The sequence below is a fragment of the Spermophilus citellus genome (assembly GCF_964194105.1).
Source record: "Spermophilus citellus genome assembly, chromosome: 10".
Classification (NCBI taxonomy): Eukaryota; Metazoa; Chordata; class Mammalia; order Rodentia; family Sciuridae; genus Spermophilus; species Spermophilus citellus.
In genome coordinates, this window is record NC_138197.1 from 84745265 (window position 1) to 84889443 (window position 144179).

The window sequence follows — 144179 nt, forward strand, 5'->3', positions numbered from 1 at the left end:
TAGTGCAAAAAAATTAGTAAGGAATAATAGAGGAAAAAACATGAGACAGAAAAAAATTTTAAATGGCAAATGAATCAAGTAAATCAATAGTAATTTTAAATGTGAATGGATTACACAATCCAATAAAAGGCAGAGATTGTAAGAATAGACAAAAAACTAGAACTAACTATATGCTGTCTATAGAAGACACAATTTAGATTAAAAAGTACAGTAGTTTGAAAATACAAGGATGGAACAATATATGTACTTAGCAAACAAGAAAGGTGGAATGGCTACACTAATATCAGACAAAACTGACTTTAAAAACAAAAAATGTTATCAGAGGTAAAGCTGGACATTTTATATGGTAAAGGGATCTATCTATCAGGAAAACATAACAATTATAAACATTTATGTACCTAACAATATAGCATTAAAATTCACGAAGGAGAAACTGATGAAAATGAAGGGAAAAATGAAGAATACAATAATAATAGTTGGAAACTTCAGTATTCCTTTCAATAGTGGGTGGAATAACTAGGTAGAAGATCAAGGAACTAGAAGATGTGAGCAACATTATAAAGCAAGTAGACCTAGGAACTGAGGGCAGGCGGGATAGCTCAGTAGTAAAGAGTGTGCTAAGCATGAACAAAGCAAAGAAAGAAAGACCTACTTGGTATTTCTACCTAACAACAGCAGAATACATGCTTTTCTCAAGTGCCCTTCAGATGTCCTGCAAGATAGACCATTTGCTAATCCATAAAACAAGCCTTAATAAATTTAAAGGGAAAGAAATATTAGGAAGTACATTCTCTGATGAGTATAAAATAAAATTAGAAATCAATAACAAGGAAATTTGGAGAAAATTATTTGAAAATAGTGCATTCCTCAATGACCAATAGGTTAAAGAAGAAATCAAAAGAGAAATTAGAAAATACTTTGAGATGAACAAATGTGAACATATAACATGCTGAAACTATGGGATACAGCTAACAGTTTAGAGAGTAATTTATAGCTGTAAGTACCTGTAATTAAAAAAAAAGAAGATGATTTCACATCAATAATTTAAGCTGCTACCTTACGATGCCAGAAAAAGAAGAGTAAACCTAAGGCAAGCAGAAGAAAAGAAATAAAGAGATTAGAACAGAAATTCATGAAATAAAGACCAGGAAACAGAGGAAATCAAAGGAAACAAACATTAATTCTTTGGAAAGACTGACAAAATTGGCAAATAATATTTCCTGTTATGGTTTAGATATTACGTGTCCCCCAAAAGGTCATGTGTGAGTCAATGCATGAGAGTTTAGAGGTGAAATGATTGGGTAATGGGAACCTTCACCTAATTAGTGCATTAATTTTCTGATAGGGATTAACTGGGTGGTAACTGTAGGCAGGCAGGGTGTGACTGGAGGAGGTGGGTTAATGGGGATGTCAATAGGGTTTTTTATTTTGTCCATGGAAAGGGGAGACATCTCTCTGTCTCTCTCTTTCTCTCTCTCTGCTTCTTGATGGCCAAGGCCTGACCTGCTTTTTATTTGCCACATTGTCTCACCATTATATTCTGCCTTACCTTGAGCCCTGAGGAATGGAGCCAGCCATCTGTGGACTGAGACTCTGATATCATGAGTCTCCAAATAAACCTTTCCTCCTCTAATTGTTCTTGTCAGGTCTTTTGATCATGGCAATGAAAAAGCTGACTAAAACAGAAATCGGTACTGAGAAGTGAGGTTGTTGCTGTGACTAACCTCACCATGCATTTCAGAAGATTTTGGAGCTTTTTGGAATTTGTGGGAGGAATTTTGAAAAGTTTAGAGATGCAAGCTGGAAAGTTTTAGGTGGTTGTTAAGAATGATAGAGGCCAGACACATGTGGGTAGTAGGAACATAAGGTTAAGAGAATAATTCTATAAAATGGACCCACCATGCTGACCCTCACATGCTTTCTTTCCCAAGAAGTGTAAAATTTACTCGCAGTCCTGTCTGGCTTAAGTGGACAGGCTATGTCACATTCCAAAACAAATGATAAGAGGGATCCAAGTTACCCTGAAGGGGAGACCTTTGTGACCCTTTTCACAGACCAGATCCCAGAACTCAGGGAGATAAGAATAATTCCTCCAAACCATAATTTCTGTAAGAATGTATGGTTCAGAATCCAATTAGAACTGGTCAACATGGGCCAAGGTGACTTAGACTTGTCATAGCAGTGGGGACTTGAAAGTATGAAGCCATCCTATTGTCATTCAAAAGTCAAGAGGTAGAACTGGCTGGGACTCTTTGGAAACTTCTCAGGGAGCCCCAATAAACTGGAATGCAGAAGAGGCAAGTTGTCCCTCTCCTGAGATGACCCACTCTCTCCCTTAGGAGTGTCCCCTTTTCCCTTTTCCCATCCTTTTAATAAACTCATGCATTTTACTCTGAGTGACATGTCCAAAATCTTTCTGACTTGATTGATATTAGGTAGAACTTGACCTAGGCAACACCATTTTGAAATATCTTCCATCTTAGAACAAGAGTCACCTCAAGGTCGTTCTGACTCTTCCTGACCTAAACCCCAGACATTCCATCATTGTAAGAAAAGAAATCATTAAATCTGGGATTTAAATCCTAAAAACACCTATTTCCTTATTAAGGTGACACTACAGGGACCTTCCCTATCAACCCCCTAGCAATGGCTTCATTCCCCGCCTTCCTCATCCCTCTAGATCTCCCCCAGTCTATAAGCAGAAGACAGGTTTTAGTCTCCATTGGGCCCCCCTCCACAGGTTTGTCCCGAATAAACCTGTGTTACTGTTGAACTGCCTCTCCTCTCCATTTCTTTCATTCACTTCTTTCCTTACACTTGCGAGAATCAATGTATGAAGGGGAGTCTTCATGCTGTCTCAGTTTCCTGGAAGACCCCAGCCCTATAACACTATCAGATTCCCTCCTACACCATGGGAGTTAAGTCTCTTCTCACTTAAATAAATCCTACTCTGTTCACTTTTCCTTTCTGTTATTGTCCTTCAGATTTGTGATACAAAATCCCAGAAGGAATTGGTAAGACCTGCTGCCGACACAAACCCCATGTGCTAGAAGAAGTGGGGAAATCTAGTTTCATCTCAAAACTCCAGTTTCAGGAGGAACTTAATGGGCAATTCTGGTGGGAGCTCAGATCAGAATGCCAGTAGGACTGTAAGTAGTAAAACCTGGACTCACGAGGCTTCAGAGAGAATGGAGGACTCTATCAGAAATTGGACTAGAGGCCATTCATATTATGTTCTTGCTAAGAAGCTGTCTATATTTCGCCCATGTCCCAGGACTTTCTGTGAGGCTAAATTAAAAGGTGATGGACTTCTTAATCTGGCAAAAGAAATTTCTAAGCATATTGTTCGGACAGTGACATGGATCAGGCTGTCTACTTTTAGCAGTGTTTATTTTGATAATCAGGAGCAGAAAGCAGAGCTGCAAGATTTGAAAAACTTGCAATTTGGCTAGAAAACTTTGTAAAACTGGGGCTAAGGAATGTGTAGTTGTTAAGGACATTACAGCCACTAAAGAGATACTGAAGACTGTCTAGAGACAATAGGAAATAAGGCTTGAGGGCATCTCAGGAATTGATGAGACCAAACCCATATCAGGCTCAAGAGTATAAAAGTAAAAATTCCCTGGAGAAGAGACCAGTACATCACTCTGCCTGCACAGGGGGGCCTAGGAAGTTGTTTCACCATGTTCAGCCACCCAGACACTTGGAGATTGTTGCAGCTATGTTCTGGAGGCTTGGCTTCTACTTAAGATGGTGGCAGACCTTGATATCAACCATGTGGTACTGGTTCTGCAGGATTTCAGAGAGAGAGGCAGTTCAATGGAGAGGAGAGGAGTTAAGGAGTCTTGAAGGCTTCCACTGAGATTTCAAAGGAAGGCCTGGGGAGCCAGGCAAATTGCAGCAGAGTCAGAGTCCCTGCAGGCTGCCCCCATAGGGCATAGGGCAATGAGTGGAGATGTGAGGAGGGAGCTGAAGCTGCATTGGAGAAACTTGAGATTAAGAAATGTCAGTACCTAAGAATGTCTGCCTAGGAAAGCTGCAAGAATTAATCAGAGACAAGCTAAAGGAAAGGCCATGTGATCTGTAACAAGCAAAACCATAGGAGCAGAGCTACACAGCCCTTTGGAGAGACTGTCAAGATGCCATGTGCTCCAGATGCTGGACATGAACCGCAGGACTTGTTAGCCGAGCTGGATTTCAGTCTTGTTTTGGTCTCATCCTTTCTTTCTATGCCCCATTTCTTCCTTTTGTAATGAAAATGTTTACTTTATACCTTTATATATTGGATATATGTAACTTGCTTTTGATTTTTACTCGGGCTCAGGCTGAGAGTTTGCCTTGAGTTTCAGAGGAGACTTTGAACTTGGACTTTGGATAATTCTGGAACTGTTAAGACTATGGGGACTCTTGTAAATGGACTAAATGTATTTTGCATTGTGAGATGGTCAAGAGCTTGTGGGGGCTATGGGGTAGAATGTTATGGTTTAGATATTAGGTGCCCCCAAAAGGTCATGTGTGAGACAGTGCATGAGTGTTTTGAGGTGAAATGATTGGGTTATAAGAACCTTAACCTAATTGGTTCATTAATTCCCTGATAGGGATTAACTGGGTGGTAACTGTAGGCAGGTGGGGTGTGGCTGGAGGAGGTGGGTGACTTGGGGCAGACCCTTGGGATTTATATTTTGTCCATGGTAAAAGGAGCTCTCTGCTTTCTGGTGCCATGTTCCCAGCTGCTTTCCTCTGCCACATACTTCTGCCATGATATTCTGCCTCACCTTGAGCCCTGGGAATGGAGTCGATCCTGAGCCCCCAAATAAACTTCTCCTCTAATTGTTCTTATCAGGTCCTTTGGTCACAGCAATAAAAAAACAGACTAAAACATCTCCATTTAAGTAGCTAGTCTGGCCTCAGCAGAAAGGGATTATGGAGAATAATTAGAGTTTACCACCAGCTCATCCAAGTATTAGTCATGATTGCAGTGGCCTTGTTAGATAGATGTATGTTTGCTACAGGAGATAAGTATAGTCACAGGTAAATTGTAAGCAGCCACAGATTTGGTGAATGTGTTTCCCAACCAGGAAAGAGATTTAGAATCAATATATGTTCATATAGAACAGATAACAAAAGACACTTATAATTTTGCCTCAAGATTATATTAAATGCCCTATATGTAACAAAAGGTGACTGTGTGCATAATACAGTTCAAACAGATCTAGACTGGGTATCCTGCTGACATTTGTCCTTCCACTACATTGATGACATAATGCTGACCAGGCAGGATGAACAAGAAGTGACTAGCATGCTGGAGATGGTAGGAGATGAAACCTATGAAAAAATAAGTTCCTGGCACTTTCCTAAAGGTTTTTAGGGATATTGCTAGGACACTGCCTTCAAAGTGAAAATAGATAGCCATATCTTACATTTCTTACTTCAAAAGAGGAAGCACAGTGCCTGGTAGAATCCTTTGAATTCTGCATGCAAAACATCATACAACTAAGATTATGATTTCAGCCCACATGGCAAAAGACATGAGGGCTGTCAGCTTTGAGTGGGGATGGAAGCAGAAAAGCATTTTGGTAACAAGCAGATTTGGCTACATAATCTGTGTATCCAGTGTGAAACAAAATCCAGGCCCTTAGTTCAAAGAGCAGGAAACAAGTGCCACTAAAAGCTGGGCTTGGTGGTGCATTCCTGTAATCCCAGTGCCTTGGGAGGCTGAGGCAGAGGATCACAAATATGCATGAATACATAGAACTTCAGACACCTGCGTTACTCATTATGGTTATGCCAGTGCTCCATTTTACCTCACCCCCAGGGACCAGAATGACCAGCAACTTAATTAGGCCCTAAGCAACTTAACAAGACCCTGCCTAAAGAAAAAAAAAAAAAGGTGACGGTGGTGGACTGGGGATATGGCTAAGTGGTTAAGCCCCTCTGGGTTCAATACCTGGTACCAAAAAAAAGACGTAGAAGGCTTTAAGCTTTTATATATTCCAAAGTGCCCATTCATGTACTTCATCAGAGTATCTGCAATTATAGGGAAAAATAAATTTAAAAATGCTTTTCATTAATAATTGGTTAATCCAAAATTTTGTATGAAAATAACATTCTTGGCAAATGAAACCATTTTTCTATTTCTAAGCCTCTGGGTATATGATTTACTATGTTGCAAAGTTATCAAAACTCGACTCTGAACACTTTGAAGAATTGCAATAGCTCACTGATACGCTATATTACAATTTCCGTGTGGGCCTTTATTTTGTAATAATTTACTGACATGGGCTGCTTAACCTTTGGAAGTTCCTCTCCCAGCTCTTAGGCCTAGGACTTAAGATTAGTGCAAATGTTGCAGAGACGGAACTCAGGAAACAGGCAAGCTAGACTCCCACAGCAAGTTCTTTACACAGAGTCCTTTTTCTCTCCTACCATTATCACCACTCCACCAGCACTGCTGCCTCTCCAATGCTGTCTACTGTCTCTACCATTACCTGGGGCTGGTTCCCTCCTGGCCCCTGACTGCCCTGAGGAATATGCTTGTGGCAACTGCTTGGTGCATGGCACTGCCTCCTGTATCTGCTGGCTTGGCTTATCTCTTCTGATCATGCATTTGCCCTATCCTATTTGATTAAAAAAAACACACACACGAGTTAGAAGATAAAAATTATTAATAATTTTAAGAATGTGACAATAGAACATTAAGACGAGCACTGGGACCTTTTGAGAGTTGACATGCCCATGAAGTCTGTCCTGGCAGCAGTCTAAGCCGTGGTGCAATTGCTTTTCTGTTTGGGCTATGCACTCTGGCATGTGCCAGTAGTGGGGAAGAGATGCAAGGTAGAGAAAACCCCCGAGAAAATTGCAAGATTTTAGATAAAGGTCATACTATCTATCACATGGATAGGCATATGGAATCTATAGCAGGAATTACACATCATTTGAAAAACAGCTCCTGGTGTACTAGGAACTTTAATCTGTGAGGTACTAAATGACTATACTTCCTGAAATACTTATGAGTTGGGTTCTTTTGGATCCACCAAGTCATGGAGTTGGTCAAGACCAGCCATAAGCCTTCCTAAAAGAAAACAATACAGGACTCTGCAGTATCAGAGGACACAAACGAATGCATGAATACACAGAACTTCTGACACCTGTGTCACTCATTATGGTTATGCCAGTGCTCCTATCTTACCTCACCCCCAGGGACCAGAATGACCAGATGAAGGGGAAGGAAAAAAAACAAAGCTTGGTTTATGGATTGAAGAACTTGGGATATGAATGGAGGTGGAAATGGATGGTGGCTGCATCACAGCCTTACTCAGCATTGGTCTTAAGGACAGGGGTAAGAAAACCATCCTAATGGGCAGAGCTCTGGGTGGTGTACCTGATCATCTGGTAGGTATGGAAGGAGAAATGGTCTGAAGTTAGAATTTATATATAATATAATATAATATATATATATATATATATATATATATATATATATATATTACAGGTTTGGAAAGAAATGATCATAATACATAGATTCTACATGATATTTTCATAAATTGTATTCTAGGAAATTGAACTCAGGGATAGGTGCTTTTTAGTTCCTTATAGTGCAGTATTGGAATTTGTATCCCAGTTGTATCTGATATAAACTTATTAGAACAATTGAACATTAAAACTAAATTTCCAAATCAAAATACTAATTATTATCAGCAGCATAATTAACTTAGTACATTTCATTTTAGCTATTAGTCTTAGAATTAACAATTAGTTTTGACAGTTATGTTCTATTAGATCAATGGTTCCCTTATATCCAAGAGTAAGCCTTAGCACTTCAAAGTTCTTATTTGGGGAATTCCCAGTCACCTGGAAGCAATAATGTGCCATGGAAAGGGGGCTGCCCTTTGCCCACACCTGTACAGGATTCTCTTTAATGGAACTCGCTTTTCTTTGGAAGGTAGGCAATTAGCTGGTATTTTCTCTAGTTTTTATTTTATCCACTCAATTAATTCAGAAAATATTTATTAATCACCTGCCAGGGACTGCTCTAAGTGGTGGGCATATATCAATAAACAAAATTGACAAAAGTTCCTGCTCTCATAAGCCTATATTTTTGTGGAAGAAGACAGATTTAAAAATCCATGAATTATGTGGTATGAAGGAGCATGATGAGTATTGTGGAAAAAGAGAACAAAGAAGGGAAATTGGGAATGCTGAGGGATGGGGAGCTGCAGTCTAGGTGGTCAGGGAGGTACCCCCTGAGGATATTTAAGCAGACACCTGACCCAGGTAAGAAAAGAGTTATGTAGATATCTGCTTGCCTTCTTAGTTTTTAGTTTGCCAATTTCCTCTTTACTAGTAATTTGGAAATGATGGGAAATGGTTAATAATTTTGAAGTTTTGATCAATTTAGAAATCTGAATGTTAATGACTACTGTTTTCTTAGCCTCTTTTTTTCATTCTCTGCCCACTTTGAGTTCCTTTATACTTCCTGGTAGAAAAACCTTAAATAATAATAAGAATAATAAAGACCAGTAGTTACAACACATCTCTTCTTAGTGGAAGGAGATAGAAAGGGCTGGGAAGTCAATGAAGAGAGATCTAATTTCAGCATTTGCTCCTATGAAAGTCCTGCTTGTTGCAGTTTGGCCTATGAAGAGGGCTCTTAATACTTATTCAATGCCAGAGACAATAGAGAAAAAAAAAAAGAAATTCAAACACAAAACAGCAGCAATATAATAAATACACACCCTCCATTTCATAAATGCTAGCAGAAGTTAATATGTTGCAAAAACCATAAAATATTTCCAGTATAATTTTAAATTCTAGATATCTAAGAGGAAAAGGCACAAAGCTTCAATTTTCTTTATATCAAGACCAGTTTCAAAAAGGGTTGTATTTTTTGTCGTGGTGGTGTCAAGTGATGACACCAGGTTTCTACTTATAGGGTCAGCCTCTCTTATGAAAATGCCTTTAAATATAAAAAGTGTGCTGAACACACTGAAAGCACCACTATTGTTCATGCTATGTGTTGTTCCCTCTGTTAGAAGGATGCCCAACTATTTAAACAGCATTATACTAACAGATATTCTTCCATAATGAAAGCCAGGCACTTCAAGCTTCATTCTTTGTCATTCTTTGTGAATGGGCAAGTTATTTAGCCTCTTTCCCTCAGTTCCCTCATCTGAAAAGTGAGGTTAAAGTAGTGCTTACCTGCTTTATAGTATTGAAGTGAGGATTAAGTGGGATAATTTATGTAAATCATAGCAGTGCCTGGAATGCAAAAAAGTGCTAAAAATGTTGATGATTATTAAATTCATAAAAATATCTAAGGTGGAGGGGCACCTCAATTATCTTCTACTGAGCTCTAGTGTAAAAACATCTTTCATAAGCATAATTTTACTGTTAAAACTGGTTCCGTCAACTTATTAGTTTGATCATCACATGACGATTTATTAAATCCTCATTCTGTATTATGTCTTGTGTCAGGGAATTAGTTGATGTTAATCAGTACTTTGTTTTTCACTGAAAGAAAAAAGTTCTCAGCGTTATTAAATCCCAAGTATATGCCAGGTGTTCAGAGTTTTGGAAAAGTTTTTGTCAAAAACTAAACTAGAACGCCTTCAAAGGCTCCCAGATGGTGAGGGAAGGTGAGAAGGGCTGGGCACTGTGCCCGCGTATGGGAAGAAGTTGTTTCTGACCTCGGCCTATTGACTGGCGCTTAAAAGCTGGTAGCTCAATAAGACGCAAGAGTTGCCCTCATTTTGAGTTAAATCACGTGCTTAAAAGTGAAGGTGGCAGCGGGCAGAGAGCCCATCCCCCTTCGGGCTGACGGCTTCATCCTGCTCCGGCTCTGGCCACATCCTGCTCCTTGACACTCATCAGAGAGCGCTCTCGGAGAAGTGGTGCCTCGCCGGTGGCAGGTGTCCCCAGGTAACCCGGCGGCGTGGAGGTCCCCCTTCGCCGGAGACCGCAGCCCAGCTCAGCGGATTGGGGCGGGCCCCGGGAGGGAAGGTCTGGCTGCCTCGGGAATCCGGAGCCCGCTGGCACTGCGCCAGGCCCAGGGCACCCCAGGCGGGGACGAGGTCCACCTCCTCCCGGAACTGGCCGGCGCCGCGAGGCGGGACCGGCGGCTAGCGCGGGGCTGCGGAGCGCCGGGGGCCATGGAGGTCCTTCCCGCCAGCGGGGGCCGGACGGGGCGCCCGGAGCGGGAGTTCCGCGGTGGCGGCGAGGTGAGGCTAGAGCACGCGGTGGAGGAAGCGGTTCCTGGAGTGGCCCGGACTGTACCCCCTCAAGGGACGGCGGAGCGGCCGCCTGGCTCCTGCGGCTCATGGGAAGGCGAGGAGGAGCCGGAGCCCGAGCCGGGCCAACAGCCCCGCGGCCGCACGAGCCGCACGGCGTCCCTGGTGAGCGGCCTGCTCACCGAGCTGTACAGCTGCACGGAGGAGGAGGAGGTGGCCGCCGGGAGCCGCGGTCCGGGGTGCCGCCCGCGGCGCCGTGACAGCCTGGACAGCTCCACCGAGGCCTCGGGCTCCGACGTGTTCCTGGGCGTGCGCGGCGCCGGCGACTCCCGCGTGCTGCAGGAGCTGCAGGAGCGGCAGAGCCAGCGGCTCCAGATGCAGTACCTGCGGCAGAAAGGTGAGTCGGAGGAGCAGGACTCCTGCGCTCACCTGCGAGCACCTGAACCAAGAGGCGGAGAGATCCGCTATTAAGTTCTGGGTCTCTCCTCGAACTGACTCTGGTGCCTACATGGTCACACATTCATGACTGCGCTAAGTTCTTATGCCCCTTCTCCCATCCTCTCTCCAGGTGTCCCTTAGAGTATCAGTTGTTGGAATGGTCGGGGTCTCTCCTCCCACTTTCCCCCAAGTGTTTGTGGAGGCCCAAGGGAAGAGGCAGCCAGAATCCTAATTTCTACGGAACAGCTGTCAGGACTGTGTTGGAGTTTCTGCTACGTGTACCTGAAGTTGCCTAGAGGACGCTGGGAGAATAGAGATGACTCCTAGGGATTTTTTTTTTTTTTAAAGTTCGCTTTCCCTAGCCACACTATTTAGTGTTTAACTAGTGAGGCAGAATAATTCGATAATGTGGTTTCAAAAGCAGAGCGTGCGAATTCCATTTCCACCAGAACGCAAGGTTCCGAGCTGCTCACTAGGTGTTTTGTTCTGTTCACCGGTTCACCGTGGCGGATTAGTGGAGAGTCCTAGAGCATTGGCTTCATTGCAGAATAACTGCTGGTACCTTCCGTTGGCATGGAGAGGTTGATCCCACAAAATGGCCTTGGCTTCATGGGAGGAAAGGCTAATTTGGTGTTTCTTTTGTTATCAAACTCGTGTCCTGTTGAGCCTCCCCCCACCTCAACTGTTCATAAAAGCTTGCCTCTCAAGCACGAAGTTATTACAGTTGTCCTTTTTCAGAGATATAATAAGACCTCAATTTACAAAATTTAGTGAGATGTGAAAAACAGAAGCTAAGCCACTATAACATTTCTTGGAAGTAATGTCCTTGTACTAAATGAGCAGGGGAGGGATGCAAGAGTACTATGTGATGGTCTCCTATCTTCTCGGTACAAAAATCAGTCTAGCTGGTTTCAGGAAAAACAAACAAATAAATAATAAATCTGGCTGCTTTCTCAAATCTATGTGAACAGCTTTCAGCTTCCTCTTTTGGCTTCTTAGTGAAGATATTTTTTTCCCAGCTGATTGTTACAAATGACTTCCACCTTCCTCCCTCCCCCATGTTGGCCTCTGGCCCGAGTTAGGCCATTTCATTTTATACAGTTATTTGGCTGTTCTTAGAGTGTGTGTTGATTCCAAAAATTCTGTAGGGCAATAACTTTTCAGATTTCAATACAATCAATTTTGAAGAATTATGATTTGTCTTTCTCTTTTTACAAGACTTAATTACTGTGAGAGTTTTGGTGATTAGTAATTTCCTTTTGGAAGAAGAAAATTGGCAAGCTAAACTTTGAAAGAGAGGTAAGTGGTACAGCTTTGCAAGTCAACTTCAGATGAATGACCTCTCTACTAATTATTCACAAGACCTGTAAGAGTCTGTTTTGCCCCAGTTTCAGTCTTATTATATACCTAGTACCTTGCTAATCCTTTTTTCTCTTGTAGTCAGCAGTATTAGGATGACAAAGATGACCATTTTTTAATGGTACACATTCATTGTTAATAAATATTATTAGAATGTTAGATTATTAAGAATCAGGTGATGGATACAGCTGTCTGCTTAAATAATGCTACTTATTAAGTTATGTAATTTTTCTTTAAGGGTCAAGTAGTAAGTAGCACATGCCTGTAATCCCAGTGACTCAGGAGGCTAAGGCAGGAGGATCACAAGTTTGAGGCCAGCCTCAGCAATTTAGCAAGGTCCTAAGCAACTTAGCCAGAACCTGTCTCAAAATAAAAAATAAAAAGGGTTAGGAATAAACTACTCTACATTCAGTAGGAGAATGTAGCACCTATTTTGATACTTAACATGTGGCTCTTTCTTTAGGTGAGGTACCAAAATGGTTTCTCAGGAAATCTGGACTGTCAGTATTCCCATGGTCAAAGGGATGAACTTTGGAGTTAGACTCCTGGATTGATATCCCACCACTGTTCCTTACTAGCTGGGTGACCTTGGGCAAGCTGTTTAACTTCTGTCTCTTTCATTTTTTTTTGTAAATAGGGATGATAATAATAATGGGTCAGAGGGCTATGGTGAGAATTTCATAAGTTAATATGTATAAAGTGCTCAGTGAGTGCTAGAGATTATTTTTGTTGACATATACACTAGAATTCCTTAGAGAGGAAATTGATCACAGGTGACAATTTTCTCAGTTTTTCCTCAGTTACTTAACACTGTGAAAGGGGCAGTGGCTGGTGTAGGGCATTCAAAAATGTGGACCCACTTCTGTCCCTGGGATATTTTGATAACTGGCTGATATTACTGGAGAAGACATTTCCACACTGAACTCTGAAAATTCTTTTCATAAACAGTGTATATAATTAAGAGAATGACAGAGCCATAGATAGCTAAGAGTTACTGGGAGTGAGATAGGGTTTTCACATTATCTCATGCTTTTGTGAATGTTAGTTTTAAGAATGGAGACTTCAGAGACTGAGGCAGGAGGATCACGGGTTCAAAGCCAGCTTCAGCAAAAAGCAAGGTGCTAAGCAACTCGGTGAGACCCTATCTCTAAATAAAATACAAAATAGGGTTGTGGATGTGGCTCAGTGGTAGAGTGCTTGCCTAGCATGTGTGAGGCACTGGGTTCGATTCTCAGCACCACATATAAACAAATAAATTCATAAAGTTCCATCAATAACTAATAAAAATTAAAAAAAATACAAAATAGGGCTGGGGATGTGGCTCAGTGGTTGAGTGCCTCTGAGTGAGTTCAATCCCTGGTACCAAAAAAAAAAAAAAAAATTAGTATACATCTTTTTTTTTTTCTGTTAAAAGGAAATATATTTTCTATTATATATGAAAACTTACCAAGTCTCTAAAAATGAAATATTATACCTGATAGGCTATTTGAAGACTGTATATTTAACACAAAATTAGTATTACTACATTCCTCTACATTGCAAAATGTGGGAAAATCATTTAGAAGGATGATAATTTACAAGGATGAATACTTTATTTTTTTTATTTTTTTTTTTATTTTATTGTTGGTTGTTCAAAACATTACATAGTTCTTAATATACCATATTTCACAGATTGATTCAAGTGGGTTATGAACTCCCATTTTTACCCCGTATACAGATTGCTGTGTCACATCAGTTACATTTCCATTGATTTACAAATTGCCTTTCTAGTGACTGATGTATCCTGCTGTCTATCCCATTCTCCACTGTCCCCTCACCCCTCCCCTCCCCTCCCCTCCCCTTCTCTCTCTCCATCCCCTCTACTATAAATCGTTTCTAAGGATGAATACTTTAAAAGAAAATCTTAATCAGCTATTAAGAATCTTTTTTAGTTTTTTACATTAATGATTAACTTATTTTACAGCTTACCACCTGAGTACTTTAATAATACAAAAAATGTACATACCAACTGGGTGCAGTGGCTTAGGAGGCTGAGGCAGGAGGTTTTTTTGGTTCAAAGCCAGCTTTAGCAACTTAGCCAGGCCCTAAGCAACTTAATATGTTTCTTTTTTTTGAGGCGGGGGTGCCAGTGTTTGAACTCAGGGACACTCAACCATTGAAGCACATCCCCATCCCTAGCCCTATTTGTGTTTTATTTAGAGACAGGGTCTCATTGAGTTGCTTAGCACCTTACTGTAGATGAGGCGGCGAACTCGAGATCCTCCTGCCTCAGCCTCCTGAACCAATGGGATTACAGGTCTGTGCCACCTTGCCCGGCCCTAAGCAAGCAACTTAATGACACCCTGTCTCTAAAATTTACAAAGGGCTGGGGATTTGACTCAATGGTTAAGCACCCTTGGGTTCAACCCCCAGTACCCCATCTCCCCAAAAAAGAAAAAAATAAGAAGAGTACATGCCAGATTTCAGAAGCAACCAGAGCCAGGAATGGTTAAAAACAAGAATCTTTGCTTATATGCTACAGTAGCCTCAAGGGTTAAATTCACAGCATTTACCTCATGAATAGAACAGGAGATGAATAAGTGGCTTTTTTGAGGAATGTCTTAGCTGAATGCATGTATGTAATCTTGGGAAGAACCTAGAATTGGTTGGCTTAAATGAATGTTCTAGATATTTATCTGTTGACCAGTATCACATTGAAATTTATATTCCTCTCAAGATGTTTATTCTTTCTATTTTTCTTTCTTTATAGACCCTAATGAACTGAAGACAATCCTTCAGGAGCTCAAGTACAGAATTGGCATTCAGTCGGCCAAGTTACTTCGGCAGCTGAAGCAGAAAGATAGGCTTCTGCATAAACTACAGAGGAACTGTGATATTGTGACTGCCTGCCTGCAGGCTGTGTCTCAGAAGAGAAGTAAGTACTGGAAAGGGGCAATAGGGATTGTGTTTTTGAATATTTTGAAAAATTATGCATGAGTGTTTGTACCCTGGAACTAAGAACCATGAATAACTCAGCTTTTTTTTTTCAGTTCAAATGAATACTTCATGCCTAATGTTATCTTAGTTTTATTATTCCAGACTTGAGGTAGTCACTTTGACAATGGTTATTTTTACTGGATGCTAAATAATGACAAAAATCTTTGTTTTTCAAATAGACATAAACTAAAAGCCATGTCCTTGTTCTCTTCATCTCTGTATTGCTCCAATAAGTGAATTAGACAATTGACCTAAACAAGGAAACTCTTGTAACAGGATCTTACAACTTGCTCTGAAATCTGAAAAGAACAAAGCATTTTGACAAATGAAACCGGTCTCTTGGGTAATCCTCTTATGACTTATAGTTTCGTGGCATGTTAATTGAGTTAAAAATAGTTGAATTATCTGATCCATAGTAATACTAGATATGAAAGCTTGTGAATTAATTTTATAATATTCCATGCGATAGTTTTACATTTTACTCTGCTAACATGTCCCTGTTTTGTTTTGCATTTTTTTGTTAACATGCAGCATGGCAGAACAGTATGTTCAGGTATGGTAAATATAGGCACTGATAGTATGTTTGATAAAATGCCTGTGGCGATTTTTCAGGTGCATGTGAAAATTGCCTTTTCTTGCTTGTTTATTCTATCACATTTTATATGCAAAATAGCACATTCTAGAGATTTTTTAAAAAATTCTAAATTAATGTTTTTTTTAGTGAAGCAATTTTTAGGGCTTGATTAGTTTCAGATAAAAAAATTAATGGCTTAAATACCATTGTCATATTTATCACTAAAAGAAAATCCTGTGTTTTCTTGCTCCTCTTTTGATTATATTGCTGTTTATTGTCCTCCAAACTATAAAGGTTTCACTTAATGTGTATTAAACAGAATGCCACTTAGTATGGTCCATAGCGGCATCATTATGATAACCAAGTGGGAATGTGATCGACAAGACTGGAACTGAACAGGGCTTTCTCTCAGAGTCAGGCCCTTTAATGAAATAGCTAGAGCAGTAAGAAGGGCATGTGTGTGGTGGTGGGGGAGGTTATGTGCACGTGTGCATGCATCTGTATCTACCTATAACAAATTGGCATGTATATGGTATATGGTAGTTTTTCATGGATTCTGATTGATTCAAAAGTGTCAAGTAAAAATTATTTTCCCCTTCTATTATAAGATACCGTGATTTTGACTTTCTCCTTTCAACCATGTGTTTATGTACCTATTGTTGTTTGTACCAGAAGTTAAAGGCATAAAAGGGTAAATGTATGGATGTGTCCCTCCTGCATTCCTCCTCCCTCTAAGGATTGACTCCAAAACTTCGCACATGCTAGGCAAGTGTTCTACCACTAAGCTATGTACCCAGACCTTTTTTTTTTTTTTATTAACTTTGAAATGTGATCCCATGAAGTTACCCAGACTGACCTTGAACTTTCAATAATCCTCCTCAGCCTCCCAATTATAGGCATGAGCCACTGTGCCTAGCAATACATGGAGTTTTAGTGTGTAGTAAAGTGCAAGAAAAGATGGATCAGGTGTCAGCACACAGAGAGGAATGTTAGATGAGGTCATGAAAGGGTGTACTGTATTGATAGTTACTAGGGACTAATAATCATGTGGAATTTAAATTACTTGATTGACAGAAGGACTAGTAGTTATGTCTTTTTATGGCAAATGTGCCCACAAGTACCCAACCTAATTTGTGAATCTGTGAATGCATCCTTCCTATGTATTTTAGAATTTCTCTTCAATTTCAGCCAGGATTTTGCATTTTAGAGAATATGGGGTTATCTGGCTGCCTTCCTTGAAAGCTTACTTCTCACCTTGGTAATATGACTATTAAATAGAACAGTGTTTTTTGTTGAGCAATAACTACATTAAAATTATTGTCATAGTATGGTACTATACTATGATGTAGCCAGTTAAAATTTTGACTAAATGGTTATTTATCAATTTTAGAACTCCAGAAGTTAGATGTTTTGTGACTAAATGCTTAATTCCAGTAGTTGCACATTTTACCTCTTTCCTGAACATCAATTAATAATAAATACATTTAACTAGAGTTCTAAAAAGCTGAGATTTCACTATACATTGAATAACTGAACTTTCATTTTGTAGTGGTTGGCAATGATGAATTCAAATAGAATATGTTATGTTGACTTGTATGTATTTAACATGCAAAAGTCCAGATAATTTCCATTTCTGCCTGCATGTGGATTTGATGCTTATAATTCTTTGCAAAAGTGATTTTTCCCCTACCATAGAATGCTACAGAATAAAATTGTCTTTTATTAAAAAGGGTTATTTCTCATTAATACATCAAAGAGAACATAATAATTTTGGTATATATATATATATATATATATATATATATATATATTTTTTTTTTTTTTAAAGAGAGAGTGAGAGAGGAGAGAGAGAGAGAGAATTTTTAATATTTTTTAGTTCTCGGCGGACACAACATCTTTGTTGGTATGTGGTGCTGAGGATCGAACCCGGGCCGCACACACGCCGGGCGAGCGCGCTACTGCTTGAGCCACATCCCCAGCCCAAGAGAACATAATAATTTTGAAACAAGAATCAGAAGTAAATGTGCATTATGATCAAAATGACTAGATCATTTTTATTTCTAACACAAATGATATAACTGCTTAGACTTTATGGTTTCTTATGCCACGCCTTGTGGTAGCATCTCTTTGTTTCAAAACTGGGGTGGACATAAAAAAAAAAAAAAGCAACATCAATATTTGTCTTATAGAAGAGCACATTTCTCCCCCTATATTCATCTAAGGAAAATTATTGGCATAAACAACTTAATATTTAAAATAAGATTTAAAAGAACAACAGCAGCTGTTATTTATTGAATACATGTTTTGTGCCAAATTATTGCTTTTTTTTTTCTTATGAGACTCCAAAAGCATGTTTTTTTTTTTTTTTTTTTTTGTTTTTTTGTTTTTGTTTGTTTCTTTCTGTGCCAGGGATTGAACACAGGGGCACTTAACCACTGAGCCACATCCCCATCCCTTTTTTATATTTTATTTAGAGACAGGGCCTCACTGAGTTGTTGAGGCTGGAGTTTAACTCATGATCCTCCTGTCTCGGCCTCTGGAGCTGTGGGGATTACAGGCCTGTGCTATCGCACCCAGCTAAAAGCATGTATCTTTATGCACATTTTATTAGACACTGAGATTCAGAAAGTTTAAGTAATTTGCCTAAGGCCACATAGCTAATAAGGGAGTGAGAAAGAATTTGAAGGTAAAGTCTCAAAAGTAATATGGAAAGGGGCTGAGGTTGTGGCTCAGCGGTAGAGTGCTTGCCTCACATGTGCAAGGCCCTGGGTTCAATCTTCAGCACCACATACAAATAAATAAGTGTATTGTGTCCAACTACAACTAAAAAATAAATATTAAAAAAAAGTAATGTGGAAAGAAATAAAAAGAAAAAATGTCTCGCAAGCCACACTTTCTAACCATGAACTGTGATATAGAATTTTCTAGTTTTTCTTAGCAATTAGATAGACAACTCTATCAACTCTATAATATTATTGGAATGTTGCTGAACTATAAGAAATTTAACTTGCACAGGACACAATAAAGAGTTCAGGTTTGTTAGAATGTGTTGTTTCAGCATAGTTTGCATATGAAATAAGTACTTTATCTTGTTTAAATGGATTATACTGAACAATTTTGATAAGATTTTTATGTGGTTAGCTTAACCTGTTTTTCCTGAAAGTAGATGGAGATCATATTAATTATTAGCATTGCATTGTTTTACAATTTTCTGCCTTGGTGTAATAAATGTTTAATTTACGCTGGTTGAGTTTGTGAAATGGTATTTTAAATCAAAAAATAAAATCTAGCTGGCTCTTGAAAATCGTGGTAAGAGAAAACATGAACAAAATGTGAATATACATAGAAATATTGTCTTTGTTCTAGCTTTGCCAATAAATACAGGAATTTTATACAGTTTACAACCCCATTGTATTAATGCATCTTCGCTGGCATCCTAAATTTCACTATCTATTATAAATGCCTGGCAGAGGCTCATACCTTGTCAGATAGGGCCATCTTTGTTTTGCTTTTCCTGTGCCTGTCTTCTCTGATATAATAATTTGTCCTTTGTAGAAGGAAATGGTATTTGTGCTGCCCCGAGTTTGGTGACACAGAAAGTCAACATTTTCCACTAAAAATCAGTTTTCTGTGTGTGTGTGTATTTTTAAATTATAAAAGTAATATACTCAACCAATAATCTATTCCTACATATCTACTGAAGAGAATTGAAGAAACATGTTCCCACAAAAACTTGCACACAAATGTTATATTATTATTATTCATAAGAGCCAAAAAGTGGAAATAATCCAAATGTCTATCAGTGGATAATGAGTAAATAAAATGTGGTAATATCTATTCAATGGAATATTTCTAAGCCATATAAAGAAAGTACTAATGTATGTCACAACATGGATAAACCTTAAAAACATTTTTTAAATCTAAGTGAAAGAAGCCAGACACATAAATCCGCGTATTGTACATTCTATTTGAAATGACCAGAGTAGGCAAGTCTGTAAGACAAAGTAGATTAGTGGTTACTAGGGGTTGGAAAGGGTGGAACAGAATGGAATGGAGAGTGACTGCTAATGTTATAGATTTTTTTTTCTTTTTCTTTTTGGTACTGGCGATTTAACCCAGGGTTGCTTTACCACTGAGGTACAGCCCCATCCATTTTTATTTTTTATTCTGAAACAGGGTCTTGCTAAATTGCTTAGAGCCTCCCTAAGTTGCTAATTTGCTGAGGCTGGCCTGGAACTTGGAATCCTCCTACTTTAGCCCCTTGAGTTGTTAAGCGTACACCTGTAATCTTAACAACCCAGCTAGATTTCTTATTGGGGTGATGAAATTTTTCTGGAATTAGATAGTGTTGATGGTTACTTTGTGAATATCACCAATATGTATAGTCAAAAAGGATGAATTTTATGGTAAGTGAATTACGTCTTAATAAAAGTGTTAAAATTTAATACACTTGTGGAAACTTTCAAACATACAGAAATATAAAAAGAAGAGGAAAGAAATCATTTTCTAAAGACGGTCCCTTCATATTTTAGAATATTTATTCAAGTGTGTTTTTTTTTAATATGCACTTTTCCCAAAGTCATGATAGTACATAACATTTCTGTGTCCTACCTTTTCCATGTAACACATCATAAACTGATGCCATTGGTATAAATTATTCATAAACATAATTTTTAATGGCTGATGCACTGTTTTTCAGTCAACCATTTCGTTTCAGTGTAGCATTGAAATACTGAAGAATTTTCTTTCAGTCATGAGTACAGAAATAACTCAAATTGATTTAAGTTAAACAAGGAAATTGATTGGCATATTTATAAGTCCAGGGATGTGCTTTTGGGTATTGTTAAATCAGGTCTAGCTGTTCAAACAGAATCTTGGAGAACGTGACTTCATCTCTTAGCTGTGCTTGCCTGGGTGCTACACAAGGCCAGCACGGCCGGCAGCAACTCCAGTTCAGCAGCCCTACCTGGAAGAACAGATTTCTTTTTCCACAGGTCTAGGAAGTCCCATAACTCACTTTCCTCAACCTTCCTGGCCCCATGCTCACTAGAATTAATAACTCCTTATTTATGTATATAAGAAAAAGTGCTATAGAAGAAAAAAAGGGGAGCATGTGGATTTGGAGTGGTTTGGTATTGATGGTCTTTTGGATTTTAACTGTTTTATTACATGTGCGGTGGCTGTGTAATTTTCTTTTTTTCTGATTACTAATGTGGTTTATTGGCTATTTGAATATCCATTTTTTGTGAGGTGCCTGTTTCTCTCTAGAATTTTCTGCTTTTTTATTTTATAGATTTGTTGGAGTTCTTTATGTATTCTGAATATGAGTTTTTGTCAAATATATGTTGAAAATATTTTGTCCAGCTTATTTGGCCTGCCTTTTCACTCTGTGTCATTTAGTGAGCAGTAGTTCTTAATTTCTATATTGTTCCATTTATGAGTCTTAGCTGTTTACAGGCAGATTCCGTGTGCACTCCATGGAGTCCCATCATCAGCACGGCCTCGTACTTGGTTTAAAGCTTTGCTGTTGCTGTCTTGAAACTCTCATTTTTTTGAACAAGTGGCTTTACAAGTTATATAGCCAGTCCTGCATATACAGCTGGTGGATTTTCCATGAAGTTTAAGAAATCTTTATTTATTTTACCCCAAACTCTAGAAGCTTTATTTTATTTTAATTTAATTTTATGTTTTGCAGTGCTGGGAATTGAACCCAGAGCCTTAAGCATGCCAAGCAGGTGCTCGACCACTAGTCTGCACCCCCAGCTTAGAAGCTTTCCTATTTTGTTTTCAAATAGAGATCTAACTGCCCCCCAGAACTGGTAAATTTTATCTCTGTGATATGACATAGGAGTCAAATTTCATATGTGTTCATGTAGATATTTAAGTGACCCAGCCTTGTGTATTGAAGACAACATCTTTTAACATGACTCTGTGATGTCATTTTTGTGTTAAAAAAAAAAATGTTTCTGCATGTGCACGGATCTGCTTGTGGGTTCTTGTTTTGCTTTATTTTTTAAAAAATTGTTTATCCCTGAGCCAATAAAACACTTATTTTCAATATTGTATTTTATAATAGCCTTAATATCTGTAAACATATGTCCTTATACCTTGTTCATCTTCAAGACTGTTTTGGCTATTCTTGACTCTTTGGGGAAAATTGTCATCTTTACAGTGTTGGATCTTTCAATCCATAAATATGGCACATCTCTCCAACAGTATTTTAAAATTTATTAGTATTCTATAGTTTTCTGTTTCTAGTGTCTATAAAGATATATCTTTAAATTTATTCTTAGGTAGTTGATGTTTCTTGACAATATTTTAAATCGTAGTCTTAAAAAATTCACTTTTTTACTTTTGCTGGTTTGTACAAATATAGTTTTCTGTATACTGACTTGATGGTATCTGGTAGTCTTTTTCTTTTGTTGATTCTAATAATTCTGTAAATTATTTTGTATTTTTATCTTATGTGACTACTGTGTTTTTTTTTTTTTTTTAAAGAGAGAGAGAGAATTTTTTTAGTATTTTATTTTTTAGTATTCGGCGGACACAACACTACTGTGGTTTTTAAACCCTCATTTTATTTACTTATTTTTAGGTGGTGCTGAGGATCAAACCCAGTGCCTCACATGTGCTAGGCAAGTGCTCTACCACTGAGTTTCAAACCAAGGCCCTCGTTTCTTTTTCTTTTGCCTTGTGCACTGCCTGGGGCTTTCAGTAGAATATCAAATAGCAATAATGATAATATGGTAGATATTTTCTCCTTGTGTTAAACCTCAGAAGGAAAGCTTTCTTTTCATTTCACCAATTAGTACAATGCTTGTGAAAGTTTTCTGTATAACTCTTTTATTAAATTAAGGACATCCTTTTGTCCAATTTGCTAAGATGCTGAATTTCATCACATTTTATCTACTGTATTGAAATGACATGTTGAATTTTATGAATTCTGTTGAATGTTAAAGAAATCTTTCATTTCTGGAAAAATCCTAACCTGGTCCTGATGTATTCTTTATATATAAATTGAGTGGGGTTTGGTTTGTTAATTCTTTGGTTATAATGTTTGCATCTATGTATGTTCATGAATGAGACTGACTTATAATTCTCATTCTTTTTTTTTTAAGAGAGAGAGAGAGAATTTATTTATTTTAGTTTTTTTTGGCGGACACAACATCTCTGTTTGTACGTGGTGCTGAGGATCTAACCCGGGCCGCACGCATGCCAGGCGAGCGTGCTACCGCTTGAGCCACATCCCCAGCCCTATAATTCTCATTCTTGTAATGTTCTTATCAGATTTTGAGAGAAAGAAAAAGTTATAGAGCTTGCCTTTCTATTCTCTGGAAGAGATTGTGTAAGACTGGTATTATCTCTTTCACAAATATTTGGTTGAATTCACTGGTAAACACATTTGGACCTGAAATTTTCTTTATAGAAAGATTTGTAACTATGAATGTAACTTTTAAAATAATTAAAGAGTGATTTATATTTTCTATTTCTTCTTATATTAGCTTTGGTAAACTATGTAGAATTTTCCATTTCATATAACTTTTCACTTTGTAGACATAAGATTTTTAAGAATGTTTTTTAAATATTTATTTTTTAGCTTTAGGTGGACATAATATCTTTATTTTATTTTTATGTGGTGCTGAGGATTGAACCCAGTGCCTCATGTATGCCAGGCAAGCACGCTACTACTTAAGCCATATCCCCAGCCCCAATAATATTTTTAAAAACATTTTTTTAGTTGTCAGTGGACCTTTATTTTATTTTTTTGTGGTGCTGAGAATTGAACCCAATGCCTCACACAAGATAGGTGAGCATTGTACCACTGAGCCACAACCCCACCCCTTAAGAATATTAAGAGGGCTAGAGGTGTAGCTCAGTGTATGAAGGTGTATGAAGTCCTGGGTTCAGTTTCCGCGCGCGTGCACACACACACAGATTTTTTTTTTGTTCCTTTAAAATCTTTTATTACAGAATGTATCATAAGGAAAATTATTTAATATATGCATTAAATTTTTTTTAAGGACTGAACCCAGTGCCTCACATGTGTGAGACAAGTGCTGTGCCATTGAGCCACAACCTCAGCCCTAATATATGCATTTTTTTAACTATTTTTTTTTAGTTGTAGTTGGACACAATACCTTTATTTTATTTATTTATTTTTATGTGGTGCTGAGGATCAAACCCAGCGCCTCGCATGCAGTAGGTGAGCGCTCTACCACTAAGCCACAACCCCAGCCCCTGCATTTTATTTTAAAGAATAAATAGGCGTGTGTTGGGATTGTAGCTTAGTGGCAGAGTGCTTGTCCAGCATATGTGAGGCATTAGGTTTAATCCTTAGTACTACATAAAAATAAACAAAATAAGGGGATAGTGTCCATCCATTAAAAAAAAAAAAACTTAAGAAAAAAGAATAAATAGCCGGGCATGGTGGCACACATGCTCACCTGTAATCCCAGCAACTTGGGAAGCTGAGGCAGGAGGATCTCAAGTTCAAAATAGCTTCAGCAACTTAGTGAGACCTTGTCTGAAAACAAAACTGGGGATGTGGCTCAGTGATTGGGCACTTCTGGGTTAAATTCCTGGTTCAAAAAAAAAAAAAGTAAAAAGAAGAAGAATAAAGAGGCCTGTGTATGGTGATATTTACTTATCAAGCTTGAGTAACAGATATTATTGCACAATGAAGAGTCAGCCCCTGTGTGCTGTTCCCTGGGTGAAATCTCTCCCCGACATTTGTGTTAACCATTACCTTCCTTCCTTTATACTTTCCTCACTTGTTTTATATGTTCCCAAGTAACATATGGTTCTGAAAAACTGAGTAGCAAGCCCAAATCTAGTTGTGTAGAGGGTAATGTTGCTGTCTTAGATAAAAGCTTCCAGAAGGTAAAGTTGGGGTCCCTGTCTAGGGTTGACTTCCCCTGAGAATTCACAGGAGTCCTTTCTGGGGAAGTCAGATGGCAAGGTTATAAACGAGTCCTGTGACATCTGTCAGGCTGTCATGTGCACCAGCTGCTGAATAATCAGCTGGGCTGGGGTGTGGCTTGCTTTTTATTTTTGATTCGAACCTCACCACAGCCTCACTTCCTCCTGCTCTTAGAAGCAGGTCAAAGTACTTCTGTGGGAATGGAGGGAAAAGCAGGTTTCATTAGCACATTGTAAAATAAACATGTACAGGTGAGAATTGGACCAGCTCCCCTGGGCATTCTGCCTGTGAGTTAGAAGATGATCCAATGGCAGGAAACATCTTGTGTTGACTCCCTTCCACACAACTGTCCCCTGAGCCACACTGCTCCAGGCTGTACTGGTTTGCTCTGCCCTGCACACTGCTGTTATCTGGGCTCCCCCCTCACTCTTTCAGTGGAAACTACCCCCCACCCCACCCCGGTGTCAGATCTTGTTTCCTGTATTCCATGTGACATAAATTTTGGGGGGCCGTGCATGAATGAAAATGGCTTTATTATAGCTGCATTTTGATGGATGGTTCTAGGCTTGCTTTATTGCCTTCTCACTTCCATTGTTGATCTTGGGAAGCTGGAAGCCTTTCCGATTCCTGACCCTCTGTACTTGACTGCTTACTTTTCCCTTGAAAGCTGTGGAGTCTTCTCTCGTTCTCAGAGTTCATGGTCCTGTTGCTTGCACTCATGTAGGCCATTTTCACTAGCCTAGACAGGTTCTTTCAATCAGGTAGTTTTCTGTGAACTGTTTCTTCTATTTTTCCTCCTTCTGAGGTTCTGCTATTTGGTGGTCACCACATCTGGATTAGTTCTGTAATGTTCTTATTTTTCATCTTTTTTATTTTTTTATTTTTTGCTTCACTGTGTCAACTTATTACCTCAACTTTATTTTTCAGTCCTGTATTGAAAACTTTTTGGGGGGATTGTTATTTGAATTTTTTAAAAATGTGGCACCATATTCTTATTTCATAGGTGCAATATATTATCATTCTAAGCATAGTGATAGAGACTAAAATAGAGAAGTAGAACAGAACATTTTGGAGGAGCTAAAATATAAAGGAGGAAAGAAACTTTCAAAACTGCTATTTTATTTAGAAGCTTTTCTCAGAGGTCTGTTCAACCCTGGCTGTCTATTCATATGAAGTGTGGGAGTCTAAAAAGCTGACTTGAACTCTGGGCTCCCTGGCAGGGATTATTGACTTTGAGTTCCACTGACTGACATCTGGATGGAACCCCCTAGTTGAGTATTTCAGGCCTGCCTTCTAGGGCTAGTCAGATTTCCCAGGGAAGAGTGTTCTGACCTCCTGGATGGTGGGCAAAAGTGTGGCTGCTGGTATTCTGGGAACTGAGTGGAGTGAAGAGAGCTGGAAGCCTCTGCATTTAGCATTTAGTAGGCCTATGGTCAGTAAGTCCCCTGTTTTAGGTAAGGAACTGTATACACAGAGGAGAAAAACAAGCTTAGTTTCTCCTACTGTATGCTCACAACACAGATCACTTCTGTGACCCCAAAAGATGCAGGGATTTCTTCCCACTAACAAGCAAACAGTCAGTCTGCAGTGGGCAACACCTGGATGTCCTCTAATTGAACTCAGTTCTGACACTGTCTCCAAGTAGGTAGTATCAGGTCCCACAGATTGGGAGCTCAGTCCACAAGACCGCTTCCTGCTTTCAGATGCCAGTCACAAGTCCCAGGTTGTTTTACTTGTGCTGTTGACAAATTGGCTACAATTGGGGTTCCAACAGACCCCTCCTTGTGTTTAATTAATTTAGTAGAACAGCTCATAGACCCCAGGGAGTCACTTTTCTTTGCTAATTTATTATAAAGGATATTATGAAGGATACAGATGAAGAGATGCAGAGGGCAAGCTGTGGGGAGGGGCACGGAGCTCCTGTTCTCTGCAGACACGCCAGCCTCCGGCAACCTACAAGTATTCAACTATCCCGAGGCTCTCCGTCCTTTTTTTAGTGGAGACTCCGTTGCATATATAAGCATGAACAACCATGTAGAAATACAGTGGGACAAAAGGGGTATGACCAAATGCCAATAACTGAGTGGGGAGACCCAGCAAGGCCTGATTCTTCTTGGCTCTGTGTAGTATGTGTTTCTCCCAGGAGCTGGGCAGGACCCCTTTCCAAGTGGGGGTCTTATGATCTACTGTCAGACAAGGTAAGTCAGAGAATTTTTTTTTTTTTATTGCCAGCTCCAAAACAGTAACGGGAGAAGACTATATTTTCAGGTTTTATGGCTGCCTTGGGGACAAAAAGGATCAGATAGAAGATCAGGAGGTCAGAGAGAAAGATTTTTGCTTTCTGAGGCCCAAAGTCCCTCAACATTATAGCAAAAGATTTTCTTTGACCTTTAACTCTGAAGATGTTCTGAAGCTGCTTTAGAGACCAGGAACAAGCCGGGCGTGGTGGTGCACACCTGTCATCCCAGCGGCTTGGGAGGTTGAGGCAGGAGGATTGCGAGTTCAAAGCCAGCCTCGGCAAAAGTGAGATCTAAGCAACTCAGTGAGACCCTGTCTCTAAATAAAATACAAAATAGGGCTGGGGATGTGGCTCAGTGCTTGAGTGCCCCTGTGTTCAATCCCACGCCCAAAAGAAATCAGGGACAAAGTACTTTAACTTTATTGTTCTAGTCATTAGAAAATAATAAGGACTGTGGGAGTTATGATCCAGAATCCATGGAGGAAATCCAAAATATCTAGCTCATGGTATCAGAGTACTCGTCCTCAGCTGCTTATCCAACGACTCTCCTTAAACCCATACAGAAATGAAACTTTTGCAGTGATAGAAGAGTGGGTGCCTGGCCTTGAAAGTAGAAGAGGGGAAGTGGGGATCTAACTACTCCACAGCTTTCTCCCCATTCTTCTTATCAAACTTCCTGGAGAACTGGCTGCCAGTCATTGAGTCTTTGTGGAACATGTGTCATAATTTAGGTTGGATCTCAGCTTTCTTCAGTGAGTTTGGGATGTGGTTCTCTAGGATCTGCTGAATCTATATGCTTATCTGTATGCTTTTCTGGCTTCAAAAATCCATTGCTATCCCAGCAGCTCAGGAGGCTGAGGCAGGAGGATTGCTAGTTCAAAGCCAGCCTCAGCAACTTAGTAAGGCCTTAAGCAACTGTGAGACCCTGTCTCTAAATAAAACATAAAAAAGGGCTGGGAATGTGGCTCAGTGGTTAAGCGCCCCTGAGTTCAATTTCCAATATCAAAATAAACAGACAAAAAACAGAAAAGAGAAAAAGTGCTTTGGTTGAGGGCTTACCTGGTTGAATTATAGCTTTGCTTTATCCTCTGATTTAACCATCCTGCTTCTAAACATTTCTCTTTGAGGGAGGAAAATTGAGGATATGTGAAAAGATCTCTTTCAAGAAAATTCATTGATCCTTTTTTGTTTTTTTGGTTATTGTTTTGTTTTGCATACTAGAGATTAAGCCCAGGACTTCAGGCATGCTTGGCCAGTGCCATACCACTGAGCTACATCTCTTACCCAAACACTGCTTTTAAGAGTGGGAGAGTTGGAAATAATTTAAAAACCCAACCTCAAACCTGTCAGATATGTAGGGAAAAAAAATCCATTGCTGTTCTCTCTGCTCCCTTTTCCTCTAGTCCCTGCAGGTTCTAATTAAAAAAATAAAAATAAAAAAAACTCTTTTTACTGTATTTTTAGTGTGGTTTTGCAGGGATCAGAAATTATATGCACTCCCTTTCGCTTCTGCTGTCCTAACCAGATGTGTATAATTTCTTTTTTTATAAGCTCATTTGTTTTGATGGATAAAAATAAGTTGGCACTTAGATCAAAGTAGATTTGTCTCAGTTTGGAGCTTGACTGCAGAACTGTGAATTCTATCACAAACTTGTTAATACTGATAACAATTATAAGTTTTTAAAATTAAAGATCTGTTTTGTGGTGCTGGTGATCAAATTTAGAGCCTTTTGTGTGCTAAAGCAAGTACTTTGCCTCTGAGCTACATCTCCAGCCCTTAGGTATGTTTTTGACACATAATTAGCAGCTTGGTCTACCCTGAAGTAAGTTAATAAGAATATGACTATGTGAAAAAAATTGACTAAATTTTTTTACAATATATTTTAGCAATAGTTAAAAAAATAAAACAACTCTTTAGTGTTTTATAGCTAAGTTCTTTTTCCATTTTGTCATAATTAACTTATTATATATACTGCAGATTTGTGTGACATTTGAGAATGCCATAATTGCTTTTGAACCTCTAAGTCCTGAGATATTCCTGAGGTTTTGAAACAAAGAGTAGATGTTTCTATGACCTCATTAAAAGGGGAACTGATTTTTAGAAAAAAAAAAGAATATTTATGAATCTCATCATGATAGGTTAGAAGTAGAAGAGACTTAAAAAAAAAAGTAATTTTGGTTCACCCCACAGCCTTGGTTGAGCACAGTGAGGCGTGGAAATAGGGGTGTTGGTGCAACTCACTAGGCTGGTTGGTAGACTCAGCCAGGACTCCCAGGCTTGGTGTCCTTGCTCAGTTATAGCCAGCAGGGGGCACTCTCTTTCCCTAAAGCTTTTACAACAGTATCAAAGTTTATGTTCTCTATAGTGTCTCAACCAGCAGGAAAAGACAACCCATAAACCAAAAAAATAATACAGACTAGAATAGACTTCATATGAAAGAAATAATCCTTTTTAGAAGTACCTTTACACACACACACATACACATACACACACACATATAAAATGTGTGTATGTGTACATATATATGTATATATATAATGTGTATATATAAAATATGTGAATGTATATAATGTGTATGTATATATATAATGCATGTATATATAATGTGAGTATATAATGTGTGTATATGTAAAATATGTGTATATATGTATGTATATAAACATGTACTGTGATTATTTTTGCATTTAGTTATATGAAAATACTTCTAAAAGTGGAATATTTTATCATATTTTATATTTAAAAGGAAGTACTTCCATTAAACTGTGTTTTCAGGATATATGCTTCAAAACCATTATTCATTCAAGAAATTATTTATTGTGCATTTACAATTTACTAGACATGAGTACATGTGTTGGGAATATAGTAATGAGAAACATAACAAGATAAATATCTCACAGTTTGAAGTGTCTTTTATCCTAAGTATGAATGGAAGATTAGCTTAAATACTTTTTTCCCCCCAAAATGGACTCTTATTTTCTAAAGCAATTCACTGCATTTTTCCTATGCTAGATAGTAAATCAATAACAAAATATAACCATCTATGTGACACAGAATGCTTAATTTTAAGAATTTTACTTACATCTCCAAGTACCATTCTCTTTTGCAAAGAAATAGACTGTTCCAGTGTTCCTAAACTTTGCTGCCTATTGGAGTTACTTGAGGATCTTTAAAAAATTCTAATGCCTGGTTCCCACTCCCAGATATTCAGATCTAGTTGGCATGGAGTATGATCTGAACATGGTGATTTTAAAACTCCCTGGGCTATTCTAGTGTGCAGAAAAGTTTGGGAATTAGTGAGCTATTCCCTAATATTGACAGCTCCCTGAAGATAGGAATGATGGCTTCTACGCCTATTCTATCATCTTGTACAGCACATTGGACCTAATGTGTAATCAGCAATGAAAAGCCATTGCTTGGTTCCCTGGTAACTTTGCTTAGAGTTTATGGTTGTCTTTATCATGATTCATGCGCATAAAAACTTAACTCATTTGTCCCACTCTATATTTGTCACTCACCCCTGACAAAACTCCAGCCCTGATTAAATTCAAATCTCTCTTCATTCTGTGTGCACCTACACAGCTGACTGGCTGGAGAAACATCGTATGCCAACGATGCTGTCTTCTGATGCGAGACTGCCAACTTCATTATGGATACCCAGGGTGCTTCCAGAAATCCTATTGTATTTCCCTAGCCCATTCAAACTCCCCTTCTTCCTTTTTATATTCCATTCCTGCTCCTCATAACTGATGATTTCACTTTGTATTTCAGCAGACAAAATATAAGCAATCAAAATGAATGCCTCATGTTCCTACCTTTGTGTGGACAGTGTTCCTGCTGTTACTCAAGATGAATTGCCCAGGGCCCTTGGGTACATTAGATCCATCTTCTCTTTTCTATTTAATGAATCTCTGTGCTTCTTTTCTCTCACCTTTTATCTGTTTTTCCATCTCTACTGGTTCATTTGATCAGCATAAAAACATGCCGATTTATCTTTCTTCTAAAACCAAACACTAAAATCTTATCTACACATTCAACTACTATTCCATTTTTCCATGCCTCTGTTTACCTGAAAAATGGACTATAATATTGGTCCTACTTATCTCAGGAATGTTTTGAAGATGGAATTGAATGTACTTTGAATTGTTAAATGTATATCTGTACTTAGTTATAAATTCAAAGAAGTTCTACACTGGGTACCTGCTAGATGCTGAGGTGAAATATGCTATATAGTGACCTTTCAGAAAAAATGAAGATGCAGGGAAGCAAACCTAAATTTTGCAATAAGATTTTTGTTGTAATGGTGGTCCAGTAAAAATTTAAATTGATTTTTTTTTCTCTTTTGTGGTGATGGGGATTGAACCTAGGGCCTTGGGCATGCGAAGCAAGCACTCTACCAACTGAACTATGTCCCCCAGCCCTAAAATTGATTTTTGGACAACTCCCATTTTCACAAAGTATGTGTTGACACTCCGAAATATTTCAGATCTACATTTCCAATATGATTGGCTAACAAACAGGGGTCTTAGCTACACACTATTTGAGCCTGAAATGCCAATGAGTCATTAAATGTTTCAAGAAAAAACTACATACTTTTATGAAATTTGTGGAAAAATGCTTAGGAGGAGGTGTCGCTGATGCAAGGGAATTTCAGGCAAGTCAAAAATGATCTTTATATTCTCAAGAGTTAAGAACTACTTAGCATTAGATTACCTGAAGGTCTTCCTACTGAGGAGGAAAAAAAAAAGTGAGAAGTTTGTTGAATTATGAAAGAGAGAGTTGTTCTGTGGACGAGTGGCAGAAAGATGGAATCAAAGTCCAAAATGCTCTTGTGTTTATGGTTCCTCTTTTCTATTCAGTCCTCTTTCTTTGGGACCACTTTTTAGGCAACAGTCCATTCCTCCACATCTGCCAGGATGGCATTAGGTCCCTTCTCCAACAGCAAGAATGGAGAAAGAAGGGAGAAGTCAGGGAGAGGAGTCTGGGCTTCTGGGGATGTGCCCTTGGAAAGCTGATGGGACACAAGAAGACTGCATTGGTCAGGAATGAGGGACCCTGGAACCATCTCATCAGTCTGCCACTGACTAGCTGTACAATCTCATGCAAGTTCCTTATCCCTCTGTATTTCAGTTTCTCATGAAAGGGGGTGATGATGATACTCACTTCTTGGGGTCATCGTGAGAACTGAGTGAGTTAAAGTGCATACGATGTTTAAGGCATTGCCTGGCTACATTCTTTACTGTTATGCCGTAATTACTGGGGAGGTTTTCAAGCTGTGTTTTCCATCAGCATTTGTCTACTTGCCTTTTTAAAAGTCATTTATGAAGGTCACTGGGCTTCTCACATTAAAATAAAATTGGTCAGGTGGGATTATTTAAAGTGGAGATGTCAAATAACATGTAATGAGGGATTTTATGAATTTTAGATCTTTGGGAAAGGACCGCTTACTTTTCTCCCATAACATGCAAGGGAGTTGCTTCTCCTCTATGTGATTCAGTTTGGAATGGGGCATGTAAATGTGTTTAGGGGATCCATATTCTGTATGAAAGGAGGCCCTGTGTGAACGAAGGGCCAGAGAAGCAAAGGTGGAAACACCAAAGTCTGTGAGGCACGAGGGAATGTTGAGGGGGACTGAAGAGAAGGATGGAAATGTGTCATGTGCACGGGGAGGGAGCATTCCAGGCAGAGAAAGCAGCCTAAAGGCAGAGCGAGCATCAGGTGTTGGTACTACTCTTAGTAATCTACTCTTTTTTTTTTTTTTTTTAAAGAGAGAGGAGAGAGAGGAGAGAGAGAGAGAGAGAGAGAGAGAGAGAGAGAGAGAGAGAGAGAATTTTTAATATTTATTTTTTAGTTCTCGGCGGACACAACATCTTTGCTGGTATGTGGTGCTGAGGATCGAACCCGGGCCGCACGCATGCCAGGTGAGCGCGCGAGCCGCGCTACCGCTTGAGCCACATCCCCAGCCCGAGTAATCTACTCTTGCTGGGTATAAAACTGGAGGATAGAGGGAAGTGGCAGAAATTGAAAAGAGTTGAGATTCTGCCTGTAGCAGCAATAAGAGCTCAGGATTGGATTTTCATGTTTCAGAGGTCATTTTGGTGGTAATGAAGACAGGCTGGAGAGGGTGAGTGGACACGTGGACTATCAGGAGGAGGCCAGTGCACTAGAACAATAGAGTAGATGGGGAAGTGAGTCCTGGGTATGGAGGAAAGGCACCAAGCTACTTAGGATGGTGATTCAATAAGATAGGATTCAATCCAATTGATTCAATTGGATGGTAGGAAGAGGAGGATCTGGGTGGTGGGAGGCACCAGTATGTATGGGCAGCTGAGATCCCTCAGGAGAGACCACTGGGACTGCTAGGGGAAAATGTGGAAGACAGAACCCTGGAGGTAAAAAAGCCAATAGAGAGTGCAGTGTCAAGAGTGAGGCCAGAGGCCAGAGGTAGAGTTTAAAGGAAATGCAGGTTTAACTTCTCTAGAACAGTTCTCAAGAACACATACATGTGTACACACACACAGTTATACAGAGAAGTCAAACAGGACAAAGACTGAAAGGGAACAGGACTTTTTTTTTTTTTTTTTCGCCTTTTTAAAGCAATGATAGTGGGCTTTTTACTTCACTCAAGTGACTGGGAAAGAGGCTGCATTACATTTGACTTATCTAGCAAGGGTATTGAAGTCATGTTGAAGTTCATTGGGAATGAGATGGGATAAAAATTAGGCTTCCTGGTTTAGATTCCCATCTGCCCCTTGGTGGTTAGAACTGATTACTTTCTTCTTCTAGAGTCTATCATTTGCTATACTTTCTTCTATTAGAGCTCCAGTAATAGTTTATGCATCTTCTACTTCCTCCCTGCATTAGACACAGATCTTCTAGGAAAGAGACTAGGCCATTCATCCTTAGTATTTATTACAAAGCTTAGCATTACAGATGGGCTCATTGAATATGTGGGAGGTGGATGGTTAGTTGGGTGGGTGGATAAATGAAGAGGTTGTATCAGAGATGCCGTGTGTGTGTGTGTGTGTGTGTGTGTGTGTGTGTGTATGCATGTGAAAGCACACGTGAAGCAAGTGACTTGGTCATGGAAGTAAGAGGCCAAGGTAGGTACAGAGCTTAAGATCAACAGTGTATATTTGGAATCACCACTTTCATAAATGGCTAAGGGCTTGATTAGGAAGGAGCACCAGGGCTCTGCTGAGACTGGAACATCCTAGTTTGTAAACATGTAAGAATTTTGTGGAATTATCTTAGAATTTTGGAACTAAAGGAAACCCCCTAGAATTAATCTAGTGTAACTTTCTAGGGAACATAGGACACTAGTATGTATGAACTACTTTCCTAGATAGACTAGATGCAATTTGAGGTATGGCTATTATCCAGGAAACATTTATTGATGATAACGTCAGTATAATCTTTACATAAGCATGGGGAAAATGAGCTTATAGCATTTCAGGTAGAAATAAACCCTAAAATCTGGGCATGGTGGTGCATACCTGTAATCTCAGTGACTTGGGAGGCTAAGTCAGGAGAATCGAAAGTTCAAGGCCAATCTCAGCAATTTAGTGAGGCCCTAAGCAACTTAGTGAGACTCTGTCTCAAAAAATGAAAAGGACTGGAGATGTGGCCCAGTGGTTAAGTGTCCCTGGGTTCAATCCTTACTACAGAAAAAAAAATAAAAAATAAAAAAAAATTCTTAAAAGACTTAGAAAATGTATGTCCCAGGCACATAAGAATAATATTAAAGACAGGTCAATTCCAGATATATTGTCTTTGTAGAATATCTCCTTATAGCCTTGCAAACTTTGCATACTCAATGGTAGATGTGCATCTAACTCTGGATCCCCTGAAAACTGCAGGAGGGTTTTTCTGAGCCTCTGGGTATTTTTGCCATGATTTTTACTTTTAATGGGTTATATGGCATTGAATGATAACATAATGACATTTTTTTTTTTTTCTGGTGATGGCATGAACAAGTTGATGTTTGTAATGGACTCTGTATAGAAATGTGTGAGTGTGTGTGTGTGTATGTGTGTGTAGGTGTTTATATATACACACACACACATACACACACACTAGGGATTGAACCGAGGGGTGGTGAGTCATATCCCAGCTCTTTTTTATGTTTATTTTGAGACAGGATGTCACTAAGTTCCTTAGGGCCTGGCTAAGTTGCTGAGGCTGGCCCTGAATTTGCAATCATCCTGCCTCAGCCTCTGGAGTCACTGGGATTACAGGCATGTATTACCACTCCTGGCTTAGAAATGTACTTTGATATTGCATGTTGGAACAGAATAATTTTTAACAATTGTGTGTCACATCCTATTAGTCTACTAGAGCTTTTTTGCTCCATCCAATATGGCATTCCCAACACCATTCACAGAAAGGAATGTTGTAGGGCATGCCATTAAGGCACCAAAGTGTGCCATCTGGCCCGAGATCTCTCCTATAAGGTTTTGGTCAAGTATGAAAGTTGCTGTAGTTGGGTGTGTTGGTTTCAAGTTCAAAGGATGGCAAGGATGTCCTTCTCACACCTTGCTGCCACTACCCAGGGTGGCCAGTAGAGGACAGGCTGTCTCCTTCTCCCCTCCCCACCAGTTTTCTGATTTATCAGATCAAACCAATTCTAGAATCAGTTGTGTAATTAAAACATGATAGGAAAGGGGTGCATAATTTATTTAGTTGTTTTCTTTATACAATTGGGGCAGGTTTCTCCTAGCCCGCATTGGTGTTTCTGTCTTATCATTTTTTTTTTTTTTTTGGTCCCAATTCTCCTTAGATTGCTCACAAAATGTAGAAGGGATTCAAACTCTAGGCCCTGTAATGTGGGGAGGTTTGTGGACTTTGAGTTTGGTTGGTTATGATTCTTAGTGAACATTAAAGAGCTTCTCATGTCTGATTCCACGTCAAGGCCCATAAGGCTCCAGCACTCCTACAGAAAGGCAGGGACTTTTAGGGAGCTAAACAGTCTGACTTGTTTCCATATGAATAGATTTCTGTTGTTATTCTTGGAAAGATGTGATAATAACTGTCATCCCTTTTAGAGGAGGAGCTAAATTTGTGAATGTTGTTGGGCTATGAGATCAGAAGTCCCGATCCTGTTTTTGTTCTCCTTCCTTCCTTTTTTTTATTTGAGGCAGGGTCTGACTATTTTGGCCAGATTGGTCTCAAACCTCAAACTCCTGGGCAGAAGCAACCTCCTGTCTCAACCTCCTAAGTAGCTAGGCTGATAGGTGCATGCCATCCTGGCTCTGGCTCTGTTCCTGTTTTTGATGATCCTTTTTTCTTTTTCTTTTTTCCCTGTAAATCATCCTGTTTGTTGGTATTCACCTGTATATAAAATAGTATTTCCCCCAGGGATTTACTGGTGACTCCCCTTCAGGGTGTCTCATTGAGAAGATACTTTTCCTCTTCCAAAGTCTCTATATTTGAAAGTGGGGAAGATCAATCTTACATTAGAAAGATATAACTGATTTTCTGGGAGAATGACCATTTCTGCCTGCCATCCCAGCCTGTTTTGGTTTGAATATGAGGTGTACACCCCAACCAAGGAGACAATGTAGCAATGTTCAGAGGTGAAATGATCAAATTATGAGAGCTGTAACCTAATCAGCAGATTAGTCCATTTGATGGATTAATAATTTGAAAGGACTACTGCACTGGGTGGTAACTGTAGGTTTGGGGTGTGGCTGGAGGAAGTAGGGGGCATACCCCTGGGGTTTATATTTTGTTTCTGGTTCTTTCCTTTCTTTCTACATTCTGGAATTCTGGATGCCATGAGTTGAGCTGCTTTCCTCCATCACACCCTTCTGCCATGATGTTCCGCCTCACCTTGGGCCCAGAGAAATGGGATTGACCAACCATGGAATGAACCTCTGAACCCGTGAGCCCCAAAATAAACTTTTCCCTTTCTAAGTTGTTTTTGTTGGGTATCTTGGTCACAGCAATGAAAAGCTCACTAACACTGACCATTAAAATTTTTTTTAGTTAAAATTTATCCCTGTAGAAGAGTGAAAGGCAAGCAACAAATAGTTGTCTCTGTTGTAGTTGTTGCTAAGGATCAATCTTGCCTCTGTGAAGGTCAGTGAAATGTAAAAGTCATTCCACTGTATTGGCCATTTCAGTGCTTAGTGACACCCATGTCCTCTTCATGCGTGGCTTTCTTTAACTTTGCATTCAGTAAATGCTCCTTGTACTTTCAATTTGTGTTTTACTTGAAATCATATCCAGAGTCTGTGTCAGGATGGTGAATATAGATGGGAAATATAAGCCTCAGAAGGATGAAATAATCCAACCCAGTTTCCCCAGCAAATGACTTTAATTCTCCTCTCAATTCATAGAATAATGAAATTTGAGATCCTTAGGAATCATGCAACCCAACTTGCTCATTTTGCAGATGTAGAAATTAAAGATTCAGAAAGTTGAATAAGATGTCTACAACTACCTCACACCTGTTAGGATGGCTGCGTTTGAATAAAGGGTGTTGATGAGAATGTGGGGAAAAAAATAAACCCCTCGTGTGCTGTGGATGGGAGTGTAAAATGGTGCCGCTGCTATGGAAAATCATCTGTGGTTCCTCAACAAATTAAAATCGGGTTACATGTGCTCCAGCAATTCCACTTATGTGTGTACCCCAAAGTACTGAAAGTCAGGTCTCACTGAGATATTTATACACCTGCCTTCATAGCAGTTCTATTTACAGTAGCCAAAAGGTGGAAGCAACCCAAGTGCCCGTGGATAGATGAATGGAGAAGCAAAACCATACGTGTACATAATGGAGTGCCATTCAGCTATAACAAGAGGAAGGAAATTCTGACATGTTCTTCATAATAGATGAACCTTGGGGACATTACGCTAAGTGAAATAAGTAAGTACTGTATGTTTCCACTTACGAGAAGTTCCCAGAAGCAGAAAGTAGAACAGTGATTGCCAGGGGCTGGGAAAGAGAGAGGAATGGGTGTAGAGCTTCAGTTTTGCAAGATGAGAAGGCATGATTGCACAACAGTGGGAATGGACCTAACACGATTGAACTGTATGTATAAAATTGGTTAAGATCATATGTGTATTCTACCAAAAAAGTTTTTTTTTTAAGAGGTGCTTTTAGCTGCATGGGTAGTTGGTGTTACATTTTTTTTCTCAACTTCATATCCTGTTCTTTCCCTAATATGCCATTCATGGCGTTCTTTCTACAAAATTAATCATGGATCAAAGTTAAAGCATCCTTTTCCCATCCGGCTTATCACTGTCCAGAAAACTAGTTTTCATTGTTGCTGATTGGAAGTGACTCTCCACCTTCCTCTCTTCTTTAGATCACTCCTTCCCACTCTGCTCCAAGCAGAATGAATTATGTGCTGTATTTAAAAATTCACCACATTCTCTCTTGCCTCATGCTACTTCCTCTGCCTGTTATTTTTTCCTTTACTACCTCTATATGGTAACTTCTATTTTGAGGATGCAGCTGACATGTCATCTGTTCTGCAAAGTGCTTTTGACCACACAGTCTGCATTGGGTGCTTACTACTTTCAGGGTCACCCTGGCCACATGACGTTGCTATACTTTGTTCTTGTCCACATCCTCATTGGATTGTGCCTCACTGGTCTCACTCACAGTCTAGCATGTTGCTTGCGTATAGGAAAGTTGCTCAGAAATGTCTGCTGCAAGATGAACTGTGTCTTGGAAGATACTGCCGTAAGAGAGACATTCAAAATTTCCCACGACCAATTGCTTTTTCCTCTGACTTAAAAAAAAAAGTATCTCATTTTTAATTGTGGTAAATATACATAATAGAAGATTTACCATCACAAGCATTTTAAGTGTGCAATTCAGTGGCATTAAGTATAATCATGTTGTGCAATCACTACCACCATTCATCTCCAGAACTCTTCATCTTGCAAAACTGAAACTGTCTACCCATTCAACAGTAACTTCCCATCCCTGCCTCCATCTCTCCAGCCCCTGGCAACCACCATTCAGTATTTGCTCTTTTGTGATGGGCTTATTTTCTTTCATAAAATATCCTCAAGGTTCATTCATTTTATAGCATAATACAATATCCTACAACATGGATTTTTAAGGCTGAATTCTTTCTGAAGGTGGAATAATATTTCATTAATGTATATTCAACATTTTGTTCATTCTCCTGTCTATGGAAATTGGTTTGCTTCTACCTTTTGGCTATTGTGAATAATGCTTCTGTGAACATGGGTGTGACTCTGATTTTTACAATATGGCAAGTCTACCCTTGTGCTATTCATCCAATGCTATACAAATACACCCTTAACCCCTTGAATTCTTCATAGTCTCCATCTGGAAGCATTAATATTTTTTTTAAGTTGTAGATGGACACAATGCCTTTATTTTATTTATTTTCACGTGGTGCTAAGAATGGAACCTAGTGCCTCACATGTGCTAGGTAAATGCTCTACCACTGAGCCACAAACCCAGCCATGAAGCATTTTTCTCCATCCATTTCTGGCATGTTCCATTTTCCCCAGATTTTAACTTGTGATTTGTTTTTCTTACTTAAAACTGTTTATCTTGGGCTGGGGATGTGGCTCAAGCGGTAGCGCGCTTGCCTGGCATGCGTGTGGCCCGGGTTCGATCCTCAGCACCACATACAAACAAAGATGTTTTGTCTGCCGAAAACTAAAAAATAAATATTAAAAAATTCTCTCTCTCTCTCTCTCTCTCTCTCTCTCTCTTTCTTTAAAAAAAAAAACTGTTTATCTTCCTTCCCTCTGAATTGTGACTCATGCCCTTCCCCTTGTTAGTGGCTTTGGATCAATAATGCTACAGATCCAGTCTAACAACTTGTTCCTAAGCCTCATAGGGTTTGGGATTCTTGGTAGAATATGTTCCCTTCCTTCATCTCCATCACTTTCTCCTCTTCTTTCTGGTCATCAGAAATTTATCCTCCACTTTTCCAGCTATTCCTATCATGCGAAGGAGGATCTTCTGACAGCAACCTTCCTGTACTCTGTTCAGCATGAAGCCTCCGCCCTGACCCTTCACCCATACTGCTGTCTCTGTACCCTCTCCTTCCATATCCCTCCATCTCAAGGCCTTGAAGAAATGAAAAGTGACTTCTTTTTTTTAAATTTTTTTTTTTAATATTTATTTTTTAGTTTTCAGCAGACACAACATCTTTGTATGTGGTGCTGAGGATCGAACCTGGGCCGCACACGTGCCAGGTGAGCACGCTACCGCTTGAGCCACATCCCCAGCCCGAAAAGTGACTTCTTATACTAGAGACAGACAACAGCAAAATACAGTCCCCACTTCCAACAGCCTGTTTTGGTGGATTTGTGGCGAGGGATCTGTTTCACCTGTGTTCTGAGGCGGGCCATCCTACTTCTTTCTTCTTGTGTTCTCTGTACCTGCGGCTCCAACTTTCTCCACATTCTTCCATTTGACTCCAGACCTCTCTCTCCTCTACCATTCTCCAGAGTACCCCCAACATGAGGCATGTGACACAATTTACTGAAGGTTTCAGGGTAAGAAGGAGGGAAGTATAGCATGAAAAAAAAAAAGTCAATGGTTAACCCTGAACTGAATCAAAGATAGTATCGACAATATTGTTCTCCTTTGTGTATTCCCTGGTAATCTTTATTCCCCTGGTAATGCTTATCTATTTTATAGCTCAATCATCTATACTATTTGGAAGTCGGAGAGCTTCAGAGCCTAGAAGGTAAATCAACATCCTTGGCTCAACCTAATTTCCCCTCCGTGGAGGAAGAGTAAGCCATACGTAAACATGCGGTGTATAGCATCCCTCTGTGCAGTTCCAGCTCATCTGGATGAGATCAGGCAGGATGGTGGAGGCGTTCCAAACTTTTCTCTTTGACTAAAGCTCATTTTCAAATTGTACACAAATTTTTAATTTTAATTTTTTGATTACATCAGATTTTAAAAATAATAATATTACATTTTTATACCTTTATTTTATTTACTTATTTTTATGTGGTGCTGAGGATTGAACCCAGTGCCTCACATGTGCTAGGCAAGCGCTAGCACTGCAGCCCTGATACCAGATTTTTAATGCAAGCGTTGGACAAATAGCAAGGGAACATTTGAAGTGTTGACTCACTGTGTCAAAGCTTCAATATCCTAAATGGTTCATACGATTTTTTTTTTTAAGTGAGTGTAATATGGTGATAGAATTTTTAAACACTCTTGAAAAGACTCAGGGCAATTTGGTTTGAATCATCTCAATAGCTGTCTTAATTCTGAGACACAGTGATTACGACAGCTGCTCCCCTGCACAAGAGGGAACACTACAGTGGCACAAAAATTATTCAGGACTGATTATACTCAGAGACTGTATCATCTCCCATCTTCTCTCTATGGAGAGGGTCTTTGGTTTGTTGCTTTCTCAGCTAATGATCCAGCTTCCTGTTTCCTTTTGCATATTTGGCAAATTATTTTTAGAGACAAGTCATTTCTGCAGTTTCTCAGGAAACTTTAAGATGGCCCAGACTTTCTCCTGGATAAGTTTTAGGGTGGGTTGATGTGGAAAGGAGCTCACTGAGTGTCCACTAAGCCTGGTGTGTGCCCTGATTGATGTCTGCACACTCTGCCAGGGTGCCACAGAAGGGACAGTCAGTCTTTTGTAATCCTTACCAAGACCTTCATTAATTTGCTCAGGTATTATGGGATATTTTTTGTTTGACTGACAACACGAGGCTAACCATGTTGAAGCCACTTGTTATTTCTACCAGTACCTTATTTGTATTAGTTGGTAAACAATATAATGAACATTTGCAGAAATGAGGGGTGTCTCGTTAATTGGTATCCACAGGGCTATGAACAAACATATTTTCAGAACTTCCAAATGTTTTGAACCTGCTCAGATTAAAAAAAAAATCTGATTATATTTCATTGACTTAGTGGAGAGAGAGTGGCTTTAGAGTGATATCCACCTGAATTCAAATCCCAACTTCACTTATTAGTCTTATGATCTTAGGAAAGTTATTTAACCTCTTAGTTTATTTGTTCATTCGTTTATTCAAACTTCCTTTTAAAATTATTTCCTAGAATAAAAAAAAAAGAAAATCAGAGGAGTGCAAGGAAAAATACAACCAGTTTCCACATTCCAACTATCCAAAATTAACTACTTGTATTTGTATGACTGTCTTTTCCTGTAGTCATTTTTGTCTATGCCTAGTTAAAAAAAAAATTACCACAGTAATATATGCATACTGCTCCTTTTATTCCCCATTGCTTGGGAAATAATATCTACTTTGTTGCATTAAACAAAATAGGATAATTAAAGTATCTCAACCAGTACCTGAACCACACTACATTACATGGTAATTACTGTTATTTATTTATTTATTTTTGGTACCAGGGATTGAACTCAGGGGCACTTGACCCACTGAGCCACATCCCCAGCCCTATTTTGTTTTTTACTTAGAGACAGAGTCTCACTGAGTGGCTTAGCACTTCACTTTTCCTTTGAACTTGTGATTCTCTTGCCTCAGCCTCCAGAGCCAGGGAGTACAGGCATGCACTACTGTGCCCGGCATAACTGTTATTATGGGTTATAGTTATACTCATCCCATCCTTGTTTTTTGTGTATCCCTATTAGGAAATATAGTCCTGGTAAGTTGATAAACTTATAAACGCAAATTTTTGACAAGGTATTTCTCCTCCTAAGATATATTTGCAACCCCTAACTTGAGAAATTGCTATTAATACATGTAGGAATATAGAATATACCATAAAACTTATTTATGCTGCAAACAATGAAAATGTATTCAAATACCAAAACTTTATAATAAATGGTGGGCTGTATTTGATGAACTCCAAAAAATAAAATGGTTGAATCAAATTTCAAAATATTGCAAACATTATTTGAAAAGCTACAATATTGGAGGAATAGAAAGATTGACAAGAACATTGCTGTCTTAAACTCTGCTATGCAGGATTGGTTTCCTGCTTGCAGTTATCTTACAAAGACAATGGCCACTGGGTAGTTTACACTGGGGCTTTATTAATTTTTTTGAAGAGCAGGAAAGAATTGACTTATATGCATTGTAGCAAATTCTCCTAAAGTAACAAGTTTAAAAAAATCAAGATAATGAAAAATGTCACCAATTTTTCAGTTTAAATATGAGTGTTCTTTTTAATGGACTTCCTCAAGTGGTTTTGTACTAAATCTGTAGATCATGTTGGATGCTAACATAATTAAAGAGCAAAGAAGCTCAAGTGACCTCGTTGGCATTGTTGGTAATCTATGACAATGTTCTCATATAAGTTAAAATGTCTTAAAATACTCTTATGTGCTTTTACACTACCATATTAATGGTAGAGAAAATATTTAAATAGAGAGCTTACTGTATGCCAGGCGCTATGGTAAATGCTTTTCCACTATCATTTGCTTCTTTGAGTAACCCTTAAGGAGTAGGTACTTTATTGCCCCATTTTGTGAATGAGGAAGCTGAGGTAATTGAGTTACCCAGGTTTACATCACTACTGAATGGCGGAGCCAGGTTTCAAACCCAGGCAACTGGTTTTAGAATCTCTGCTTTTAGCTACTATCCTAAACTGACTGCCCTTAAATCTATAATTACAGGAACATTTTTTACTTGATGTCTAGAGCTAGTGTGTGATATCTGAGCATTGCATATTTTGGAAATTTGTCAGGGAGACTAAGAATAGTGTTTGTGGATTATTTTTTGTACATTGCACAAATGTTAGTCAAAATAACTGTTCGTAAACACATCTGCTTATTTTTCTTATAGTTGAATAAGAAGGCTTTTTAATGGGTAGGAAAACATGACATTCTTCTTAACTTGATGAATTTATGATTTTATTTCTTTTTAACATCTAAGTACCAAGTGTGAATTTATGATTTTATTTCTTTTCAACCTCTATGTACCAGAGCCTCATGTTAGCTGCAGGCAGGAGTGGGGGTCAGGTGCAACCATGAATAAAATAATTAGTCCTCATACTAAAAGAAGTTTGTGGTTTACAAAAAAGTCTGCATATAAATAATTCAAGGGCATGGGTGAGTCGGGTGTGGTGGTGGGAAGTGTAACATATGGAATTCAGGTGTTGTGGCAGGTACCATTTAAAATGGAGTGGCAGGTACCATTTTAAAATAGAGCAGCAGGATCCGAGTCTGATATTCTTTGTGTGCCATAGATACAGTTAAAAAGACATTTCCTGAGTCTGTATTATGGATCAGTCTCTATGGAAGAAAATTATTTTGCATTTCCCTAAAATATACTGTAGTATGGGTTGAGCATCTCTGGTCTAAAACTTTTTGAGTACTGGCATGATGGCACCACAAGTGGAAAATTTCACACCATAAAACTTTGTTTCAGGTACAAATTTATTGAAAATATTATAATTGCCTATAAAAAGGTTATTTGTATAAGGTGTATACGAAACACAAATGAATTTCATGTTAAGACTTGGACTCTACCCCCAAGATATCTTGTCATATATAAGCAAATATTTCAAAATCTAGGAAAAAAAATTCCCAGTTCAAAACACTCCTAGCCCCTGCCATTTTGAATAAGGGATACTCAACCTGTAGTTAGTTTTCAAGTGTCAGGAAGGTTTAAAATTTAGAGACTCAGAAGTAATTTTTTTTTAAATTTTTGTAGTTGGACACAACACCTTAATTTCACTTGTTTATTTTTGTATGTGGTGCTGAGGATCGAACCCAGGGTCTCGCACGGGTGAGGCGAGCATTCTACTGCTGAGCCACAACCCCAGCACCCCCAGAAGTAATTTTTTTTTTTAAAGAGAGAGTGAGAGACAGAGAGAGAGAGAGAATTTTTTAATCTTTATTTTTTAGTTTTCGGCGGGCACAACATCTTTGTTTGTATGTGGTGCTGAGGATCGAACCCGGGCCGCACGCATGCCAGGCGAGCGCGCTACCGCTTGAGCCACATCCCCAGCCCCAGAAGTAATTTTTTAAACGACATAATCTATTCCCTCTCTAGGTGTTGGCATATCTGATGATGCTGGCCTTAGGCCAGAATGACATACTGTTAAGTGATGCTCTGCTGTAAGTGGGGACTAAAGACAGTGGTAATTAAAGGTGCCAGCACTGCTATACTAAGTATATGAGCACAGTAGCCATACGGGTACTGATTCTAGAAGAGGAGGAGAATGTAGAAAGTATATTTACTAAGAGCTACTGCTTCCTTAGGAGATTTTTCTCTATTAACCAAAACTGTAGGTTGACTTTCAAAGTTGAGAACATAAATATGACCGTTTCCCAGGTTACTCTGGTAGATTCTTGTATTTTTATAACAGCAAAGACAAACATGAATACAGATCACCAGATATGCAGCCCTTTGAAACACTGTGGCCTATATTGACTGATACCATAAATCTGTCTCACCCCTAAGTATCTGCCACCTGTGAAACTCAGGAGAACAACATTCCTTTTTATGTAGTTCCTGGTGTGATTTAAAATTTCTTACATTCACTGCCCTGTGATTTAACCATAGCTGATTGTTATGATAGCCTTTAGAATATAGAAACAAAACACACATATCATTTTTATTAAATGTTTCTTTTAACTCAGTGTTTTCATATTGACTTTTGAATGACAATGCATATTCACCTTAAACATGTCTAGGCCTTATTTGTGAGAGTTATCCTGTTTATTATAGCTTTTTGGCTAATATTTTTTCTTCCTGATTCTCTGAACTTCCTTGAAAACAAGCTTCATTTGAAGAAATAAAGTTCTAAACTGCTTTTTGGAATTTCTAGATGAAGTAGTAACAGAAAGATTATATATATGGAGGCAGGTTCAAAATGAAGTTCTGCTAAGAATCGTGACTTCTACTTCTAAGTTTAAATTGATGTTATGGTACAGACGAAACAAATGTAATCATTCAGAAATAAGAAAATCAGGAGCTGGGGTTATGGCTCAGTGGTAGAGCACTTGCCTAGCATCTGTGAGGCACCGGGTTGATTCTCAGCACAGCAAATAAATAAATGAAAAAAATAAAAGATCCATCAATGTCTAAAAAAATAAGAAAATCAACAACGAATTTAAAGCTTCTAGTTTTATACATCATACATAGTCATGCACTTTTTTGTGTGTGTATGTGTATTAGGGATTGAATCTGGGGTGCTTAGCCACTGAGCCACGTCCCCTAGCCATTTTTGTTTTGAGACAGGGTCTTGCTAAGTTGCTTAGGGCTTTACTAAGTTGCTGAGCCTACCTTTGAACTTGCAGTCCTCCTGCTTCAACCTCCCGAGCCACTGGGATTACAAGCATGTGTCACTGCACCCAGCAGTCATGCACATTAAAAAAAAAAAAAAAAAAAAAAAAAAAAAAAAAAAAACTTTTATATTTTAGAAAATGACTTCGGCTCACTTTAATTGCTTGAACTTCTTTTTTTTTTATTGTTGGTTGTTCAAAACATTACATAGTTCTTGACATATCATATTTCACATTTTGATTCAAGTGGGTTATGAACTCCCATTTTTACCCCGTATACAGATTGCAGAATCACATCAGTTACACTTCCATTGATTTACATATTGCCATACTAGTGTCTGTTGTATTCTGCTGCCTTTCCTATCCTCTACTATCCCCCCTCCCCTCCCCTCCCCTCTTCTCTCTCTCCCCCCTCTACTGTAATTCATTTCTCCCCCTTGTATTATTTTTCCCTTTCCCCTCACTTCCTCTTGTATGTAATTTTGTATAACCATGAGGGTCTCCTTCCATTTCCATGCAATTTCCCTTCCCTCTCGCTTTCCCTCCCACCTCTTATCCCTGTTTAATGTTAATCTTCTTCTCATGCTCTTCGTCCCTACTCTGTTCTTAGTTACTCTCCTTATATCAAAGAAGACATTTGGCATTTGTTTTTTAGGGATTGGCTGGCTTCACTTAGCATAATCTGCTCTAATGCCATCCATTTCCCTCCAAATTCTATGATTTTTGTCATTTTTTAATGCGGAGTAATACTCCATTGTGTATAGATGCCACATTTTTTAATCCATTCATCTATTGAAGGGCATCTAGGTTGGTTCCACAGTCTTGCTATTGTGAATTGTGCTGCTATGAACATCGATGTAGCAGTGTCCCTGTAGCATGCTCTTTTTAGGTCATTAGGGAATAGACCAAGAAGGGGAATAGCTGGGTTGCTTGAACTTCTAATGACTGTCCTGGACTCTTCTACAATGAGAATAATGGCTTAGAGATAATGTAAATTTCTAACAAACATAAAAATTCAATTAGTTTGGAATACTCTTAATAAGTCAAGTAGGTATAATATTTTATAAATTTTATCTATATTTTATGATGAGGAATGATACTGAAAGAATGTTTTGAGTTAAATTTCAGTTTACCTGAAAATATAATCATCCAAACTGTATTCTTTAAGCATTACAGCTGCCCAATGTTTATTTTGGATTGAGGAATTCTAATAGAGTAATGGACTTTCTGCATATCTGTTCAATTGACCATAGAGAATCCTAGGGTTGGAAGCTGTTTTGCTGATCTGAATGGTCCATCCTCCCCTCATTTTAAATGTCCTTTCATAGCACCTCTGCCTGCTGGGCCCAAGAATTCCACAGGAGAGGACAATTAGATCTCCTGATGCCATGGGTTTCCTGTACAGTTAGAGCATTCTTACATTGTGCTGACATCTGCCTCTTCACAACTCCCATTTAGCAGTTCTAAGCTAGACCTTTAGAGCAAACACAGAGCTAATCCCAACTGGGTGTGGGGCCACATACCTATAATCCTAGTGACTCAGGAGGCTGAGGCAGGAGGATTGCAAGTTAGAGGCCATTCTCAGAAATTTAGTGAGGCCCTAAGCAACTTAGTGAGACCCTGTCTCAAAATAAAAAAAATTTTGAAAAGGACTAGGGATGTGGCTCATGGTAAAGGGCTCCTCGGCATAATCCTCAGTACCATAAAAAGCAGCAACAACAAAACAAAAACAAAGCTGATTTCAGGATTCCTCCCAAGAGAGTGAGGGCACGGGGTAAGACAGTAAAAGATGAGATCTGGCAATAGCGGTAGGGCTTTGGGCCAGTTAGACTTGCCCTGGGGGCAGGGCTTGGGTCCTGCCTCAGCGGGCCTCTGGGTGATCTGCTGACAGTGCCGTGCTAGCCGCTGACCTTTCCAGTTACAACCCACACTCATTAAAGAAGGACAGCCAGGTTTAAGTGTATTTGGTGCCTGCTTTGTGCAGGGGTACACTATTGACTTTCATTATGCAATTTGTTCTCACAACAACTCAAATATTGTTCATTCTAAAGATGGGAAAACTGAAACACATAAATTAGGTCACTTGGCGAAAGACATAGAGCCAGTAAAGAAGTGATGTTGGGACACTACCTTGGTCTGCCATGTGGGCACTCTTCTGACATGCCACGTTGCCTCCTGGAGGGTGCTGGCAGGTGCCATGACTCGTGTGCCTGCACACATTCCCACATCAGTCCACACATTTGCACCATCTCTTCTGAGTGGACTCAACTTGCAGACCTAAGGCTTCCAGGCCTGCCAAGCCAATGCTATCATTGCTTCCAATCTCTCTCCTCTTCCTGATACTCCTCTCTTATCAAATTTAAGTATATTACTTTCAGAGGCATCAGCCTTTCTTATCTAGGGATGTATTTTTAAGCCAAATAAATCAGCACTGATTGGTGTGAGAAACTTCTCCTTGCATATCCCTCCTCTGGGACAAAGGAATGATAGAATGGCATGGTGTAAAGGGCTGGGGAGTCTAAACTCAACAGTTCACCATGAGCAGATTAAACACTGGTTATATATTCTGAAGGGATGAGTCTAAGTCTCCAAGTTTCACTCCTGACTTATCATTGAGTGCAAAAATAAGAAGAGCAAATGAGCTTTGTCCTCAGACTATTTTCAGATGATATATAATAGCTCAGTGAAACAAAGCTCTGGGAAAACATTTGAACAAACAAATCTTTTTTTTAAAAATTTTCTTTCCCTATTTGAACATGTATTTTATTTTATGTATTTTTTATTCTAACTTGTTATATATGACAGCAGAATGCATTATAATTCATATTATATAGAGAGTACGATTTTTCATATCTCTAGTTGTACACAAATTAGAGTCACATCATTTGTGTCTTCATACATGTACTTAGGGTAACAATGTCCATCTCATTCCACCATCTTTCCTACCCTCATCTCCCCTCCCTTCCCCTCCCTCTCCTTTGCTCTATCTAGAGATTGTCTAATCCTCCCTTGCTCTCCCTCCAACCCCATTAAGAATCAGCATTCTTATATCAGAGAAAACATTTGGCATTTGTTTTTTTGGGATTGGCTAACTTCACTTAGCAATAATATGATTTATCTCAACACTATATTCTTCAACTCCATTCATTTACCTGCAGGTGTCTTGATTTTATTCTCTCTTATATATAGCACATTTTCTTTATCTATTCATCAACTGGTAGGCATTTAGGTTAGTTCCGCAGTTTAGCTATTATGAATTGTGCTGCTATAGACATTGATGTGGCTGTGTCCCTGTAGAATGCTGTTTTTAAGTCCTTTGGGTATAGAGTGAGGAGTGGGATAGCTGGGTCAAATGGTGGTTCCGTTCCCAGTTTTCCAAGGAATCTCTACTACTTTCCATATTGGCTACACCAATTTGCAGTCCCACCAGCAATGTGAACATACACATCTTAAGAGGTAGAAATAATGATCTCTTTTCAAGTATTTTTTTTTTTTGTGTGTGTGTGTGTGTATCAGGGGTGCTTCTGGGGATTGAACTCGGGGGCACTCAACCACTGAGCCACATCCCCAGCCCTATTTTGTATTTTATTTAGAGAGAGGGTCTCACTGAGTTGCTTAGCACCTTGCTTTTGCTGAAGCTTTTGAACTCGAGATCTTCCTGTCTCAGCTCCCAGAGCCACTGGGATTACAGGAGTGTGCCACTACTCCCGGCTTTACACAGAATTTTAAAGGATTCCTTCATGTTATCCTTATTGCTACTCACTCATGGAACTGTAAACTCTTGGGGATAGAACATGCCTGTTTACACTTGTATTTTTCATGTGTCCCTACACAGAGCCTTAGCCACAGTGGTTGATTAATAAGTGTTTATTTTATGAATGAATGAAAGAAATACAAAGATGTCTATTTATGGTCAGTATAAACCTAGCTCAAGTATAGGTTGACCATGATTAATTTGAAAATCCAGAACCTGAAATGCTCCAAAATCCAAAACATTTGGGGCAACCGTATGCCACTGTCACAATTGATAATTCCACATGACCTCATGTTATAGGTCACAGGCAAAACTAAGGCATGCCGAAATTATCATATAAAATTTCCTTTAGCTTTGTATATAAAGTGTATTCTCAACACAAATGAATTTTATATTTGGACTTGGCTCCTATTCCCAACATACCTCATTATAGATGTAAATATTCCAAATCTGAAAAATCTAAAGTCCACATCACTTCCACTCTTAAGGATTTCAGATTAAGATACTCAGTATTTAATTGTCCTCAGTAATCATGAGGCAAGAAAAAGTACTTCACAGAAAATAATTGGCCAAGAAAAATAATAGGATGCTTTCTTAAACCTTTTATTAGTTTTATGTCTGAGAGTACATGGATCTGGCTTCAGAGGTGTTAAGTATATTTCTCATATAGCACTCTGAAATGGAATTTCTACCTCACCTGTGAATTAAATGATTAGATAAATTAATTTTAAAATTTATGTTCTGTAAATGTAACTGGTTTATTTTTCTTTGCTTTTCCAAAATATTTGAGTGTGCTTAAGGGGAATGCTGTAGGTGGTTTTGTTTTTGAAAGTATCTTGTTAAAATATATGGTCTTGAGAAAGCATAAACAGGAATACTGGGAGGGAGCAGAACCAGGCGGTGTGTGATTTGGTGTTGGAGTTTCAAAGCTTTTCTGTTCTTTGTTTGACAGACCGTTTTCTGTGAATTTAACAAAATACAAAAGCCACACCTGACTGTCTTAAAGGATGCCTATATTTAAATAGAGAAGTTGCTTTTATGACTAAGAGGAGCAAATCATATAAAAAGAAAATGAAATGTTCCACATACATAATATGGTGTCAGGTAATTGTAGATTTTTCCCCCTCAGTTTCCTCTTACTGCCCTCTCTCTGTGTCTCTTTTATGAGGGGAAAATTATTCTGATGCTCATCACCGTGGTCTTTATAATGTATAGTCTTTGTTGTGAATAATGAGTTGAATTAAGGTCTTACTTTGTCATAGGTCTGAGGAAAATGTTCACTTCTTTTGGAACTGACCACAGACGCTATATTAGTCAGCTTTTTGATACTATTAAAAAAAATACCCAAGATAATTAACTTAGAAAAGATTTATTTTGGCTTTCAGTTTTGGAGGTTCTAGTCTATGATCTAGTTGGCTGTTGCTTTGGCTCTGTGGTGAGGCAGCACATCATGGCAAGAGCCTGTGGTGGATGGAGCAAAACCACTCACCCCATCAGGAGCCAGGGAGTGAAGAGGAAGAAACAGGGTGTCCCATTGTCCCTTCAATGGTATACCCTCAGTGACCTAAAAACTTGTGCTAGGCCCAATCTCTTAAAAGTTCTACCTTTCCCAATAGTGCCACACTGGGGACCAAGCCTTTATCACATGGGTGCATTAAAAAATCCAAACTACAGCAGGTACTAGGAGATATATGTTACTTTTACTACTCAGGAGTTATTGATATACCCTAAAACTTTGTGGGGAGAAGGGAATAGCAGCTTTTATGCCATCAGGCTCCTACTTTATTAGTTAGCATGAGTGCAAAATGGGCCCATCTCATGCCCAAGGGAGACAGCATTAGATCTGATGATCTAGTAGGATGCCTTCTGACCCTCAAAGACTCTGTGCTCATGAACAGCTGCCAGGGAACTCAGCAGCATGCACATGAACTCCAGGCCAGCTTCCCCAGAGCAGGCTGGCTCCCTGTGGTTTTTCTCTTTCCTCACAGCAGGCTTCCAGGGCTTTTTCTCTTACTAATCGCCACCACTAGTTCTGTTCAGTCCCTGAAGATAAGCACGTAGGCCTTTTTTATTTTAAGGCTTTACTGTTAAACAAAAATAGTATCAATAGGAAATTAGAAAAGTCTCAGACTTTATTCCCTCTAGAAGTCCTTTGGGACATAGCATTTATTCCTTATGTTGGGTTTTCTTTCAATCTTCTTCCCCTGTCTCTAGTTTGCTCTTAAGAAAGCCTCATTCCCAGCACGTAGGCTTGATGATGCAGGAAGTGCTGAGTGGTTCATAATTCCCTGTTTCAGCCTGGGAGATTGACTCTCTGAGGATGTCCCCGGAGAACTGGGCTCTGAGACATTCTGGGCATTTTCCTCAATGTCTTTATTTTCTTTAGCAATACAAAGAATAGTTTCTCATCTGGTGTAAAGTTTACACTGGGCCTGCCTTTCCCCAAATCCAGCTTAAATCTGCTCTGGACTGTGCCAAGGTATGATTTGCCCATGCATGAATTCACTGTTATTATTTGATTAGTAAAGATCATTTGATGAGTAAAGAGGGATGGTGAGTTGACCTGGCAGCTGAGAGCCTCAGGCACATCCATGCCAGCTTGTTTCCTTTGTAAGTTGACTTCAGATGACATCTTTTGCTTTTTGGAAAACAATATCCCAGACATGAAATAAGAAACTGTGAGTCACATAATAAATATAATACTAGGTTTGTGCCATGGCTGCTTTTCGAGTATTGTATTTTAGTCCTTGGTTAATTATCTGTTTGCTACAAAAATTGGCAGTCCTGGCTCTCCTCTCCAATGTAAACAAAATAATATTGTTTAATTCCTTTGCTGCTTATTGCCATAATAGTAGAATTTTTTTTTTAATTCAAATTCTATATAGTTTTGAGTGGGAAGTTTTCAGGAAAGCTTTTTCTAATGATCAGAGTCAGTTTTTCCTTGTAATAAATCTAAAGAAGATGGAAACAAAATGTTCATTTTGAAAGTAAACAAGCTCCTGTCAACATCAGGAAGAACAGTAACTGAAGAAGAATTTCAGAAAGAGGTCTTTTCATCAGCTATGACATATCAGGCTGACTTGACAGTCCAGGGTCTAGACTTTGACTCTGGCAGTTCTGAAATTTGACTACTTCAGTTTACTGAGCATTGAGCACACTCAAGGGTAGTGACTGCAGTTAGCTGATAAGTACATTCTCTCCTCTGCTCCGTCAATATAAGCCTAGTGATAATTATAAGTTTGTTTTGTGAGACTAGCATCAGAGCCAAAGGGAGCTGGAGATGGTCTGAGTGGCTTATGTCATAGAGCCTGTATATCCTCCCCACTGCAGATGGTGTGGTGGAGCAGAGACCATTGCTCCTCCTTTTGAATAGCAAGCCTGCCTCTCTTGCCAGCCCAGTGCATGACACTGAGTGTGAATAGCCTCTTGTTAGAACACAAACCCCTCTGAGTTTTGAGCAGAGGAGAGTTCTGGGAGACAAGATGGTACATGCATTGACCAGCTTGTTCTCCTAGTGTTTCCTGCTCCTGCAAGTTCTCTTCCTTTTTTTTTGGGTGTTCACCACCATCTTTAGCCCCAAGGGCATATTGGTGCCTCTAAAACACGGGCCAGACAAAGGCAAAGATTGGGCCTCTGTCTGTTCTCAGCATAGCTGAAATAGGCTGGAATAGTCAATTGATATCTTATTAATGTTAACAGAAAGATAAAAGATAATGAATGTGTACCCAAACTGCAAAAGCACCCAGCCGATGATTGATAGATCTCTGTGTCTGAGCTTGGTGCAAAAGGTCAGGAAATCTAAGCAAACTAAAAAGTGACTTTATCTTCTAAAGTGATGTGTTTTCAGAATGCTGCTTTTTTTTTTTTTTTTTCCCAAGGCATCTTTATTTCAGTCAGGCAGCTATAATTGAATAGCTCACACATCCCTTATCAGCCTGTTTTGCTTTTGCATGTGACTTTGTTTTAACAGATTTTGTTTTTATACATTTCATTTTTAGAGTTGTACCATTTCTGACAATGTCCTCAAATTCTGGGGGCACTGCACAAGTCTCAAATGTACTGATTACAACATAAGTGTGCCAGAGTCACAGGAATGACTTCTTTTTATGGCTGTTTAGAATAACATTATGAAAGCATTTAAAAATATTCAATTTTTTCCAGTCAATTGTAGCCATTGTTTTTTAAAAATTTATTTATTTATTTATTTATTCTAATTTGTTATACATGACAGCAGAAGGCATTTCAATTCATAGTCCACATATAGAGCACAATTTTTCATGTCTCTGGTTGTACACAAAGTAGTTACCCCATTCGTGTCTTCATACATGTATTTAGGGTAATAATGTTCATCTCATTCCAGGATCTTTCCTACCCTCATGGCCCCTCCCTTCTCTTTGCCCTATTTAGAGTTTATCTAATCCTCCCATGTGTAGCTTTTCTTTTCTTTTTTTTTTTTTTTAAGAGAGAGTGAGAGAGGAGAGAGAGAGAGAGAGAGAGAGAGAGAGAGAGAGAGAGAGAGAGAGAGAGAGAGAATTTTTAATATTTATTTTCAGTTCTCGGCGGACACAACATCTTTGTTGGTATGTGGTGCTGAGGATCGAACCCGGGCCGCACGCATGCCAGGCGAGCGTGCTACCACTTGAGCCACATCCCCAGCCCCTCTTTTTTTTTTTTGATAATCCTTTTTTTTAAGTTGTCCATGAAGCTTTTGTTTTATTTATTTATATGTGGTGCTAAGGATTGAACCCAGGGCCTCACACATACCAGACAAGCACTGTACCACTGAGCCACAACTCTAGCCCATAGCCATTGTTTTTGATAGTCAAATTAATTTCATCTTTGGTCAATCAGAACTTATTTATGTGGTTCTTACGTCCTTTTGACATGACCCTGTTAATCTGGGAGCACTTCCTTCCGTTCTGAGTTCATCAAGATGTTTCAGGCTCTCCTACTTTTTTTCTGGTCCAGATATGGAATCGGTCACTCCTGAAAAGAGCCTTTGTTCTTTTTAGTGGGGAATGGTATTTAGGTGCTGGGATATTCATTGCTGCTGAATTGTCTGTCCTTCTAAGTCGATCCAGTGGATATATTTATTTTTGGAAAAGGAAAAAATGAGTTCATGCCAGTGATTTCAATTTAAATATTGTTGTAGTATTTTAAAGAAAACTGGTTTCTTTGTTGTATGCTTAAATTTTCTGTCACACTGAAAATATCTTGGCTCCATTTGACACTAATGTAATTATCTGTTTGCTTTATTCTATAGTGTATGTAAGTTTAAAATACCAATATTATTCATAATAATAATGATACTCCTGAATGAAATTAATATTTTCTTTCAGCTCTATTTGCTCTTGGAATATATACCACTGTCAATGAAAGTCATATTGTGTTCTAAATCAATTATTTTTTCTGTGTTCTTATACTATCAATGGCTGTTTAGTTAGGTTCATTTGCTTTCATTCATTTTTGAGACTTTAGAGTCTTCTTTATAAATTTTATTAATATTGTTAACATTATTCCACAGTCAAAGCTATCTTAGGCAAGGCTGGGGCTGGGGCTAGGCAGTTGCACACTTGCCTGTCATGTGTGAGGCACTGGGTTCGATTCTCAGCACTGAATATAAATAAAATACAGGTCTATCAACAACTAAAAAAACATTGAAAAAACTACATAAGCCAAATCCAAAGAAAGCTCAGCTTTTCATTCCAATCTTCACACTGTACCCCCCTCCCAGTTTTTAAATTTCACTTTTGGTTTATTGAACTAGTGTTTCTGTTTCCAAAGAATAGCAAATACAAATATCTTTATACCCCACCCTTCTCTTCCTCATTCATTTTTGTGGTAAATATTCCATTGTTTTAAGAATGGCTTTTTTCTTTTTAACAGCAAGGATGGTTAATACTAGCTCAGAACTAATGAAGCTCTGGAGAGATGAAGAACCACTTCTTTTAAATAAAACTGCTCTTCAATGAGAACACTTCCAAAAGTCCATTTTTTCTAAGAGAAATGACCATTTTAAAAAAGTTTTTTTTATTCCTTTTAAAAACCACATTTTCTATGCCTCTCTAAGCTGCCAGGAAAGAGTTTAACGCAATTTGGGGGGAAGATTGTACTTCACCATCTGTCAGCTTCAATGCCACGCTGCCAGATTTGTCCTGTGTCGGACTGACCTTCGGTTCCAAGGCTGCTTAGATGAGGTGGGCACTTGCAGCTTGCTGGTGTTCTGCACCTGAGGCTGGCTCCCTTTGGAGCCCTCTCCAATCCTCTTGGCCTCTCTCCTGGCAGAAGCGCGGAAAACTGTTTTTGGTCTCCTCGCGGTCCCGGATTCCCTGACGCCCCGGCTACCGGCTCCAGGGCGGGGGCTGCCCCGCCTGCGCACAGCGATGCCGGGATTGGGGGCGGGAGCGCCGCCTTCTTCTCCCGCTCACTGGCTCCCGCCCTCCCTCCCTCCCCGCCCCAAGCCCTTTCCTGCTTCAGCTGTGTAGGCTCCGCACTGCAGATGCCCGCCCGCCTCCCGATGCTCGGCAGCTCCCACGGTGCTCTCAGGTCCTCTCGATCCCTGGAGGGCTGGTTGCTGCTCCTAGGCACCCTCGTCAGCTTGGACTCACTGAGCTCTGCGCCTGAAGCCGCTACCCCGACGAGGCAGCGGGGACCGAGGAGGACTTCGGCGGTGCCGGATCCCGGGGTGCTCTTGGATGCGGCAGGACAAGCTGACCAGCTCCCTGAGGCGCGGGGGGAGATGCCTGAAGCGACAGAGTGGTGGCGGCGGTGGCGTGGGCACCATCCTGAGCAATGTGCTCAAGAAGCGCAGCTGCATTTCGCGGACCGCGCCCCGGCTGCTCTGCACCCTGGAGCCGGGTGAGGACCCGGGGCTGCAGATGGGGTGCTGGAAAGTAGCGTGGCGCCTTGGATGCGGTGCTGCTTGCACCCTAGCCTCCGCTGTACTTCGCTTAGGCCAGGCGCTGTGGCTTGGTGCTGGCGGAGCTCGGTCGGCCTGGGAGGGCACAGTGCGTGAACCAGGGCCTGGGCACCAGCAGTGCCTCCTGAGACGCGAAGAATGGGCTGCTCCCGCCCGCGGACCCCCACCCCGCGGCCTGTGAGCCGGCTTCCTGCGTGAGGTGGGGAGGTGCGGGAGGCTGCCCCCGCGATCAGAGGCTGCGCCACCTATTGTGCTCCGGGCTCGCAGGAAGCCAGACCTTGAAAGAGGTGTGTGGGGTGGAGAAAGGCACAGGGTTGACACCAGAGGTCGGAGGGGAAGGCTGCGACTGCGAAGCAAAAGGCGAATATATGCTTTCCTGAGTGTGCCTGTAATGAGTCCCAGGGTCAGCCTGTCTGAACCCTCTAATTTGAGCCTTGGTGGGGAGCAGACAGGAGATCCTTGCTGTAGGTAAGGTTTGGGAGCACGCCTGGCCGTGGTAGGATAGGCCCTTTCTGCCAACAGCCTGTGTTTACACATCCCTGCTTCTCTAGGCTGCATAACTCGGCGTCAGCTCCACCACCCAGCGTCTCTCCCGGGCGCTTTAAGAGGCTGGCGCTGCCAGCTGAGTGCAAAGGGAGCCAGCTGTACTCGCAACGGTGCTTGGCGCTCACCTTTCCCTGGAGTGGCCCCGGCTGGGCTCCAAGAGTGTTGGTCATCTCCACTGCCCGCCCCTCAGCGACTGCTGGGACCTGTTATCAGCCAGTTGTGGGGGATTCAGCCCAGGCTCTAAGTCCCAAAGGATGGAAAGCATTGCTGCCTTCCGAACCTCGTGGTTTCTTTGTTTTCCTCCCCACGGAAGTGTCTAGTTGCAGAAATTGTAGTATTTATTCGTCATCTTCTTTTACCTCTCTTTAAAAAGGAAAAAAAAATCTCCTTCCCATGTTAAAAGTGTTTTATATTTCAGAATCCTGAGCAGCTGTGATTATCAGATGAAACTTAAACCTTCTTTCCTCCTTTATTCAGTTAGAAGAAAAGGGGGTGAAAATGACCTGATTTAAGCTTTTGTATGCAGGTGGCAGATGATCAATTCCACCTAAATTCTCTGACTCATTTTTGATTATGGGAAAATAGTTGTGGTTTTGGCTAACCAACTCCTGCTGGGTTTCAGCTTGGAAAGGCACTCTGTATGACGCCCAGCAGGTGCTCCAGAAAAGTCAGAGGAGGATATTTGGTCAAACACGTTAAGAAATCCTGCAGTTTTAGGGCAGCAGGAATAAGTCAGCTTGGGACTGACTTATTGGTCTTAATTGCAGTAAAACAAACATAATGATTATACACTCCTCCGTTCAGCACCCTGCTCCTGGACAGCACTCTCCCAACACAGTTTTGTTTATTAAAATGCCTTTGGAGCTAGAGGCACACTCGGACTTCATTTAAATCATCTTATAGAGATGAGAATCAGTTGGGTACTTAATTTTTCTCCCAAGAAGAAGGTCATCTATCCAGGCAGAGTGTGGTTTTGACCCCAAAGCTTTGAAGAGAAATATCAAGGGATTGATATTTCTACCGTAGCTTGACTTTAGAAATCTAGGTCCCAGGGCTGGGGTTGTGGCTCAGGGCAGAGCTCTCACGTAGCAGGTGCAAGGCCCTCGGTTGGATCCTCAGCAACACATAAAAATAAATAAAAAAATAAATAAAGATATTGTGTCCATCTAAAAGCTAAATATTAAAAAAGAAAAAAAGAAAAGAAATCTAGGTCCCAATACTGTGTATCCACAGCACTTTTCCAGGGCTCCAAGAAGAACATCTGCATCCTGTTATGGACTTGGGAAAATCAGTCACATCTCTTTCCTGATTCTTGTCTCCAAGATTTGTCCTTTAAAAGACCAATCTACTTTGCTATTACTCTTACTATATTTTATAAATTCTAAAGATTGTTCCTGTTCATACCACCCCTCAGCATTGAAAATGTGTAGATTTTCAACATGCCTAACCTGCAACCAATAACTTGTAGGCAAAATATAATTTGATTTCTGTAATTTGTAAAACTGAATGTTATTGATAATTTTTGGTATTTCTTGGACTTAAAAGCAATGTCTTTATTATTATTATTATTTTTTAAAATTTATACATGACAGTGGAATGCATTACAAACAATAAGTCTTTTAAAAAGTGATTTAAAAGATCATGTACTTGATTTTGAAATTGTAGAAAGAGGATTTATAGTATTTTAAGATATGATTTTATTTTTATAGAATTTAAACATGTAATTTAATTTTAATAACAATACATAATTCTAATACAGAATTTTGAATGAAGACCTTTATATCCTTTCCAATTTATATACTTCTGTTCCATATATTTGGAATTTCTATCAAAGAAGATTATCTAAAGTTGTTGATTATTTGGGATTAGAGTTCAATTATGTGTTTAGTTTGTAGTTTGTAATTTAATATATATAATGTTTTATCTTCAATGAATAAGTCCATTAAGACAGAATTTAAAAAATATAAAAATCTCCATCAGTCTGGGGTTGTGGCTCGGCGTTAGAGCACTTGCCTAAGCATGTGTGAGGCCCTAGGTTCGAGCCTTAGCACCACTTAAAAATAAATAAATAAAACAAAGGTATTGTGTCCAATTATAACTAAAAAATAAATATTTAAAAAATATAAAAATCTCCAAACAGAATTGTTATAATGGATCAAAAGGAAAGGCAATGACATATATGTGTGTATTTTTTTTCTTCTTCTTTGCTCCGGTGCTGGGGATTGAACCCAGGGCTTTGGCCATGCCTTATAAGCGCTCTACCACTGAACTACATCCACAGCCCCATAATATTATTTTATAGCTTTGGATATTCCACTAAAGTTATCTTAATAATCTTAGTCCATTCAAGCATCCTGGAAAAACAAACTCTAAGTAGAGAATTATCTTCCTACCTTTCATTAATATTGATTACACTGTACCTGGAGATTTACAGTTAGCTATCACAACAGTCCTCAGAGATAGACATTATTGTTCTAATTTTAAAGATAAAGGAATTGAGGTTGAGACAGGTGAAGCAGTTGGTTTGAGTGTGAGAACCAAGATTGAATGGAGGTGTGTGTAACTCTGGTCCTGTGGTGCCAGGTTTTGTTTTGTTTTGGCACTATTCCAGGTAGCTGTGGAAATTACCATCCCAGGTGATAAGCTCTATTCTATTGCCATATGGTATCTTCCTGTTTTAATAATGAATACATTTGCTTTTTATTTTAACAAAATTGGCTAAAATTTAGTAAAAATATCTGGTTTTAAAAATTTAAACAGTTATTCAGTAGAATCAAGGTTTTATTTATATTTTTGATATGATTTGTCATAGTTTCCATGAATCACAATGATTTACGTATTTTTCTTTTAGGAGTTGATACAAAATTGAAGTTCACTCTTGAGCCATCTTTAGGTCAAAATGGTTTTCAGCAGGTAACTTCATTTTTGCTTTGAATATACTCTTGTTTGGGAGTACTAGTAGGGAACATTGAGATATAGTCTCAAAGTTTGAATATTAGCATGTGCTTTGATATGCATAGGAAGATGTCAGAGTTTTTTTTTTTAACCCTTGGTTTCAAGTAAAATAACATTTGAAGCTACACATGACAATTTTTGCATTTTCTTTTTTTGGGGCACTGGGTATTGAACACAGGGGCACTTAACCACTGAGCCACATCCTAGCTCTTTTTTATATTTTATTTGGGGACAGAGTCTTGCTAAGTTACTGAGGCTGGCTTTGAACTTGTGATGCTTCTGCTCCAGTCTTCTGAGCCAATGGGATTACAGGACTGTGCCATCATGTCTGGCCAGTTTTGCACTTTCTATAAATGGTAAAATTGTGAAAATTTTTTTAGCTTTATTTTATTTATATGTGCTGCTGAGGATCGAACCCAGTGCCTCACACATGCTAGGCGAGTGCTCTACTGCTGAGCCACAACCCCAGCCCTGAAAAAGTTTTAATAACCAAATATTTATTATTCTGAACTCATAGTACATGTTTTGATATATATACTTGTTTGTGTGTGTGTGTGTGTATGTGTGTGTATGTGTATGTGTGTATATATATATATATATATATATATATATATATATATATATATATATATATATAATATACATATATATGTATCTCACAACATATATTTTGTTACCAGGGATTGAACCCAGGAGTGATTAACCACAGAGCCGCATCCCCAGCCTTTTTTAGTATTTTGTCTATAGAAAGGGTCTTGCTGAGTTGCTTTGGGCCTCAGGCCTCAGTAAGTTGGTGAGGCTGGCTTTGAACTCACAGTCCTCCTGCCTCAGCCTCTTGCTGGTATTACAGGCATGCACCACTATGCCGGGCACATGTTTTGGTTTTTGAGTTTCCCAATTGTTGTTTGTTTATTGCAAATGAGTCAAATATGTGTTTAGAATACCATAGGTGTGGGTTTTGGGGCAGTCTTATCCCCAGACCCATAACTGCCAGCTGCAAGAAGCTTTATTTATTCTAGTGTGCTGTACTAATTGTATCATACTCTGTGTATGTCAAGATGGAGAAAAGGTTGAAATTGCTTATCCAGGTTGGTATTATTACTTCCCTGATAGCTCTTCTTTGTTCCTAGTGGTATGACGCTCTCAAGGCTGTAGCCAGACTATCAACAGGGATACCAAAGGAATGGAGAAGAAAGGTAAGGTGGATTTGCAAGGCTAAAATACAGAAAGACTGTCATTCTGTCCTTCAAAACCTCTGGAATGTCCAAAAGTATATTCTAGATTTAGTAATTTGATACTTATTGCTTCATTATTATGCACGCAGTAAGCAGTTATTGATTATCCATTCTGTGTCACATACTGTTCTAGGTGCTAGGGATGCAGCAGTGCAAACAACAGCAGACTGAAGTTTTTGTCCTGAGGAGCTTACAATGAATAAAATATAAAGTATGTCAGATGGTGACAAGTGCTGTGGATAAAAATAAAGCAGAGAAAGAAATAAGGAGAGTGTGGGAGAATAGGGGTAAGGAGGTGGAATTTTAAATAGCAAAGTAATGCGTGAGTAGGGCCCTGAAGGAGTGGAGAATTCAGAGATGTAGCTACCTAAGGGAGTATACTCCAGGCTAAGGGACGAGCCAGTGCAAATGACCTTAGGTGAGAGTATCTCACCTGATTCAATCCAAGCAGAGGGGTGGGGTGGAGCACAAAGGACAAAGTGAGATGGGGAGAGAGTCTTAGAGGTAACAGAAAGGTGGTACACTCTGGTTGGACTTGGGTTTTTTGCTCTGTGTGAAATGGGAAGTTTGAGTAGGGGAGTAACATAATCTGAATTAAGTTTCAAAGGGACGGATCTGGTGGCTAACTTGAGAATATGAGAGCCAAGGGCAGAAGCAGGGAGATCAGTTGGAGACTCACAGTAATTCAGGCAACAGATGATTTAGGTTGGGGCAGTGGAGATGGAGAGGAGGGTCAAATTCTAGATATATATTTTGAATATGAATTCCAAGTGGGCTGAATATAACGTATGAAAGGTGTGTCCAGGAGGACTTTAAGATTTTGGCCTGAGTGACTGGAAAGGTAGAGAGTTACTGTTTATATAGATAGGAGGATTAGGGGTGCAATACTTTATGATTGTATGTAGAGTTGGGTTGGTGGGGGATTAGATGTTTGGTTTGGGATCTATTAAAGTTGAGATGCCTATTAGATATCTAACTCGAAGGTATCAAGTGTGCATTTGGACATATGATTCTGATGCTTATAAGTCTGGTTGGAAATACTAATCAATGCTGTTCCTGCAAAATCAAGTTAAAATACCAAAACCTGAAATGTGTTCTTAGGATATTAATTTATAAACCTAGTTTTAATACTCCTAGAATTTGAACATTGAAAGTTCCTCAGAATAAATATTAAAAGTGGCATTATGAAATGCATTTTGTAGAAGCAGATTTTCTGGGTAAGACAAAGGAGTAAAAATATCCAATGACTCTTTTAAAAAAGTTCTTCATTATGGGAGCCCATCTGTTAGTTTTATGTGTGTGGGAGGGATGATTTAAAGGCAGAGGCCTCCATGGTGAAAAAAGGCCTCACCAACATGAGTGGCCAAGTGGGTTTTGCCCAAGCATGAAAGCAACTTAGAGCCAAGTAAAACAAGTTTATAAGAAAATGCAGCGAATCTAATGAACTGAAATAAAATTCCAAAAAACTCATGGCTTGTTTTCTTAATAGTATTTCTAATGCTTGGATTGTTACTTGACACATGGTAGGAACTTTACAAATAGTTATTGAAAGAGAAAAATGAAAGGATTCAAAGGTCGCAATTCAGTACAGCAAAAATTTTGATGAAGTTGTTACAGATCTTGACGTACAAGCTTTATCTGGATTAGGAACGGTTCCCATGTTCTTGTCGGGTGCAGTAACTATTTTCTAACAAAAGTGAAATTACATATTCTACTTTAGCAACCTTTTTTTATTTATGCAATATTTTAGGTTTGGTTGACCTTGGCAGATCATTATTTGCACAGTATAGCCATTGACTGGGATAAAACCATGCGTTTCACTTTCAATGAAAGGAGTAATCCTGATGATGATTCGATGGGAATTCAGATAGTCAAGGTAATGCCCCTGTACTTGGCCTGTAGTTCTAATGTAGAAAAAAGACTCTAAGAGCCAAATGTTTCCTAGATAGAGGATCAAATGGTCTCTACCTTTGGTCTGAATGTCTTTGTATTTTCTGCGTCTTTGTTTTATTAGTTAACAGCTTTTTTTTTTTTTTTTTTTATGGGGAAACTCAACTATGCCTTATTTTCATCAATTTAAATGTTGCTGGTAAGAAGAAAATGCTTGTGAATGAATGAGCTTCCACTCATATTCAATTTGTTTATCTTCATCACATGATAGGAGATTGAAATTCCTTTTTTAATTTTTCCCCTCTACTATAGGTTAGTGCTTTGCTAAACTGAGTTTTACATAAAAGACACTGATTGGAGAAACTTAAAGTTAGATATATTTCATAGTAGAATCATTTGGCTCTTATTAGGGTCTTTGATGGTTTCTTAACTGTTAATTTATAGAGATAGTTAGAGTTGACTGATGGGTCTACTTTAAGTCAGATGGTTACAGGTTGAAGCAAGCTGTAGAGGCAGCTGTGGTTCACCTACCTGTGTTATTGCAGTTGATTAGAGCCTGGTGCTCAAAGCATCAGGATGCTGATTCTACTTGATTCCAGAATAATCCTCTTATATAAGGCTCTAGCACATGCTTTTTGATTTTTTTTTATGAGTGCATTATAGTGTGATACTAAGCTGGGATTGTATTTTATTTTAATTTTTTTTAAAGAGAGAGTGAGAGAGGAGAGAGAGAGAGAGAGAGAGAGAGAGAGAGAGAGAGAGAGAGAATTTTTAATATTTATTTTTTAGTTCTCGGCGGACACAACATCTTTGTTGGTATGTGGTGCTGAGGATAGAACCCAGGCCGCACGCATGCCAGGCGAGCGCGCTACCGCTTGAGCCACATCCCCAGCCCTAAGCTGGGATTTTAAAAGGATGGTTGTTTCATCTAATTTTTGGCTGCTACAAGATAGCTAATGTTTTGGCATATTTGAGTATATTTTTTAAAGGAGGAAGTACTAACTGAAGTGAGCAACTTTCTAACCTAACTTGATCTGTTTCAGACAAATGATAAAAAAATTATGGCATTTCACATTGCATATTAAAAACCTTTGCATTATCCACATTTCAACTGTCTATTTGAAATTTCAGAATATGTTTCACTGAGATAAACATTTCATATTTGAAATATTTTCTTTCTGTTTAGCTTGTGAACTAAGAGAGTGCACATTTTATAATAAACATGTTATTAAGGGGATCTGTTCTTTTTCCCAATGAAGCAAATGCTATGTCAATAAAATGACTTCAGCTGCCGAAAATCAGAGTCTCTGCTTGGTAATTAAATTGTAGATATTGCTCTCATTACATATTAATGCAGAACAAATGTTTCTGTCCTTACACAAATTTATAAAATGATTTGGATAGAATGTTTTTTCTTTCTATAATATAGATTTTTTTTCTATTTTGATTTACTCCCTAATATTATTTAGTGTTTTGGTAGCTAAATATTATGCCATATTTTTAAAGAGGGACTGTGAGCCTCTATCATAAATATGTTGAAATGGCTATTTTTTTAAAATATTTTTTTAGTTGTTGATGGACCTTTTATTTAATTAATTTATTTGCATGTGGTGCTGAGAACTGAACTCAGTGCCTCACATATCCTAGGCAAGTGCTCTACCACTGAGCTACAACCCCAGCCCTGGCTTTTGTTTTTTTTTTAATATATATTTTATATACATATACATTTATTTATAAATTTTTAAAATATATATGTATACACATGTACATATATCTACACATATATTTATGTATCTGTGTATATATGTGACTGATGCCCATTTAAAAAATAAACTATCAATTTATGTGAAATTATAATGTCATTTTTGTTAATTGAGTTATTTTTTTATGTTAATTCTGGGAACTCACTAAGTAGAAAATTTGCCTGACTGATCTTCCCCTTGCACAGACAGTGTATTAGAAAACATTTGAAAGAGAAAACTTAAAAAACATGTTTTGGCCTATATGTATAAGTTACATATGCATTTAAAAAAAGTTAAAAATCCATGTTGATATTTTGAACTATTTAATGGTGAGACAAATAACAAAAGGTATATTCCTTGTGAGGGAGCATTAGCAGATATTTTAATAATATTGCTCCCTCTATTTTTTAGGATCTTCACCGTACAGGCTGCAGTTCTTACTGTGGCCAAGAGGCTGAGCAGGACAGGGTTGTGCTGAAGCGGGTGCTGCTGGCCTATGCCCGATGGAACAAGAATGTCGGGTACTGCCAAGGCTTTAACATCCTGGCGGCGCTAATTCTGGAAGTTATGGAAGGCAATGAAGGGGATGCATTGAAAGTAAGTGTCACTGATGGAGGGGACTGGAATTCTCTTACAGGAGAAAACTGGAGCTATAATTCTCTTCCCTGATGCCTCTCCCTTTTCTAAGGTGTTTTCCATACATTGGTAATGACCTAGGTTAGCATTTTCTCCAGGTTAAAGCCATGTCAAGTGACTCACGTAGCTGCTGACTGTGAGGGTGATTATTTTCTAGTCTCACTTATAAGCCATCATATGTTAAAGGCAATTTAAATATTAATTGTGTTAATTATCATGTTTGTGTAACAATTAGCTGCTTAAGACAGCTAGTATGTATTACCTTATGGTTTCTTTGAGTCAGAAATCTGGGCACAGCTTAGCTGACTCAAGGTCATATCATTGTGGCATTTAAACTGTTGGTGGTTATGTTCTTATTTGAAGGCTTGAGGGTGGGGGGGAGCATTCATCAAGTTTGTTCATGTGGCTGTTGGCAAGACTTAATTCCTCACAGGATGTTGAACTGAGGGTCTCTGGCTATTGACTGGAGGCCTCTTTTATTTCCTTGCCATGTAAGCCCCTCCACCCTACCACTTGGTTCCTGGCATCCTTGAGAGAGCAAGAGAATAAAAGCAAGTGAGGCAGAGAAGTTCAAGTTACAGATTTGTAGCCAAATATCAGAAGTGACATCCATTGTTTTTCCATATTCGGTTCCTACGAAACAGTCACCAGGTCTAGCTCATACTCAAGGGGAAGACTACCATGAGGTGGAGGTTACTGGGGGTCATTTTATAACTGCCTACCATGCCAGTTATCTTTAATTCTGGTTGGATTGACTTATTTGGTTCCTTTGCTCTTTCATATTTGGGGCGAGATATAGAGGAGGTGGGCTGAGTGGTGTTTGGAGAAAGGTCATGGAAGTGAATTATATCATTACCTTTTAATCTTCGGTGTGTAGGACCTTTATTAGTTAGACACAATTCTGGAAACAACTTGAGATAAAACACTAACAATGTAAGTTTATGGGTCTGAATGTGAGTCATGTGTCATCAGAAATAGTCTTTATGAGAAATGAAGCCTTGCAAATGTGGAGGATGGCCACTGCCTTCATTGCTTAGGGCAATGTGGGTTGCCAATTCATATTTGAACATTTAAGCAGCTGCTGATTGTAGTGTTTGTGATATATTAGATGGAGGCTTGTTCTCTGTATTCAAAACACCTTCCCAACCCTACCAATTCTTGTGTTTGACTGTGGTGAATATCTCAGTGACATTCTCTATCACTGACTAGTGTGATATGGAAAAATAAGCACATGTTCCTCCTAGGTTTATACACATCACAGTGGACTTAATTATAAACCCAGCCGGACATGATCTAAGTGTGTGTTCACCTGCTCATTTTTTCCATTCATGTATTTAAGGAAATAGCTTTGAAATGACTTGTTTAATCAAATAGGTGGGGGTGAGGAAGTGGGGTGGACAGTGACAAATTAAATATGTGAATTTAAGACATTTTTAATTAAGAAACAATTTTATTTACTCATTCTATCGCTATTAGTATTTTTTCCAGATACATACAAATTTGTATGACTATGAAATGAAAATTGTTCTGTTAAAAAGTTGGAATAAGTGATTCAGGTCAGAGAGCTGGAGAAGTTTGGGAAAAGGAATATACATTGCCAATCAACTCATGAAAGGACTCAGTGGTACCAGAGAAACTAAAATTCACATAAAAAGATGGATTGGACAAAGCAGAGAAACTGAATATTTTTATTTCTGTCCCCAAGAAAATAAGCCCCATGGAATGAGATGACATACATCATCATTGTTTAGGAATGTATAGATCTTGTGATTAGATATTTAATATGCAGAGGAAAGTTGGGTTGATGAAGAAGCACTTCTGATGCCAAGAAAAATATTAGTGTCTGTGTTTTTTTAGCAGCCATTTTGGCATTAGCAAGTTGAAATTATTAGGGAAATTCATAGTTTATTAAAAATAGGTGAACAACTTTTTTCTAATTTCCAGAACTGTCTTTTGTTAGTAATTATTATTAGATTTTTTAAAATGTTTTTTAGTTGTCAAAGGACTTTATTGTATTAATTAATATGTGGTACTGAGAATTGAACCCAGTGTTCACACATGTGAGGCAAGCGCTCTACCATTGAGCAACAACCCCAGCCCAGTCATTATTTTGTTTCTAAATATTTATCAAAAATTTGAAGCCTTCTCATCATTTATATCATTTATTTATTTTTTTAAGATATATGATTTGGTCTTTGAAATTTGGTAGTGAGCTGTTTCTTTTGTCTTAACACCAGACTTTGAGATGACTTTATACTGAGAATTTTATTATAAGAATTACTAGAATAATTGAAGAAATATCTTTTCTTATTCTCATAATTTCGAAGGGATCATAATTTCTTAATAATGACTTGAGTGCTTTTCTCAGTACTATATAACTTCTCCTTAGGTGAAAAGGATAATAACCCCCAGACCATTACCTTTAAATTTGCCTTTTTGTTTCTATAAATCCCCTTTCTCCAGATCCATGGAATGCTAGGTGCCTGCCGGGGTGCTCTACCCTGCTGGGAGTCTCTCTTTCCCATCTGGGACCTCTTCCTCCATGTGGACTGAATGTACTCCTTGTCTTGCCGAGCTCCTGTTTCCCAGGCAATGATACATTTACCTGGTACATTCTGTACTGACGTAAGAAGTCTCCCTAGGCTTGTGGATCAAAAACCTCAGAGGGCTTTCTCAAGAATCATACAAAACCATAATCTAAAATTAGAAAGTATAAGCCAGGAATAAGGGGAAAATGGTCCCATGGCAGGGCTGGTAGATAGATAGGGAGATCTCTATTGATCAGAGGTAGATCTATTTTTATCTATCACTTTATTTTTTTTGAAAATAGAGTTTTGTGGTATCCTGAAGATAAAAAATGTGAGACAGCACTTTTCCGCCTGCATACAGAGCCAGCTATGATTTTGTTCTTAATTTTGTTTTTCTGGTGCTCTGGGAATGATCTGGTCTCTTATGGACTATAAAAGCAGACAGGGAAAGGACTAGGGATTGAAGGACAGAACTTGTGTTTTTTTTTAATATTAATTTTTTAGTTGTAGTTGGACACAATACCTTTATTTTATTTATTTTTATATGGTGCTGAGGATTGAACCCAGGGCCTCACATGTGCTAGGCGAATGCTCTACCACTGAGCCACAATCCTAGCCCCCCCCAGAACTTGTTTTTGTGTTACTAGATCTAGTGGTTCTTAACACTTGAGAAAAGGTAATACAAGTATAAAACTCAAGAATCAAGATTGTAATTTGAAGAAATCAGGTGATGATCTTATGAAAGAAATGTGGGTTTAAAACAGTCCCATTTGTTCAAACAAAACTTGGTTGCATTCTCCTGGGAGAGGAAAGTAGTCAAAAACCAACATCAGTTGCTGTAATAACCCAGGTAATTGGAAAGTGAATCTCAGGGCCACCTCAGCGTGGGTGTTTTATGATAGGCCATCTCTTGGGTTTCGTATTGACGTCGTAAACTACTCATATCCAGGATTCCATGCTGAGGCTCCTGCTGGTGGCTGATGAAGCCTGTGCTCTTTCATTCCTCAGTGAAGCTGAGAGTTGTGTGATCACAGCTGCTTATGGGGCCTGGTGGCCCATCTAGGAATTTCAGAGGGTGGCAGAATTTGGGTCTAAGTTACTTAGATAATTATGCCACCTTCTCCTTACACCGGGTGTAAGTGAGCCTTGAAAAATTGGTACTGACACATTTAAAGGAGAGTTTGCTTTGGCTAATTGCATTTTATCTATTTGAATTATATTCTTTTAATTTTGGACATGTTAGGATTTTGCTTGTTATGAAGCTGTATTATTCTTTATCTTTTTCTTTAGATTATGATTTACCTGATTGATAAGGTACTTCCTGAAAGCTATTTTGTCAATAATCTCCGGGCATTGTCTGTGGATATGGCTGTCTTCAGAGACCTCTTGAGAATGAAACTCCCTGAATTATCCCAGCACCTGGATACTCTTCAGAGAACTGCAAACAAAGAAAGTGGAGGTTGTGATGTTTCATTGCTATTAAACCTTTAAAAATATTTGGCTTGTGAGATTCCACTCTATACATGAACTAACATTGAATGGAAATGCAGGTTCCTGGGTATCTCTTTGTTTTTAAATTTTTTTTGTAAATAGACACAATACCTTCATTTTATTTATTTATTTATTTTTATATATGTGGTGCTGAGGATTGAACCCAGTGCCTCACAAGTGCTAGGCAAGTGCTCTACCACAGAGCTACAACCCCAGCCCTTCCAGGTATTTCTGTTGTAAGAGTTTGGTGCAATGAAATAGATTCCCAGAGAATAAAAACAAAACTGAAAATACATATATAGGGTCATGTGTTAAGCCTCTAGCTGGTCATGGGTAGAAAACAGGTTGAGAGCCTAACATCCCGTTGGTACCAGATCAGAAACTAACGGGATATATTGTACTCTAGATGAAGAATGGTGTATGTGTCTTATTGTCTAAAGTGCTCTACACTGGCACCAAACCTGTCGGAGTTCTTTAAAGCTGAGCTTCAGGTACCATTTAGCACAAGCTGGCTTTGGAGAACCATTGAGGCTATGAAAGTGCAGTTCCTAGAGCTGCTGCCATCTAGTGGCCTCATCAGCCCTCAGCAGTACCTGGTTGAAGTTGCTGCAGTTACACCTATTGTCTATGCCCTGATACCGGAAAGAATGTTTTGTTTTGCTGTTTCCTGGACTTGGCTGCTGGTTCCTGTTGTAGATCATGCATTTGTGGGTTAGTCGGACCCACACATTTAAGTCTTGGAGCATATTAAAGGATTTTGAGGATCTAATCTTTGATTAAAATACACTGTGATATTTTAGTGACAGCTGGGTGTCTCTAAGTTTTTTCTCCTAGTCTATTTAAATAATCTGTATTTAATTTGGTGCACAGCATAACTGTATACTTGCGTGAGTTTCACAATGCTTCTGCATAGACTGGTTTTGCCTGTCCTGCAGTCAGACACGTTTTACTGAGCTACATGTTTTCCCTTTCGTGGCACTTGGCTAATGAGGAATAACCTCTGGTTCTAATCTTTGAGCAAATGTTTGTTCATAGGTAAGGAGGAAGAAAATGGGTGCAGGAAAACAGATCTCTTTTTTGCTTACACTTGAGTAATTGTGCATACTGACTGTAACTGTGAGGGAAGGTCAGTCTAAATGTCTGAGTTATATTTCAATAAAATATATGCTTATGATATCACAAGAAGTGGAAGTACTGTTTTTAGTAAATTCAGAATTTCAAAATGGATGGAACCCCAGATCTTTCTTTAAAACTATATATAGTTTAGTTCAGAATGTATTTAAATTTAATGTTGTTTAGTCTTCAAATATTTTGGGATTTTCCAGCTAGCTTGCTGAGAATTGTGTACATAATTTAAGAAGCAGACAGATAAATTATAATAAACAAGTTTATTCTTTTTGGCCACATTTGAGTAAAAGTGTGCTTTATAAGATTCTGAAAATCTGATGCCTTTTGCTTTTGAGAGGCTAAAATCCTTTATTTTTGTTTTGTTTTTGGTGAGGAAACTTTCTTCTTAATTTTCAGCACCCTACAACAGGTAGAGCCATAGTTGGGTTTTAGGTTAAGATTTCTGAAGCATCATAAAGAATGTGTGAAGCCCACATGATTGAGATTTTCATTAAAAACACCTACGTTCCTCCAGAAGCATGGAAGGAATAAAAGGAAGAAAGAACCAGGATGTAGAATGAAGGAATAAGTCAAGAAATAGAACCTAGTTGAGTGGACATGGAAGACTGAGAAGGGTGTTTGTCCATTTCACACATCATCAATTTTGAAGGAATTAAGCATGCTTGTTTTGTTTCAGGTGGATACGAGCCCCCACTTACGAATGTCTTCACGATGCAGTGGTTTCTGACTCTCTTTGCCACGTGTCTCCCTAATCACACAGTTTTAAAGATCTGGGATTCAGTCTTCTTTGAAGGTTCGGAGATCATCCTAAGGGTGTCATTGGCCATCTGGGCAAAATTGGGAGAGTAAGTGATTTCCCTCATCTACTTCATTCTGTGATGTTGAGAGCCTCAAGCAATTTTTGTGCTTTAATGTGAAGCATTGATAGTGTGAGGAGAAGAGAAAGTTGTGAACTTTCTTGAATTGCTTTAGGCTTCTGAAATCTCAGCTGCTCACCCCCCTCCTTGATTGCTCGGGGCAGAGGGAAGAGGAGGATTCTCCCCTCCTCCTCAATGGACCTGTCCTGGCTGAGTCTCTCCTCAGAATCCCTCTGGACATTCTCTTGGAGGAAGGAGGGAAACTCAGATGGAAGAGAAAGTGGAAGATCTGGAGAGGAGCATGTGGATTTATTGGCTTATATAATACTTTGGATTATTTATGAATCTTTATTATTTATTTTGTTTTGCCATTCAGAACTGTGATAAAATTAAATAAGATAACTTGTAGAAGATTCTAACAGAGTGCTTGGTACATAGTCAATAGTAGACTCTATGGAACTCCTTTCTTTTCATGAAAAATTGCTTATGTGTTTAAATCTGGTCCCGCCAAAACATATTACCAAATAAATTTTACTTACATTCCTTACTAGTAGTAGCAGGGCTGAAAAAGATAGGGTAGTTTCACTTATCTCTAATATATTATGACTAATACATTAACATTGTAACCTTTGGTTAATGGAAGACACATTAGGATGAGACTGTTAACAGTTTACTTAAAAAGCAGAGAAGTTTTCAATGTTTCTTTCCCAGAGCTATGAATGACTTGAGTGGGTACATATGTTAGTAAGCTTTTTGTTACTGTGACCAAACTGGCTTACAAGAAAAACTTAGGGAAAAATTTATTTTGACTCACAATTTCAGAAATTCAGTTCATGGTTGGCCAACTCCATTGCTCTGGGCCCAAGATGAGGCAGAACATCATGGTGGAGGGTGTCGTAGAGGGAAACTGCTTTGTTCATGGTGGCCAAGAAGTAGAGAGAATGAAGAAAGAGTCAGGGGGACAAGATATAATCCCCACATGCTCCCAGTGACTTCACTTCTTCCAGCCATACCCCATCTACCAACAGTTACCATCCAGTTAGTCTATTCAAATAAGAATGGACTCATAGGTCACTGCTCTCATAATCTAATTGTTTAACCTCCTGCTCAACACAGGAGCTTTTGGGGAACATCTGATATCCAAACTATAACATTACCTATGGCATGGACAACATGTCAAAAAACTGATAAACCACTGGCAGTGTCTTTTTTCAAAACCTTTTTAAAACTCGCCTTTTTATTTATGATAACTTGTTTCCTGGGAGACTTCCAGCACTTTTTTTTTTTTTTTTTTGGCAAAGAAAGTTCCACCATCTATGCCTGGTGGCGCATGTCTGTAATCCCAGCAGTTCAGGAGGCTGAGGCAAGAGGATGGTGAGTTCGAAGTCAGTCTTAGCAACAGTTAGGTGCTAAGCAACTCAGTGAGACCTTGTCTCTAAATAAAATACTAGAAAGGGCTGTGGATGTGGCTCAGTGGTTGAGTGCCCCTGAGTTCAATCCCTGGTATCCCCCTCCCCCTTCAAAAAGATCCACTAACTATCAATTCAGGGATTTAAAAAAAATCATTATTGTGTACAAGTATTTTAAAATATGACATAGCTCTCTCCTTTGCCTCTGTTTTATTGAACATTGCTTTTCAGGTAGGCCAATCAATCCATCTGATGGATTTAGTGTGGTGTTTTGTTTTACTTTTCAGGTAGGCCAATCAGTTCATCTGTGTGGGATTTAGTGTACTGTTTGCTTTTCATTTTCTCCCAGTATCTAACTCATTCTGTAGTCACGTGTGTTTGATCTACATTATATGTTATAAGCTTTTTGAGTTTTTCTGGGTGTGACAGTCCAGTTACTAGGTGACTGGTTGATAGTATTAAAATAGTAAAGCTCTCTATTGTATGGGGGGACAGTGATTCACCTTTGTGACTTCTTAATAATGGGGCAGGAAAAAAAGAGGAAGTCCTGGCTTTATGCCCATCTAGTCATTATCTGGAGGATGGGAATTTATTCCTATGGTAATTTATTCCTATGGTAAGTGTCACTCTTACAGAATAACAATAGCTGCAAGTAAGAGCCAGTATTCATTGAGTGTTTGAAATGGACAGGCACTGTTCCAAGTCCTCTACATACATTAACTAAGTCATTCTTCACCATCATCCTGTAGGGGTATGTATTGTCATCATCTTCATTTTATTGATGTGAGAATTGAGACACAGGATTCAGTGAATTGCCTAAAGTCCCCTTTTCATAAATGGAAGGTTCTGGTTTTAAACCCAAGTATCCTGGACCTGAATCTGTGCTTTTTAAAAAATTTTATTTATTTTTTATTAGCTACACATGACATTACAATGATTTTGGCAATTCATACATTTGAATCATTGGGGTATAATTTCTCATTTTTCTGACTTTACAGATTACAGAATCACACTGGTCATAGAGTCACCTATATACATACAGCAATCATAATGTCTATTCTATTCTGCTGCCCTTCCTATCCCCCCTACTCCTCTCCTTCGCTCCCATCATTTTTCTCTATCCGATCTAATGTGAATCTGTGCTTTTAATTATGCAAGTCTACTGATAATAAGTGAGTGTTTGCAATATATATATGTGTAAATACACATATATCATATCCTGAACTTTATGATCATATATATATATATATCAGGGTGATGATGGCCAGCATCTCTTTGAGAGGTTCTCTTGCCATCTGTCCTCCACCAGGGAAGTCCAAGCCACCCTAAAACTTACATTCTCAGATAATTAGGAACAAAGCACAAATACTCAGAATATATTTACAGAATGTGATGCCCCGGATAGTTCTAGTCTACATGGGTTCTGGAACTAGACAAAGAGAAAATGGCTCCGGTGGTTTATTTAAGCGGGTACATCAAAGGAAGGGATAAGGTTGCAAGCGTGGAGTCTTGCTTCATGATGTCTCGCAGTCAGCAGGGTGATTGACATCTTGGCAGGTCACACCCATCTCAGGTGCAGTGTGGGGGGATCTTTGGCAGAGCTTCAGGAGGGAAGTTCACCTGCATGGGGGGTGCCAGAGGGAGTTCCCAATGCCAGACTTATCCCCCCAGGAGGCTACTGTGTGCAACTGTCCACACATAGCCCACGCATAGTTTGTGGCATATATATATATAAATATATAAAAATAAAAAATATATAATATATAATAATATATACATATTAATATATATATATATGTATATATATATATAAATTTAAAAAATCAGTCTGGTAGAATTTTTGCTTATCATAATTGAAAATCTTTTGAGCATGCAAGGGAAGGCAACCAACACATATCATCAAGTGCTGATAGTGTCTGTCATTATGTTAGGCAAATTCAGCACATTAGCTCATTTAGATCTCCCAATAATACTGTGAAGTAGGTAGGGTTATTCCTCCCTGTCATTTCAAGTGAGAAGACTATCACAGCTAATGATTAGTAGGGCTGAGACTTACCCCTGGATCTTTCTGACTCTAGTGCCTATAATCCACTCCACAAAAGTTTCATTGGAAAAACCATAAACAGCATAAAAGGTAATCTCCAGTTGATGTGTGCCTGAGCAACATATGTGCCTTACATGTGGTTATCCATGGGGCATCTCCTTCCACCTTGCTTCTGTGGCTGGGGATTCCCTCCTTTCACTCACCGAGGGGTGCTTTTGGAATCTGTAAGTTGTAGACCATCAGTTCATCTGCACTAGCATCTCTTGCGTGTCCTTTCTCCTCTGGCTCACCATCTTGGCACACTCCCTCACTGATTTCTGTTGATTGCCCATTGTGGTGTGTCTTCTCTGGTTTCCAGTCATGCACCACGTTTGCCATGCCACCTCCAGGCTGACCTTGCTAAGGACAACGTCACTCCCTATTAAAAGCCTTTCAGCACTTGTGTCCTGAAGAGATTCAGCTGGCAGATGAGGCCTTTGTGATCATATGTCTACAGCCTTCTAGCCTCAATGTTCACTGGCTCCCTCTGGCTGTGCATTTGTCCCCTGGTCTTGTGGAGCTACTTGCAGTTCCCCAGATAGGCCTGCTGTTTCCTGCATTGGTGTCTTTAGAATGTTTTTTCTTCTTTGTCAGCTTGGAGAGCATTTTTCAAAGCACTTTTTCTCTTCCTCACTCCCCAGGGTACACTTAACCACTTTTCATTTATGCCCACATCCTACGCTATATCTTTGTAATAATATTTTAGTAGTTTACTTCATTTATATACTTACACAATCATAAACAACCCACACAATACCCTGTTGATTGCCTGAGGTTTTTCCATCATCATTTTTTTTTTGATGATTCTATGAACATCACCCAGTTGGTGAGCAAATTGAACTGTCCAACTGTACAAAGAACAGTATAATAGATAAAACAGAAATACCCTGTGTTCTTTGACTTGGATTACTCACCCCCCCACCTCAATTTAGAAGAAAGTTGAAAGTCCAACCTGTCTCACAGGTTACCAGGTGATAGATTCTTCCCTGAGAAGGGCTCAGAAAGTTCTTGTGGATTGATGAAATATGCAAATGAAGTTTTTGTATTTTTTGACTTTTAGCTCTACTGGGGTTTGGTTTCCACCTATTCATGCTATCACTGTAGATTAAGATCAACAGAGTCTCTGCAGGGGATAATTGTTCTTTAGAACCTAATTCTGTGGTTATAATTTGTGGTCAGTGCTGGGTGTTCTGATATATAGAATGTGTCAAATGGAACCCATGAAGAGCCCCAGTGGGGCTGTGTTGCTGGGATTTGGGGAGTGCATACCAGAACAAGTACCTCTAGATTGCTATTTTTTTTTAAATGAGGTTTTACTATGTTGCCCAGGCTGGTCTTGAACTCCTGGGTTCAAGTATCCTCCTGCCTCAGCCCCAGAGGAGTAGCCTGTCTGATGGGTGTAGACCACTGGGCCAACTTGGTTTTGGTACCTTTGATCTTTATTTCATATTCATTGTGTCCCAGGATTTTGATTTCTGTTGATTGCTAACTTGGTTGATGGTGAGAGGCAGAACATCTTGTATCTACAGCACATACCCATTACACAGCATGAGTGCCCTCAATAAGTCCCTTTCCCCCTTCTTTCTTCATCTAGGCAGATAGAATGTTGTGAAACAGCAGATGAATTCTATGGCACCATGGGGCGCCTCACCCAGGAGATGCTGGAGAATGACCTTCTGCAAAGCCATGAACTCATGCAGGTGAGTGGGCAGCGGGGCCCAGCCTGGGTGCAGGAACCCAGTGCTAAAGTAACTACCAGTGTCAGAGCAGCAGTCTATGGGAAATGTATTTGGATAGCTGTCAGTCTAATTTTTTCAGTTGACTAAGAGTCTGTGTCTAATTTGATAAGAATTTATGTGACAAGAGGAAGGAAGAAATGAATGATGGCTGTTTGTTAGGGCTTTCCTTCAAACTGCGCCGCTTAAGAAACATTAGGCGCAAAATAAAAATAAATCAGGGGGAAAATAGCCCAAATCACCCAGTGTTTATTCTGAATCTGATTCTTAGCCTTCTTAAAGGGATATTTGTGAGGTAAAATTGTTATTTGGGGGCAGGTATTAGGATAAAAAAGATTATTATTCTAATTGGCATTTTGATTCATTTTCACCTTCATTGTTCTACTTTCTAAAACCAGGTTATTATACATGAATCATAAATTTCAGCATGAAAGCCTTAAAGGGTTTGCATATTTTCCTTCATGTTTTGCTGTCTCTCAAGATCACATTGACCAAGTCACTGAAATTGACAGCAAGTTCAGAAAAGAGAGCTGGTGTGTTGGTGCTCTTTCTTCCATTAGGGTCTGCAACAAAGTTTTGTCCTCATTCTCCTCCTGTGCTTTCAATCACTTCTTTTCTTCTTACTTCTTCCTCTTGCCACTGACAAATGGCAGGCTGTATCCTGGGTTGTCCTGGGGACTTCCTTACTTCTTTGTGATTTTTCCTCCTTATTCTCAGCTTCTACTTTCACCTTTATGTTGGGGTCCTATGGTCATTTTGAGGTGCCAGGACCACTCAACAGGCTACAAAACCAAGACTCAGGACAATTTCAGGCGGATAGGTGAGGGGCTTTGTTCATTTTGTGGCTCACTCCAAGGTTCCCCCAGCTCCTCAGACTCTCTTGCTCTTGGCAGGCAGCAATCTGATTTATCTGACCCTTTGATCCAATTCCCTTGAGCATTCTTACTTTTACCTCAGTGTCCCTGTGTACTCTCATCCCTTTTATTTCTTCCTGTCTGTCTTAAAGGAGGAAGTGTTCTGTCTGGCCCTAATTTCATGCTCTGATTCCAACTCTTCTCACACATCCTGGCCTGTTATTTCATTGCTCATTCTCTCTTGAAGGACAGTGCCTTTTACTGAACACTGTTCTTTGTCCCAGGTCCATGACTGGCATTTTCCAAACACGAGACTCTGTACATGCTACAGAATCAGACGAGTGCACTGGCCTATGCCTGCAACCCTGGTGCTTGGGAGGCTGAAGCAGGAGGATTGTGAGTTCAAAGCCAGCCTCAGCAACTTAGTGAGGTCCTAAAGCCACTCAGTGAGACCCTGTCTGTAAATAAAATATTTTTTAAAAAGGGCTGGAGATATAGCTCTGGTACCAAAAAAAAAAAAAAAAAAAGGAAGAAAACAGCATCATCTGTCTAAAGTAGGACTCTGAAAGATTATTCCTTCTCCCTCATGTGGAACTTCCACAGCTTCTCACTGCCTCTAGAGCAGCAGAAATCACTCAGCTAAACATCGTGGCTATTTGGTGTTGATCTTCCTTTTTAGCCACAGTTCCTATTTCTCTCTCTCTGACCCTTGTCCTAGTCTCATCAAGTCAAACTGTCTTCCATGCCCAAAGAAATGCCTGGAAACGCACCTCCTCCATTCCTTGTTCTCTCACAGTCTTGCTTTTCTGCCTTCATAAAGCTTCCTGCAGGAAGTTCAGCTCAGAGGCTGTCATCCTTTATGAAACTTCTCTCAGTTTCAACAAAATCGTCCCCCATCTCCCTGGGTATTTTATTTGTGCCTCTTGAAAGCTTTCCTCATCTTCTGCCTTGATTCAAGATGGCTCTCATTTCCTCAATTGTATTGCAATTTCTTTGAGGACATGGACTGTACTTAGCACTTTGCCTTTTACGAGAGCTGCTCATTGAGAGTCTGTGGTTAGTTTTCTACTTTTTCTTTTTTCTCTTCATTTAAAAAAAATAGAACAGAGAATTTATTTTGGTGGGAGGGGTACTGTGGATTGAACTCAGGGGCATTCAAACCCTGAGCCACATCCCCAGCCCTATTTTGTATTTTATCTAGAAACAGGGTCTCACTGAGTTGCTTAGCACCTTGCTAAATTGCTGAGGCTGGCTTTGAACTCACGATCTTCCTGTCTCAGCCTCCCGAGCTGTTGGGATTACAGGCATGTCCCACTTCACCTGGCTCTGCTTTTTCTTTTTAAATCAGTGTTCACTTGGTTAAACAAAACTCATAGGTGACAACCCTCCTTTCTCTTTCCTTCTGTTCCAATACAGTCATCAGCACTTGGCTGCCTGAGTAATTGTCTATACTTATTGCTTTGATTGCCTCATTGTTCTACTTTCTAAAGCCATCTGTATTTCTTGGTACTCTTTGTAAAATCAATGCCCCAGCCACATTTTCTAGGCTCTGCATTAGCTTTTCCAAATATTTATTGAGCATCTCTAGTTGTCAGGTACTGTACCACATGCTGGGGATACATATGGGGAGAAGATATGGGGTCTATCCTTATGAGGCATATAGGCTCCTTTAACAGTGTGGTATGTGCCCTGAGAAGGGTGTGCACAGGGGCTGAGGAGGAAAGAGGACCTAGTGCCCAAGGGTCAGGAGTGGGGTGGAAATGGTGAATGCCATTCTAAGCTACTCTTTTCTGAATTTACTTAAAAAAAATTCAATGATTGTGATCTGGCTATGATAGACTCTAAATCTTCCAACAAATTTGAAATTGCTCCAGATGAAAATTGTGGGTTGAATGCAAAGATATGAAAGGATTCTTCTTTTTTGGGCTTTCCTGTTTCTTTCTGTTCTAAATATTGTACATAAACTAATATGCTGGGTTATCCCCTGAAGATCACTCCTTTAATTAGCTGTTTCCATTTTTTGGGGGGGGCGGTGGGGAGGCAGGGGAATGGTGCTGGGCTTCTTACGTACCAGGCAAGTACTCTACCACGGAGCTATGTCCCCAACCTTTTTTATATTTTTTCTTTTAAATTGATAATGTTAAGTAGGAAAATTGGGGGAGTACCGATGAAGCAGTTTATCTGAATCTCAGTAGGACTTTTCACCACATCTCTGGTAGATTCCTTGAGGGCAATGTAGAGAAATGTGGGTTAGATGCAAATATCAGAAGAGTTGTACGTGCTTGAGAAACCTCACCCCAAAGTGCTTGTGAGTGATTTTCTATTATCTGAAGGCAGTTCTCACGTGACATGAGGCAAGACATGCCCTTGGACCCACACTGTTCGCTTTCTTCCGTCAGTGATTGGGTAGAAATCCCAAGGATGTGGATACTTATTCAATAGAGAGACAATGTTTGATTAATTAGTTCTGTCAAGAATTAAAACCATCTGTCCTGCAGAATAGTGTGTGCCCATCACTGGGAGTGTTTAGGCAGCGCCTTTGAGGCCATCTGTTGGAGATGTGCTAGAAGAAGCTTCTGTGTGGGTGCGAGGTTGAATTACATTATGTTAAATTCCTTTGAACCCTAGCATTCTATTACTATACATATTTTGGCTCTAAAAGATTTGGAATCTGTTATAAAATCTTCACTTTATAAATTGGAAGCCTAGAGGGTTTTTCTTTTCTTTCTTTTTTCTTTCTTTCTTTTTTTTTTTTTTTTTTTGTACCAGGGATTGAATTCAGGGACACTCCACCACTGAGCCATACCCCCAGCCCTATTTTGTATTTTATTTAGAGACAGGGTCTCTCTGAGTTGCTTAGTGCCTCACTTTTGCTGAGGCTGGCTTTGAACTTGGGATCCTCCTGTTTTAGCCTCCCAAGCTGCTGGGATTATAGGCATGCGCCACCGCCCCAGGTTTAAGCTTAGAGGTTTTTGTGTACCTTGAGTGCTGCAGGTTGTGCCAGGGATACTTAGGCTCATGAGACAGTGCTGCCTCAGACACACGAGCCCTTCGAGTAAGTGAGTGAATGTATGTGAAGAACTATAAACAAGTTTGTTTCAGGAACACTGATTACTTCTTTAAAGAACTAACTACAAGTTAACAATTGAGAAGGGAAAGCCTTTAATGGAAGGGACTGAATGCCCAGTGGAGCCAGTTTCATTTTTGGCCAGGTGTCCAGCTCTAGTGAACTGAGACCATCCACCCTGGGCAGGATGGGAGAAGGAGAGGCAGAAGGAATTTGCCTTTCTTCTCTTCCAAACTTCCTTCCCAAGGCTGGACAAGGGAATTTTCTAATATAGCTACAAAACTGGCAAAAATAAAACAGGCAAATCTTTAACTGGACACCCTACTTTTTGTCCTCAGTGAGACATTTCACTTGTAAGGAATTTTGAAATTCCTAGCATTTAGTAATCATCTTCTTCTTATTATTATTTAATAATCTCAACTTTTAAAGTTGATTCTGATTGGTATGGTTTTCTTAAATGCCTGAAACAAGTTTCTCAATTGTTAAGGAAAGAAGATCACACGAATGAGGGGGCGGGTTGATGATGATGATGATGATGATGATGATTAGAGTTTTAATAGTTATATATAGTAGCTGGGTTCTTCCCAACAAACTCATACATGAGTGGAAATCAGTTTTGGTTCATGACCCTCCATTTCCCCCTCCTTCTTTTCCCTCCCGTCCCCCTTCCCCACTCCCATTCTCCTTTGAGGGTTGGCTCTTGCCCCAACTGTGGAAGCATGTTTGGTATATGGTGGTCGGTATATTTGGGCACATGCTGCTCCTACTGAGGTTCAAGAGGAGGTACTGTTCTCTGGGTCAAAAGTTAGGGTGCAAAGGAGAGAATTTCACATCTTTTTCTTCCTTTCAAAGGGGTGCATGGAGCTAAGATGTGGTCACATGAGCAAGGAGGGGAGAGTTCTACAGGGGTAGCTGTTGGATACTTTTGTGAGCTCAAAGAACATGGGCATTCACTCTGACCACATTATTAATAAAATTATATGAATTATTTTAGGCGCACAGGATGTATTAAGAATTGTATAACAAAACCTACATAACCAACACCCAGCTTAAGATATAAAACATTAATAACATGGTGAATACCCTCAAAAATTTCTCCCTGACCTTTCTACCCCCTCTCCTTTTGAAGGTAACCCTGGTCCTGAGTTTCACACTTTTCACTTTTCAGATGAGGGAAAGGAAGTCCAAAATTTTGGGAACTGATGTAATCTCACACTTCAGGCTAAATGGAAGCCACAAGGTGTCTTATGTTTCTTTTTTGGAAGTGAGAGACACTTTGTGCCACTTCTCAGCCTTTTGGATATAATCAATCAAAAATGTAGCATATGTAAAAAGACAACTTAGAGATGACTTTTGTGGTCCTGAAGAGCTGTGTAGCTTTGTACAGTAAGCATAAAAAATTGAAGGGAAGGAATTTTAGCCAACACTTATTTGTTTGAGATCTTGGGTTGTTATGGTAAAGTGTAAGTGGATACCACAAAGGTGAGGGGCAGTCAGATGTGGAGGCTGTTAGAATGACCTGTCACAGCAGTGCACAGAACTACAAAGTGAAACAGCAGCACAACTAAACTCCCTTCAAAGCCCTCATTTCCTTACCCATGAGCAAACACATCAGCCTTCAGAGAAGCAGTCCTGCTGAAATGAAAAATAGCACTTTTAAAATATTTTCCTAGAAAAATGTCATAAAATACTTGATTTGCATCCTGGGAAAATGAAACTATGAATAATACACATTTGCTGGTGTCTTTTCCATAGCTCAGTTTGTGCCCAGGCAATGCAGTAGATTGCAGACAGCCCAGAAAAAAGTGCCCAGACACAGCATGGGAGACATATGGTTTACTGGGGAAAGCTTATGACAGATCAGTGACTGTACCAAGACCAGTTTCCTAAGAAGAATTCAGTGGCAACAGGTTGACAGCACCCCCGTCTCTCACGGTGCTTTGCCAAGCAGTGCTCCTTCGCCATTGCAGCATTTTGTCTTGCAGTGGTTGGCTGGACAAGTGACACACATCCTTTCCGTGGTGCCCTCAATTCCATGGTGCCCATCAGGGGTTTTATTTTTTAGGCTGTAGAAACAGTGACATCATCACTTGCTTAGTTTGCTTGCTTAGTTTGCTTGTCTGACTAGTATCCCCAAGAGCAACTGTCCTGGGGTACATGCAAGAAAGTAGCTTTATCCAGATAACACTGCACTAACTTGCCCTAGTTCCAGTGTGTATAAGAGAAAGATAATAAGTATCTGGACTTTCCAGCTCAGACTTGCTCTTGTTGTTCCTTTAGCTTGGTGAGATTTTACGAACAGAAAGGGGGCATCATTTGGGGTCATAGTATTTTACTGTCCCTTTTGCTTTGGGGATGATACAGCTGGTGAATAAGAACCTGAAGGATTGAAGTAATATGTTTGGAATAATTGTTAATAAAAATAAGAGGGCAAGTAAGACTACTCTTGCTGAAATTATGATACATAGTTTTGAGATTCTGGTGAAGTGTAGATGCTTCTCTATGCTTTTTATTTTTTTCATAGTTTTTGATTGTCTCTGCCTTAGTCACTTTTTTTCTTTTTCTTTTTTTCTTTCTCCTTTTAAAAAATAACAGCTAACAATTTTCACCTAGAACTCATTCACACACATTTGAAAAGGTGGTATCTTTGGAGAAAACTTGTGATCAAGATCATTTGTAAGACTTAACTGCATCTAGAAAGTTAACATTAATGTCCACAAAAATTATCAAAGCACTGAAAAAAAAAAGCCCTACATATGAAGGACATTGATGGGTTCTTTGATACAGAGGTGTCAGGAGCCATAGCTCTCTGAGTTACCCCATCTATCAAATGACAGGAGGAAGCCAGACTGCCTCCATTTGCCCACTCCTGTTCACCAGTTGGAGTGCCCAGCTGCAGCTGGGTGGATTTGAGGACTCAACTGCTGTGTTTTTCAATGCAGATTGGGTAGTCTGCTCCAAAGTGCTTGGGATCAGAAATGATTCAAATTTGGGAATATTTGCATATGCATCTTGAAAAATCTTGGGGCTGGGACCCAAGTCTTGGCATGGTATTCATGTATGTCACATACACCTTGTATGCATAGCATGAAGGTAATTTTATGTAATATTTTTAGCATACCTACATTCTGCCTGCGACCTGTTGCAATGAGGTCAGGTGTGGAGTTTTTTACTCGTGGCATCATGTTGGTGCTCAAAAAGTTTCAGATAGGATCATTTTGGATTTTGAATAAAGATTCTCAATCTGCAGTATTATTTTCTCTAAAGGGGATATTGAAGTATAATCTCTCCCACTTGGCAGGTGAGGAGCAGTATCTTCCTCTTCATCCTCAATCTCATGAAACTTTAGTGTTTTCTGGGCTTGATAATAGCTGTATCAGGCCACTGTTTCAGTCTTGACATTTTTCACTTTTGTTTTTCAGACTGTTTATTCTATGGCACCATTCCCTTTTCCACAACTGGCAGAGTTGAGGGAAAAGTACACCTACAACATTACACCCTTCCCAGCCACAGCTAAACCCACTTCAGTTTCTGGGTAAGTTGTTTTTTTTTTTCTTCCTTGTTGTTTTCATGATGCGAGACTTAACACCTCAATTTGTTATTATAAATCAATATTTATTAAGACCTGGAAATATGTATGAAGTAATTTGGTCTTAAGTAATTTAATTTTAAAAATTGGAATGGCTCTTTCCTAAAGATTTGATTTAAATTCAAGAGGGATTTCTAAAACTGTACTTTCCACAGAAGTTTGGAACATACACTGAGGGAGTATTTAGCAAGCCCCTAACTTATTTAAAAATATATTTTAATTCTCATAATTAAGATAGTATGGAACTAGTGTGCACAAGCAGATGAGCTAATTTAAAATATCATAAAAAGAGAGGGAAAGATGGTGGAATGAGATGAATACAAAATAGCCATACTACCAAAAGCACTATACAGATTTAATGCAATTCCTATTAAAATTCTAATGACATTCCTCATAGAAATAAGAAAAAGCAATCATGAAATTCATTTGGAAAAATAAGAAGCCCACAATACCAGACCTTAAATTATACTACAGAGCTACAGTAACACAAATGGTATTGTCACCAAAACAGACATGTAGACCAATGGTACAGAATAGAAGACACAGAGGCAAATCCACATAAATAGAGTTATCTCATACTAGACAAAGGTGTCATAAATATTTATGAGAGACAAGATAGCCTCTTCAACAACTGGTGCTGGGAAAACTGGAAATCCATATGTAGTCAGAATGAAACTTAACCTCTATCTCTCACATTGCACAAAACTCAACTCAAAGTGGATCAGTGATCTAGGCATTAGACCAGAGACCTTGTGCCTACTAGAAGAAAATGTAGGCCCAACTTTCCATCATGTTGGCTTATAAACTGCCTTCCTTAACAAGACTCCTAAAGTGCAAGAAATAAAATCAAGAATTAACAAATGGAATTGTATCAAACTAAAAAGCTTCTTCTCAGCAAAGGGAACAATCAAGAACATGAAGAGAGAGCCTACAGAATTGGAGAAAAATCTGTGCCACCTGTGATTCAGAGCATTCATCTCCAGGATATATAGAAAATTAAAAAAACTTAACACCAAAAAACAAAACAAAACAAAAAACCCCCCAACAACCCAATCAATCCCAGCAAAGGAATTGAACAGGCACTTCACAGAAGAAATAAGAATGGTCAAAAAAAAAAAAAAAAAAAAAAAAAAAAAAAAAAGGGAAGAGATAGGGGGTGGGAATAGGAAACACAGTAGACTAAATTGGACATAACATATATGAATACACCACCAGTGAAACTCCACATCATGTACAACCACAAAAATGGGATCCTAATTAGAATGAATTATACTTTGTATCCATATAATATGTCAAAATACTCTCTACTGTGATATATATCTAAAAAGAACCAAAAAAAAAAAAAAACAATGGTTAAAAGATATGCTAATTAGTAAATGGTAAATCTGGAAAGTAAGGTAGAATCATATTGGGTATCATATATCAGAATGAATTTCATATGGATGAAAGTGTTAAATGGAAAAAAATGAAATGATTAGCAGAAGAAAATGTGGAAGAATTCCTCCACTTCTTTGGAATTGAGAAAGTCTTATTAACTCACTCAAACAAGGTAAAAAATTTAAGCACTCTAAAAATAATTTTCTTCATGCTCAAAACTAAAACAAAACCTTCATTAGCTAACTCAAAAAGATTTGTAAAAAAAATAGTTTTAACTTATACACAAAATAGGGACTGACATCTCTAATATAAAAAAATTAGAAATCAATTTAAAAAAATGTCCACCCAATTGAAAAGTGATGAAATGACAGGAATAGGCAAAAAGCATCAATAAGTTTATGAGAAATACTGTGTAAAACTAGAAATTTAGATTGTTTTTTATCTGTCAGATTGACAGAAACTCAAATCAGGAAAACCATCTCATTTACAATAGTCTCAAACAAAAACAAACAAACAAAAAAGCAAACCCTAGGCATAAATCTAAACCAGAAGGTGAAAGATCTCTACAATGAAAACTATAGAATGTTGAAGAAAGAAATTGAAGAAGATACAAGAAAATAGAAAGACTTCCCATGTTCATGGATAGGCAGAATTAATATTATTAAAATGTCCATACTACTAAAGGTAATATACAGATTCAATGCAATCCCCATCAAAATACCAATGACATTCTTCACAAAACTAGAAATAACAATCCTAAAATTCCTTTGGAAGAATAAAAGACTCAGAATAGCCAAAGCAATTCCAAGCCAAAAAAAGCAATGTTGAAGGCATCATGATACCTGACTTCAACTTATACTATAGAGCTATGGTTACAAATATTGCATGGTACTGACATAAAAGCAGGTACAAGACACAGAGACAGACATACACAGATACAGACATCTGATTCTGGACAAAGGTGCCAAAAACATACATTGGAGAAAAGATAGCTGGTTTTTTTTTTTTTTTTTTTAGAGAGAGAGAGAGAGAGAGAGAATTTTAACATTTATTTATTATTTTTAGTTTTTGGCGGACACAACATCTTTGTTTGTATGTGGTGCTGAGGATCGAACCTGGGCCGCACGCATGCCAGGCGAGCGCACTACTGCTTGAGCCACATCCCCAGCCCAAGATAGCCGTTTTAATAAATGGTGCTGTGAAAACTGGTTATCCATAAATAAATGAGACTAAATCCCTGCACAAAAATCAACTCAAAATGGATCAAAGGCCTAGGAATTAGACCAGAAACTATATAGCACAAGCAACCACTTTCTCTAAGCTCAGGAAATAATGCTAAAAGTTAATAAGTGGGATGGCATCAAAGTAAAGAGCTTTTGCACAGCAAAGGAAACAATTAAGAATGTGAAGAAAGAACCTACAGAATGGTAAAAAAATCTTTTTTAGCTACTCTTCTGACAAAGGATTAATATCTAGAATATATAAAGAACTCAAAAAACACTAAAACCAAATAACCCAGTTAACAAATGAGCAAATGAACTATACAAAGATACTTCTCAAAAATAAGAAATACAAATGGCCCAACAAATATATGAAAAAAAAGTTCAACATTATTGGCAGTTAGGGAAATGCAAATCAGAACTACACGGAGATTTTATTTCACTCCAGTCAGAATGGCAGCCATCAAGAATACAAACAATAATAAATTCTAGAGAGGATATGGAGAGTAAGGAACACTTTTACACTGTTGGTGGGATTGTCAGTTAGTACAATCACTATGGAAGTGGGTATGAAAATTCCTCAAAAGACTAAGAATGGAACCACTGTACCCTCAGTATTTAGCCTAAAGAATTAAAGTCATTAAACTAGAGTGATCCATGCATATCTGTGTTTATAGCAGCATAATTCACAGTAGCCAAACTTTGGAAACCGCCTAAGTATCCATGAATAGATGAATGGATGAAGAAAATGTGGTTTTATACAAATGAGGTTTTATTCAGTCATAAAGAAAAATGAAATTATGTTATTTGCAGAAAAATGGATGAAATGAGAGAACATTATGTTAAGCAAAATAAGCCAAATTCAGAGGGTCAAGGTGTTGCATGTTTTCTTTCATATGTGGAAGCTAGAGAGGAAAAAGGAAAAGGAAGGTTGAGGGGAGGGTATCCTATGAAAATCTAAGGGAGTTCAGTAGAATAGAGGAAAGAGACCAGGTGAGGGAAAGGGGAGATATTGGGAAATGCTGATGGCCAAATTATATTGCATGCATGTATTATTATGAAACAACAAATCCCACCCTCATGTATAGCTATAAAGTACCAATAAAAATATGGAAAAAAAAATTTAAAAAAAAGTTCTGACAAAAGTTTAAAAGCTTGATAATATCCTCTGTTGATAAGGCTATAGGAAATAGACACACTTATACTTTGCTTGTGAGAGGTTAATTACTATATGTTTTGTGACAATTTGTCAGTATTTGCCCAAATCACTAATGCATATATCCTTTGCCTCAGTGTTTCTATCTTTATGGATTATTCCATAGATTTATTTTCATACATGCAAAACACAGTATGTGTAGTATTATTTATTGCAGAATTGTTTACTATAGTATAATATTGGAAACAACTCAATCAGGTACCATTAGCAGCTTGATTCCATAACATAAGCTGTATATGTACAATATGTTTTTATGTCAATATGGAAAAGTTTCTTCTATGATTAAGAACAAGATACACAAGAATATGTATAATATGCTAATATTTTTGCAAAAAGAGGAAAAAATTAAACTATGCAGTTATCTTTGCATATTTATACCTAGGTAAATGAAGACTACATAAGAAACTGGTAGCAAAGATCACTTGTGTGAATTAAGTGGGGCAAGGACTGGGCAGAAGTTGGCAGGGATGGAAGGAAGTCTGTAATTCATATAATTATGTAAATATGTCATTTAAACCATGTGACTGTATTACTTCTTTGAAAATTACCACTATTTTCTTGGACTGTTTCTTTTTCTTCTTATATGTTTTCCAAGACGACATGGTAAGGTGAGAGACAGTGATGAGGAGAATGACCCAGATGATGAAGATGCTATTGTTGATGCAGTAGGGTGTCTTGGACCTTTCAGTGGGCTCCTGGCACCTGAACTGCAGAAGTACCAAAAGCAGATGAAAGGTAAAGAGGCTGGCTGTTGATTATCATCACATGTGTTGATCACTGTAACAAGGGGAGTTATCATTGGGTCTTACATGTGCATCAGTAATTCCCGGAACCTGGTTATTGACATTGAAAATATTTATTAGAAATACTTAAAATCAGGGCTGGGGATGTAGCTTCTGGTAGAGCACTTGCCTAGCATGTGCAAGGTAGGCCTGAGTTCAATCCCCAGTGCCACAAAAACAACAACAACAAAAGAGCAAAAACAAAAACCAAAATCCACTGTATTATTTGATGCGATCTCTCTGTATTGTGTTTTGCATACAGAACATACCTCTTTTTTTTTTTATGATGACTGTTGCTTCCCATTAATCTGATTCAACTTTGTGTGCTTAGATCTTTAGAACAAAGTCTGGCATATAGTAGGTGCTTAATACATCCATCTGAGTTTAATTGAAATCCATCATAGATTGGCTTCTCTTCCCCTATGGGACTAAATCTTTAACCCCAAAACATTATGGTAACCTCTACTTTAATTTCTTGAATTATGAGAAACTCTTTATTTCATAAGATGCTTTGCTAGATTCTTCTCCTTAGCTCAGGATTTCTAGTTGCAGAGAGTCAGGCTTCATCTACCAGTTCTAGTAGTTCTTCCCTCTGTAACGAAACAGAACAAGTCTGCTCCCCCTTCTATCTTGACATCTCTTCAAATCTTTTAGGACAGCTGTCATATTCCCCAAAGCTTATCTTTAAGACTCAAGGTCAGAATTCCTTCAAGCATTTCTAATATGATATGATTGCAGGCCTTTTAGTATTCTCTTAATTTACCTCTACTGTCCTATAATTTGGTAATGTCCCTCTTAAAATGTGGTGCTCTGGATCAAATGCTATGTCATGTTTACTTCCTGCACAGAACAGACTTCCTGTGGTCTGGGCATTAGCAGTGAATGAGCTCTTTGGAAGTAGTTGTGGTCTCCCCACTAAGTTCTTTCCCATTTGATGGCAGCTCTTACTTAGGATATTTATTCTACCTCTTCTGGTTGGAAGTCCATTTTCTCTGTTCACAGAGGATAGAGATATGCTGAAAACAGAGACAGAGGCACCTCTGCAGTCTCTGTGCCATCTGCTAACTTTGTACTGCCTTCTTTTTTTGTACTGGGATTGAACTCAGGGGCACTTAACCAATGAGCCTCATCCCTATCCCTTTTTTGTATTTTATTTAGAGACAGGGTCTCAGTGAGTTGCTTAGGGCCTTGCTAAGGTGCTGAGGCTGGCTTTGAACTCTGCTTCCCTAACTGCTGGGATTACAGGTGTGCATCACTGTACTGCCTTCTTGAAATCATGGGGCTCACCTTTCATTTTTTGGTTCTTGTTTAGAAGGTGGTGGTGGTGGCTGCTGTTGCTGTTTTGGTGTGAGTTTTGTGTATTTTCCCCAAGCCTCAGCTTGTTTTGCATTTGAACCTGCCTAATGGCTGCATTCACACTGCTTTGAGTGTATGTCCGTGGTGTGTGCTGTCTTTCATCTTTTTGAATCCAACAAAATTCCTCTTGATTTCGGTAAAGTCCTCCACCCTCTTTCTTGTTACCTGAATTTCAGCTTTTTATTTCAAGATATGGAACTATCTTAAATATAAGTGCTGAAGTTTTTGACTATATTTCTGTAGTCTGGGCCTTTGTTCTGTTTTTCTGTCTGTGCATTTTTGTACTCCAGGATGACACTATCATTTTCTCCTAAATTTTATCATTAGTCTTTATTATTGACTTTGTTCAAATTAATAGTTCCCCTTTTAATTTTCTTCTCTTTTGGGAAGAGAAGGGAATCTATGAGATGTTCAGCTTTTATCTGAAAGACATTCTCAGCAGATATTAGGATAGCTGAAATCTCTCAGTCTTATTTTAGGTGGTTCCCAGTTCAGTTTGACATATTGTGTTAGGAAAGCCTGCTTCTCTCTCTCCTGCACAGACTGTGAGTGTTTTCTCACTACAGTAATTGCCTGAGCCAAAGGTCCAGATTATAGAAACACAGTCAGAAACTTGAGCACTAGTTTAAAATATTGATTTCATGTCTAGAAACCAATTTGGATATAATCACAATTTTATTTAAGGGACAGCTCTGCAAGTTGTAGATGTCACAGGAGCAGACACCACATCACGTAACATGCATAGTAGACAGGAAGTGTTTGCTAAATGAACAAAACATTCATTTCTAGCAGGTACAGTGTATTTTTAATTTAAGGAAGATGTACTCTTAATGAATGTCTAAACTCTAGAAGCTGTCAATCCCTTATAAATCCTCTTGCGGTTGCATGGAAATCTGCACAATGATTTTAGACATCTGGTGGTATATCTTTCTAAGGGGATTTTAGAAAATCACATTGACTTTTATCTGGAAGCAGTTGTTTTATGTCTGTATAATGAACAAAGTGGTAACAAAATCAATGAACCCACACAGCTCATTTCAACTTAGGCTAATAAGTAAATAAGGACTGGACAACATCTAGTCATTTTTTTGAGGTTTGCAGTTTCCTGAAATACTATACTGTGTTTTAGTGTAATTAAGTCCCATTTAATCCTGGTTCCTCTCCACTGACCTGCTCTTTGTGTGTCTTCCCCGAGTGCAGAACCAAATGAGGAGCAGAGTCTGAAATCCAATAACATTGCGGAGCTGAGTCCAGGAGCCATCAACTCCTGTCGAAGTGAATACCACGCGGCATTCAACAGCATGATGATGGAACGCATGACCACAGACATCAGTGCCCTGAAGCGGCAGTACTCGCGGATCAAAAAGAAGCAGCAGCAGCAGGTCCACCAGGTGTACATCAGGGCAGGTAATGGATTCTTTGAGCCAGTTTCAGTTCCATCTCAACTTGTGCAACGAAGGACAAGAAACCTTCGGAGGGCCTCAGAATTACTAACTGGTGCTCAGTTTCCGTGAACTTAGCTGACAAGACACAATAGCATATTTAGCATCTCATTTAAAAATTTTTTTTTTATCAGGCTCTAAAGAAGAAAAAGACCATGGGTTCTTTTTAGGCCCTGAGAAGCAGGCAGTCGATGGTACTACATCTTTACTCTGTGGGCTTGTGGAGAGGGGTTTTACAAATGATGAGAATGTTGCAAAGTCACACAATCCTTGGACTTGAGGAATCTTAGGAATTTCATGCATTTGAAAATAGAATTTAGTCATTGGTGTGCTGGTAAATTAAACTATACACTAGTCATTTAGGTAGTAATATAGCAGATGTTGTCATCAGGGGAAATGGAAAAAAAAGCATCCATTGAAAAGCCTGTGCCTCCCAGATGAGTTAGCAGTGTCTGGGGAATGTATCGAACGGTTATAATGCAGATGGAAATGCTCTTTTCCAAGGATTGTCAGGCTTCATCTTTTTTTTTTTTTTTTAATTCTCCAAATCTCAGTGAGAAATCTGCTTTATTGTTCAATATATGCTGATTTGGGAATGGGTTTTCTTACTGTAAGTGAATATCCCAATGAAAATTGATGCCTGCCCAGAATTAACTGTGATATAAATGGCTTGGGAGCATGTGACTGATCTGGCACAAAAACTGAATTCACCTTCCAGTTATCAGGAGGAAGAGGCTGCACTTGAAGCATTAAGAAAGCAATCATGAAGGAAACTAGCAATGACACTATTTTAATTTTTAATTTTTAAAACACTGGCACACCTGTTTTCTTATTTTTTCTTAAATCTCTGAGGAAGCTTTAACAGTTGTCCTGGGTTTACAGCTGTAACGAGCGGTCAGGCCAGGGCTAGAGCCGAGGTGTTCTGATTCATCATGCAGTCCTTTTTCAGGGCACTGTACAGATCTTTGGGTGGGATGGTAAACAATTGCTGTTGGATGTTAAATTGATTCAGTGGCTTGTGCTTTAGTCAGGGAGTCAGAAAATTGTGGTGTACAGGCCATATCCTGCCCATGGCCTGTATTTATGAATACAATTTTATTAGAACACCAGTACACTCATTTGCTTACATGTTGAGGCTGCTTTCACACTATCTTGGCTGAAGTATTTACAATCTGGTCCTTTACAGGAAAAGCTTACTGTTACCTGCTCTAGATCATGGTTTATGTGGTTCTTCCGCAGGGAGGATTCTTGCTCAGATGCCAAATTCTACAGCATTGGTTCTGAAACTTAGTGTGCATGTCAACCACTTGGGGATCTCCTGTTTCAGTAGGTTTAGAGGGCGGCTGAGATTAGGCATTTCCAACAAGCTCCGAGGTGATGTGGGTGCTGCTTCTGGGTAGGGCCCACACTCTGAGTAGCAAGGCTTTAGAGGAGATGACACATGATATGGTTAACCAAGCAGGAGGAATGATGAACCTCACCTGGAGGCAAAAGACTTCAGCTTCTGAGACTTAGTGGAAAGAGGTGGTTGCAGTTCTAGCTTCCTGGTTTAGGGAGGATAGGAAATTGATGCCTTTTCAGAGTTTTGCTTTCATGGAGAAATTGGGGGTTATTTGTTATTTGCTGGAATGAGTTGTGGGTTGGGAGTAAGGGGGAGCTTAAGGAAAGTAATGAAGATTTGGGTTGAAAGGAATGGTAGAGGGAAAGAAAAAGATTGTTTGGCATCATTGAGGACCCAGCAAAATAGAAAGTCATGAATTTGAAGGGCTCTGTTTCAGGAAGGAAAATGTGGAATTTGGATTGAGGGTGGGAGTTTTGTCAAGATGTGTGATAGAGGCAAAGGGAGGACTGGACTGTGGGGTACCGGTGAGACAGTGGTCAAAAGATCAGTCTGGTTTCTAGCAGGGTGGGGTGCAAGTGAGACAAAGATACATGAGAGATTATGAGAAGACCGAGGTATCCAGGAACCGGAAGTCTCTGTGGCTCAATACCGGGTATAATTAGATTGAGGGCCTAAGAGCTAGAAGAGTCAAAGAGAAGAAGATTAGAGTTAAATATTTTTCATGTAAGGCAGAGCCGGGTAATAAGCTTTAAGATGGAATTGGAGAGGTTGAGGAACTATGAGAATAGGTAATGGTTGGGCCAGTCACAGAGACAGTAAAAAAAAAAAACAAAAAAAAAACAACAGAGACATTAAAAACAACAACAACAACAACAACAACAAAACTGTTGCGGTAAGTAGGACATGAGATGAAGAACAGACAGTTGTCAGTTTTCATTAAAGACTGAGGTGTGACGAGAGGTATATGTTAACAGCAGAGAAGAGTGGAGAGAACTGAGCCAGATGATGTGGATATCAAGGAAGAAGGATGTCCATACATAGATGGAGGGACCTTCTCCAAACTAGTTCTGGCTGTTACCGCCTTCCTGGGGCCTTCTGTGTTTAATACTGTATCAGAAAGGGAACTTGGTAAGAGCCTCTGGAGGAGGTACCACACTAGCTAGCCACAGTGCTCTCCAGGAGAACAAAGCTCTTGGTGCTTTCCAGTTTGCAGTTGGCTGTCAAAGTCCATTGAGACACAGGAGTGGCTCTTTATCCTTAGGTTTTCATCTCAAAACCCCCCCAGTGCTTTTTCACCTGGGCAGCGGTGATTCCACTGCAGTTTTGCTACCTTCTTAGCATTTCTCTCACTTCATAATATGCTGTGCATTCTCTTCCTACCTCGCAGAAGCTGACAACTGATTATCCATATGGTCATAATGTTTGTCGAATTATTTAAAAAAAAAGTTTTTCCCAAGGTTTTCCAGATCTAGGACCTCTGAGGTTGTTACTGAGAGCAAAAGCTGTCTGTAAAAGACATTAGAGAGTCTGGGCTGTCATGAGTAATGATGGCTCAGCAAAGTCCCTGTAGTTTTAATTTATTTTTTGTATCCTCCCCCTCCAGTTTCTGCCTCTTTGACAGGAGGGAAATGGGCACCCCACACACTAGGGTTGAATTCAGTTTCTGCTGCCCTCGGTCACATGGCTCTGGAAAGGGCTTGGGGAAGACCTCCGTGTGATCACTCTTCAGGTGGGGGGTGTTTCTCTGCAGTGTGTTTCAAACAGCCTTTCACCATTTCTTTCAGACAAAGGACCAGTGACCAGCATTCTCCCATCTCAGGTAAACAATTCTCCAGTTATAAACCACCTCCTTTTAGGGAAGAAGATGAAAATGACGAACAGAGCTGCCAAGAATGCAGTCATTCACATCCCTGGTCATGCAGGAGGCAAACTGTCTCCTGTCCCCTATGAAGATCTTAAAACAAAGCTCAACTCTCCATGGCGAACTCACATCCGAGTCCACAAGAAGAACATGCCGAGGAGCAAGAGTCACCAGGGCTGTGGGGACACCATAGGGCTGATCGAGGAGCAGAATGAGGGCTGTAAGACCAACAGCCTGGGGGCAGCAGAGGAGTTTTCCTCCAGGTGTGCAGCCCCCGCTGCAAAAGAAGGCAGCAGCTCTGAAGGTGGCATCGGTAGGACAATTGAAGGACAGTCTCCAGAGCCGGTGTTCGGGGACGCCGATGTTGATGTGTCTGCGGTTCAGGTGAAGTTAGAAGCCTTGGAACTGAACCAAAGGGATGCTGCTGCTGAAACTGAGCCCAAGGTGCACCCGCCCTGCCAACTGCATGTTCCAGAGCTACCTGATGCCCCTGGAGAAATCAAAGCCACCAGCAAACCTCCCCAAGGCAGCCACTCAAAAACCCCCATCTTTAGCCCTTTCCCCAGTGTGAAGCCACTGAGGAAATCAGCCACTGCCAGGAATTTGGGATTATATGGTCCAACAGAAAGAACCCCAACCATGCACTTTCCTCAGATGAGCAGGAGCTTCAGCAAATCCAGTGGCGGGAATAGTGGCACTAAAAAACGATGATGTCTCCTGGCCACTGTGCTGGACTCGCCTCTGCGCACTGTGTAAGGGTTGCAGCTGCACCTGTCCGGTTTCATTTGCCAGTGAAGCTGAATTAGGAGGTTCAGAGATGAGCAACAACATTCCATAAAGCTGGGAACGGAGAGTTTTATGATGGAACTGGAGTAGGGATGTTTTCTCTCCACTGGAGAACTGATGGAGTGGACTTTCATGACAGAATTGATATTGTGGTTTTAAAGTGTGAAGTTTTCCCAATTTTTCCTTGTGAGCTATTTAGAAAAGATTATATCTGGACTGTTAAGCCTTCTTTTGTCCTGTCCTGAGGGCCTTTCAGGATCCCTGGGACAAAAACCCCAAAACCTTCCAGTTCTCTGGGTGTTACCCAAGCATGCACACACCAGTTTGCTAGAACAGAAAAACTGTAAAAAGAAAATAAGTTTCTCATTTGCAAAAACTTCCTGATTTTCTTCTTCCTGCTCTATTGGGGGTGGTGGAGGGGACGTTTTGTGCGTGTGGATTTTCCCTCAGTACCTGTCTCCAAATTGTTTTTTTTTTTTTAAATTCTTATGCTAAAGCATAGGAGAAAAATTGGTAACCTTTCTGTTTCTACTGCCAAATGAAGAAAACCTTTAATCTGTTAAAATTTAGGTTGATAACCAAATTGAAGGTCATATGCAGAGAACAGAAGTTAATATGCATTAAACAGTCACCCTGAACTGCTTGCTAATTCCACTCAGCTTCCCCACCCCAGGTTTATTTTCTCCTCTCCGGAAGAGCATGAGTCCTCAGTGGTACAGAGGACTCAATGGCTCTGCAGGGAGCTTCTCCTGCGTCCTCAGCCATGCAGCTCATTTACCTACCAGCTCTCCATGGCAGGTGCACACAGCCTCTGCTCAAAAGCCAGAACATAGCACCTGCGACTCTGTTACTTGAATTTTGTGCTTTTTTTTTTTTTTTTGGATTGGAGTACTTTGTTACTTGAACACTGCCTTTCTCTGGAGAAGGACCCAGTGCTTTCTAGCTCTCTCTCACCCACTCCACTCTTGCCCTGGTCCCAGTGGGTCAGAGATAGCACCTTTTGTCTCCACTATGCAGTTGGGAACTCTGAGCCACACAGAGCTGATATAGCACTTCAATTTACTCGAGGTAAATACTTCGGTATTCCTTGTGACTTAGCCACGTGGAAACTTAGCCAGTGCAGTAGGTGGGCTTAGTGCTCTTTGTGCACAGATAACACTGACTATAGAGCTTGAACCAACCAAGACTGGGAAGCCATTCACACTCTCTCCTGACTCCAAGGCTCCAAGGACTTCTCTCTAGATGTTCAGGTCCTGTGATGATGTTTCAAAAAACCAGCTCTGACCTCTTTACCCTGAAAAGGTAGTTCATTTTAAAATGCTTCATGTCCCCGCCCTTTGGCTGAACAAATGGATCAGTCCTCAATCCCCTTCTCCTGACCAGCATTGGAAGAATGGATTGACATCTTTATCTTCACCTCTGAAAGACCTTGGCATGCTTACAGGAATATTGTTGATGCCATGAATATGAATTTGATCTAACTGGTTTGCTAATTCTGAAGCCAAAGCTATAATTGTAGAGAAGGTTTTTTTTTTTTTTTTTTTAACTAGGATAGGTACTGATTTTTATAATAAGATAGAGTGTGGTTATGTGGACTTTTAAAAACAGAAAACGTAAGAATGACATATACGATGAGAAAAGCCCTTTGTGGTATTTTTACCCCCAAAGGAACTGAAGATGGGAAGCATGACTAACAAGTGATTGCAGTTTGAGCCTTGAGTCTGTGCCATCTGCATGCAGCTTCTTAGCAAGCAGCTACACCCACAGCCTGTTTCCCTGGGAAGGGAGTGGGTGGAGAGTCGGGCTGACTTTGCCTACCACCCCCAGGAATTGAGACCCACTGCATTTAACAAAGTTAAGTAAATGGCATGATTTTCTCCCATCTGTTAAGTTTTGCAGATAAGAATGGTTCCACCTCTTTCCCCTCCCCCCAGTCTCACATGCCTCACAATGGTCACATTCCCCTTGAAGGTTGTTCAGCTTGAACAGGGAATTGTTCTTTCCTCTCAGGAGTCAGATCGCTGTCTCCTGGTTGGGGTTGACGGGTGGTGAGGTGGAGCTGTCCACCGGCTATCTTAGTGTTGGCCCTATCACGGTCTCTTCTCACCCACTCTGGGGCTGGCCTTCCTGAGGAGAGGACAGATAAGCTGGCACATGGTTTGGGATAACTATTGGTTGGATGAATGAGCAACTGGAAGGGTGACAGTCCTTTGAGGTAAAAATGACCTTGTCAGAATTTTTTAAATCCAGCAGTTTTCCTGTTAAAGCACTCTCTACCAATAACACATGCATGCCTGGTACCAAGTAATCACGATGTGAATCCACCAACTTATGAGTCTTGCCTACTTTAGAAAATAAAGAAATGTGCGGTAGCCTCTACCACTCAGCATGTACCAAGACCAGTACAGACTTGCTCTCTTCCCCACATATTGGACTGTATGCAAACACCAGAAGTTCTTAATGATTAGCAGTTCCTTTATTCTAGATAAGTCTACCCTCTCAGCACCTTTTCTGGGAGTCAATTCTGCACCTCAGTCCTCTTTAAAAAGCCTCCAGATGATCTAAACCTAGTTTGTAATGTCGACCTATGGGATGTAACTGCTTAAAATCCTGTATTCCTGTTTTTTTTTTTTTTTTTTTTAAGAATTTTTTTTTTGTCTCTTTTGTCCTGAAGAGTTGTACTGATTACAAAGACATATGCATAAAAATTCCCATTGTGTGGTGGTGGTTGCATTTTCTGTCTGAGTGCATGCATGAAACGCTGTGGTGACCTTTCCTCCTCTTGTCACTCCCTCCTCTGCTCCCACTTGGTCACGTGAACCAGGGAACCAGCCCAGTGAGCTCTATGTCCCCCCAGTCCAATCACTGGGTTGCAGGATGTCCGTGACCCATTCTCAACTTGGCAGAATTGCTGGTTCCTAAATGTAACTAAACAGGGTGTGTGTGTATTTGTGCGTGAACACATACGTGTACACATGTAGATTATCCTTTAGACCTACCCGCTTCCTTTGTTTTAATGAAATAGAACAATAAGAATCCAATTGAACTTCATGGTCTTGAGGAGTCTAAATGAATAGAGAGCTGTGACCAAGTGTGTAGCTGCTGCTGTCTCCCATTAGAATCTCTTTACGTTTCTGAACTACTTTCTTTGCTGTCTACAGCAGTCATTTGAGGTAGTATTTAAAGTATGTTATTTTTCCTAATCAGAAAAGTAATACATCTCTTAGAAGATTTAGAAGACACAAAGCACAAGGAATCATCAATATTCTGGCATAGATATTTCTAACACATCCTAGTGTGCGTGTGTGTGCGTGTGTGTGTGCACAATTATCTGCAAAAAAAATGTATGTTGAGCATACTAGTTTTAGCTGTTTTTCCAATAAATTCTTTTCTGCAGCACTGTTTTCAGTGATGTGTTCTTGCCAGAATTCACATAATCAATACTTTGTTGTCAAACGGGTTTTCTGATAGTTGAGGCATTGGGGAGAGCAGCCTCATAAATGCATCTATGTACATAGCCTTGCTTGTTTTCCTGTTACATTCGTAGAAAGGGAATGTTGGGGGATCCAAAACGTGTCCATTTAAAAATATATGTATCTTCATAGTACCGTCCTTAAAAGCTGAACTTACAGGAAGTGAAGGCAGAAGGATCACAAATTCAAGCTCAGTCTGGGCAGCTTGGCAAGTCCCCGTCTCAAAATAAATAAATAATTAGATAAATAAACAAATAAAAGCACTGGGGATAGGGATGTACCTCAATGGTAGAATGCTTACCTAGCATGGGTGAGGAGGCCCTGGTTTGATTCCGAGTACCATGAAACAACAACAATAAGACAAAACAAAAATAAGCAAGCAAAGGATATTGAGTTTATAGATTTCTTTACATCCTGGAAGATGCCTCTCTTCTTTCCTTTAAATTTTTTTTTCCTTTTAGAAATTCCAGTGTTGAAGTGCCTTAAGGGTATCCTTAAGATTTTGCTGGGGTGTCTGACAGGTACTTTTCATCATAAGGAAATTATCTTTTTTGTAAGTTTTTTTTAAAATCCACAACTGTTGACTTTTGTCAAATGAACTCTAATTTCATCTTTTGAGAAGAGAGTAGTGCTTAAGAGTTGATATCTTGAACCCAAGAAAAATGAAGTGTGAAATGTTCCAATGTTCAGTTGATGTATTACATTTACTACTAGAAATTTGGAAACAGTGTAAACATGTGAGAATAGGAGAAATAGTTGGCTGAATTATGGTTTCTCCATAGGATGGACATGCAATGAGTGGGCCACTGAAATGAGAATTTATTATTGGGCTGGGGATGTGGCTCAAGCGGTAGCGCGCTCGCCTGGCATGCGTGCGGCCCGGGTTCGATCCTCAGCACCACATACCAACAAAGATGTTGTGTCCGCCGAGAACTAAAAAATAAATATTAAAAATTCTCTCTCTCTCTCTCTCTCTCTCACTCTCTCTCCTCTCTCACTCTCTCTTTAAAAAAAAAAAAAAAAAAAAAAAAAAAAAAAAAAAAGAATTTATTATCAACACCAGGAATTTGACTTAAGTCAGCAAAATTGGGAGTTCCAGAGCCAATGGGATGCAGCTGTGCATGGGTTGGGGGTTCCCACTGGATAGTGGCTGGATTCAGAATGTTTGTGTGGTTCTTCCACAAAGGCAGGCTGTGCTCACAGTACTGAGGACTGAATGGGCACTGCTTGGATTGGCTTCCATGCATTTCCCTGAGGGCCATCTCCTGATGCTGAGTGACTCAGTTCTGCTGCTATAACAAAATACCATAGACTGGGTGGCTTCAACAACAGACATTTCCTTCTCAGTTCTGAAGGTTGGGAAATTGAAGATCAAGATGTTGGCTGATTTGGTCTCTAAAGCTCCTCCTTCCTGTGTGTGTGTGTGTGTGTGTGTGTGTGTGTGTGAGAGAGAGAGAGAGAGAGAGAGAGAGAGAGAGAGAGAGAGAGAGAAATGTGAGCTAGCTCTCACATTGCTGCTAGAGTGATCTTTGAAAATAATAACTGAAGAAGTCATCCCTCCAGTGAAAATCCTTCCACCAGTCTCATTTTCTAAAGAATAAAAGCTAACATCTTTAGCATAATCAAGCCCATGGATAATTTTCCATCTTATTTTCCCATGATCTTCCCCATTTGTTGCCTTCTGTGACCTACTATTTCAGAACATCAGTATCAACCCTTTTCTGAGCTTGATGGGCCAGGCACCGCGCAACTCCTTTCTGTATGCTAATTGCTCTTACTCCCCCAAGAGTCCCATGAAGCATGGATCACTGTATGGCAGATGATGACAGTGAGCTGACCAGTTAAGTCCTTTCTACTGTCATCAGCTGGTAAATAGCAAAGTCTGGACCCACGTGACACCAGGGCCTGAGATCTTCCTTTGTTTTTCAGCCTGATGTGCTAGTCAGCTTCATGGTACTACAACAAATACCTGAAACAATCAGCTTATAAAGAAAGAAGGTTTATGTTGGTTCATGTTTCACAGGTTTTAGTCCATGATTAATTGGCCCAGTTGCTCTTGGGCTTGGTGAGGCAGTGTCATAGGGGAGAAGAGTGTGGCAGAGTAAAACCATGCTTACTCGCTGGCCAGAAAGTATAAGAGAGCAAGGAAGGAAAAGATGGGTCCCATGATCCCTTTTGAGGGTATGTCCCAGGGACTTAAAGATCTCCCATGGGGCCCCATCTCTTGCATTTCCCACCTACTCCCAATCATGTCCAAGTGGGGACCAAGCCTTTAGTACACAGGCTTTGGGGAATTTAATATCCAAACCATCGCACTTGGCATATGCCTTGAGGCTCTCTGGATGCCCTGTTCCCCCATTGCCTCTTGCCTCTGAGTATTCACCAATCTGCTTACAGCACCTCCAGACTGTAGTTGGCCTGCAAAACACCCCCCATTCCCTCTGCCTGTCATACACATGAATGGGGTCAAATCCAGTCCCTGCCACTTTCTAGCTGTGTGACCTGGGGCAAGATACCTACCACCTGGGGCATTCAATGTCCACATGAGAAAAATCTCAGTCTCATGTTGTTTGTTGTAGACATCTGCTGTCTTTGCTGCTGACAATCTTTTACCTTCCTTCGGCAACAATGCCCTGGTTTTGCTTGGGGGATCCAGCCCTCCTCCACCTCTGTGCACATACTTCTGGTGAGGTTGATGGCTCTGCAGCACAGGGCCAGAGCTGAGTCACTCAGCAGGCTCCGTCCTCCTGGCCCTTGCGACTGACCCATAGGCTAGCCCATGGGCAAAGAAACGCCATTCCTGGGCTCTTCATGGAAACAGACTAAATTTTACCAGATTTGAAACAGGAAGGAAAAGGCCTGAAAGTGGGTGCAAATATAGAAAGAGAAATAGGTACAGTAAAGATGGCATGGGGCATGAGGACAGACCTTGAGAGCAGAATGTGCTTCCGCTAAGAGCAGGAACATTTTCTCTTATGATCTATTATGATCTAATAGTTATATAAATAATTCCTGAGTTATAATTTTCTCAGCCAACAATCTGCACATCATCTTGTTCATATTTTCACAGTGTTCCTAAATTGAGTGGAATCATTGCCAAGTGTCAATAAACAAGGATTTCCCCCCAAGTCCTCTCTGCTTCATTGTGGGTTTGGGGATCCGCAACGTAGGGTCTGGAGTGATCCAGTAACTTTTCAAGTTTATGCCTTTTATTTTATAGTATACTATCTTAAATTTTTTTTATGATAAGCTGACAAATTATTATAATTATCACTGTATGATTTTATGGGGTACAATATTATGACATGTAGAATGATTGAATCAAGTCTACCTATCCATCACTTTGAATACTTACTTTGTGGTGAGAATATTTGAAACTTACTATCTTACCAATTTTGGAATACTTATTATTATTTTAAATAACTTTATTTATTTATTTATTTATTTATTTATTATGTGGTACTGAGGATCAAACCCAGTGCCTCATATGTGCTAGGCAAGTGCTCTACCACTGAGCCACAACCCCAGCCATGGCACATATGTTATTATTAACTACAGTCACCATGCCATGCAATAGATCTTAAACTCACTCCTCCTGTCTAACTGAAACTTTGTGTTACTTCTTGGACCAACATCTCCTCACTTCTGCTACTCCCAGCCTCTTCCAGGAGTTAACTGTATGGACTGAAATCATGTATAACTGTATAATTGAAATCATGCAGTATTTGTCTTTCTGTACCTGGCGCGTTTCATTCAGCATTAATGCCCTTCACGTACATCCACATTTCACAAATGACAGAATTTTCTTCCTTTTTTAAGGCTGAATGCTATTCCATTGTGTAAATATGCCACATTTTCCATATCCATCTTCTTGTGTTGGGCACTGAGCATGGTTCCGTATCTTGGCTATTATAAATAGAGCTGTAGTAAGCATGGGAGTGTACATCTCTCTGACTTACTGATAACAAATCCTTTGGATAAATGTCCAGAAGTGGGATTGCTGGATCCTATGGTATGGTTCTACTTTTAGTTTTTTGAGAAACCTCCACACAGTTTCCCTATAATGTCTGCAATAATTCATGTTTCCACCAACAGCAAGGGTTCCCTTTTCTCTGCACTCTTGCCAACATTCATCAACTTTCATCTTTTTGATAACAGTTATTCTAACAGGTGTGAGATGCTCTCTCAGTGGTTTTGATTTGCATTTCCCTAGTGATTTGTGATGCTGAGCTTCTCTTTACATGTACGTTGGCCATTTGTATTCTTGAGAAATGTGTATTTAGTTTCCTTGCATGTTATTAATTGGGTTATTTGTTTTCTTGTTTTTGGGTTCTCTGAGTTTCTTATATACTTTGGATATTAATCCCTTATCAAATATATGACTTGCAAATATTTTTTTCCCAGTCCTTACTCTGATGATGGTTTTCTTTGCTGTGCAGAAGCTTTTAGTTTGATGTAACCTACTTGTCTGCTTTTGCTTTTGTTGCCTGTGCTTTAGGGATCATATCCAAAAAGCCATGGTCCACAGCAATGTCATTAAGCTTTCCCATATGTGTTCCTCTGGTAGATAGTCTCAAAGCTCCACACCTTATGTTTAAGTCTTTTTTTCCTTCTTTTTTGGTACCAGAGTTTGAACCCAGGAGTGCTCAACCACTGAGTCACATCTCCAGTCTTTAAAACTTTTTTTTTTTTTTTAATTTAAGACAGGGTCTCACTAAGTTGTTTAGGGTCTCATTAAGTTGGTGAGGCTGGCTTTTAACTGCCAATCCTCCTGCCTCAGCCTCCCAAGTCACTGGGATTGCAGGTGTGTGCTACTGAGCCCAGCTTTAATTTATTTTGTAGATTTTTGTGCATGGTGTGAGATAAAAATTCAATTTCATTCTTCTGCTATTCAGTGCTCCCAACACTCTTTAATGAAGAGACTATTCTTTTCCCATTGTACGTTATTGGCATCTTTGTCAAAAATTAATTGACCATAAATGCACAGATTCACTTTTCATTCTTTATTCTGTTTTATTGGTAGATGTGCCTATTTTTGTGCTAGTACCAGTAGTTTTAGTTGCTACATCTTTGTAATATAGTTTGAAATCAGGTTGTATTGATATCTCTGTTTTAAGACCATTTTTTCTAGTTTTGTGAAAATTGACATTGAATTTTGATAGATCACATTAAATCTGTAGGTAATTTTTTTGTAGTATGAACATTTCTGCAATATGAATTCTTCCAATCCATGAATATAAAACCTCTTTCTATTTATGTCTTTAACTTATTTCATTAATACATATAGTTTCAACGTACAGATCCTTCACCTCCTTGGATAAATCCATTCCTGAATATTTTACTTTTTGATGTGATTATAAATGATATTGTTTCCTTCATTTCTTTTCCCAATAGCTTACTGTTAGCATATAGAAATGCTACTAACTTTTGTGTATTAATTTTGTATTCTGCAATTTTATTCATTTGTTAGTTTTAACTTTTTTGTGTGTGCTGTTTTTATGGTTGTCTGTGTATATAACATCATGTCATTGTAAACAAACTTCACTTATTCCTTACTGGATGTTTGGATGTTTCCTATTTCCTGTTTGGGTGCCTTTTTTAAAAAAAATATTTCTTTTTAGTTATAGCTGGACACAATATCTTTATTTTATTTTTATGTGGTGCCTCGCGCATGCTAGGTGAGCGCTCTACCTCTGAGCCACAACCCCAGCCCCTGGATGCCTTTTATTTCTTGTTGTAGCAAGTACTTACAACACTATACTGAATAGAAGAGGCACGCATCGTGTCTTGTTGCTGATCTTAGCGGAAAAGTTTTCTGCTTCTTACTGTTAAAATATGTTGCTAGTTGTAGGCTCGGCATCCACACTTTCATTGTGTTGAGTTACATTCCTTCTATACCCAAGCTTTTTTATAAAAAAAAAAAATATGTATTTTTTTACGTGGTGCTGAGGATCAAATCCAGTGCCTCATGCATACGAGGCAAGTGCTTAACCACTGAGCTACAACCGTAGCCCCTACACCTGAACTTTTAAAAGTTTTAATCATGAAAGGACGTTGAATTTTGTCAAATGCTTTCTCTACATTTAATGAGATGATCATATGGTTTTTGTCTTTTATTCTGTTAACGTGATGTATCACATTTATTGATTTACATATGTTGAAACATCCTTGTATCCCAGGGATAGATCCCCACCTGATCCTGCTGAATGAACATTGTAACATGCTATTGAATTTGGTTTGCTAGTATTTTGTTGAGAATTTTTTTCATCTATGTTTATCGGGGATATTGGTCTATAGTTTTCTTGTAAAGTTCTTGTCTGACTTTTGGTACTAGGGTAATGCTGGTCTTATCGAGTGAGTTTGGAAGTGTTTCTTCCTCTGATTTTTTGGAAGAATTTAAGAAGAATTGATACTACTGTTTTTTTCTTTAAATATTTGGTAGACTTTACGGGTGAAGCCATCAGGTCCTGGGCTTTTCTTTGGTGGGAGAATTTGTACTGCTGATTCAAGTTTCTTACTCATTATTACTCTATTCAGGTTTTCTATTTTATTCATGATTCAGCCTTGGTATGTTCTGTGTGTCTCAGAATTGATTCATTTCTTCTCTATCTGACCTGTCAGCACGTCATAGTTCATAGTAATCTTTATGACCCTTTGCATTTGTGTGGTATTAGTAGTGATATCTCTTCATTTCTGATTTTATTCATTTGAGTTTTTATTCTCTCTTTTTCTTAGTCCAGCTAAGGGTCTATCTCCATTGTTATTCATTTCAAAACCCCAACTCTTTTAATTTTGTTGATTTTTTTTCCTATGGCTCCTGCCTGTGTTTTGTTTATCCTGCACTAATCTTTGTTATTTCCTTCTTTCTGGTAACTTTGGGCTTAGTTTGTTCTTCTCATAGTTCCTTCAAGTTTCTAGAACTAGTTGAGGGTGGGTGAGGGAGAGCAGCTGTGGTGTGGAGCTTTGTAGAGAAGAAACTGCACTTCAGCCAAGGCGTCATGGGAAAGTGGTCAGTCCAGAGAACCCCAGCTCACCTTGCCTTTGGAAACCATCTGGGCATCCTCCCTGGAGCCCCTTGGAGAGGGGCCATCGGTATGGAGAAAGCACAATTGCTTGGGTTGCCTGGCATGTGGTTTTGAGTTCACTGGCAGACACTGACCGTGACCTCATATATTACGCGTAAGTAGATTGAGAGGGCAATAAAGCCAAGAATAAATAAAACTCTTTAAGAGGTTCTTGCTCAACAATAAAATATGTTTAAAGGCTTGCCCAAACAAAAACAAAACCCCTACATCTTGAATTATATGAGAATAACAAATAATACTTAAGTCACAACCACTGGATTTCTAAAAAGATTATTCATAGAAAAGGAATTCCATCAAGCAAACATTTTATTTTTCTCAAATTGGCTTTCTACCAAAAAATTAAAAAAAACTTGAAACCAAAATAGTAAAAGAAATTGCTTACATCGACCCAGAGAAATGGATGGATTCCAGTAATAATTAGTAGTCACCACCAAGCATCGTCCACACAACAGAGCAGTAAGGGTCTGGCTTTCTATGAGGCCCAGGTCTGAGTTTCTGAACCGCAGGGTTCACACCAGGGTGGGATGAAGGGTTTCCCTGCCTCATTTCATCAGGGCATGAGTCACGGCTGCACGAGGAGTTGTTTCTATGTCCAATTTCACTGGCTCTTAGTCTGTAAAAATTCTCTCAGATTCTGACAATGAGCTGACTTGGGCTTGTTGTTCTACCACGTTGAGATTGACACCAGAAAGTCCCCGCAGCTGATATGGTCTCCAGCCACCTGAATGTGGTCTGGGGACTCCTCGTGTCAACACTGCACTTTTTATGGACTCCTGAGGTCATAACTATTTTCATAAACATGAAGATGTTGTTTGCCCTTTCTACTCTCTTTTCCTCATGAATGTACAAGGAATCTTCCAGAAGTGATGACATGATGTGTGATATCACAACAGAGTGAAGGTAGAAGCAGGTAGGAGAAACTAGCTCTCTTCTATGGAAACAAATGTGAAAGATATTTCAAAAAACCTGAAGCAACACCACTCTTTCACTATTTTTTTTTTAATTTTGGAAAATGCAGTTATTTCTGTTAATAGATTTATTATTTTTCAATAACGAAAATATTTTCATTTGATTTATAATATAGTGACTATCAAAACATAAAACATGGGGTTGGGGATATAGCTTGCCTTACATGCACAAGGCCCTGGGTTCAATCTCCAGCACCACCAAAAAAAAAAAAAAAAGATAAAACACATATAAACTTCAACTCTTTATCATTTTTAAGAGTCTATGTGGTTCAGAGACTAGAAAGTTTGAGAACTGCTGTTCTCTGAGATAGTGAAATAAAGTTGATATTTACTGAATGCTTCTGCTTGACCTATGCCAAGGGCCTTATATAAATTACCCCATTTAATTCTCACAACTACGCTAGAAGTGGATGCTAGCATTCTGTCTTAATGGTACAGACGAGGGGCCTGGAGCTTAGAGAGGATGCATAACTTTCTCAATGTCTTAGAGCTAGAGAGTGGCCGAGTGTGGACTTGAAGTGGGGGAATGTGGCTCCAGCTCCCAAAGCAGTAGCCACCTACTGATAGTGACTCTGATAGCTGTTCCTCTGCCTGTACCCACATGCCACCTTAATAATGTAATTTAATGAAATGAGACCATAGTGGCAGGCAGTGGAGAAGGTACTGCACGCAGACCCTGAAAGGGGTCTCTCGATCTGAGTGGAGGTTGGACTGGGACCATGGCAGGGCTCATGGTGTGGTAGACACCAGTTGGGCAACTAGATCCTAAAAGATTGTGGTATCTCCTCTTTTAAGGCCCTCCAGGAGATGAAGGGCCATGGATATTAAGAACCAAGTCCCAGGTTGGATAACATTTTAGAGCAACGTGGTAGAATTAGAATGAAGGGACCCAGAGGGGGTGAGGCTGACGAGGAAGGGCCCTGACCACCCTGGTGGCATCCTGTGTGGGAGGCTACTTACGCAGACTTCCCATTCCACTCTGGGCCCTTCAGATGCTGCTTCAGGACCAAGCCAGTTACTGCTTTTTACTAAAATGCAACTGTGATTGTGTGCACATGTGTGTGTCCTGGACTCATTTGAAAGAGCTAAGGTTTGTGTGTAAGTAGTTGTGACCCTAAGTCACCTCCATCCAGAGGTCCAGAGCTCCAAGATGTTCTGTAAGCTGTCCTTTTATTGAAACTAGAGAGGATTTTAAAAACAAACAGATGAAAAAAAAAAACCCACAGCTCCAGTGAAGCAGAAGACTCATGTCTGTGCTGAACATGAAGAGCTGGGTGGGGTAGGGATTGTACTGGAGGAAAGTGAGAGGCGAAAGGGTATGAATGGAATGGGAGATGGAAATTTTAAAATGGATCTTAAAAAATTCCTGCCCTCCCCGCTACTGCTTAGGAAGAAGTCGAACACAGGGAGGCAAGCTTTACTTGGGTAGCCATTTCTTCATTTCACTTATTCATTCTAGAGAGAGTGTTTGTATTTGATGAGTTATTATTTCATGAACAGATGAAGGATGAGCACAAGGGAGAAAGTTGCAGCTTCTGTAGAAGCTAAGATGAAAGCTTTGGAAAGACTTGATAAAGCTGTTACTAAAAAAAAAATGCTATTGAATAAAAAGTGAGAGCGAGAACTCTAAGTGAGAAAAATCCTAACAATCAGTGGGGGAGAGGGAATTTCTTTCATGAGTGTTTTAAGGATCTCATTCATTTAGTAAATAAAAAGTGAGCATTGTAGATGATATATGATGGCTTAGGCAATACAGAGCAGTAGTGGGTCCTGCATTCAGGAAAGGAATCCAGGTTGCACCTTGAATGATCAGTGAGTGAATACATAGATAGGTGTATGTTCTAGGTTAAAGTATTTAGTGAGCTCTGCATGTGTCATTTTAATGATTCTCTGTTCTACTAATTTTCTTTAAAAAAATTCAGGCAACTTCCCAATAAGTAAGTTTGGATAAGACATACAAAGGAAGAGTCAGAAAGCTTGGGGTCTTTTTAATTTTTTTCCGTCTCCTCACTTGAACTGAGCAAAGGTGTGATTGATGTACTTGACCACTAGATGCCACTGTTGCCTCACGTGAACGGCACCAGATGCCACAGTCCTAGTGATAGGCTGGAAATTTTACTTGTTCCTGGTGTTTAAGGAAGGGAACAGGAAAGGTCCCATTGTTGTTGGTAAATTTTAAAAAGTATATGGACTTGGATTTTGGTTAAAAAGCACTCAAGTACAAAGTTCCCAACCAAAGATCACTAATTCTCGAGGAATGACTTCAAAGCTGGCTTTCTTTAAACAAGCAGCACGATGTTTGCATGATCAGGGAGAGCCCATGTTATGGATGGTTCAGGGCATACTCACTACCTGGTGTCCTATGCAGGTCACCCTGTCACAACGAGACACTCCACAGAGTGGAGTGCACAAAAGGTAAGGTGCAGCCTGACTCCCCAAAGCAATCTTCTTTGCATGCAGAACAGGAGCACACATAGGGGAGAGGAATGGGCTAGCCCTGCAGTGTCCTGAGCTGGCCACGGAGTGCTCTCCACAGCTCCTGACATCTGTGTTCGGGACCTCAGAGCTGGAAGAGCTCTTGAGAGTCTTCACTTTAATCTTCCATGTAGTACAAGCAATTCTTTGGAAACATCCTTCATAGATGAGGATTCACCTGCTAAAACACTCTGTACTGAGATTCCTGTGGTTGGGCTGTTTTACTGTGGGTTATCTCTGTTTGAAAGCACATTCTGTATTAATCTTCCCTTCTGCCTCCCTTCAATTTCCCTTAGTTACCTCTCATGATTTCCAGACTCCTCAATATCAATTCAGGGGACTGAAGTCCTTATTTATTGAACAGTGTTAGGGCCGTGGCCTGTGCTAAGCAATCAGGACCTCCTCTGGACACACCTGGGACTGCCAACAGCTTCTTACTATGGCTCTCCTGGGACCGAACCTGACATTCCAGGTGAAATCTAATTCATGCCAAGCATAGAGACATGATTGCCCTCTATCTGGAAGCTGCCGTCCAATAAGACTGTATTAACTTTCACATATTATCATGATGCTTGTTCACTTTTAAGTTTGAGGGAGATTTAAATTCCCAGGTCTTTTCTCAGGATCTGTGTCAAGCAAATTTTTTTTTTTCCATCCTATACGTTTTTTAATGGAAAATTTCCCCATAAACCTGGGTCCTTTTTCACCCATTCACTCACTTGGTGTGTGTTGAGTACTTCATGGTTAAACATGTGGCTTAGCAAGGGGGTGTGACAGTAGTCTACCTTTTGCTTCCTTGGGAGTTGTGTCCATCGCAGATTTGAAACTTGCACCTGCTGACATCATCCTGATTGCTGAAGCATGAGTGCTCGTGCCTGTTTGTTCTGTGAGAACTTGAGAAGGGCCTGACCAATTTTTATGGAATCTGACTCTGTGTTGAGGAATACAAGTGAGGCCAAGTGTGGTGGTTCATGCCTATAATCCCAGTGGCTTGGGAGGCTGAAGCAAGAGGATCATGAGTTCAAAGCCAGCCTCAGCAACTTAGTGAGGTCCTAAAGCAACTGATTGAGACCCTGTCTCTAAATAAAACATAAAAAAGGGCTGGAGATGGGGATCAGTTGTTAAGCACACCCACACCAAAAACGAACAAAGAACCCCCCCCCAAATAAGTGAAACTTAACTTGGATTTGATTGGATTTGAGGTTTTTTTTTCTTTTCAGAGAAAATATAGGTTGTGTTTATTCAAAATTCCTAATAATATTTTTTTCTGTTTTTAAACATTTGTTCTAATTAGTTATATATGACAGTAGAATGTATTTTGACACATACATAAATGGAGTATAACGTCTCAGTCTTCTGGTTGTACATGATGTGGAATTACACTGGTTGTGTAGTCATACATGCACAGAGGGCAATAATAACTGATTTATTCTACTATTCTTCCTTAACCCCACATGCCCTCCCCTTTCTTCACTTCCCTCTGCCTAATCCAAAGTACCTCTATTCTTCCCTAGTCCTGCCCCCACTTATTGCAAATTAGCATATGCATATCAGAGAAAACATTCTGCCTTTGTTTTTTGGGATTGGCTTATTTTGCTTAGCATAATATACTTCAGTTCCATTCATTTACCTGAAAATGCCATAATTTCATTCTTCTTTAAGGCTGAGTAATATTCCATTGTGTGTATGTACCACATTTTCTTTCTCCATTCATCTGTTGAAGAGCATCTAGGATGGTTTCACAGTTTAACTATTGTGAATTGAGCTGCTATAAATATTGATATGGCTGTGTCATTGTAGTATGCTGATTTTAAGTCCTTTGGATATAAACCGAGGAGTTGAATGCTGGGTTTTTTGAGGAATCCCCATACTGCTTTCCAGAGTGCTTGCACCAATTTGCAGTCCCAGCAGCAATGTATGAGTGTGCCTTTCCCCCCACATCCTTGTCAACATTTATTGTTGCTTGTATTCTTGATAATTGCCATTTTTACCTGAGTGAGATGAAATCTTAGAATAGTTTTGATTTGTGTTTCTCTAATTGCTAGAGATGTTGAACATTTTTTTCATATATTCGTTGATCGATTATATATCATCTTCTGAGAAATGTCTGTTCAGTTCCTCAGCCCATTTATTGATTGGGTTATTTGTTTTTTTGGTGTTATGTTTTTTGTGTTCTTTATATATCTGGAGATTATTGTCTATATGAGGTGTAAGTAAAGATTTTTCTCCCATTCTGTAGGCTCTCTCTTCACGTTATCAATTGTTTCTTTTGCTGAGAAGAAACTTTTTAGTTTGAATCCATCCCATTTATTGATTCTTGATTTTACTTCTTATGTTTTAGGAGACTTGTAAAGGAAAGCAGTCCCTAAGCCAACATTGTGAAGATTAGGCCTACTTTTTTTCTTTTACATGCAGGGTTTCTGTTCTAGTGCCTAAGTCTTTGATCCACTTTGAGTTGATTTTTTTGCAGGGTAAGAGACAGAGGTTTGATTTCATTTTGTTACATATGGATTTCCAGTTTCCCCAGCACCATTTGTTGAAGAGGCTATCTTTTCTCCAATGAATGTTTATGGCACCTTTGTCTAATATAACATAACCGTATTTATGTAGGTTTGTCTCTGTGTCCTCTATTCTGCACAATTGGTCTACATATCTGTTTTGGTGCCAATACCATGCCATTTTTGTTATAATGGCTCTGTAATATAGTTTAAGGTCTGGTATTGTTATGCCTCCTGCTTCACTTTTTGGTTATTTTGGGCGTTTTATTTTTCCAAATGAATTTCATGGTTGCTTTTTCTATTTCTATGAAGAATGTCATTGAGATTTTAATAGAAATTGCACTTTTGGAATTATGGCAATTTTGAGAATATTAATTCTGCCTATCCAAGAGCATGTGAGATCTTTCCATCCTCCAAGGTCGTCTTCTATTTCTTTCTTTAATGTTCTGTGGTTTTCATTGTAGGGGTCTTTCCCCTCTTTTGTTAAATTTATGCTTAAGTATTTTTTTTGAGGCTATTGTGATGGGGTAGTTTTCCTAATTTTACTTTCAGTGGATTTATCACGATGAACTTGTTTAATTTATGGGTTTTGATTTTATATTCTGCCACTTTGCTGAATTCATTTATGAGTTCTAGAAGTTTTCTGGTGGAATTTTTGTAACTTCTATATATAGAGTCATGTCATTGGCAAATGGTGATAGTATGAGTTCTTCTTTTCCTATTTGTATCCCTTTTATTTCTCTCATCTGTTTAATTTGCTAGAGTTTCCAGGACTATATTTAATAGAAGTGGTGAAAGAAGGCATCCTTGTCTTGTCCCAGTTCTTAGAGGGAATCTTTTAAATTTTTATCCATTTAGAATGATGCTGCTCTTGGGTTTAGCATTGATAGCTTTTATAATGTTTTACAATCCTACCACCCCTAGTTTTTCTAGTGTTTTGAACATGAAGGGGTGCTGTATTTTGCCAAATGCTTTTTCTGCATCTGAGATGTCCATACAATTCTTGTCTTTAAGTTTATTGATGAATTATGTTTATTGATTTGCATATGTTGAACCAACCTTGCATTCCTGATGAACCCCACTTGATCGTGGTGCACTGTCTTTTAAATTTGTTTTTGTGTATGATTTTCTAGAATTTTATTGAGATTTTTTTTGTGTCTATGTTCTTCAGGGGTATTGATCTGAAGTTTTCTTTCCTTGATGTGTCTTTGTCTGGTTTTGGTACCAGGGTGATACTAGCCTCATAGAGTGAGTTTGGAAGGGTTCCCTCCTTTTCTATTTCATAGAATAATTTGAGGAGTATTAGTGGTAATTGATCGTTGAAGGTCTCATCAAACTCTGCTAAGAATTCTTCTGGTCCTGGGCTTTTCTCAGTTGGAAGGCTTTTGATGGCGTCTTCTATTTCATTGCTTGAAATTGATCTGTTTAAATTGTGTAAATTCTCCTGATTCAGTTTGGGTAGGTCATATGTCTCTAGAAATTTGTTGATGTCTTCAAGATTTTCTATTTTATTGGAGTATAAATTTTCAAAATAGTTTCTAATTCTCTTCTGTATTTCAGTAGTGTCTGTTGTGATGTTTTCTTTTTCATCACGGATTTTAGTAATTTAAGTTTTCTCTTCCTCTTCATTAGCATGGCAAGGATTTATCAATTTTATTTATTTTTTCAAAGAACCAATTTTTTGTTTTATCAATTTTTTGAAATTTTTTTTTGTTTCAATGACATTGATTTCAGCTCTGATTTTAATTATTTCCTGTCTTCTACTGCTTTTGGTGATGATTTATTCTTTTTCTAGGGCTTTGAGATGTAATGTTAGGTAATTTATTCATTGATTTTCATTGATTTATTCATGAGCTCAATCTATGAACTTTCCTTTTAGCACTGCCTTCCTAGTGTCCCAGAGATGTTGATATGTTGTATTGGTGTTCTCACTTATAACTGAGTATTTTTAAATTTTATCCTTGATTTCTTCTGCTATCCATCTGTCATTCAGTAGTGTATTGTTTAGTCTCCAGGTGTTGGAGTAGTTTTTATCTTTTATTTTATCAATGATTTCTAATTTTATTCCATTATGATTTGATAGAATGCAGGGTAGTATCTCTATTTTTTCATATTTGCTAAAGAGTTGCTTTGTGGCATAATATATGGTATATTTGGGAGAAGAATCCATGTGCTGCTGAAAAGAAAGTGTATTCACTCATTGATGAATGAAATATTCTATATATGTCCATTAAATCTAAGTTATTGATTGTATTATTTAGTTCTATAGTTTTTTTTTTTGGTTTGGAAGATCTATGCTGAAGTGAGAGAGGTGCATTAAAGTCACCCGTATTATTATATTGTGGTCTATTTGCTTCTTGAAATTGAGAAGGATTTGTTTAATGTACATAGATGCTGCATTGTTTGGGCATAAATATTTATGATTGTTACATCTTGTTGATGTATAATTCCTTTAAGCAGTATAAAGTGTCCTTATTTGTCCCTTCTGACTAACTTTAGCTTGAATTCCATTTTATTTGATATGAGGATGGAAACCCCTGCTTGTTTATGTGATCCACATGAGTGATGTTTTTTCCCATCCTTTCATCTTCAATCTGTGGATGTCTTTGCCCATGAGATGAGTCTCTTAAAAGAAAAATATTGTTGGGTCTTTGCTTTTAATCCAATCTGCCAGTTTATGTCTTTTAATTGATGAGTTTTAGGCCATTAACATTCAGGGTTATTATTGAAATATGGTTTGTATTCCTGGTCATTTTGGTTTGGTTTTGGCTTTTTACTTGACTTGGTTTTTCCTTTGGTTGACTTTTCCTTTAGTGTAATTCCTCCCTTTGCTGGTTTTCACTTTTTTTTTCACTTCTCCTCATGGAATATTTTGCTGAGAATGTTCTATAGTGCAGGCTTTCAGTTTGTGAATTCTTTTAACCATTTTTTTTTATCGTGGAAGATTTTTATTTCATCCTCAAATCTGAAGCTTAATTTTGCTGGATATTCTTGTTGACATTCATTTTCTTTCAGAGCTTGGTATATGTTGTTCCAGGAACTCTTAGCTTTGAGGGTCTGGGTTGAGAAATTAGCTGAGGTCCAAATTGGTTTCCCCTTATATATAATCTGATGCTTTTCTCTTATGGCCTTTAGAATTCTATCTTTTTTTCTGTATGCTAGGCATTTTCATTATAATGTGCCTTGGTGTGGGTCTGTTGTAATTTTGCACTTTTGGGGTCCTGAAAGCTTCTCATATTTAATTTTCCATTTCATTCTTCAGGTTTGGGAAATTTTCTGGTATAATTTCATTAAAAAGATTGTGCATTCCTTTGGTTTGTATCTCCGCATCTTTATTTATTCTCATAAATTTTAAATTTGGTCTTTTCATGTTATCCCATAATCCTTGGATGTTCTGTTCATGGTTTTTTACCATCTTTTTTGTGTGGTCAACTTTATTTTCAAGATTATATATTTTGTCTTCATTGCCTGAGGTTCTGTCTTCTTAAGTGGTCTGGTCTGTTGGTGATACTTTCCATTGAATTTTTAATTTGGTTTATTGATTCCTTCATTTCAAGAATTTCTGTTTGAGTTCTTTTTCATAATCTTTATCTCTTTATTGAAGTGATATTTCATTTCTTGAAATTTATCTCTATTTCACTCCTTACATCATCCTTTATGTCATGGATCAGTTTAACTATGTACATTCTAACCTCCTTCTCTGACATTTCTTCTACTGTATTGTCAGTAGATTCTATTATTGGAGCATCTTGGTTTGTTTGGGGCACTTTGTTCCTATTTTTTATGTTGTTCGTATTGTCTTCCCATCTAGCTGTGTGGATTTGAGGTAGTAAGTTTCTACCCAGTAGACTTATAGTGTTCCTAAAGGCTTCCAGTAATTAACCTTTAAGGGGAAGGTCAATATTAACAGCACCCAATGCAAACATTATACAGCTTAAACCAAATAGCTCCTATGAAGAGGTCTGCAGTTTTGTCGCGATCAACAGAAATGATGTGTTCAATTATTGTCTGCAATATAAACAGTATGTTTACAAAAGAGCTTACAATTTCTAATGGTGGACAAAGAAAGAACATAAGTGGTGTAGGTATGATATTTATGAGGAAGGGAGAGAGTATATAGTAAAAGATTATAGGAAGAGTGAAAGAGGAATCAATAGAAGTTGGCTGCTATCAGAAGAAAAGAGAGAAAGAGAATCCAGAGAAACAGGTGAGAGAAAAAATATATATCAAGTAAAAATGAATAAATAAAAAATTAAAAAGAAAAAAAAGCAAAAATAAAATAATAAAACTGTAATATTCAGACATCCTAGTCCTCAATAAACTGATGCATAAAAATACTTGGTTTCAAAATGGTGGGGATGTGAGAGAGGTTAAAAAGAAATCTTGAAGGAAAATTGAACAATTGTTTCCATTGGAGTCCAAAAGTTTCTCAGCTTCCCTCTTCAGATGATAGGTGGGGCTGTCTGGAGTTTGCTGGGGGCTCCACCCTCAGGATGGTGAGACTCGCTAGGGTGGTAGAGTTAGTCCTGGAGGCAGAACTCCTGGAGGCCAGGTATAGCAATTGCTGGTCCATGTTGGAAAGCTGCATTCAAGGAATCTCTTTTGAGTTCCACTTGTGTGATGGAGGAGCCTGATCTTAGCCCCTTACATCACATACAGACCCCACAATTCCTGGTCTCTGATGTAGTCTCCAAACTCGATCTTTCCTGCCCCTGTCCTTTTGAATTCCTGGTCAGGAACTTCTCTCCAAGGTGGTCCTGAGGTTGAGTGCCAGGACCTATGCGCCTGTATCAGAGAGCTATTTTATATTGGCAGATCAGACCAGGCACTGAGAGCTGAGGGCCAGCCACATAGCTTAAATGCTGGGTCTGGTTGGTGGCTAGGGAGGGTTTGGGAGACTGGGGATTGGGGAATCTAGAGGGCCCTATTGGGTGCCTGACTGATGCCAGATATGGCAAGACAAGAAGATGGGTGGATACCAGACTGGGGAGGGAGTCAGGTTATGGGCTGGTGCACAGGGACCAGGCTGGTGCTGGGGACCAGTGAGTGCTGGCCTCAGTGGGCCCCAGGAGCCCGGTAGGTGCCAGACTGGCTGGCTGGATAAGCTGAGAGCAAGATGCCCTCCCACCCTCTTCCAACCTTCCAACACAATGCAAACAGCCTGGTCTCTCCCAGCATGCTTCAGGACTTGCAGAACTGGGGAGGGCATGGCTCTCTCCTGTTTCTGCAACAAGATGGTGGCTACTAGCACACCCAGCCAGAAAACCTCAGGTACAACCAAACTTGCAGGCACCCCTATAATGGGACCTCCAGGCCTGGCCGGTGTTCCAAGATGGAGGCTGCCACGTCTTGAGATGGCCGAGGCAGCAGCTATGTCCCAAGGTGGAGGCGGCTATGTTCAGAGATGGGGCAGTGGCAGCGGTGGATTTGGGCTTCTACTAATCTTGTAACAATAGTGCTTTAAAATATATCAAGTGATAACTTAGTTCCACATTCTTAGTAAAATTTGGTACATATGAATATATGATTGTGTTCAAGGAATTTGCAGGATAATAGTATATGTGAGGGAAATCAGAAATAGAGAATATGAAAGTCTACACAACTTACACAATTGAAGCTCTGCTGGTCTCTAGTTTCTTGAGCTCAATTATCCTCTGAGGGAAATATGACCTTGAAGGCCCTTTTGTGTAAAAATCTCTAGGAGCTTATGATGGAAAAGAGTGATCATATGCAGACTGGGCAGCCTTAGGTTTATGGGGGAAATGTTTCTAAGAAGATATTTCCCTGTTGTGAGTAAAAAATACATCAGATGTCTCTTTCACATACACATTGACCTGAATTCTAGTACTCGTTTTGTTGATACCTAGCTCTGGTAACCATGAATGTTACACTGGCCAGATTAATACTTACCCATATCACTGGAAGAACTAGCCAAGTCAAGTGGTTCTAAGTACTAAGTGTTGAATGAAACCATTGAAATTGACCAAACAATTATATGTTGCCTGAGAAAATACTAGATTAAACAGTAGCCATTATGTGGTTAAAGGGACTTGTTATGATGAAGTTTAGAGTTAGGAACAGCTCTCCCCACCCCAACTTTTTGTCCTTAGCTACTCATTTTGGCAAATGACAAGATTAGACAATATTGCAATTAACATATTTCAGATATTAGTCATATATGTTGACTTGATATTTCTCTCTCTATATATACATATTATATATACCCTATTCATATACAATCTGACCATCCCATTTGTTTAGTTAAACTGTGGATATTATTAAATAGGAAAATAGATATTATGTGGAGACAAGGATCTGAACCACAAGAACTATGTGTGATAAATTAATGGGCAGATAAGCCAATGATGAAAGAAATATTTCCACTGCATGCTGCATTTGGTATGCAAATGGTTTGATTATATAGTTCCTGGAGAAGTCCCTCAGATGAATCCAGGTTTAGAGAGAAACCTTTGACTCACACATTTTGGTTCATTGATAGGATGTTTTCACAGAGCTTGTATAGGGCATGACACTTTGTTGGTTTATGTCCTACCTCACTGATTGCTGCTTTCAATCTCCTTTGGTGGTTTCTCCTTTTCTTCTCACCTATTATTTATTGGGGTGCCCTATAGCTCAAACCATGGTCTGCTTTACCAGAATCTACTCCCTTAATGACCTGTTCCAGGCTCATCTTCTAAATGCTTTTTTTTTTTTTTTTTGCCAACAACTCCAAATACATACTTTCTAGCCCACAAATCTTACAGATCAACAGCCTACACCACATCTGTACTGGATGTATAAGAACATCCAAACACAAAACCCTGATCTTCCCTTCCAAACTTGCTCCCCTTGGCTTTCTCATCCAAGCTGCTGATAATAAAGTGCAGCAATTTAGAAGGTTAGAAAAGTGACAAGGTGCCAGGTCATGTAGGGACTTGTGGGTCCTTGTATTGACACAGAGTTTTCAATAAGTAATATGAGGAGACATTGAATGGTTTTGAGCAAGAAGTGAAGTTTTATGATATAGTTTGAAAGGCTCATTCAGGCTTATTTGGGGGAGATCAGACAAGAGAAGCCCATGGATACAAACAGGTGGAAGACTATTGCAATAACCAAGGTATGACTTGGACCATGGCAGTAGCAATGGTGATGCTGAAAAGTAATCACATTCTGGATGTATTTTGAAGGTAGAGTTAGTAGGATTTCTTGGCAAGATGCAGGATATAAAAAAAGAGAAAAAGTTGGCATGACTCCAAGACTTCTAATCTGAGCAACTAGAAGAAACTGGAGAGGATTGCAGGTTGAGTTTGGGATGCCTATAAGATATTGAATAAAATATTTGAATGGGGAATTGTATATTCTATCTTGGAGTTCAGGAGAGAGGTCTGATCTGCATATATCATTTGGATATCATCCCCTATAGATATTATTTAAAACCTTGAGATTGGAAGACAGCATTAAAGTCTACCACATTTAAAAGAAAGTTTCCTATAGATCTTAGCATTCATTCTCAACCAGAGATACTTCTTTTGAGGATATTTTGCAATGTCTAGACTCCTTTTTGGTCTTCACAGTGCGCTCTAGTGAATAGAGGCCAGGGATGCTGTGATATATCCTGCAGTAGGACACGGGACTGTCCCCGTGATGAAGAGTTACCTTGCCCCAGACGTCAATAGTGTCAGAGTTGAGAAAACCCTGTGTAGAAGGAGAAGAGAGGGAGACCAAGCACTGAGCCTGAAATATGGTAGCAGTTAAGAGGTGAAGCAGAAGAGGGGGACCAGCAAAGGAGACTAAGAAGGAGTAGTTAGGCAAGTAGGAGGAAGTCAAAAGGTGTGGGTTCTGGCAGGCAAGTGGAGAAGGTTTGTCAATAAGGAGGAGCATCAGATGCTGCGGATCAGTCAAATAAGATGAGAACTGAGAATTATTCATTGCATTTAGCAATATGCATGTCATTGCTGATCTTGACAAAGTAATTTCGGTGTGTATGGTGGCTGGATTTAAGATTGAATAGAAGGGAGAGTACTAAAGACAACTGGTACTGAAAGTCTTTATAGATGTTTTGTTGTAAAGGGGAATGAAGACAGGTGTCAGAGAATTCGACACGAGTTTTGACTGATGCCGGTCCAAAGCAAGGATCCTAGAACCAAGGACAAGGCAGGTCCAGGTTGGAATGATTCAGGACACAGGTCAAGAATGAGGCAAACATCTAGGGATCTTAAGTTTGGATGTTGGGTTCATAGGCCAGAGGCAGGTCTGATGACTTGGGCCAAACTAAGACATCTCTAAGACATTCTTTTCTGTACATGTGATCCTTCTTCCAGGACTTGAGTTGGCTATGTGGAGTCTTTGCAATAACTCAGATTCCCTCTTACCTCTAGCTTTAGAGATGGGCTTGTTTGGTGTTGCTTTGAGGGTCCAGGTAAGTCTTAGAGCAATGGATGTCTGGATTATTGTGGCAGCCCCTGGTCTGATTCCAGCTTGCTTCCCTTTACTCCCGTGCCTATTTCCAGAGTGATCCATCTAAATGCTAATCTAAGCATAGAATTTCCCTGTCTAAAAACTGTTTATAGCTCCCCATCCTAGTCAAGATAAAAATTCAGGCTCCTTGGTGTGGCATAGCTATGTATACCAGCTCCATATCCTGCCTTTCCCGGCCTTGCAGTGTAACTGGCCTTCTCGTACCTACTGCTCTACATACCCACCCTGCAGTTCCATACCTCCACATCCGTGCTCAAATTGTTTATTCTTCTGGAACACCCTGTCTACTTTTTGTGCTTGGCCAACTCCTGCTCGTTGTTTAAGACTCATTTCCTTTATGAAGCTCTATAAGTTAAAATTAAATTTGGTGCAAGTGTCAAACAAACAAACAACAACAACAAAAACAGTGGCTTTGTTGTAGCCCTGGAGTAGGGGCATGAGGAAGGGAGGGTTACTTAGAGGTCCATGGAGAGGAATATCATATGCTTCCACAGTCCGATTTTTGCACAACTATCATTTAACTAGGACGGGCAAATCTCAGTGTGATCTTTCTTAGATTTTGAGACTATGATGTTGTTGCTACTAGGATTGTGCCTTCAGCTCTAAAAAATTGAATAGTCTTATATTTTCTGGTTTGTTTTGTTTCGGATTTTATTCTAAGCCTTGTTTTAGATTAATTCATTAGTTCATTGATTCATCATTCAGTGACTGACTGGCATGTTAGTTCACTCACTGTTTCTTACTGTATGAACAACCTGTTTCTTCTGGCTCACTCATCAGGGTAGCTGGAGGGGCAGGATAGCAGACCAATTATATCTCCATAATTTCTCATGTTCTTGAGATGCATTACCCATAGCATTAATTCTTCTTTGCCCATTTATTTGTTGTAAAACAATTATTAAGTACTTGTCACTTGCCAGACACTGTATTTGGTGTTCAGGATGCAGAATGCAAGACATCCCTTGTCCTGAAGGAGCTGCAGCCTTGTTTCAGTGTAGTCAAGGAAAGCAACAGAGATGAATATAATAAATTCTTAGATCAAGGTTTGCCTGAAGTGTCATGAGAGTGCAGAAGAGGGACAGAAATGGTTGAGACTTGGAATCAATGAAAAAAATCTTAAGAGAAAGTGATGTGCTAGGTGCAGCAGTGCGCACATGATCCCAGCTACTGGGAGGCTGAGGCAGGAGGATCACAAGTCTAAGGCTAGACTGGGCATCTTAGGGAGACTCTGTCTCAAAATAAAAAACAAAAAGAGCTGGGTATGTAGCTCAGTGGCAGAGCACCCCTGGGTTCAACCCCCAGTACCAGAAAAGGAAGAGGTAGGGAGAGAGAGGGAGAGAGAGAAAGAGAAGGATATGCCTGAATGGAGTGATCACAGACCAGGGGGAACTCAAAGTGGGGTGAACCAGAGGCATCTTGGTGGGAATTAAACTTCCTAGAATTGTCAGTAACCCTTATTCATGCTACCCTAAGTAAAAGAACCATCAAAGTAAAAACAATATGCTTAGTAGGCAAACACTATTATAAATCCCTTAATCCCCATCATTCCCACCCTCAAGTTACCCCCAAATAAATATACAATACAATTTCCCCAATTGCTCCTGTATTCCCACCTGGATCCCCTCCTAGAGAGACTTCTGGGGGGTGTCACTGCCCTCTATCCTTCACTCCACTTCATCTCTCAAACTCATCTCTATCCCTAATACCTATAAATTAGTATCATTTGTGGGCTCATCCAGAGAAAATGATGAGGGGGTGGGTGGAGTTGAAGGACAAGGAAAGATTTAGGGGAGGGATGAGGTTTGGGATAAGTAAGGACCAGGAATGGGGTGGGGATAACTGCTGTGGAGTAAGTGGTATTATGTGGCATGTCTCCCCTGCCTTACACCTCAGAAAAACTCTGTGTTTCTGGGGATGGTATAGAGGAAAAGGTGGGAGGGTCTTATCCACTAGTCAGAGAGTCATGGAAATCATGTAGATGGGTCTTCCTAAGGTCCATTGGTGGCAGTTTTGTGTCAACTTGACTAAATTAAGAGATGTGCAGCTAGCAAATATTTCTGGGTGTGTCTGTAAAGGCATTTCTGAAAGAGATTAGTATCTATATCAGTAGATTGGGTAAAGAAGATTGATGACTCTCACCAATGTGGGTCTATCTAATAAAGACTCATGAGACAAAGAAGGCAGAGGAAGACTGAATTCACCCTCTGTGTTTGAGCTGGGACCTTGTTTCCTGTCCTCAGACATCTGCACACCTGGTTCTCAGGCCTTTGGGCTTGGACCAGGACTTACACAATTGCCCCAGCCTCTACCCCTACCCTAGTTCTCAGGTGTTCAGACTTGGAGTTTGCACTTAACTATACCATGGGCTTTCCTAGGTTTCTTGCTTGCAGATGGCAGATCATGGGGCATGGCCTCCATAATTGCATGACAAAATTTCCATAACTTCCCTCTCTCTCTCTCTCTACATACACTCTTTCACACACACAAAAGCACACACCCACATTTTTTGAGAGAACTCTGATACAGCTATGATGAAGAAGGGGAAGATTTGAGAGGTATCTTTATTTTACAACATTCTTTTCTACTGTAAAAAAAATACATAATCATTATGCAAAATCTGGAAAATACAGATAATTATTTTTTAAATTACCAGAAATTTCAACATCTAGAGATAAGACCTGTTCATATTATAGACTACTTTCCCAGCATATTTTCTATGCATATGCAGATGAATGATATATTTATTCTATATAATCAGGATCCAACTTTATATACAGTTTTTCCTGGTCCCATTTTCTTATTTTAATGTAATACACATAACATGAAATTCAACATTTCAACCATTTTTAAGAGCTTCATGATACTAAATGTAATCATATTATTGTGCTTTCCTGGTACTTTTTAAACTATTTCTACCTGTAGATATTGGTTCTCCTCTAATTCAAGAAAATTCTCTTCTGGCACATCTTGATTATTTTCCTGGTCCCATTTGTCATATGTGCAATCAACACATCACACTTCAAATCTAGATTCTGAGGAGAGTATAGCAACATGATTTCTTGTGGTTTCTCACTTCTTATTATTGTTTTGAGCTGCTTCAGAATTATTTAGGTGATTGCTTTGGTAAAGGAGAAGAGTTTTATTCTGGAGAGAAGTCTGCAAAATTTACTGTAGGTAAACAAAGGACTTAGGATACAAAGATTTCTGGTAGCCTACAGAAGAACTAGAGCCCCACCTGGTATAAGGGAATGTCCACAAACATATCCTTCCTTTCCCAGGTCACCTGCAGAGAAAGAAATATAGACTCTCAGCAGAGACTCGTTCCTCTGTTTGATGATGTGTGCTTCCTGGCATCTGGAATTCAATTGACTGTTCTTTGTCTTACAGCCAAGAATCTGGAAAGTGGGTGGGCACATCAGCTGGGACTCAGTGTTTCACAATGGCACTGAAGGGAACCTGTCAACACTCAGTCAACAGGCAGTGAGTGGCTCAGGGGGCCTGGATGAAGGCTGGGTACGTGGGAGGGTGTGAGTGTGCATGGGGCCTGGAGTTGGAGATTTGTGAGGCTATTTTGGTGCCTCGCTCAGTATGGGCATGTATTTATTAACTCTCAAGTGGAATACTTCTTTACTGGGAGTCTGATTGGACTTAATTTTCAGTTAACTGTTTATTTGGTCTAATTTTCTCAGTTTCAGTAGGTTGTTAGACAAATCAACCAAATGCTAGTCATATATATCCAATCACTGCTTCATCAGTAATAAAAACAAACACTAAATACTTCTATGCTACAGAGATAATTTGTTATAACACTATTTATAATAGAGGAATAGTTCAAGATGAACCCTATGTTGGAAAGGAAGTATTTTTTTTTTTAAAGTAAGAAGTACATCTGGCTGATCCCCAGGAGGCATTGTGGTGGACATGAAGTCTCTGTCCCACTTGTCTGTCAGCCTTTTAGGTCCAAATGATGTGTCATCTCCTCTCTAAAGCCTTGCACTCTTCCTCCCAGGCCCCCTCGTATCTCCTGAGCACTGCCTCAGACTTGCGCATACTTCAGGGATGGCACACGGCTCCCTACCTTCCTGATGAAGGAAAGCGTCCCTTATTTATCTTTGTGCCCTGTCACATAGTTTAGAAGCTCAGTAAATTCTGATTCCGTTATAATTTAAATTAAAGTCAGAGAAAACAGTGAATTGTTTTGCTAATTTAACAAGTAACCAGGCTTATTGGGCTGGAATCAAATAATAAAGTTAGAATTGAAATCATTCCTCTGCCCACTGGTTAGAAACAACCACTATAAATGTTTTAGGATATTTTTATCCAGATTTTCTTTTTCTGTGCACAAATGAATATAAAGATAGAGATTTCTCTGAAAAAAAGTTAAGATTAGACTATGACTCCTTCTTTGTAAAATTTAACAAATTCAATATGCCATAGGTATCTTTCTGTATGAATAAATATAGAGCCAGACCACTTATTTAGCCAATCACCTTATTTTGAATTTTGTGTCCATTTTCTCACTACTATAAATAATACTGTGCTAGATATTCTTGTATATGCAACTTGTGTGCTTATTTCAGTTATATTTATCCAATTACCTTTTTAAGAAATTTTAAGTTAGTTCTAATATTTTCCTACTGCTATAAATAATACTTAGATAAACTTCCTATGTTTCCCTTTCAATTATGTTCTTATGATAACTTCCTAGAAGCAATCTCATTGGTTACCCATTGGTCAAAGGGCATGTAGTCTATAAAGATTTTGGATACCCATGGTCAAATTACCCCCACAGGAAGGATGTACAAATTTGCCGTTATTAACATTGTGTGAGGATTTTCCTTCCATCCTATTCTTGGCCACTCTGAGGTTTATGAATATTTTGTAACTTGATTGGATATATTTTGTGGACCAGTTATCAGGCCTTAACCATAAATAGCATGGTTTCTCCAGAGAAATGCGTCCTAGCTAAATGGCCAACTTAGAACTAGCCATCCCTATAAGTGTGGTGGTTACCTGTGAAAAATACCTAGGAATCTTTAACAGCATGCATTAGAAAATGTGCCAAGGTGTAAGATGGAGCCCTGTAAGTTGGTTTAATTACTGATCACCAGAGGACCAGGAAAAAAATTAGCCTCTTCTTCAAGGCAGTCTTGTGACATGTGGCCTCATGACATTATCACATTGTTATAGGGATGTTCATTTTGCATTAATAAGGTAAAGAAGTCAGTGGCATTTAGAATTATACCAAAGACCCTTTGAAAATACTCAGGACAGGGGATTAATTGATGAGGTCCTTTCAAATATGACTTTTAGTCCAGCAAATTATATTTAGACACCCGGCACTAGAAATATGTAGACAAATTGGAGAGAGTTCAGAGGAAAGTAATAAAAATGATGAAGGGAACGGAGGGACTGATTTATGAGGAGAGATTAAAGAAACCCAAAACACAGAGCCAGGTCCCAGAAATGACTTCAGGGAACATGATAACAGACAGCAAAAATTTGAAAGGTGTAAACCACCAAAGCGAGGACTTCTTAAGCTTAGGACCCCAAACATAAGTAATGGCAGTAAAGTGAAATGAAAGGGAAGAATCAGACCTACTAATTTATTCAGGGGTGTCTCCAGGGAGAGGTTAAAAGTTCTCGGACTGGAAACATTTAATGCCAGACAGCACTCAGCCTCCCCCCTAACCCCCCAGGAGAGGATTCTAGAGCGGAAAACAAGAAAATAAACTCGCAGGTTGGATCATGCCAAACTTTGGAGTCCTTCCATGTTTTTACCTCATGGTAACCATATAAATATACTATCTGGGGTCCCAAAGGTAAAGTAATATGGCTCATCTCCTTTTCATTTCCTGACTTTAATGCCTCTTTAAGTTAGCAAGTTTAATCATGTCAGAACATGTGCTTTTTCCATCACATCTCCCCACATGGTGTCCTTGTGATAGAGGTAGGGTGCAAGGCTGCTGTTCCTGTGGATCACGGGGGGGGGGGCAGCCCTGGTGTCTTCCAGTGCCTTTTGAAATCGGGAGGAGGATACAGGAAGGAGTCAAGCAGTTGGGAACATCCATCCGCCCAAGCCAGGGAGGCTCTCTCATCAGCTAGGCCTCAGCCTTATTGCCACCCCCAGATGATCCCCATTACTGAATGTGGGAGCTGTGTTTCTCCAAAAATTCACCAGGGCAGCAGGTCCGGGGGCGGGAGGGATGGAAAAAGCACGTGAAGGCCTACCCAGGGAGATGGTCCTGAGTTTGGTCTTCTCGTCCTCTTAATAATAGAAAGTTAATTTGCTTGGATTTGTTCTAGCTGGTATTCAATTATCCATAAAATCGAAAACAGAAAGTGAGGATAATTGAAACCAATAATAATACATACACATCTCTGTTGTTGCATGTTCTCTCTTCATAACAAGTAAGTGTTCAATTAGTAGTTATCCTGGACCTTGTGCTGGGTTAGTTGTGTGAGGGAGCCTCAGGCAGGCCTCCATGTGATGTTCAGCATTGGTTCCCGTGGCAACTGGAGGGGGTGGCAAGATAGTGACGAGGACCAAGGCCAGCTCTCATTAGGTATATATGTGAAGGAGAGGGGTTGGGGAGAGATGACCTTTATTGTGTTCAGGTGAGGAGTTTGGGCTTTGGCCATAGACAAAGGCTTCTCTGCTTAGTGCGTGTCTTTGGTCACAAATTATGTAACTTCTCTAAGTTATTATGTAACTTTTCCTAAGTCTTGATTTCTTCATTAGTAAAACCACAGATAAGAACAATACCTAACTTATAGGATTGTTAGAACTGTTAATAAATAAAATGTACAATGTGTTTCAGCATCTGTGTATGAAGTAAACACTCAATAAATATTAACTATAAAAGAACTATAAAATCCTCTCCTGAGCTGCAGGTGTACACACACACACACACACACACACACACACACACACATCCCTATCTAAGTCCGTGGGGCCTCCTGTACCCATCTGTGAAAAGGGAAAATGATCTTTACCTCTACAGGTATTTCTTAGGGAATTCATGGCTGTGAATTCTTAGGGGATCCATGGATGCAGTGAGAAGTTTTAAATTTTGCTTTTTAAAAATCTCAATATTTGTTGTTATTAAACATAAAATAATGAATATATTTAATGTTTTAATATTTAAAAAAAAACTAATATAATCTGAATTTGGATCATGTCATCGGCTATCTTATACCAAGCAATTTACTTTTAGGCTTATAGCGGTGTCAACACTGCACGATCACAGAAAGTGACAGCTGTAAGTGTCTCTCAGACTGAGGTGTGAGCCCCCTACTTTTTTCCCCACATTTCTCAAGTTTGAGAAAGACTGAGCTACAATAAACACCACACCAGGTGGGGGTGGAAAGAATGGAAAGGCTATGTAGGAGTCACAGGAGAACCTGAAAAGAGGAGCAGGTTCTTCATCAGGTAGTGAGGAGCTGTAAGCTGGCTAATTTGGGCTCCAAGGCCAGCTCATTCACATGGGTTGTGCTCTTGGAGCTAGAGGCCACCATAGGTGTGTGAGAAGCAGAGAATCATTCATGTCCTTTCTACCTGCCGACATGGACTCATCTACCCTAGATACTACCATTCCTTCTCTGAGGGAGCACAAAATACAGCAAATGGAGTAGAGCAGCTTTTCAACACCCTGAGACAGACTCTGGCCAGTCCTCTAATGGGGCAAACTTTCAGGGCAGCAGGGGGGTTTGGAGCACTCTGGAGTTACATGACCCTGGTTATGATGATGTCAAGCCCTGATCTGCCACCAAAGAGCAAAGAAATTCAAGAGGAAGGACAGACACTGTCGAATGCACACAGAATCAACAGGGGCCAGTTAATCACCTGGGACTGTGAACAGTAGATAGATTTTTCAGAGCAAGAGACAGTACTGCATCTGAACTGTCACAGGAAGGAGACATACGGATTCTATAAAATAGATAATGTTGAGATCTGGAGCTCAGGCTTTGTAGATTTGAAGTAACTAGTTATAAGGATCTGCTGGGCCTGGCCATCCTGGGTTACAGTAAGTTTAGTCACACCTCCTCCGTCCCCTGGAGCAGAAAACACACAGATGCCCTTGGCTCAGCTTCTGGTCCTGCCCTTCCGTGGGGTCCTGACAGCTCCTCCTCCACTCTTGGAGAGTGCACAGAGAAGAGCAAACTCCTGGTTGACTGACACATGGCTGGAGGGCAGCAGCAGGTATTGGAGGGAGACCAATGGATTTACCTAATTGAGTTTTCTCATTGGAAAAATAGGGATCCTTGTGAGATCGAAAGAAAATCACCTACTCTAGGTGTGTATAATGAACTCAAGAAGAGGCAGGACATTTAATTTCCAACTCATCCTGCCTCTGTGACATTGGCCTGACCCCTCCGCTCTTTTGGGCCTCAGTTTCCTCATTGGTACATTCCTCAGGAGACTGAATTTAATACCCTCTAAGGAAGGATCCATTTGCAACTGATGGATGAACAAATTACCCAGGTGCCTGAGTGGTTTCTGCTTTCCTTAAGGTCTTGGAGTCAATTATCATATCCTTAGAAAGATGGTTTTGGTAGAAATCTGCTTTGTGAATCCTGATAGGTAATAAATCTTTAATTTGAGGATCTGCTTAGACTTTTCTCTTCTACTTTCTCCCTTTGGTCTTACCCTGTGTAGGTGCATCTATGAAATAATGGAAACTGAAGGATTCGAGCACCCTGTGTACAGTCGTGAAGTCTCTGCTGCCATTGGCTAAATGACATTTACAGTGTGCTATGGTTTGGGTGTGGTTTGTCCCTCAAGGATTCATGTGTTGGAGGCTTGGTCTCTGGTGTGGTGATGGGAGAGGTGGTGGGAACCTTAAGAGGTGGGACCTGGTGGCAATTGTTTGGGATGTTGGGAGCATGCCCTCAGGGTGGATTCAGGTAGTTCAGGATGGATTCATGCAGCATTGAATTAGTTCTTGTGAGAGCAAGTTGTTATGAGAGTGAGCCTGACCCCTGAATTACTCTTTGGTTTCTTGTCTTGTGATGGGGTCTCTCATTCAAACATGAACTCTGCTGTGATGCCATCTGCCATCAGATCTAGTCCCTTACAAGAAGCCAAATGAATGGTGCCACCCAGTCTTGACTTTCATGCTTCAAAACTGGGAGCTAAAAAAGTCTTTTTTCTTTATAAAGGTACACAGCTTCAAGTTTCTTGGAATAGTAACCGAAATGGACTGATACATGACACATGATGGGTTTGAGGGCATTTGAACTCACTTATATGTTCAGAAAGGAGACTGCTATGACCTAGAGAAGCAATGACAAAATACCACAGGCCTAATGAATGCCATCTTTTCAGAGCTGTCCTCTCCACATGAACAAAGTCTCATGGGCCCTGGGGAAATCTTATATGACTTGAGAAAAATAAAAATACTTTTACAGTTGAGTCCATCAGCAATGCAAACCTCTAGGTATTGCTGGTAGCCTTTCCAGGAGGGCCACCTTGGAGGGCCACTTCTACTGCCTCTCCTTCAGCTCACTAGCCTGAGCTCAGGATAGGGAAATAAGCCTGAGAAGGATGCTGAAATTTGCCCCTATGCTGATGCCAACTTTGGCCCAGGACATAAATGGAATTTTATGTGGGCACAGCTGCTTCTGAAGTCTGAGTCAGAGAAGTAAGAGCTAGATTTTCTGTAACCTGAGTTCTTCTAGTAAGTGTTTTTGTGAAGTTTGAGGGATCTGAAAGGTGGGGGGTTAATGTACTTAGTGGTCTCTCTTGTTCCTTTACAGGCTCAGACAGGCACAGTTCCAGGAGTGGCCACGGTTAGGGAGATGGGGGAGGTGAGGGAATAGGTGGGAGCTCTCTATACTTTCTCATCCAATTTTCTGTAACTCTAAAACTGCTTAAAAAATAAAGTCTATTAGTTAAAAAAAGAAAAAAATGCACTTACTTTAAAAGCCATTGATCATTTATTTGTATTTGCTTCCCTTTTCATTAGTACTAGACCCAAAATTATTTCTCAATAAAAAATAAGTAGTATTAAAAAAACACTAGGGGCTGGGGCTGTGGCTCGGTGGTAGAGCGATCGCTTCTAGCACTTGCAAGTCCCTGGGTTCAATTCTCAGCACCACATAAAAATAAATAAATAAAATAAACATATTGTGTCCAACTACAATTAAAAAATTAAAAATAAACAGTAGAGGGATGGGTCGTTGTTGGCCTGTCTCCTGATGTGGCCACTGAGTGTAGAGATAAGCCAGGAGCCTGACACTTAATAGATGCTGAGTAAATATATAATGAGTGAAAGAGCAGATAAGTGAACACAGAAGGTAAGCAGTCCTTGTGGGACAAGCAAGTATTTCTGGTGTTATGCCTGGGGGCAGTGCACAGTTGCAGGTTGCCTCTGGGGATCAGTCTTCTTCTTGCTCATAGCTTAGGAGATGCCATCACCACCAATGCCTGGACTCCTCAGAATACCCTAGGCCCAGGCCTATAGTTCTTGCTTGGCATCTACAATGACAACCGATGGCCCTTTGGTTCCCAGTGGTTGGGCTTTGTTTACTGTCACGTCACCCTTCTTACTATCTAACATTACTTATGTTCCTGATTATTGTCTGTCTCATTTTCTCTGGATGTCATTTCCTTGACAGAGGGCTGCTGCCCGTCTTATCACTTTTTCTACAGGGTTGATTGGAGAACGAACGCATAAAATCTAATATTGAAAGCCAGTTTGGAGAAGAAATTTGAACCTGAGTTGAGGATTTGTTAGCAAATCTCAGACATTCAGCAGACAATGGGAAATATAAAGATATCCAACTTATTCATTTAAAATGATTACCTAGGCACATGCTATGTGCCAGACACTATGTAAGGTGCTTTAAATATAGTTTTGACTTTCCACCTCAGATGTCCAAGCCCAGGAATAGAACACCCAGACCAAGTTCTCAACTCACTTCTGCCAATTTGCTGTGTGGGTTGGACCAAATCGCTTAACCTCTCTCTGCAAAGCAGGAGAGTTGATATTCCACCACCTCCCAGGGCAGTTGTAAGGATTAATTGGCATTTATAGAGTGCTTTGTGATCCAGAGATGAAAGGTCTTCTGCTTCTGCCAAATCGCATGATTACAGCAGTGTGGTAGGATGAATGATTTAGAGCTTATGAAGGACTTTGAAGATGAAAAGAAACTAAGTCTTATTATGATTTCTTTTAGCTCCTAGGCAGTACTGACCTCAAGGTTTATGTGCCCTTGAGTCTTTCCGGCACCACTAGGATTCTCTGTCTTTTTCTTGTTCTTCCTAAGAAGTTATGTTGGCCTGTGAATTTCTAAATTTTGCATAATTTCTAAAAGAAAAACTCAAGGCAGCATCCTGTGTTATAGACACACAAATTCAATGAGCCTAGGGCTATGGGAGGAGGGGGATGAGAAGGAGAAAGAAGGGGAGGAGGAGGAAGAGGAGGAGGAGGAGGAGGAGGAGGAGGAGGAGGAGGAGGAGGAGGAGGGCGGCACAGAGTAGATTTTTCTCTGACCCTCTGATTACTGGACTTAGATCCAGGGCTCATTGATGGTTGGTACCAGTGAGTTCTATTGAAAGAACAAAATAGAGCCAGTAGTGACCAAATGAAAGGGTAGTTGGAAGCATTAATTTGTTGGATGTTACATTTTAAAAATATGTTCAGAACCAATGTCTCTGGGGACATATTAAAACTCCCTCCGTTGGGACAAAACATTGACTTATATTGCATATGTTTCTAGATTCTTCACTCCCTTGAGGGCCTCCAAGATTCCACCTCAGGAGGTAAAGATTCCATCTGGCCTACAGCACCTTTGAAGTCTGAATTCTCAGGACTGGAAAGATGATCAGGTACCAATGGAATATAGTTAGGTCTGGGCCATACAGAAAGGAGGGGGCAGGGTTCTGGGACTGGGATAACAAACTGTATGGAGTTCACTTTAAATAATCTCACTTGGAAGGAGTCCCTCCCTTTCTTCCTTCCTTCGTTCTTTCTTCAAAGCCTACTTGGGACAGAAAATTTGAGATGGATGTTAACGGTATTAAAAAAAAAGGGTATGTGTCCTCTTACAGGAGGGTCCAGAGGCCCTGCCCAACTTGTCCTACCCAAAGGATAGGGCTGCACAGGACCAGGTGCTGTGTGCCTACTGATTCCATCTGACTGGGAGGTTTTGCTGCAGATGTTTATGTGGTGTTCCTGATATGGAAGGACTTGGTTCTGGAGATAATATGCCCAGGTGCGACCCCATCTTGGTTATATTCATATCTCTGCTCCATTCAGAAGAAACCCATAGCTGGGCTCACCGATACATGCCAGTAATCCCAGTGACTCGGGAGGCTGAGGCAGGAGGACCATGAGTTCAAAGCCATCCTCAGCAAAGGCAGTAAGCAACTCAGTGAGACCCTGTCTCTAATAAACTACAAAATGGGGCTGGGGATGTGGCTCAGTGGTTGAGTGCCCCTGAGTTCAATCCCTGGCACCAAAGAAAGAAAGAAACCCATAAAACAAGGAATTTTCAATTTCTTAATGCCAAAAGGAAAATAAGATTTACCTTTATTAGCACTTTTGAAACCTGGCTGTTGGATAAAGATAGTTTACTTTAGTTGACTAGTCTCGAACTTTCCCCACTTGCCCATGTCTCTTTCCACCTCATCCATTCAAGCCCATTTTTCTGTATTCTTCTAGAGCCAACACTTGTAGCCGGGAGAGGGGCCATGATTTTTCCTCAGTCCATTGCCCGACTTGGTAATGGAGAATGGAGGTTGGCTTTTGGAAAGCAAAAAGCAAAAGCAATTTAAGTCAACGATCAGAGTGACAACACAGAGTCTCCCCAGGACCACGCCTGTCGCTGTGTAAAATGCACTATTGTGCTCGGTTTCAAGTAAAGGGTACAAGGCATTTCTGGCCAGAACAATTTGGTTCTGAAGGACGCGTATCTGACTGCCAAGTGAGAAAGCACCCACGTCCCAGTGAGAGTGGATACGAGAGGAAATTTTTTTGTCCATTATTTCAAAGTCTTTTAGTAATTCACCAACAGGCAGGCTATTCAGTAACATAATTGAGTTTTCCATTTATAAACAGTGATATAACAACATAGTAGTTTGATCCAAGATTCTGTCCCAGTATGTCCCACTTCCTGGCAGTTATTTTAAATGGTGCAACGGAGCTTTATTGGATTTGGGGAATATTTCTCTATCCAGTGCTCTCTGAAATCATAAGATTGCTTGATGAAAGGTGCCTTGTGAAAACACTGCCTTGTTTTAAGAAAATGTAAATCAACTTTTATAGTTAGTTTTCTTCCGTATTTGTATTAATATTTGCTTGGGGAATATCAAGAGTTGTGTGCTTTTGAAGCACAGTTTCATTATATATTCATTATTGTATTATTTTTTATCATCTCTGAAGCTTGTTCCCAGTACTCTTTATATATCTTGTTTTTGTTATGTCTGATTCTAATTTTAGCCATAAACCACTGTGGTTTAATGGGTTTAAATCACCGGAAGGATATGTGCCAAATTAAAGGCTTGTTTGTAATTTTTTATGCTATATTTTTAACCCTCTCCTCTTGCTGAGGAAAACTAGGTTTCTATAAAAATGTATACTTCAAAATATTTTTAATGCATGGCTTTGGAAGAAGTCTGAGAATGCTATACAATGCAGGAGAGGGCTGGGGGATCTTTTGTCAGAGAAACATAAAAATGAAATATTTATATGATTGGGCACAGGCTTTAAAGCACTTTTTCCTCTAGAAAATAAATGCTGCCACATTTCATTTCTGTAAGTCTGCTGTCTAACATAGTTGCTATCGCTGTCTTCGTTATTTAATTATAGGCCTAAGGAGTCGCTGGAGAAGGAGGGCAAATGGTCCTACAATAGGTTTTATTTATTGGTTGTGGTCAGGTTGGGGACCCCTGGGAAGCAGGCAGTTTGCAAGAATAGCAGATTCTAGATGCTGCTTGCCTTATTCAAAGAACCAGTTATTTAACCATCGTTCAGCAGCTGCCCGACTATCCACAGGTGTAGCACACCGAATGTCATTATTTCTTAAGGGGAGTCCACCTAAAAATTATCTGGGTACACATGGAAAAAAAATCACCCAAATTAGAGTTGGGGTGGGAAGTGTGGTTTGGCTAGCCAGTGAGACTCAACTGCCTACTAGATTTGGAATTTTAATTTTGAGTTACATGATAAAATAAAAGGGGTCTATAGGAATTGAAACTAGAAGCAACATTTTGTGTGGCTATGTATTTTTCTGGGGAAAGCATGGATGCATCTTGAGATTCCCCCCACCAGCCACAGCCCTGAAAAGCTGAGAACTCTTTCCAAAGCAGATGACTCAGTCTTCCCCACATGGTGGACCAGCCCAGACAGTCACCCACATGTGGCGTCTGCCAGGGAGGAGTGCCAGCCCATGAATGAGCACTACGTTGATTTATTGTGAGCTTGAATGGAGAGTGGGGACCACACTGATTCCTAAAAGCCTCAGCAGGTGGTGTATATGGGTGGAGGGAAACTGGGGACATCATGACCACTAGGGAGATGTACCTTCTTTCTCTGGGATAAGTTTTTGCCAACCAATGGTGAAGCCTGCCAGCTGCATGTTTATGTGTCACCGATTGTTTAAATGTCAGCAACTAATTCAAAAATTTGAAGAACGTGGAACAAACCACACAGGTTTGCAGGACGGATTTGACTACAATCCTTTGGTCGGTCACCTTTCTGCCAGAGCAGTAGCTTCCATTGGAAGCAAACTAAGGGCTCCATTTTCATAACGTGTATTTGCTAACAGCTTCTTTTCTGTTCTAGAATGAAATCCATAGATGATACAACTAACATGCATAAATTAAGAGCAGGAACAACAATTAATATACTGCCTCAACTGGGATGCAATGGGAGAATAACAGGATAGAAATTTGAAAAAGTGTATTTAAACACTCAGATATGACCAGACTGGAAATCAAAAGAGCCCCTATCGATGTGCAGAATGCTCCCTTAGGAGCAGAACTGACATCGTGGAAAACCATAATGGCAGAGGATTCTTCCTCATATAAATCCAGTCTCACATCCTTGAACTTTTTACTCATCAATCTTAGCTCTGCTCTCTTGTGCCACATAGGTCACATTTCATTTTGCCTTTATGAGACGACTTTTCAAAAATATGAAGAATTTCTCTCTCTCCTCACAGCCTTCTTGTGGCCAGAGCTTGTCTTCTCTGGCAAAACATTTCTAGTTCCTTCAACTACTCTTGACATAGTTCACCTCCCAGGACCTCCCATGCAGCCCTGGTCCGTCATTCTCTTTTTCTTAAGTCTGGGAGCCTGAACCCCCAGTCCTGGGCCCATCCTGCATGGCAGGCTGTGTCTGAGCTTCCCTGTCCTTCTCTTCCCCAGCTCCAGTCAGTGGACAGTTATAGGAGAATGTCTTGGGTTGTGTTGTTCCTGTGGCTGTCATGGTCATTCTTGATGTCACATAGGAAAGGAAGCCCTTCGGCATGCTGGGATGTCCCTTGGACATTAAATTACATCTATGCATCTGAAATTGTGAGATTTGACTGTGCTTGACCTATAGAAAAAGCTCATAACCTACTATCTTTATTAGTGCTGTTAATTGCAACCACATCTCCATTGTGGGTTCATTTGAACAGGGTCCTTGCTGTTTCCATGACATTCTGAGTGTTGACACTGTCCGTGCAACTAATCAGCGTCCTCTTCAGGGCTCTGATTTACAGACGCAACCCTTAGAGGAGGCATCGGGCGCTGTTGAAATCACTGGCTTTAGTGTTTTGTCCTAATGGGCTATTTCCGTATCAGCTCTACAGTGAAACTCGGCCTCTTCTTTAAATCTACAAAATGTTAAAACCCCTTACATTAAGAATCCTGAGTTGTCCAGAGAAATGGAAAGTAGAATGATGGTTACTAGGGGTAGGGGAATTGCCAGGAGACAAAGGGGGAGATAATAGGTCAAAGTGTACAAACTTGTTGTAAGATGAATGATTTCTGAGGATCTAATGTATAGCATGGGAACTCTACTTAAGAGTACTGTGTAGGGGGCTGGGGATGTGGCTCAAGCGGTAGCGCGCTCGCCTGGCATGCGTGCAGCCCGGGTTCGATCCTCAGCACCACATACCAACAAAGATGTTGTGTCCACCGAGAACTAAAATAAAATCAATAAATTCTCTCTCTCTCTCTCTCTCTCTCTCTCTCTCTCTCTCTCTCTCCCCTTTAAAAAAAAAAAAAAGAGTACTGTATAGTATACTGAAAACTTGCTAAGAGAAGTAATGCTAAGTATTCTTACCACACATACACCAATATAACTATGTGAGGGATGGGTATGTCAATTTGGTGGTGGTATTCATTACCAAATATATATGTATACCATGATATCACTTTGTACACATCAAACACCTACAATTTTTATTTATCAATTATGCTTCAATAAATCCAGAAACAAAGCTGACAAAAGTTCATAGGTTTTGGCTTTATTAAAAAAAATTTGTGTGTCAATAGGAGTTGACAACATTGCAGAGTATATTGATTTTTATCATCTCACTGATGATATTTTTATCATATTTTTATCATCTCTTCCTCACTCCTTCCTCCTGGATTGCCCACGAAACTTCAAAAGTTCTTTCCTCTTTGATGAAGAATATTGTGCTCTCAGGTCTGCAGCTTTTGTTCTAGCTATTATATAGGACCTGCCCAGGGGATGGGGGTGGAGTCCAGAGAGAGTGTCACTGGACACTCCAGTCTTCATTAACATCACTTCTCATACTGAAATATTTCCCTCCTTATGAGTTTCTCAGACCAATTGTGGGAATTATTTTCTCTGTTGCAGTAAAGCATTTGTGTGCTTTATTCTGTCTACCTATCTGGAAGGAGTATATTTATTATCTATTTGTGCAGTCTTCCCACATCCATTGGTTGAATGCCTACTCTGTGCTAGGGAAGGGTCTTCCCGTTGGGGATAGCCAGGCCTTACTTTAAGGAAATGGTATTTTGGTGTCCGGCAGAAGAGTCCACAGACAAGTCAACCTAGCATGTCTTGATGGCAGTGTCATTGGCTCTTATGGTTGCACAAAAGAAGAACAAATAATCTGGTCTTCAGAGACCAGGGAAGTCCTGGCACACTAAACAATCTTGCAAGATGAGCAGGAATTAGCTAGGTGAAGGAGGAGAGAAAGGGAGGCCCAAGGAGTTTGAGGAGCATGTGTAAATGTATAGAGTGAGACCTGAAGCCTATTTCTAAGGAAATCAGTCCTGGCTAAACTCAGGAATGATGGTCAGGGCTCTACCCATGAAAGCTGAGCACCCCCAACTGTCATTTGTCCTACAATAAAGGTCCATGTACATTGTTTGTGAAATTTCTTTGACAGAGCATTTACCCCTAGCATCAAGAACTTTATTTTTATCCTTTTCCTATCAAATTTCTGTTCTTTCCCTTCCTGCCACTTAGCAGTACATATAGAAACAAAATTATTTGCGGTCTCTCTGAGACCTCATCTCTGTTAATAAAAATCAGGGTTCTGTGTTATGGATGTATTCCAGGTAGAGCTTTTCTTTGATTTTTCTCTGTTCTGGTGATTGAGGTTGAGCTGGTCTAAGTTCATACTCCTTTTGCCCCATTTCCAGCTGTCTGATCTAGGGCAAAATATTGAATCTTCTGAATCTAAGTTTCTTTGTCTTAAGATGGGGATGGAATAGTTCCTGCTGTAGACAGCTGTCATGTGAGGCAATGCCTAATGCAGGAAAAGTATTAAAAAATGATGGCTTTTGTCTTAATCCTTATTAAGACTTTACTGAATCCCCCTGACTGAATGGGAAGAGGGTGGCTGCAGAATTTTCTTCCTATGCAGGGTACAAAGTAGTTGAGACTTGAGTAAATGTGAGAAGCCACTGAAACAAGTCCCCAAGAAAGATTGGTCTCATGTTTTCTTATCAAGAAAACGAGGGAAGGAGCTGCCAGCCTCTGTGTCTCCCTCTGCAAAATAAGTGTTGGGTGAAATGATGGTTTAAATCCATTTCAACCTATGGAAGGTGGTATAGCTCAGGTGGAGTATATGCTTAGCATGCACAAGGCCCTGGGGATTAGTCCCCAGCACCAAAAAAAACAAACAGAAACAACCTTTTGCTTTTCATTCATTTCAGTTTCCAGAATATTACCAATTAATGGTTATTGATTATAAAAGTACAGAACTTCTAAATAATGGTTACATGTTAGAGATCCTAGGAAGTTTTTAAGACCTTTTAACGTCAGGGTTCTACTCCAGACATTTTAAGTCAAACTCGTTGGGTCACTTTATGGGGTAGCCAGCATTGAGGGTTACTCTGATAGCTAGAGTAGGGGTCTTTGATATCAACTTATAGTATTACTTACAGTAAGTAATCAAAGCTAGAGAATTAGATGTCAGAAGTAATACCAACAATTGCTTTTATTGTTTGCTTCAAGGTTTTTTTTTTCCTGAAGTGAATAATTAGACTTTTTAGAGATGTATGTAATTGCAAGTCTTTGAATTTCCTTTATTAAAATATTCATAGCATAAAGATATATGTTGGCAATTATGTTTTTAATTAGAATGAGAATGTGTGTAAAGCTCTTTCACAGAAATGCATACTAAATCTGTTTAGAGAAACTTACTTGTAAGACTTTTTCATTCCAATTCAGGCTTTGGCTTCCATTCAAGAGAAGCCACTACAATGAAATATTTCCTGACACTATGTGGAAACAGCTGTCCTTGATGTGTGTATTCTTATTTATGCCAGGGTCCCTAAAAGCTTCCACAAATAAAACCTAGGTTTTTTTTTTCAATGAAAACTATTTCAAAATGGAAGAGGGTTGTATGTTATGTTGACCCAGAAATAGCATGATTATAATGAGCCCAACATGGGAGAGGGCTTAAAGTCTCAGGTCTTCATGGGAAATGCTTTTCCTTCACTATAATTGGAGGGGAAGCGTAATGGTATTTTAGCACGACAGTTTCCTAATGTGTACTTATTGAACTTCAATATGTGTGGTCTCCTAAAAAATTCCACAGGAGAAATTTCACAAATTATGAATGCATATGTTCACTTCTGAGAAGGATAATAACTATAAAACTTGTTTGATAGCTTGTTTTTTTTTAATTTTATTAATATGTAGTAGACATTCTTGTCAAAACCTGTGATCTCACGTCATTGCCCGTTTTCCCACAGAAATGGAAAGTAGAAACGGAAGTGGGAAAATGTAACAGTGGTCCACTTTATACTTTAGATATAGTAGCCCTTGCTGCTCTGCCACTGCTATTTGGTTTTAAAACAGTTTCTACCTTTTCTCTCTCCTACCTCCTCCCTAATCTCTTCATCCCTAATCTTCCCCTCCCTAATCTCAGGATAACTTTTGTTCTCTATCCTAATCAAAGTTAAGGGTCCTTGAGCAGCTGCCCACCACAGGAATGAATTTAAATTTGGAACTTCTGGGATGGCACCAAAAGGTCTAAGAAATGACTTCCCAATTTAACAGGTGAATTACAACCCTGGAAAGTTGTTGCAATGGGCAAAGGTGCTACATATGCAGTTGAGGGGAGAAATAAAGAATGTCCATGTGCTAATGCCCTTTTCAATGTTTTATTCACTCAAAATCACTCAATACAGTTTCACTGTATAGGTTCTTAATCAAGAAATGACAATCCTTTATGCTGGGCACTACAAACACAATAATTCAGACCGATAAAAGCAATAAACACAACTAATTCAAAGCAAACAAATTCTAAGTTAACTCTAAGCACAGCAACACTCTTAATCAAGACAGACTTATTACAGACATTCCCTCTGCATGCTAAGTTTAAGTGCTAGATTTAAAGTCTTAAGTTTTAGATCTTAAGTCCAGAAGATGCACACTCAGACCGCAGCAATCAGGTCAAGAACCGATGGAGGCTTCTCTCAGTGTGGAGTTGATGGCTGGTTGAGGAAACGGTCCTAAGGAGAAGTCACCATTCTTACTAGGGTCAAGAGGCTGTAGAGTTTGAGAGCATGAGGACAATGCAGAGGATCAGGCAGATGATGGGAAGAGTTGGGATGTCAGTCCAGGTCCTCACCAGGCTCTCCGGCGCGTATGCATCAGTATCGGCTGGCTTGAATGTCTGTTCATTTGTTCCATTATTAATACTAAATTTTGGGGCTTCTGTGCACCCTTTTGGTCCCTATAAGCTGATACCAGGTTTCTTAGTGACATCTCACATCTTAGAGTCAGGGCCTATGATCTGATGGTTTCCACCCTGGTATTACCCTTCTGACTCTTATCAGGGTTAAGGCAAATGACATGTTTATATCAAGTGACTTCACTCTAACTCTTATCAGCATTGTGGAAAGGGACTTGTTTTATCAGGCTATCCCTTATGACATATTGAAGGGCTCTGTGGGCTTGTGCCTGGGGAGACTACAGGTTTATTTTAAAATGGAGTTGCTTAGGCTGAGGCCATCCTTACAAATGTAGACTTCGAATCACCTCCTTAAAACCCCCTTGTTCTCCCTAATGGGCAGAACCACAGACTCTGGGACCTGAATTCCCTGTGTTTCTCCTTTGCTAGCAAAGCAATGAAACTTCTTTATCCTTTTTCTAAAAAACAAAAAACAAAAAAATAAATAAATAAAAAATAAACAAAACCCTGAGATTTCCATAATCAATTTAAGGACTAAATAATATTCTTCATTTATGAATATATCAGAGTTTATTTCACCAATTTCCTATTTCTGGCCAGTTAGCTTGCATTCACCTTTTCCTGGGCTAAATAACACTGCAATGAACATCTTTGTCTTTGTATCTTGTTTTTTCATTTTTTTGTGGTACTAGGGATTGAACCCAGGGGCACTTGGCCACAAAATAGGGCCACATCCCCAGCTCTATTTTGTATTTTATTAGAGTCAGGGTCTCACCGAGTTACTTAGTGCCTCACTTATGCTGAGGCTGGCATGGAACTTGAGATCCTCCTGCCTCAGCCTCCTGAGCTGCTGGGATTACAGGCATGCGCCACCACACCCAGCTCTGCCGGGTTTCTGTTCTCGAGACTAAAAGGCTCAGGGGTCACTCTAGTTAAACTGGGCTAACTGGGCTGCATGAAATAACCACAAAGAGACACAAATACCTTTTTCTTTGGGGTTGCTGTGACGGCTCCTCTGACCTTAAGGGTCCGCAGAAAAAGAGAGAGACCGAGAGCACGCGCTGACCCCTTTTATTGAGGAGAAGCTATTCAAATGAGGCAAGGGGTCAGGTTTCAGGGGCTGAGTCTATCTTCATGATGTCCACTGTCAGCAGGTTGACTGACACCTGGGTAAGCCACACCCAAGGGCACAGTAAGAGGAGGGGACACACACAAGGCACTTCCATGGAAGATTCTACCCTAAACAGGGCAAGGGGTTATATTATAAAGGAACAGGTGAGCCTAGCTTCACCCATGGGGCTGTAGCAAGACACACCCATTTCTGTGACTGAGCGCCTCAGCACCCAGCTGGGGAGTGTAACTCAGTCACCCGTAAGGTTGGTCTCCCACACAGCTCATCTTCCTTTCTTGAGACAATGAATTCCTAGAAATGAATTCAAAAAAGCGGAATTACTGAGTCAAACAGTGTTCATACTTTTAATGATTTTGATACATTTAACAAAATTTGTACTGAAGGCTATATTTATACTCCTAATGAAAGTTATTTTTTATTTAGCAAACACTTTTCAGCAACACAGAGTCATCATCTGCTGCGTTTTTTTTTAAATCAAAGTAAAAATCTCCCTTAATAACTCAACAAATAGCTTCCAAATTCCTCAAGCTCATTCTACAAGGTAAAATTCTAGAGAATGCCAAAAACACTGAAGCAACCAGAGTGGAGGACAGGGGGGATGCAGAGGAGAAAGAGGTTGTTGAGAATATGGGCTTAGAAGAAGGGAATACGTGTTCTACTTGTCAGTGTCTAAGAACAATGCACTTCATCTTAAAGACAAGCTGGGGTTGAAAAGAAGGGAAAACTAGAAATTCCACTTAAAATTTCACTGGGTCTCGTATTTGAGATTGGCAGCGCCCAGGCATGCCAGATGGCTTTGTCCATTCTTTTGAACTCTCCCTTTTGATTGTCTTTAAATTTCCTCATTTCACCTGTTCTGGGTTTATTGGCTGGAAAACAAGCAGGTGAACATATTAGCTCCTCTGAAGGCACCAGTAGACCACAGGAAATTTATGTCCAGGTTAGGAATCATATAACATGACTACATGCTGCACATTTATGAGCAAGTTAAGCCACAGGGAATTTTATATGGGGATTTATGACACCAAGTTCTAGCAGGCGCATTCTGAGGTGTGTGCAGGGAAAAATTTAAAAAAGGGAAAAAAAAACTCTGCCTATTGTATTGATTCAAATACTTCAATTGATGGGAAAAACATGTAAGGGTTTTATTCTGCAAATTGCCTATGAGTTCAGAGAAGAGACAGGAAAACATAAATATTATAAGCCCACCACTCCTCCTTCCCCAGGTATTAAAGTCATATATGAGTTTGGATGAAGTCATTTCAGTTTTCTAGGCATGTGTGTACAGACTAGAATTGTCTACGGGCATTTAATGGGATGTTTTAGCAAAGTCTATCCCAATTAATTCCAGGAAGGAGGAGGAAAGAAAGGAGAAGCATGTGTGGGGTTGAGAGGGTAAGACTTCTACATTCCCTAAAAAACTGACCTACACCTCCTGTATCCGTCCCTTCAGCCCATAAAAGCCAGCACAAAGGGGAGCAGCAGCTGGAATCATTCAGCAAAGGAACGACTTTCAGAGGCCTGGCTAGCAGCAGGTGGAATATACATTAGGGTCTTTTATTCTTCAAATAGTACTTATTTTCAGTGGGAAGCAATGTGACTCTTATGTAGTCAATAAAGAATAAATTCAGGGCGTTTGTGCTTTTAGCCAGTGCAGCTGATTAGTTGTGATGATTCCAGCATCTCACTGTTCCCAGCATGGCTCAGAAAACATCGAATTAGAGGGCGGGAGGACCCGGGTCTTAGTGGCAGAGCGATTTCTCAGACCATGCTGAGGTCTATAGGAATATGGCTCAGTGGCCAGAACAGCTTGGAGTGATTGGGCTGCTGGGACAGTGGTTGCTTGGAAAACTGTTTTTTTTTTTTTTTCATACCTGTCTGCTTCTCTGTTCTATGGTTCTGGAGGCTAGAAGTCAGAGATCAAGGTGCCAGCAGACCCAGTGTCTGCTGAGGATTTCCTTTTTTGGTTCTCAGAGGCTGACTCTTGCTCACATGGTGGAAGGAGTGAGGGTCTCTCCCAGTTCTCTTTTATGAGAGCACCAATCCTAATCACCCTCCAAAGGACTCACCTCTTTTTTTTTCTTTTTTTAAAGAGAGAGAGAGAGAGAGAGAGAGAGAGAGAGAGAGAGAGATTTTTTAATATTTATTTTTCAGATCTCGGCGGACACAACATCTTTGTATGTGGTGCTGAGGATCGAACCCAGGCCGCATGCATGCCAGGCGAGCGCGCTACC

General features: G+C 39.6%; 1 protein-coding gene across 2 annotated transcripts; it reads left to right on the forward strand.

Annotated features, from left to right (window-relative positions):
- The first annotated feature begins 10054 nt into the window (after nucleotides 1-10054).
- On the forward strand, nucleotides 10055-98991 carry TBC1D30 (TBC1 domain family member 30). Of its 2 annotated transcripts, XM_081311052.1 has the most exons (13): nucleotides 10055-10623; nucleotides 14773-14937; nucleotides 59991-60052; nucleotides 61225-61290; nucleotides 63080-63205; nucleotides 65373-65558; nucleotides 69416-69584; nucleotides 71421-71589; nucleotides 76688-76793; nucleotides 84173-84285; nucleotides 88748-88887; nucleotides 91491-91697; nucleotides 94859-98991. In XM_081311052.1, the coding sequence occupies exons 1-13, from the start codon at nucleotides 10149-10151 to the stop codon at nucleotides 95644-95646; spliced, it is 2772 nt and encodes a 923-aa protein (XP_081167178.1). In that variant the 5' UTR covers nucleotides 10055-10148; the 3' UTR covers nucleotides 95647-98991. The 2 variants fall into 2 exon arrangements, with proteins under 2 accessions (XP_081167178.1, XP_081167179.1); XM_081311053.1 differs by lacking the exons at nucleotides 10055-10623; nucleotides 14773-14937 and adding an exon at nucleotides 55788-56532.
- The last annotated feature ends 45188 nt before the right edge of the window (nucleotides 98992-144179 follow it).

Bases quoted from the DNA above. Each gene is read 5' to 3' on its own strand.
- TBC1D30 (XM_081311052.1), top strand. From the start codon at position 10,149: ATGGAGGTCCTTCCCGCCAGCGGGGGCCGGACGGGGCGCCCGGAGCGG. The intron at 61,291-63,079 runs GTAAGGTGGATT...GCAATATTTTAG, and splicing joins CAAAGGAATGGAGAAGAAAG to GTTTGGTTGACCTTGGCAGA. The intron at 88,888-91,490 runs GTAAAGAGGCTG...CCCCGAGTGCAG, and splicing joins GTACCAAAAGCAGATGAAAG to AACCAAATGAGGAGCAGAGT.